This window comes from Dipteris shenzhenensis, chromosome 2, assembly GCF_047967505.1.
Source record: "Dipteris shenzhenensis isolate YYH24624 ecotype China chromosome 2, Dip_SZ_1.0, whole genome shotgun sequence".
NCBI lineage: Eukaryota > Viridiplantae > Streptophyta > Polypodiopsida > Gleicheniales > Dipteridaceae > Dipteris > Dipteris shenzhenensis.
This window is the reverse complement of record NC_141597.1, coordinates 62,187,638-62,331,816: the sequence shown is the minus strand read 5'-3', so window position 1 is coordinate 62,331,816 and position 144,179 is coordinate 62,187,638. Positions and strand designations below refer to the sequence as shown.

Sequence of the window (144,179 nt, the reverse complement as noted above, 5' to 3'; positions counted from 1 at the left end):
TCGACCTCCTCTAACCTTTTCAAAGCATGGTTTGCCTTTCCTTCATCTCAACCAAGTTTAACTTAAACTTACTCTTGATATTATTCAAACTTTATTTATTATTGTTTTGCTGCCATAATCCATCACATAGGGCCATGCCAGAGGTAGTGTTGTAGAGGATAATCATGTTGAAACATGAAGACTGTAGAAGAGAGCTCCTCCTCATGACAAATGGTGAGCTTGTTTTGGCATTCAAACCTAGCTAAGGATAGCTAAATAACATACTCCTTCCACCTGAGGTTCAATCTAAATGTGTTTGCTTGATGGGTATGCTTTTTGGAGCAACACCAATGCTTATTTTGATGCCTTTTTAGTGGTAATATTGATGTTACAAAAGCACCCACATCTTTTAAAAAGTTTTAAGGGTAATAGCATAAAAACAACATAAAAAATACCCATCTTTTTTCGCAGTGAAATGACTTACAATTTGTTGCATGAAGCTAGTATTATAAATTTTATCCAAAAAGACATTTTGTTGCATAACATAAGTTTCGAAATTACATGGTAGCATAAACATCATCAAAATTTCAAGAGATACTAGTAATAACTTTACTTACACACAAAGATGTATCTTTAGTAGCTAATGATATCACCTCCACCTTTCCATCTTGTCCTCTTAGCCCATTACATTCTCATCGTAGCCTTTTTTTAGTCTTACTACATAATTACTACTTAGAGAGTTGCTTATTCCTCCCTACCACCTTGTAAGGCATTACTACTATAATATAGCTTCTTTGCTCAATTCTCATAGGCCTCAATTGCCTCTATACAAGCCTCATTGAGGTGCTAGTTTACAAGTTCATGATCGCAAGGAGAACAATCATCATCACTCTATGTTTGATGAGATTTTGTTAAAGCCTTTGAGCTCACCTCTATGGCTATCACTACATGCTCCAATTGGGAGCTTCTTTGAACTTGCCTCTATGGCTATCATGCTCCAATTGGGAGCTTCTTTGACATTAGTATGGGGTTAAGAGTGATAAGTTTTGCCCTCAAGTTCTCATGAGACATTATTTAGTCTTTATAGGCTCAATGTTAGTACATCCATGAGTTCTCAAGCTATTGAAATGACTTCCTAGTCAGGCCTTTGAACTAGCCTCTAAGGCTAACATTGCACATTTAGCTCTAATCAGGAGCTTCCTTGAACCTTCTCCAAGTCCATGAGTGATAATTTTTCCTTTCAAGGTCACATGAAACATTACTTAGTCTTTATAGGCTCAATTATGAGCTATCCACAAGCTCTCAAGATATAGAAATGATCTGCTTACTCATCTTTGAGGCGGCCTTAGCCTTCCAAACTCTTACAAGCCCTGCTTTGCAACCCTTGAAGCATTGTTAAAATGGCCTAGGTCCTCACAAGTTCTCAATTCCTCTTAGGCATCTTGACTCATCATCTACTAGAACTCATTTCTCCAAAATGAGTATGAAATACTACCAATGAAGCCTTTCCCATTAACTAAGAAGCTCTTGATATAAAATATCTCTCCCACTGAAGAGCTGGTACTAAAACTCTTTCCCAAATACATCATGTCATGATTCTAATTAACTTGACATAGAATTTGAGAAGCAAAGTAGGAAATCAACATAAGCAATCACTCACATAATGGGAAACCTGCAAACTAAACCTGTCAAACTTTTGAAAAAGGGAGAAAGGGATTGACACAATTGGCTAATACACAATGGGGTGTAGCTAATCACAAAACTATTTTTGGGGCATTTTTTGAGCCACGATAGGATCTCAATACGATGCACTGGTGGGCAAGCTTTGAATTTGGGACAAGATGGCACTCTAGTCAGATTTTTTCAAATGTATTGATAGCTACACTAGCTTAATGATCAGACACAACTTGTCAAAACTTGCCTGGCATTTAATCGTTCTAAATAGTATGCATAGATCAATGAATCCCTTTGGCTTGCCATCTATCCCTCCCATCTTGAAATTGTGAGACATAGTCCCATCTAGCTTTCCTTAATCTTAAGATTGTGAGATATAGGCCATCCAGCTTCGGATGCCCAATCTAGGCTCTCTTATCAGTTTCACCAAGATGATGGAACAAGTGAATAAGAACATGCAAGCCTGATGGTGCATTTTACATAAATTGTGCCACCCTTGCACTCAAACATCTTAGTTGCGACATTGCCTTTGGGACTGTAGTCAAGCAAGGACTGTTTGGAAAGGGGTTGCTCGGATACTCAGCATCTTTCACACTTCCCCTTTCTTCATGACTTGGGGCTCAGTCGCATGGTTATCTCTTACTAGGCCCCAGGTGTTTTATGAGGGTGAGCCTTCTTCTTGGGTACTCTCGGTCCACCGGTAGGTGATAGAGCCCTGCTCTCTGCAGGATGTACCACTTACTCCCTTCAGAGCTTCTCATGTTTCAGTGGACACCTCTTGGGAGATTTTGGCTAGCATTTCCTCTTGGCACATTTGGAGAGCCAGATGTACTGAGGCCTTGGATGCCACCCAGATACACCCATTACAGGTAGGTGTTCATGGGTATTTGGACTAACACGGTTCACACTTTGATAGCCATATGGGCTAGCATGCATGGCCCTTCACGGGCAGCCTCTTTTAGAAGGACTATATTTCTTTGAGTTTGGAGGGGTTCTCCCTTTTTCTCAGAGGTTTCTACCGGATTGATATGGCACTATCAGCCTCAATCCTTTCTTTTTGGCTCTTAAGCTTTTTGTGCATTGCATGATGTATCCCGCATGGAGCTTGCTCTAATGGTTTTTCTTTAATACTTAATAAAAGTCTCTTTTTGCAAAACATCTTAGTCGCTAGCACACTCTCTTGTAGTTATACTCCCTTGCACTCAACCATCATGCAACTTCCATCCTCTATCCCCTCTTGCAATGGATCCCTCTGGGCACAATGAGTTCCAAAACTTGCCATCTAGCCATTTCGCCCTAATGGATCCCTCTAGCTTGTTTTCTAGTGCCTTATCCTCAATGGACCCCTTTGGCTTGCCATTTAGCCCTCCCATCTTTAAATCATAAGACATAATCCAATCTAGCTTTCCTCAATCTTAAAATCATGAGATGTAGGCCCATCTAGCTTCAAATGCCCAATCTAGGCTACCTTGTCAACTTCATCAAGATGATGGAACAAGTGAACATGAAGGAGGGATATATTTCTATCATAATATAAAAAAATCTATTGATAAAAGCTTGGTTGACAAGGCACTCATCATCCCAGGAGGTAGTTTGCAAGCTTGTTACTTGAAGAACGCATGGAAGAAAACTGATTTTTAGATTTATTCCACAAAGCTTAGATTAGTAGAGATGGTAGAGTTAAGGCTTTGAGCTTGCCAGCAAATGTTCAGGCAATTTTAAAGGAGACTTTGAAAGAGATAAGGCATTTCTTTCCAAAGACGAGAGGAATTGTGAAGTTATGGTAGGTTTAGGTAGTAGTAGAGCAATTGAACGGCCATCCAATCTCTTTCTCAAGGGCGATCTCCAAGAGCATGCTAAACAACTTGAAGAATGTAAAGGATGTTAAATTTTTGAAATTGACATTTGAGACCATCAGAGTTGGAGTGCACCTGATGGGAACTTGCCTAAAAATAGTCTTTTACTAATACAAGGAAGCCAGCAATTCAACATCAATAGCACAGGAGGAGACAATCCTCAGGGAGGATGTAGAGGTCAAGGTAGAGCTCATACAAGACCTACTCGAGGAGGCAGAAGTGAAGGCCATACAGGAATAACAAGAAGTTGAGGCCACTAAACCAAGCAAACTAAACTTAAAAAATGGCTAAGAAGGAAGGAGAGAGAAGAGAATTTACAGAGAGGCACGTCAAGCACCTACATCACTAGCTTGAAGACACTAGAATGAAGGAGAACAAGGTAGAGGCCAATCTAACAAAAATGAAAGTAACAACTTGAAGCTCAGAAAGAAAAAAAGGAAGTTCTTTGCCAATGGCTCTGCAACATAAAGAACACATTGAACATTGAGAAAGACAACCTTATAGCTTAGCTAAGAAGGGACAATGCAAAACACTATGGCAATGATGTTAGGGATGCAAGAGAGCTTTAAATCTAGGAAGGATGCAACTTGGAAAAGAGCAGGAAGGTTGCAGATCACAGCCAAGGTGGAGCTCACAGTGAGAATGAGAATGTGCAATATTGGAAAGAGAATGCTCAATATTGGGAAAATAAGCACAATTCCCTACAATTAAATTTTAGTACATGGAGGAGCATGCCGTGGCTTTTGAAAATTCTAAGTCGCACTCCTTCATCCTTTTTTATACCCATACCCAAAGTACTTTGGTGGTTTGGAGAGAGGCCTATGCTAAATCTGCTAAAGAATTTCAAGAAATTTGACTGCAATTGATAGAATCAAATAGACTTTTTTTTTTGGTGAGAACTCAGTGGAGGAGCTAAAGGAGGAATTTCCACACTCTCAGGATGAGGCAGGAAGGAATCAAGAAACAACTTGCTCATGTACAACGTGAGATTGTGATATTGATACCCACGTAGTTAAATTAGAGGCAATATCCTCTTATGATGCAGCATGGTTCTACATGCACAATTTGCCATGGGCACATTATAGATGAGTGCAAGTTCCAATGGACCCAGTGTAGCCACCCTATGCATGTGTTGTGCTTTTAGGTGTTTGTGCATGCAACCTCTATATGCAAAGATTGCGGTTTGCCAATGCTCAAGACATTGATAGACCAATTGTGCCTAGTTGCTACAAATATCTATCCAGGGAAAGCAGAGGTGGCACATGCATTGGCCACAAAGAGAAAGGGTCCCTTTGATGAAGGAAAGATACAACCCCTTGATGAGAGGAAGAAGAAGCCCTTGTTTGACAAAGGGAACATACAACCCTCTAATGAAAGGAAGAAGAATCCCATTGATGAAGGGAAGAACCCATCAGTGAAGAAGAAGCCCCTATTTGATGAAGGAAAGATATAGCTCCCTGATGAAAGGAAGAAGAAGCCCATTCATGAAGGAAAGAACCGATCAGCTCGTGGCCCATTTTGATGGTTTAATAGTACTTTTTGAGATGTACATGTATTACTTTTAATGAAACCAATCTGTCAAAGTTCTTGTTATTTTAAGATCTTCAAGACCACCACTCTTAGCACTTTTGGGCATTGTTTTAGTACTTTTGGGCACTTTCATGTGTACTTTTCTAGCACTGTTTGACTAGTATTTAGCATTATTTTAGCAATATTTAACCACAATAAGTCTATGATTTACTATAGATAAGCATAATCGTAATTGGTGTGGTGCTTTTAGGATTAATTGTTGCAATAGCATAGTCATTGTACAGGTTAATTCAAGACTATTGTAACTAGCACAATGGTTTTACAAAGATAAGTTGTTTAGGAATCATGTTTTTTAAACCATTCCTAATGCAAGTAGCTGGTTGTACAAGATATTCACTAAAAATTTGTTATCTACTTCTTATACCAGTGAGCACTCTTGCACATATTTTTTGCACTTTTGCCAGTGTCTGAACACTTTTGGGTACTTTTGTACACTTTTCTATCACTTTTAAACCAAAATTTAGCACTCTTTTAACACTATTTGGTCACAATAAGTCTATGATTTATTGGATAAGCATAACTACAACCAGTGCGGTGGTTTTAAGATTAATTGCAACCAGCACAATTATTGTACAATTATTGTACAATTAAAGTGAGTTTAGGATTAATTGCAACAAGCACAATGGTTTTACAAGATAAGTGGTTTAGGAATCATCCTTTTTCAACCATTCCCAATGCAAGATGAGGGGTGTACATGATATGGCCTAAAATTGTTATTTGCTTCTTATACTAGTGAGAACTCTTACACATATTCTTGTCTTTGAGTTTATTGATGTACCAGGTCTTACAATGCTCAACTCTACTTTTCCCAATTAAAAGGTCAAGTTTCCCAACGAGAAAAGTAGGGTACAATTTTATCTTCTCATCCAACATGCGAAAAATAAAATTTTGGGCATGAACAACTATAATAGCACGTTGTTCCAACCACTAGGTTGGTTTAAACATTAATTTTAAACACATTATTCTAACCATTGAATTAAACTATAGCAAGTTCCAACCACGTGGCACATTGAGATCATAAACTATTAAACTATTAAAAAATGTAGCTAATAACCAATTGGCTTTAAACTATTAATTACACTCTCATTTCACCATAGTAACATGCTGCTCCAACCACCGGATGGTTCAAACAATGGACTAATTTTAAAATTGCTTGATGGCATGCTAAGAACATAAATTAAACTATTAAAAAACACAATTATTTTAACCACCGAGCTGGTTGGAAAAGCAATAAAGAAGGGCCATTAAACTATAATAAAGTGCAAAATAGGTGGAGCCGCCACGAGACATATATGGCATGTTGATATGGCCCTTTCTCCTAAAGGTGACCCCCTAAGGGACATTTTGACTTTAGCCCAATGTGAAACACAATATGAGTCGTGATAGCACATAATGCGAAATATATGCAAAGTTTATAATAAGTTTGTACATATTAACAAGCTTGTCTCCATAAGACCTATTGCAACCACCATGCTAGTTAGTGATGTGGAACACTTGGTGCTACACCACTTGACCACGGCAATGGCTGAAATTATACTATAGGCACTGTCGCCCACGTCATCGCAGTGATGGTCGAGCCCAACAGTCGGATCCATGTAGCACATTTCTTAAAGCCCTTAAATTAAGGCCAATCCTAAAGACATTAAGGGTAATCCTAAAGCTTCATTAGGATTATGTCCATATAAGATTTGGGATTTTAAAATAAGACTAGTGTTTATAAGACCAAAATTAATAAGTCCAAGATTCAAAAGACCAAAATTCATAAAAAGTTTATATATATTAAAACAAGCTTATATTACAAAAAGTTTTTCTATCAATACAAGAATGCAGTATTCATAAGACCAAGATTCATAAAAATTTTGTATGTATTAACAACCTTATATTGCAAAAAGGTGTTATGTCAATACAAGAATGCTCAGCTCAACAAGTGCTTGAGTTGCTCAACTTCACAAAAATGCTCTACTCAACTGGTAAGCCACTCATCCTAATCTTCATGAAGATTGATCCATTGCATGATGCCATAAAAACTCCCATAAGATTATTTCCATGGCTTGATCCACCCATGAATGCGGCCCATATAACATCCACAAATAAACTTTGTTGTTGTGAGACTCAAACGTGGATCTCACGTGGACTGAGTCAGGCAAATTGCCCATCTAATTAAGTTCTTGCAGCATATCACCCAGTCTATGTTCATGGGAGAGAGCTACCACCACTTTAGAGATAGTAGGAACCAGAAGGAATAAGCTAGAGCTGGGACCTCAATGAGCAATTGGCTATTTTGATCAAATTACTAATCGACAAACGTGGATCTCACGCCATATGGAGCAACACGAAGAACCAACAAACAACAATGACTACATTGACCCTGAAGATGAAGTTCACATAGATACATTGGCACATGGTATATATATTGCACAACAAGTTGTTGACTTCAAGGACAAAACAATCATAGTTGCTCCTTGTGAGGAGCATTTTCAAAGACAAAAATTTGTTTAGAAGAGCTAGCATTTCCAACCTTGTTCTATGGACAACCAAGAAACTACAATGTCCCTTTACAAACACGTTACCAAGAAGTAGCTCAATGGGAGCTTATGAATAGGGACTGTCAATTCTCATACTGCATGGAGAACCTATTCTTCAAGATAGTAAAAATTATCGTTCGATAATTTCTCTCTTCAACCTGGGTGCATATGAGGAAAGCACAACTACGTGGAAGAACATTGAAGGCAAGGGATACAATAGAAGACACAAACATCGAAGAGCTTTTGTAGTTGAACATAGGGTACCGCGACTTTACATGTCTTTGTACGTCATTGGATTACAAGTACAAGTTGAAGAAAAACTTGTTTGAAATGATTCGACAATTGGGACGTCCTACATTCTTTAACACGTTCTCTTCTGCAGACAGACTTTGGGAAGAGTTTGGGAGCCACTAATGACATGCCTTCAAGTCATACAACAAAACACATAATCATGATGTAAACACCTCATAGATGACAGCAAGATACTATGTCAACAAGTTCCAAGCAATGAAGAGATTACTAAAGCGTGATGAAACCATTGTTGGGAAAGTCATTGAATTTTTCTTTGTTCCTGAATTCCAAAACCACGGTAGCCAACACGACCATGTTCTATTGTGGATAAAAGATGCTCCACAATATGGCATTGCAACAAACAAGAATGTTATCAACTTCATAGACACATACATTATGATAAACAACACAAAGGTTGCGTCAATAAACACTACACAAACATAGACAAACATGAAAAAAAAGGTCCACAAGATGCAGATTCGACTTCCCTAGACCACTAATGCAAAAACAATGATAATCCTCCCACTAGAAGCCACCCTAGTAACTCATGCCATAAGGGGAGAATGTAAAAAACCTCGAGTATGTCTTAGAAGACCCTTTAGATTTTGACACCTTCCTGGGAAAGTTGAACATGGTGGAAGAAGAATACATTCAATGCGTTCGAGCAAGAGTCACACAGCTGATGTTATAGCTACAAAGGCAACCTAAGGATTACACAAACAACTTCAATCCCAGTATAAGCAAACTCTGGAGCACAAACAGAGATATACAGTACGTGATGAACTCGCACGATGCAGCATCATATTGTACGTCATACATCACTAAAGCAGATAAGGCAATAACACAAGCATCAAGGAGGCAATGACAACATGCATAGCTACACAAGCTCGAGCAACAGAAAGAATACGCAAGGTCGAAAACACCATACTTAACATGCAATATATAGGTTCATAACTAGGTATGTACATTGCATTATCTTTACCTCTAACAAGTAGTACAAGGAACTTCACATACATAAATACGAGTCCTCCCGAGGATCGTACGCTATTGCTAAAACGGTACCACCAATTAAAGACAATGAATCTAGACAATGCGTATGTTTTTTTAAACGACCAAATCAAGAAGTACTGCAAGCAACAACACGCAACATCTATGCCTAGCTGATTTCACGGCTAACTACAGTACTGAGAAAAGAATGGTACGCAAGAGAAAACGTGTAAAGATAATACAATTTAACAATTAAAATGTCGCAAAAGATCTGAAAAACCATTACCGAGAACCTTGCCGTTCATTAGAAATGAACATGTTCTTGACAACTTGGCACAACATGTGCAAACAAATGAAGAAGTAATAGAATAGAACAGAAAGCAGTACAATAATTTGTTGGCTGAAGAAATTGTTAATGGAAGGATCAATGCCTCCGTCGCTACTTCATCAAGTGACTCAGACAATGCAAAATTTCATGAGGGCTATGACCTCGGTATAGATCTTGATCTCCGACACCCAAAAAAAGTAAACACCTTGTCGACCAACTTCACATACAAAGCAATGCCAAATGAAGAGTTCACTACAAACTCAGGCAGCAGTCAAAAGAGCAAAGACTTCTACTAGAGGATGTAATGCTTAAAAAACGAATACAAAGCCGGGTGGTAGCAAGCTAAGGGTGTCCACTTTTTGTTCACTCCCCAATCCTAAGGAGGTGGAAAAACAAGCTTTTTAGCTCTCAAAAATGCAAATCTCACCTACTTCCCTATGGATCTAGTCTTTGAAGTCTTCTGACACAACATCACACTTGCTATTGTGCACACAATCGTATAGTCTGATCGAAAATTCGATGCACACACAAAAAATTTCTTTGTGTCACACGGCATGGTTCCAGGGTGGTCACACGTTTGTCACGAACAAAGAGTGTCATATAAAATTCTAAATTTCTCACTCATTTTAGATTAAATGTTATTGAAACTTTGTAAGTGGTCTCTTTGCATTATGTAGAGCTTAACTTGATTTATTGGTAATTTTTTGAATGATTTATCTAATTATAAATAATTATTTATAATAAATAAAGTCATAAAATACATGCATTTTAGTAGCACACCACATTTTTTTAGTATTTTGAATAATTAAGCAAATCCAATTCGGTGGAAGGTTAGTAGGCACATAAGGGTGTGTGGTTGAATCATCAAATCCCAAATCCAACGGTTAGATTTAGGAAGATTGAAGTTTAATTTTTACTTTTACTCCTCAGAGGATGAACAAAGGATATTAAAAATAAATCTAGTAATTCTCAAACATAACCAAACATTTCAAAAATGTCAATATTTTTAGTCCTATGCATGATGAATAAGGGGAAAAAATTTTGGTTAAATTTGAGTAAGGGAAACGTACGATATGGCCTCCAAGAGTTAAATCTCCCTTTTGTGGGGGAAAAAGGGCCACCCAAGCCTAATACCAAGACAAGGTAGGCTTGGTATTAGGCTTGGTGATGTAGGCTAGGAGCATCACCGATCCTAGTGGCAAGCCTTTGGAGTTTGCATGCTGCCCATGTGGAAGGCTGAGTCATCAAAACCATGCCACATTTTTAGACCACGTGGTGCCATCTCATCAAGCAGATGTGACATCACTCCTTGCCATGTCACCTTACATTGCCACACGTGCTGCCACATGTGCCACCTCATCATTCCACATCATCAGCCATGTGATCACACAATGCCACCTTGGCATACCTCCTCTCCTAGCCACGTCACCAATCCTCCACCGCAATTTGCCATGTCATCTACCACCTCATGAATGCCAACTCATCATGCCACATCATGCCCAGTACCACATCATGACCATGCAGGAAGAGACTATATTACCACATCATGACCATGCATGGTGCCACATCAGCAAGATGTATACACATGACGATGTGCGATGCATACAATACCTCGATCAAGGTATGTATGATGGGGGATGCATACAATACCTCGATCGAGGTATGTATGATGGGGGAGGCATAGAATACCTCGTTCGAGGTATGTGACCGAGGATCGAGGTTCATACATACATGCGCTTAATACCTCGATCGAGGTATACATCGATCGAGATATAAGATCTGATCGCGGCTCCGGGCATAGCAGACCTCTCCACCAAAATTAAGCCAATTAGTATCAATCTTAGCACCTCTCCACCAATAATAATGAAGAGCAATCTAAGAGCAATCTAGTGGATGAGTTGAGGCTCTCTATAAGACACCACGTTTTGGTTCATTTCACCCATTCTTAGCCATTCTTGCCTCCTCATCACTTTGTCACACCTTCCATCCTACTTTCATTGAGAATGGGTTCTCAAAGCCGTAGAGCTAGTAGACGTGAAAGATGTAGGAACCCCCCCCCAAATCTCATTGACGAGGAGCGCAAGCGGAAGGCTCGTGAGCGCAAGAGAGCCTCTAGAGCTCGAGCTCGCGCTGCCACCACTGATCCACCTCCTGCTCTACCTCTACATCCCACCTCCACCCCCACCCCCACCTCCATTGTCCCCCCATGCTCATCCGCTCCCCTACCTCTAGCCTCCGCCCTTCCCCTAGCCACCTACATTTTGGCCTCCACCTCTACCTCTTCCCCCTCCACCCTCCCCCCTCCCCCTCCCCCTCCCCCCGCTCCGCTTGGCGCCTCCCTTCCCCCGTCCACCCTACCATCTCCCATTGATCCCGTTGCCCCACCTTGTAGCAGCAGTGTTGCTTCACGACGTGACTTGCCGAAGTCCACTATCCGTCGTCGTACTAGCAAGATCGTGCAGTCTTTTTTTTGTGACCTCACGCCAGCTTCGCAGTCTTCTCTTCTTACGTCCCTGATTGATCACCCTGACTTGGTAGAGTGTAGGAGGCTTGCTGGTCTTGGTGCACGTAGAGATAGGGTTGTATCTAGCGAGGTCCTTAGCAGTGTTCGACGTTCCTATGCTTCTATTAAGCATAGGAACTCCAGTGATGCCTTGGCAGCACGTCGTGCTATTGTGGCTGCCATTAGTAGACCTCATATGATAGGCCATGTGCGTACCGCTTCACGTCTTCTTCAGATTGCACCGCGCACATTGCGAGCAGGCATCATTAGGAGGCAGAGTCTAGAGGATAGTGAGACTGATGCTCTTTGGGCTTCGAGTGGTCGTGCACATCGCAGCGATCGATTGTTGGATGATTCCGCTAGGTCCTTCATACAACAGTTTTGGGAGGAGCATTGCAGAGCATCCCCGGTGTTCAAGAAGGCATTGCGGAAGAGGGTGTCACGTGGTGTGTACATTGAGCATGGTGCATGTTTTTTGGAGTGTACCCAGACTGAGTTGTACACTCAGTTTGTAGAGGCGCACCCGGAGTTCAAGATTGGGCAGAGGTCATTTGAGCGATGCAGGCCATGGTTTGTGCGATGCTCTCAGGAGCGTGACACATGCTGTTGTCGCTACCATGTGGATTTTGGATTGATGTATGACGTATTCCGTTCCCTTGATGGTCATAGGGGAGTGGTTCCTACTAGCCCTCGCGACTTCATTCATTCCATATTGTGTACACGAGATGGTGATGCTTTATTCCACTCCCTTGATTGTGTGGAAGGCACGTGTACTTTGTGTGGTGACTTTGCCAGAGTGCCACGAGTTGCACTAGATACTTGTGATGTGCAGATGGTTCGTTGGCAGCAGTATGAGTACTGTACCTTGACATTAGATGGTGGTGCACAGTCGAGGAGGTTGCAGCTTGTGGGGAAGGAGACACCACGTGTTGTATTCATCGACTGTTTTCGAGGGAAGCTGTACCGCTACATACGCCACTCGCACACTGCGAAATGGGAGGATCGTCAGTTTCGTGCATGTTTGAGGACATTTCCTATAGGGGTGGTTGTCTCAGTGGTGGACTTTGCGGAGAATTACACCTTTGCACCACAGCATGAGATCCAATCGGAGTATTATTTCTCCGAACAGGTGACGTGTGATTGAGTATTGATTTTTTCCCCGCCTCATTATATTGAATTATTTCAATAGTCATAATTTTTTTTCAATGCCATATTGCAGGTTGCTATATTTGTGCACATTAGCTATCGTCATGCACAGGCTCATGTGGATGGCATTGATAGCACCATGGACTCACGCATCATTGTGCGAGAGTATCACTTCTACATTAGTGATGATCGATCGCATGATGCCCATTTTGTGCAGTATTGCTTCACTTTGCATGATAGTTTCTTGAGGGATCATGGTGTCACATGGCAGCGGCGCTGGATCTGGTCAGACGGTTGCGGTGGTCAGTTCAAATCCGCTAGACAGTTTTATTGGTTCTGCAGATGGCACCGTGAGACAGGCATTCCGATCACATGGAGCTACTTCGAGACAGGGCACGGTAAGGGAGAGCACGATGGTGCAGGTGCTTGTGTGAAGCGTGCTTTGCGTCGATACCAGTTGCGTCACAGTGCCGATCGCTTCAAGGATGCACATGATGTGGTGCGGTGGTGCAGCCAGCACTTATCCACTAGTGCTACGTCCTCGTTTCAGTCGCGTGACGATAGGGTGGTGAGCCGGTATTTTTGGTGCGTGGACATTGGGAGTCTTGATCGGTCGCGACCTTTTGATTGTCGTTCTGTGCCTGGCACTCTTGATTTCCATTCCATCAGGAGCGTAGGTGAGTCTCACCCCGCGATCTTTTCTCGACGGTTTGCATGTTTTTGCTCTGCATGCATTGATGATGATTGGGGAGGGTGCTCCATGATACCATGGGCCGATCCATGGGTACGGCGAGTGCTTTCTCCCTTCCAGCCTTGGGAGGAGATACATGATGATCAGGAGGCGGGATTCAGTTCCTCTAGAGATTATGACCAGCTTACAGATATTTTGCGTATTGGTGATATCTTCGCGGTTATTGCTTCGGAGGGCAATGAGGAGGGTGTGGATTATTACTTGTTGCGATGCTCTATGCTGAAGAGTGTGCTGAATGAGGATACAGTGGATGGGCATGGGATGCACTTCAATGCTCATAGCATGATCGTCGGTGGCCACTATTTTCAGCAGATACAGAGGCGTGGTCGCTATATTGAGTTCCAGGAGTACATGGCGGATCGGGAGGCATACATGTATTCTCATCTTGTTGTTGGGATCAAGATTACTTTGAGTCGTGTTCGCACTCGCAAGGCGACGTCCACTCCACGATGGCGCCTTGCAGTGGCGGATCACGAGAGCATACTTGCAACTATTGGCATGAGAGCTGATCCTGAGGAGTAGCACATTACATATCTTATTTTTTGGGATCATCAGTTGATCAGATTGATTTTTATTGGGTATCACTAGTTGATTACACTTTTTTGTATTCGATATGTATAGGCTCACTGTGTGACCGTACCATTGTATTTTTCATGGACTCATATTTTGTATTTCACTATGATGGCTGTATACACGTTCATTCACATCATTGTATTAGATTCTATTTTTAACATGATGTCCGATGTCTTGTCAATGGGATTTGTTGTGTTTGTAATACAAAAAATTGTTTATTAGTAGTAATGTTGTAATTTGTTTTGTGCATTAGGACATTTTAAAAACGTGACTAAGAAAATAGCGCACGTACTAACGAAATACGCGTGTGGACTTGCTTGTTGGGGATGAAACTTCGCACGACTCTTAGGCCACCCTAGCCAATAGTCCACGCGAGATTTGGTTTGAATTGATTTGGTGTGCGCCACGTGGAAGGTACAATGCGTACATTTTTACAATCCCTACTAGCACTCGTGACTACGTATGAGCTATGGCGCATGTACTAACGAAATGCGCGTGTGGACTTATCTGTTGGGAATGAAACTTCGCACAACTCTTAGGCCACCCTAGACATACATCCACGCAAGATTTGTTCTCCAACTTATTTGGTATGCGCCACGTGGAAGGTATAATGCGTACATTTTTACAATCCCTACTAGCACGACTACGTGTGAGAAATGGCGCACGTACTAACCAAATATGCATGTGGACTTATCTGTTGGAGATTAAACTTTGCACGGCTCTTAGGTTACCGTAGACGTACATCCACGCAAGATTTGGTGCCCAACTGATTTGGTATGCGCCACGTGGAAGGTACAATGCGTACATTTTTGCAATCCCTACTAGCACGACTACGTATGAGCTATGGCGCATGTACTGAGGAAATACGCGTGTGGACTTATCTGTTGGAAATGAAACTTTGCACGACTCTTAGGCTACCGTAGGCGTACATCCACGCAAGATTTGGTGCCCAACTGATTTGGTATGCGCCACATGGAAGGACAGTTGCGTACATTTTTACATTCCCTACTAGCACTCGTGACTACGTATGAAAAATGGCGCACGTACTAATGAAATACACACGTGGACTTATCTGTTGGGGACGAAACTTCACACGCCTCTTAAGCTACCCTAGATGTACATCCATGCAAGATTTGGTCTCCAATTGATTTGGTATGCGCCACGTGGAAGGACAAATGCATACATTTTTACAATTTCTACTAGCACGACTAAACCCTAAACCCTAAACCCTGGACCCTAAATCCTAAACCCTGTTGGGCATGAAACTTCGCACGCCTCTTAGGCTACCCTAGATGTACATCCACGCAAGATTTGGTCTCCAACTGATTTTGTTTGCGCCATGTAGAAGCAATCCCTACTAGCACGGCTAAACCCTAAACCCTAAACCCTAAACCCTGGACCCTAAATCCTAAACCCTGTTGGGGACGAAACTTCACACGCCTCTTAGGCTACCCTAGACGTACATCCACGCAAGATTTGGTCTCCAACTGATTTGGTTTGCGCCACATAGAAGCAATCCCTACTAGCACGGCTAAACCCTAAACCCTAAACCCTAAACCCTGGACCCTAAATCCTAAACCCTGTTGGGGACGAAACTTCACACGCCTCTTAGGCTACCCTAGACGTACATCCACGCAAGATTTGGTCTCCAACTGATTTGGTTTGCGCCATGTAGAAGCAATCCCTACTAGCACGGCTAAACCCTAAACCCTAAACCCTAAACCCTGGACCCTAAATCCTAAACCCTGTTGGGGACGAAACTTCACACGCCTCTTAGGCTACCCTAGACGTACATCCACACAAGATTTGGTCTCCAACTGATTTAGTTTGCGCCACGTAGAAGCAATCCCTACTAGCACGGCTAAACCTTAAACCCTAAACCCTGGACCCTAAATCCTAAACCCTGTTGGGGACGAAACTTCACACGCCTCTTAGGCTACCCTAGACGTACATCGACGCAAGATTTGGTCTCCAACTGATTTGGTTTGCGCCACGTAGAAGCAATCCCTACTAGCACGACTACACGTTAGCGTACCACCAAAGTCAAAAGAAAATAGTAAAATTAAATTGTGGCCTAACATGTCACACCTTCCTTGTACTCCCATACATGAGTGGAGTTTAAAAGGGAGAAGTGGGATTGTTAATATGTATATATTTTTTTGGTGCATAGCCTGTGCAACAACCCTTTCTTTTTACATAAACCAAATACCAACACTTTTCCTTATACCAACCGCCAATCCTTTCTCTTGTACATAAACCACTAAATGCAAAAGAAAATAGTGAATAAAATGGTGGGCTAGCATGCTACACCTTCCTTGTATTCCCGTATACATGCATTAATTGCCAATTGTGTTGATTTCTCTTCTTTATGTTCATTATCTTTTATACATGCATAATAATTAGATTGGTGCATTGGCAAATGTCATATTAAGGAAATTGAAATAGTCCTTAGAAATATGCGATTGTGATTTGGAAGGCACATGTGATTGTGGTTCGAATATGACAAATATTTAGGTCTTGTTTTCTTTGATCACCAATTAGCACAAGTATTGTTAACAATAACAGAGAAATTAAACACTGAGTCATAATAAATAACAGCAAAATCATGCAGAGGACAAGTCAGACTCCATTTTTGAAAAAAATCCCCTAAAAATTTATATTTTTTAAAAATTGTAGGGACAAAATATACGCTTCATGTCAATAATATTAAAAAACTAGATTTGGAAGCATGAATATGACAATAGTTGTCTTTTTGAAAAATTGATGAAAATTTGGATTTTGAAACACACTTTATTGACAAACATGAATAGAATACAATTTTTGTTTAAAAAATGAAAAACTTTTATCCGCAAAATAAAATTTTCATCCAAAATAAGATGAATTTTGATATGTTTAATGTTTAATGTTTGCAATTAATGTTTAATGTTTACAATTACTTCACATGGCATTCTTTTTTAAATACCTTATGTATTAAACAAACTATAAACTGAGATAAACTGAGATAAACAAAGTGCGAAGAACATCATGAAAGTACGAAAATGCTCATACATCATAAAAGTGGGAACAATATCATGAAAGTACCAAAATGAATCTGTACATCATCATCATCATGCTGCAAAAGTGCATCCCTATACAAGAAACGTGTGAAGCCTAAACAATCAATCTGAATCTGAATCTGAATCTGATAACTCTACATATGATCCTCTAGTGGAACGCTGACGTGGCTCCTGTATGACTCGCTGCCCAACCGTCCGCTGTGTGCCCTCAGGCAATGCCGGCTCAGATGGGCCAGCCTCATCATCTGCATGAGATGGGCCAGCCTCATCCTGACGAGGAGGGCATGCTGCACGCGCCACTGCCGCCATCTCTGCATCCCTCGCCTCCTCTATGTACGCGCGTCTCAGCTCCCATAGCCGTGCATCTGCGAATACTCGTGCCTCAAATCCAGCGCGAGTAATCGTCTCTACATGTGAAATACGCTGGTCTCGGCCCCGCCCTAGCTGCTGCTCCACCCACTGCTGCAATGATGTCTGCAGCTCTGCCTCTCGCTCAATCCGGCGTGCCTCCTCCGCTCGTGCCTCGTCACCTGGCATGAAGTCACCGTACGAAAAGCGGCGTGGAACGCATGATGCAACCACTGATGTATCCGCACCCTCCTGCATCAGCAATGCTCTCTGTGCCTCCTCCCTGTAGTGCTCTGTCAGGACTACACGGGCGAATGGATCAACAGCCTGACGATGACCAGGATATAGATCATCCATGCCCAGTCCTCTGTATGTCGCCACATCAATGTCGGCAAAGCATACCGGGCACACTGAACGTGCCACCATGTGGCGGGTCATGCAGTGGAGATGTGCGATGTGGCCGCACCCTAGTCCAAACCACCCTACGGTGTCAAAGTCCTCGTGGCAGAGGACACAAGTGGAGGTAGGAAGCCTCGCTACGACTGCTGCGTCTATCGGTGTCCTAGTCGGCACATCTACAGGAGGAGCAGGGTATAGGGCCACACTGGGGTCAATCCTATGGCGCGACGGATCACGACTGATATGCCTCAACTGCAAGATATAGTGCTCAGCGCGATGGTATGCTATGCGTGTCCGAATCCTCTGCTCCTCCAAATCTGTCTGCAAGAGTCGTACGCGAGACTCCATCTCCTGACGCAAGAGTCGTACGCGAGACTCCATCTCCTGACGCAATAGATGTGCCTGCAATGCAAACATGTCGCGTACATGGTGAGAATTAACCAAAAAACTTCAGTTCAAAACACGCTACAAAAAAATAAACTAACATAATCAAAATAACTAACCTCGTCCCTAGACTCGGCCAACACAGCCTCCAACTCTGCAATCCGTCTGTCTCGAGCCTCCAACTCGTGCTGAGGCGCCGTAGATGTGGGAGGTGGTGTAGATGTGGGACGCTCCATCGATGATCGAGGTGGGGGAGGTGGAATCGCAATAGATCTCGATAGGGCCGAGACCATGTGCTGCAAGGATGATGCCACTGAATGAACATCGCCCCTAATCTGTCCTCCCACCGCTCGCAATGCCGGTGCAGGGATGGTGTGCAACTCTGGTCCCTCGCGTCGACGCCGAACACCTACAATCTGCCGCTCCTGGCGCCCCATCCTACCACGTCCAGCTCCTGATCCTGGACGGGTACTGAGGTAGTCCACCCGATGACCAAGGACAAACTCGGCATAAAGCTGCATGGCAAACGACCTCGCTATCTGGCGGTTGTGAGGCAACCGACCACCATTCGCAGCAAGATATCTCGGATAAATGTGTGCTGCTATGATGGGGTGCCTACACCGTAAAATATGCAAGGGGAGCCCTGATCGTGGTCGCTGGCCCTCGGTGTGACCATCCCAAAACATGTCGTCCAAGGCCTCCCTGTGATGTGACTCCCGCTCAAACAACTGTCGAATCGCTCTCCAATCCAAGCCACCACCAGTGATCTCCGCCTCGGCCTGTGCCTGAAAGCTATCCACAACATCCTCAACTGTCTCCAATCGACTCAGAGCCTCAATAACTGAATCCAGGCTCGCAACCAAGTGAGGGGGTGCCCTAGCATCCTGCAGTGCCCTCATCTCAGCTCTCAGCATCTCTATCTCCATACGAATAGTGGTGCTAGAACCTGTGCACTGGCTGGCGCATGCACAAAAAAAACACATGGAAATTAATATTCTATTTGGGTAATGAAAATAATATTCTATTCAATATGACTTATAATCTATTTACGCAATGAAAACTATTTGTACGTACTCCTTGATGAGGTAGATCCTATGCACCTACCGACCGGTAGATGGGCCAAATGTGTGGCTCAATATTAATCAATATTATTAATAATTCTTAATTTTGATTAGAATTTTTTCACTCTAGTCGTTGCATTTTAAAACTTAGATGTCTCAAATATTTTCTCCTTATATGTTTCCCTTTTTTCACTTTTTATCCAATATGAAACTTTTCCACATGTGGTGTAAGGACCACATTGTCCACTAATGGCCCCTATACTAAGGACAGATAGTGGAGAGGTTTGGTTAATAAGACCTTCTTTGAATGCTTTACTGCCTTGGGTTTGCAATAGATATGGAGGAGATAGAAGGATACCTAATACATTACTTTGAACGATACACAAGCAAGGCGCATCTAGTATTTCTTAGACTACACATTAAAAATGAGAGCGGGTTCACACTACAAACCTTTTAAAGCGAGAACTTTGAGAAAATAATTAAGCCTTCTCAATATTATCTATTTTGGTTGGGCAATCCACCTCAACTACTGGCCATTCCTATAGATCATCACTTGGTTCAAGACATTTTGTATAAGACAAACAACATGGAATGGGATGCTTCAAATGTCGACTCTTGAAGGTTATGGAGTTCTCTCTCTCTTAAGTCTCTTATCTATGATCATTAAGGGATGATTAGGAGAGATTCAGTCATTAACAGGCTCTATTTGAACTTAGGTCTATAGTTGATCAAAACACTTGCATATATTAGCATGAATGTGGAATGAATATAGATCCACTAGAGTCCCATGTGCAATGAATGTTAGGTATTCTAGTTAAACTTTCAGTTTCTCTATGGCGTATTTCTTTCTTCTTATACATATAAGAGAAGTAGATGAATTATGGACCTAGACAACAAACATGATCAAAGTGCTAGATCTAAAGCATGCCATAGTGATAGCATAAGAATCTCAAACAGTTTATAGGCACAGACCGTAATATTCGAGTTCTTGAAGACCCATCCAAATATTCTCAATCTTGTAATATTCTTTTTTCAGTTATGCTAGAGTCTATGCATAACTTAGAAGAATTAGACATTTGCAACTCCATGTCTTCTTAAGGTCTAAGCCACTATTTCATGTCTTCTTAAGGGATATTGAAGATTTGGACTAAGCCACTATCTAGGCATTTCCAAGCTATAGCCTTATCATGCATGCTTAGTCTAATCAATCTATTGACTAATAGGGGACAAATGCCTTCAACTTATTTCCTAGTAGAATCGATCCTTACTAATTGCCAAATAGTTAAAGGATGATTTATCATTAGTAATTTCCCAATATATTAGGGATGATTACCCAAGCTTAAACCTAGTTTCCTTCTAAAGAACTTGCTTGTCCCAAAGTGTCTAGTCAACTTCAAGCTTTGGTCACCAACCATGTCACTAGTCAATCTTTAATGTCCAACTCCAATAGTTGACTAGTAGGTTTATGTTTGTGTATTAACTCGATAAGTCGAGCGAGTCTTATACAAAATGTCTTATTAATTTGATAAGTCGAGCGAGTCTTGTGCCTCATTAAACGTTTTTTAAATTGTGAAATTTTCACATTTTAAATTTTAAATGTCGTAATTCAAAATAAAAAAAAAATTTACAAATGCATTTCAAATTTATAAATACTTAAAAATTAGTCCTATGAACGTTTTTTATTTAATAGAAAGAGCTCTATTTACCAAAAAAAAATCTCATTTCACATTTTAAATAAAAAATGTCGTAATTTACAAATTTCAAAAAAACATTAAAATGCATTATAAATTTTGAAATTTTTTATAATTTTCCTTATAAACTAAAATTTAATTAAATTCTACCAAAAACAAAATGCTACATTAAAAAAACAGAAATATAGAACTCCTAATTCAAAAATTTTAAAAAAATTTACAAATGCATTTCAAAATTATAATATTTTATAATTATTAATATGAACGTTTTTTTAAAATACAATTTCATATAAAAAAGCTCTATTTTGAAAATACAATTTCATTTTCACATTTTAAATAAAAAATGTAGTAATTCATAAATTTCAAAAAAACATTATATTGCATTTCAAATTTAGAAAATTTTTATTATTTCTCTTTTAACCTAAAATTTTTTATTATTTCTCTTTTAAATTCTACCTCATAAAAAAAACAGAAATATTTAACATTTTCACATTTTTAATAAAAAAAGCCTAATTAAACGATTTTTAAATTTAAAAATTTCACATTTTAAATTATAAATGTCGTAATTTAAAAATTAAAAAATAAAATTTACAAATGCATTTGAAATTTATAAATATTTTATAATTATTAATATGAACTTTTTTTATTTACTAAAAAAGGCTCTATTTAAAAAAAATAATTAATTTTCACATTTTAAATAACAAATCTCGTAATTTATAAATTTAAGAAAAACTAAATTTATAATGCATTTATTATTTTTCTTATAAACTAAATATTTTAAATTACGTTTTTTAAAATTAAAAATTTCACATTTTAAATTATAAATGTCGTAATTTAAAAATTAAAAAAAAAAATTTACAACTCCATTTCAAATTTATAAATATTTTATAATTAATAATATCAACGTTTTTTTATTTACTAAAAAAAGCTCAATTTAAAGAAAAAATAATTAATTTTCACATTTTAACTAAAAAATCTCGTAATTTATAAATTTAAGAAAAACTAAATTTATAATGCATTTTTTAATTTTTCTTATAAACTAAAATTTTAAATTACGTTTTTTAAAATTAAAATTTTCACATTTTAAATTATAAATGTCGTAATTTAAAAATTAAAAAAAAAAATTTACAACTCCATTTCAAATTTATAAATATTTTATAATTAATAATATCAACGTTTTTTTATTTACTAAAAAATGCTCAATTTAAAGAAAAAATAATTAATTTTCACATTTTAACTAAAAAATCTCGTAATTTATAAATTTAAGAAAAACTAAATTTATAATGCATTTTTAAATTTTTCTTATAAACTAAAATTTTAAATTACGTTTTTTAAAATTAAAATTTTCACATTTTAAATTATAAATGTCGTAATTTAAAAATTTAAAAAAAAAATTTCAACTACATTTCACATTTAAAAATATTTTATAATTTTTAATTTCAACGTTTTTTTATTTACTAAAAAAAGCTCTATTTAAAAAAAAATTTAATTTTCACATTTTAAATAAAAAATCCCGTAATTCATAACTTTCAGAAAAACATTAAAATGCATTTTATAATTTTTATTTTAAACTAAAATTAAATCAAATTCTACATAAAAGAAAATGCTACATAAAAGAAAATGGTACACAAAAGAAAATGCCAACCTGGACTCTCCCGCTCCTGCTCCGTCCATGTCCGTCGAAGTCCGTTCGTCGCTCTCCGTCACTCGCGCTCTTCCGTCGAAGTCCGGCAAATCCGAAATCGTTGAATGAGACAGAACTCGATCGAGGTATGCGGAATGAGGGGGGTCGCTCTCCTTTTATAATAAAAATTAGGGTTTACCTACCTCGATCGAGGTATTTTTTCCATGCCCATACATCCCGTGTCATATACCTCGATCGAGGTACTCTTGACATAACCATGCATGTCGTTGGCATGCCACGATACCTCGATCGAGGTATTCTTTCCATGCGCATACACCCCGGCACATATACCTCGAGCGAGGTATGGCCATGCCACAATACCTCGATCGAGGTATTGTGACATGCCCATACATCTCGGTACATCCACGTCGATGGAGGTTTTGACATGCCACGATACCTCGATCGTGGTGTGTTGGCAGAAACGGGATGCCAAGTCATGTGTCCACAATACCTCGATCGAGGTATGTCATCTGCCCTGTTGGCTGCCCTTTCGGATGGCCAATACCTCGATCGAGGTTTGCTGGACATGCCACGTGACCTCGATCGAGGTTGAGCTGGATGATCACAATACCTCGACGAGGCAGATGTGGCATGTGTAGCTGGCTTGCCAGCAAACCTCGATCGAGGTATAGGCTCGGTTCGGCAAAAAGATAGGTACCTCGATCGAGGTATGGGCTAGGCTCGGTTGTGCTCGTGTGTGATTTTCATTGGAGCTTTTACCTCGATCGAGGTGTAGGAGACCGAAGCAAAACCTTTGTATTTTCACTCGAGCGGGTGTCACACTCACCCGAAAGTGGTCCGGAAGTGGACACCCTTAGCTTGCTACCTCCCAGCCATTTGCTGACATCAGCATACACTAGCTTGTCTATTGAGAAGCTACAACAACTATCAACACTATACAAAAGCGTCGAGCTCATCATTTTCGATGAGGTCACCTTGATTGGTCAAAACACATTTATAGCAGCAGACATGCGCATGCGTGAGATCAAACACAATCACTTGGAACCCTTCGGAGGAGTTGACGTGCTATTGTGCAGGGACCTATGCCAGGCGAGTCCTACAAAGGATGCATGGATATTTGTGGATAAGCCCACCAACACAACAATTTTGCCTTTTGTCTAGAGAAACAACTATGAACTAACAGTTTCGATGTGTCAAAAAGACTGTCACTACGGTCTTCAAATAAATTGAACCGAATTCGAACTGGTCAACACACAAATGATGACATTGTATACCTTAACTATACAAAAGGGTGCCACTGCAAAAACATATGATACCACACCTCTTCTACACCAATGCATTAAAGGATAAGCACAACAATGAAGTGTTCCAACTTCTCGATTCCAAAGCACACACAATAAGGGCAAAGGACACAAGGCATAGGACTTGTAGCAAAACAATAAAGATTCTAACAGACCCAAAAACAACTGCTGACCAGGCATTCCGAACTTAACCTAAAGGAGGGCATGCTCGTGGAGATATGCTCCGACAATCTCGACACCGAAGATGATCTTGTAAATGGAGCTAATGCGACGTTTAGAACTACAGATGCAACAAAAGTAACAACTTAATGTGGATTGAATTCATCGACACCAAAATAGGCCAAAAAAGTGCGTACACAACAAAGCCACTTGTACGATCAGACAATACCAAGAAGCTGGACACCAATTCTGCCATTGACCAGGGAATTTCAAGTTGGAAAAAACCACCTCAACAGTATAACACGAACTTAATTCCATGTACAACCAGTTGCAGCAAGAACAATACACTGAGCACAAGGGCTTTCCATGGACAAACTAGCATTCGACCCATCAAATATCAAAACACACAGAATTCATGACCTTAAAAAATTCACTCAACGAATTTAAACACCAACGACAATATGCGGATCACTGATAGATTAAAGTTGGACAACCACGAAAAATTACGAACATTACGTCGGAACAAATTACGGACACTCGTCGGGACCATTCACTTGTCTAGACTCTATACTTTGATTCCTGAATGAAATTCTACTTGTGTGCTTTTGAGCCAAGGATGATAGTGGAAGGAAAGATGCATGCATGCGGAAAGAATGCAAACCTTTTCATTGGTTGATGACACCAGCCTTTTTTGCATGCATGGCTCGGCGTTCTTCTTCTTCTTCCACCTCCTCTCTCTTGAATGACCACTCCCCGCGCGCCGATTTATTCCTCGCTCCTATCATTCAAAGATCACTTTCTGTCGCAATTGGACAGACAGCCCCGCGACTGTCAACATGGCACAAATGAAAGTCTGTCACATCACCACCCTCAAAATTTGAATGCAAGCACCCGGTTGCTTCTGCGATTTTTCACCTCTCAACCGCTTGCTGCAAACGCGATAAAAATGCCGTTTTCTGCGCTTTTCCGCTCCCACCTTTCACGCCCGCCTGTTGTTCCCAACGAGGATGCTGCACCGTCTGCACCTTCGCTACCCAATCACACAAGATCGATGTAAAAGACGCCTTGTTGTAACTCGGAAGCTTGTAACTGGGAAGGGCGCTTTGAAGGTAATTGGAGCGAGCGCAGATCCAATCGAAGCGAGTTAAGAGTTACGAAGGATCTAGTCGGAGCAGGATATTTGATCTTGCACGACAAGCAGTCTTAAGGACTCTATGATAAACGGGGACTCCGCAACGAATGCTATGGAAAACGGCTGCATAGAGCCTTTATTGACTAGCACGGTTTTGAAGAGAAGTTGCAGTGGAGTGCCTAATGGGACATCTCAAATGGCGATCATCGGTGTGAAGCGTTCGCATATCGAAAGTCTTGACTACGAGTAAGCTTTATCGTAAAGATTTGCTGTAGCTTCCACTCCCCCCAAGTATCTCCTGGCTGAAGATTGACACTCCTCTTTGCTTCATTTGTGCGCCAGAATCGTGGAAAACGATGTCTTTAAACAAGATTGGAGATCTAGAACGCGAGTTCAAATTTTGGAATACATTATCCTCAAGTGGACGATGGCATGCTTGGTGGGCTTATGTACAGGATTGGTGGCGTTTGCAATCAATTTGGCTGTTGAAAATATAGCCGGGGCCAAGCTGTTAAGGACAGCACATTACCTGGAGCAGAACAGGTAAGCTATAACGGATGGTACAAGCTCCAAGGGCCGTTTTCCCTTTGATTCCAGTATGTTATTTGTACGTCATCTCTTGACATAGTCTTCACTGCATGGCAAATAAAATAGTTCCCGTCTTTAACTGGTTGCTCAATATGACTTTTTTTATTTTAATACTGTTTTGTTTTTATACTCCTCTCAGACACTCATGATAAAGCAGTTGACATCTGTCCACCTTGGCTTCCCTGACATTCCATAAATTCTGCGCGTATTTTTATCTCTTTTAAATGATATCATGGTGGCCTCTACCAGTGGCCGCGTGAAAACATGCACAGGGAAACAGTTTTGTGGAAATATGCACAGGAAGACAGCTGTTCTTGTGTTAGAGGTAGAAGTCAAGTTTCCACATTGGGAGACCTAGTGAAGATCCTAAACAAAGTTTGCTTTAAACTGCCAGAATTAAACTTAAAGACGGAAGTTTGGGATGGTCAGTATTTGCCAGCTCCCTATGTTTCCTGGAAACCGTTCTTTCAACATACTATGTTTCTCATACCTCCTTTCCAACTCAGGCAACCTTCTCCTGTGTTTCTTCATGTTAATTATGTGTCTTTGGGTCGGGATACGCATTGCACTAGCCGCCAAAATTATGTAGGTTGGTTTGTCCTAGTACGTTTCAAAGGTATGGGTGGGGAGAAGGGTTTTCTAGCAGCGACGCGAGATAGAGGGAGGAGAGAAGTAGGTACAAGAGAGTGGGGGCGAGAGAATCCAGAGGTAGATACTTGGAGACGAAGCATGAGAGCTGAGTGTGGATTAAGGTAGAGGAGCCATCAACGTAAGGTACAAATGAATAGGGGCTCCCCCTAACATAAAAGGTCCCAGGTTGGCTGAGATCAAGCCATTTTCAGAATAGGAATACAGCTGGCCCTTTGAGGCGAGTAGATTCCATGACCTGACCCGTCGCAAGTACCTCCCAAACTCCCACAATGCAATTTTTTAAAATTCCATAATCCTAAACTCTCTAACCAAGCTTTGCAACCCGCATAATGGTTTGAAGCTTGTGATCTCTAACATCAGATGCCAAATGCAGGTGCAACCCTTGAATGTAACGCCTCAGTCTTTTCATCAGTCTTTTCTTGTCTTTGCACGATGAGCGTTTTTCTAGACTGCTGACTGTATTCCTGGAAAATCTCAGCTTGAGCCCTTGCGTAAAACTTAGCCAAACATGACTCCAAAATAAGTGAACACAAATTGCATCCACTCGAGCAGAAAACCAAAAACAATGAAGACAAGATCTCTCTCTGCAGGGATGCATTTACAAGATTATGCCCACACTTAGTATGTCACATTAGAGATTTGCCAAAACAGTCCCTCATGTGGGGTCAATTCAAGCGCATGATGATGTCCATGGTGAGCTCATCCTTAACATCTGCAGTAGCCTCTGGTATTGGTCAATAAATCATCTAGGGACGCTGTCGCCTCTGACCTATAACCCTGATGTGGCATGGTTTCTCCCATGAGGCATCTGTTTATGCTGAGCAACCTGTCTGCTCCTCACTGACATGTGCAAACTCAATTGCTGATCTCCGCCCTTTGAACCTGAAACAATAGTATCAATATGTGGCAAGATGAGTCCTCAAATGACATGTATGGCTGCCCAACAATGGGAAAAAAGGAAATGATATCACACAAAAAGATGAATCAAATTTAAGAATCTTATTTGTATGTGCCTAGTATTCATGTGATGTTGATTCACCAAGTAGTAGGATGGGTCATATGTGAAATGTTGAGGGTAGGAATGAGTGATGTTGTGACACCTCGTGAGTAATGAACAAAAGTCTACGTGAAGAGGCTCTTCTAAAGTGGGTTCTTCCAGAATGTCAGTGGAGGATAGCAGGAGTGAAGTTGCTGCTGTAACTGCAGGAGGTAAGGTGACCAAGTGTTTTTCTTAGAGTAGGGGAGAGAGTATACAGTTGGAGAGTAGCAAGGAAGCAAGAGAGGTGATAATAGATTAGGAGTAGAGGTCACATCCATTAAGGGACAATAAATGTGAGTTGTGTTTTAGTGGAACTGAGTTTCCAGAGATTTATTTAATTAGCACTTTAAATTAAAATAGCCATAACCTGAAATAAATAACTTCCATCATCCGCACATATCTAAAACATAAAGCTAAGAGAGGTTGGAAAACAGAAACTGCGATACTGCGTGGGGTGAATCACCCTATGCTAAACCTAAGCACTTGCCAGAATACAAGAGTGTTCGCATACCAAAAGGTTGAGAAGAGGATTGACACCTCTCCCACTGCTGTGGACTGCCCTGGGAACCTAAGGTAACTCCAGGCTTGCTGGCTAGTGTGGTGGAAGGACTGACGGTGATCTTAGGAGCACTCTTTGAATGCACACCAGTGGGTCGTCGACCCAAGATAGATGGCTCTATCTGCAAAGGTGCAGAGAGCTGTAAACCATAGGACAGCCTCAAGTCTAACAAAAGGGGCAGAGAATGTGCCCTCAACGCCACGATAATCCCCATACTGGGGAGCAGGCTGCTCAAACTGAAACGAACTGAAACTTTGAAATCCTGCTGTGCGTTGAGCATCTGCCATAAAACTATTACGTGAGGCGGAGAATGCAACATGGCTATCCGACTGATCCCCATTCTGGGGTATAGACTGCTTGCCTTTGTCTAATAATGCATGTGCAGGAGTTTGGTCAAGCTGTTGGCCAATCTGTTGAGAGATCTGCTAACCACGTTTTTGATCCAACTGAAGAAATGTGCCCTGAAGCATGGATGAGAGTGCCTCATGGAACTATGCCTGCACATCCCGAGATGTAGGGGAGAGAGGGGTAGTGGGAACATCTGTACCACCAGTGGATGCACCCACTGTGGAAGGCAAATGCTCATGCTAAGCAGTCTCATCATTGTCATGTAGCGATCCCTCAACACCACGAGTCATATGCTGGGGTGCCATGGTTCAGAAAATGTCTTACAATTGGCAAACACGATTGTCCCACAAGCAAGTATGAATGCAAGGCAAAGAAGGGAAACTGACTCCGTGAAATAGCAAGAAAAGCTGTTGTAAAGAGCAATTGATAGAGGTGTTGAAACACTGTAAATGTCAATGGAGAGGTGAGAGAAGGGTCAATGAAGAGGATTTGAAATGGAGCCCGAATCCCGAACAGGGCTGTGAAAGGCCCTCAAAAGGGGCTGTGAAGAGCTGTCTTGCAGCTTGCTTGCCTCTTTTTTTTTTGGAGGGGGCGGGGTTCCTAAGTCACCTAAGATACTTAGGACTCCTAACCTAGGACATCAAAGACAGTTAGGACACCTAAGTCGCCCTTGGTTCGTTACCTCAACCCAACCTAGGACTTAGAGGAACCCTGGTTAAGTTAACCAGTTAACCTAACCCAACAAATTGAACCCAACCTAACGTAACCTAACCCTACCCTGCCTAACTAACCTAGGAATTAATTAATTGCTAATCCAAACGTTTTGCAGAGGCAAGAAATGCATGGTGACACAGATGGCAACAACAGGGGCGTGGGCACAGGCGCAGATCCATGGCGGGGAGCAATAGCAATAGTTAGGTTCATCACATCTAGTCAACAGGCTACTCACAGACGGGCTGCAGGCTGCAGGCTGCGGTTCTTCAACAGGCTGCTTCCAAATGCTAGGCAGCCCACAAACAGCTCACGAACCTCAATGCCTTGCTTCCAAACTACTCGCAAACCTTAATGGCGCATGGTGTGTTGAATCTGTGAAATCATGAGTCTAGGGCCACATCGCAATCAGGAGTATGGGCACCGAGCAACAAGCACCACATGCTTTTGCAATTGCAGATGATCATGAGGCGCCAAAGTGCAGCAGGTTGCTGCAAATGAAATTGCAATTGAAGAAGACGTAGCAGGATGCACGGCCTATAGGGGGAAAACAACGTAGCTGGCTGGTTTTGGAAGAGCAAGCTCAATCCTCACACAGAAACATTCAAGACGAACTATGAACTGTGCCATACACTGCTTAATTTCAACAACAGAAGTTGAAAAAAGCTGAGAAGCTATTAGATCTACTGAAAAACTAAAACCGGCTAACTAAAGTCAATATATGTTAATCCAAGCAAATATTCTAACCTAATGAATAGAACTAAACTAAAATAACTTAATTAAATAATATTTTACTCTTCTTTTAAAAAAATTCCTCACCCTCTACCCATGCAGTAGGCTTGCTAAGGACCATAACTCAGCTAGATTCCTCAGAATTAACCCAAACTGAAACTAATGGTTGGGGCTCATTGTTTGCTATCTAATGTGCATGTGATGGTTGGGTTATAGGTGAATTCACTCAAAGGTTGTTTTTTTCGTAGATTACTCAGTAACCTCTTAAGTTTAATCTTAAGCATTATCACCTAGCAGTCTAGGCTATTGTGCACAACATCCTAGTCTCATGAGGCATGCTGATAGGTGGAGTGTGATCCGGTGAAGTGAAATACCAAGCCCTGGGGACCTAGACAACAGTGCAGGTTTTAAAATAACTCCATATGTAATGGAGTCCACCCCTCCCAACCTGGCTGTACGGGTCAGTTGGGCTAACCTTGCAAAAGGTGCCACCACCCCACCACCATAGCAAGATGGTGTAGTCTCATGAAGATAAGCTTGAAAAGATCAATGCGTTGGACTTGATATAGAAAGGCGGCCGGAGGTGTGAAGTCCTCTACATGGAAATCATACAAATTATATACATGTGATGAGTAAACATGTGCACAAGATATATAATAAATAAATCAGCTGAGCCTAGCTGAATTTTTATCTATTATAGCTAACCTAAAATGTATGAACCTAGAATGTTTGTTCATGAGAGGGGGGCATGTTCATCGAAGCCTCACTTGATTCTGGTTGTACCAATTGATTTAACAGCAACTAAATAATTCAGTTTTGAATGTGTCTGACAACAAAGAAGCTTATCGTCTTATTATATCTGCCTTCCTCCACAGACTCTCTCTCTCTCTCTCTCTCTCTCTCACACACACACACACTCACACACACACACACACACACACACACACACACATTTTTTTAATAATGAGATGCATGTAACTTTATATTACAAAAAGACTCTCTCTCTCTCTCTCTCTCTCTCTCTCTCTCTGTGCATGGCGGGTGTGTTTCTCCCTGCTCACACCTTTGTTCCAAGTTTTCCCTTTGTAGGAACTTCCTTGAACTTGTAACTTGCTGCAGGTATATGGTTGCATTTTCGATCTACAGTGGAAGCAATATGTTGCTTGTACTATTTTCTTCTGTGCTTTGTGCGTATGTTGCTCCTGCAGCAGCAGGATCCGGGATACCAGAAGTTAAAGCTTACCTAAATGGGATTGATGCTCCTAACATTCTTGCACCAAAGACTCTATTAGTGAAGGTGATATTTGAATCCTATATGTATATTAACTTGCTAGTGAGTGAAGAAGATTCAGATTGTGTTGTATACTTCCTGAGAGGTAGCCTTTGGTGGCAGCACAGATTTTAGGGAGCATTGGTGCAGTAGCAGGTGGTCTGGATGTCGGTAAGGAAGGACCTTTGGTTCACATAGGAGCTTGTGTTGCATCACTCTTGAGCCAGGGTGGCTCTAGGCAGTATGGTCTGACCTGGAGATGGCTTCGATATTTTAAGAATGACAGAGACCGCCGAGACCTTGTCAGTTGTGGTGCTGCTGCTGGAGTTGCTGCAGCTTTTCGAGCACCTGTTGGAGGTGTCCTATTTGCATTGGAAGAAGCAACATCCTGGTAATTTAACCTATTTAGCTATGCCTGCTGTTTAGGTTGCCAAACTACATGTATGCAAGATTATGGAATGGGCACATAAGAGTGATGACGGGGGCATAGATGGAGCACTTACACTCAATTGATTTTTTGTAGGTGGCGCAGTGCCCTCTTATGGAGGGCATTTTTTACCACAGCATCTGTTGCTATCGTGCTTCGACTAGCCATCAAGTTCTGTGAGAGTGGGAAGTGTGGAATGTTTGGAACTGGTGGTTTGATCATGTTTGATATGGGGCTTGTATCAACTGAGGTGGGACTGATGGAACTGATTCCGGTAATGATATTGGGCTTGATTGGAGGCTTTTTGGGTAGCCTTTTTACTTTCCTCAATGGGAAGATTGGGATGGCGTATTCTAATTGGCATGGCAAGTAAGTCACTAGACCTGCAGTCTCTCTGAGTTCAGATTGTTGCCTTGATTTATCTAAAACAGTAACATTGTATTAACCTGGCCTTTTGGATATGCCATTACTGGTAATGTTTTGCAGGCATGGATCAATGACGAAACTCATTCAAGCCCTTGCTGTTTCGGCTGTTACTTCTCTATGCATGTTTGGACTGCCATGGCTGGCCAGGTGTACACCTTGCCCCTTTAGCCCCGCTGATGGGGGTACGTCTGGAAATTTCAAGCAGTTCACATGCCCTTCGGGCCATTACAATGATCTTGCTGGCCTGCTTCTAAATACCAATGATGATGTTATACGGAACTTGTTTAGTGTAAATACTGCAAACGAGTTTCGATATGCCTCCCTGCTGATTTTTTTGATTTCTAGCTTTCTGCTAGCTCTGGTGACTTATGGCACAGCAGTTCCATCAGGTCTTTTCATACCAGTGATCATAGTAGGTGCTGCATATGGTCGGCTCACGGGAAAGCTTATGAGGTCTTTAAATTGGTTTAAAATGCTGGATGAGGGCTTGTATGCATACCTAGGTGCAGCCTCCTTGTTAGGAGGGTCTATGAGAATGACAGTGTCCCTCTGTGTGATTCTTTTGGAGCTTACAAATAACCTTCTCATGCTACCATTGACTATGCTGGTACTTCTCATTTCAAAAACCATTGGAGACCTGTTCAATCATGGTGTGTATGATCAAATAGTTCGTATAAAGGGTCTACCTTTCCTTCAAGAGAAACCAGAACCTTACATGAAGCATTTGACTGCCCTGGATGTCTGTTCAAGTCCTCCGGTTACTCTTCCAGCAGTGGAAAGGGTGGGAAATATAATGGACGTTTTGAAAGTCACTGATCATAATGGGTTTCCTGTACTCGACAACACCTCTTCATCTAAACCTCCTGTCCTATATGGCATTATTCTGCGGTCCCACTTGTTGGTTCTTCTCAAACACAGAGAGTTTTTCTCGTCCGAGATGCCATCTTTGGGAAATTGCAACAACCTGTTTTGCTCGGTTGATTTTGCAAAGCCGGGGTCTGGAAAGGGCACAAAAATAGAGGAAATGCAGCTGACCGCTCATGAGCAGGACATGTTTCTGGATCTTCGCCCGTACACAAACACCTCACCATATACTGTAGTTGACAACATGTCACTAGCAAAGGCCTTCTCATTGTTTCGCCAGCTGGGCTTGAGGCATCTCTGTGTTGTGCCAAAAACTCCAGGGGTAAGTTCGTTGCTCAAGGGTAATCTACTGTACTGTGTACATATGCAATTTGAGAAATTCTAAAATTTTGAATCTTGTTTTTGCAGCAATCCCCAATTTTAGGGATATTGACCAGGCATGATTTCATGCCTGAGTATGTTCTTATGCTTAATCCTCATTTGAAAGCCAGCAAATGGAACAGGCTATGCTTGCAATACTCAATCATCACTAAACTAAAGGACTGGTGGTGCTATAAGACACAGGGCCAAATGTAAGGGTCAAACACAAATTTTCATTGTATATTTGTTAAAGGGCGGTTGGCATATTTCAATTGTACCATACATTTTGATCATATTTCTAGTCTAAATTCAGATACATCTATCTGTACAATCCTTCCCAAATTGTGGTTGTAGGGAGGATCACGAGAGCAGTCCTTGATCTTCTGGCACAATATTGATTGGGTACGTATACATGTGGGAGTTTAGCCATGTTCTTATGTCAAGATTGTTGATGTTTTCTCTGAAATTCGTATTTTTGTTGATGTTTGATTGGATGCAATTTTGAATTAGGGTTGCTTTCTTTACTAGCAATAGCTTATCAAGCTTGTTCTCTATGTTGAGTTCCGGGAGCTGCAAATACCCAATACCTTACTGTAATAAGAAGAGAGTCTACACAGAAATTATCTTGATCATAATATATACATACTATACTCAGCAGTTGGAGGCTGGCAGCGTGTTACTATTTGTGTAGTAAAGGCCTGCCATCATCAGGTACAATTTGAGGAGATACTTCCATATTTTGCATGGCATTGTTGTGGCAACAGTTTTTTTCATGAATTGATGATTCTACATACTACCTATTTCTGGTCAGATGATGGAAGCTCCAAGGGCCATTGCCAATGCATTTTGTGTAGAGAGTTTTGCATTTGATAAGCAAAAATGATTCTCACTTCATGATTTTGTCAAGGATCACTGTGCACAGCTCACTCAATGTCACAGCTAGCCTATCTTCAGTATGGGAAATTTCCCTTAAATGGCTTTCTCAAGCTTGATGACTTAAGAAAGCATTTTAGAGTGAAACTCAGTGTGGCTTTCTATTTTTGCAATAGAGACTAAAACTAGAACTACTGGAAACATCCACGCCTACAGACTTGAGTAGTGTTAAATGTGGACGAGTAATGAAGACCTCACCTTGCAAAAAAGAATCGTGTGCAAAAAGTTTTCCCTTGGTTGGAATAAATCTGCTACTCAAAAAACAATTGTAAGAAAACCTACTTAGATAACCACTCGAGTCCTCCCAATATAATGCAATATAATGCAATATAGTGCGAAATTCAAATTTATAACTGTTTGAATGAGATTATTTGCTTAAAGGAAAGTCATCTACTTTTGGTCAAAGGAAAGCATGTAACTGGACAGATCAAGTAAAAGCATAAAAGCAAAAGGAAAGCAAGTAATTTTATATTTTGTTCACTTATCTATCAAAAAGGCATATGTAATGAATGAAAGTTTTTCTAGAGAGTAGGGAGACCAAAATGGAACACCTCCAATGTGGGTGTGTGATTCTCATAGATTTGTTTGAGGAAAAAAAAGGAAATTTTAAATAGGGGGCCTATTTCTGGTGAACTATGTTACAAAATTTACGTGACTCTTGATTGGGTGATTCTACCTCTTCATATTGGAGGTAAAAAGAGGCTCGAAAATTTGCAATATCAAGGATTTACTTGCTTTCATTTGAGAGTTTGCATGCAAAGGAGGACAATTTGAATGCATTCACAATAATGATTGGAGATAACTAGACGATGAAGCAAGTCGTAATGATATTGAATGACCAAGGTGAAGGATGGAACAGAAAGCCAACTAAAGTGGAGCTTGAAACGAGGATATTGTAGAATGACTTCTTGAAGGGTGCTCATTTCTCTTGCAAGTGTAGGTGTGACACTAGTTTAACAAGTCAACAAAAAGGGCTGTTAGTAAAATGAGCATGGCGGCAATGACCAGGGTGAATGATGTAACATACAACCAACTAAAGTGGGTCTTCAAACAAGAATATTGTAGAATGACTCCGTGAAGGGTGCTCATTATTCTTGCAAGTTTAGGTGCAATACTAGTTTAACAAGTCAACAAAAAAGGATGTTAGCAAAGTGAGCATGGCGGCAATGGGCAACAATGTAGGATTATTGGGAAACACAAATGTGAGTAGATGAGCCCATTGGCCCTTGTGTTATGTAGTTTCACCAAAGTTACCGGTTGGTTGCTTGCAAATGGATTAGAAGCTAAGAGTTATCTTTAATTAATGGGTCATAAGTACGGTTTTGTAGTTTATTGGCTCAAGAGTGCTTGTACTCCACAAGTAATGGAAGGTGACTGAGGAAGAAACAATAAAAGAACAAGTAGATCCCCTTTTTTCCTATTATTTTTTGTGTCGTCACCCAAGCTTTTCACCTCTCTAGCCTAATGAGTGATTATATGAGCATAAGCATATGATCTAGTTTAATACAATGTAAAATGGTTTTGAAAATGATAGTATCTTTTTCTCTCTTAAGGAGAGGTTTGGGGGAGGACGATTCAAGAATTATCCATCATTAGATTAGAATAGACAATCGTGAGCCATTGGATGATGATTTTGGGAAGCGTTCCAAAATTGGTAGTTAACATGCAAATTTGGCATTTGGCATCTTGCTTCTCCTGCATTCCTTGTCGCTTCTCACATCGCCTGATTTCCATCTTGCTTCTCCTACAGTCCTTGCCGATCTTTTTACAGATTTCTACACATCTTCTTTCCTCTTACATACTGTGCTAAAGCGTTAGTTTTGATTCCATGCAAAATTGCAAAATGTTTTCTCGAAAGTGTATTATTATCTCTTACATACCCCCCGCATCGCTCTTCTTCGCAACCCTGCAAGGTCAAGAATTTGTTTATCGGTCTTAACCTTTCTTGAAAGTTTTTATCCGCCCTTCAAGAATATTTTTTGTCATTCCGCCTTGATGTGGTCCGCCTTTATGTCTGTAAAATTTGTCCTCGCTACCCACCATGATTAACCTGCATTTGAATCCTTTCTCCCTTCGCAGGTGATCTCAAATGGACAGGTGACATTTGGAGGTTCTATTTGCTTTGGACAAGGCCAAGACTCAATGGTACCATTTTATGGCGATCATCATTGCAGGGATGGTTTTCTTTATGGATGCTTGTGATCTGTTTTGCATCTCTACGATGACTAAGCTACTAGGCTGTCATTTGGCACCACTACAAAGATGACTTGAGGAATCCACGAAGAGATTGATATTCAACTTCAATTGATGATTGGATTGACTTCATAGGATGCATAGGGTCGGAACAAGGTGCTCATATTGTCAATATGAGAGAACTACTACCCAAGCAGTAGTAGGTTGTAATACAAAACGGAAATGAGCTTTGAAATCTAGAAGGTGGCTCGCAGATGTAGTTGAATATTTACATTGAATTGGATGCCGTAGCAACGCGTGGTTGATGTATTAAGGAAGTCCCTTAATTTATTTAAATAGGAAAAGTAATAATGTTTTTTTCATGGTAGAATATAAAATGATACTTTCAAATTAAATGCTCAGCCTCGGCATTTTAAAGTCCAAAATTGACAACCTAGCAATAAAATTTTAAGAAAAGTGTCGTTTAAATGAGGCATGACGTAGCATAGATTCACAAGGGCCATAGAAATATTAAATAGCTCCTAAACTATGACCTAATACTATAAAAGGAGAGGAATTTGAATCCTACTCTGAAAATAATTCATTACGACCTACTTGTTCATTTAATAATTATGAGATTGGAATCAAAGGGTATGAATTATTAGCCCATCAACTTGATCTATAGATTCTTTTATGGAGTGTGACCATTGTTCTTGTCCCTTGGATTTCATATACGTAGTACTCAGTCAATACCACCTAGGTTGAGGCCCGTGCAAAGTATTGTGCCCATGGTATATGATTTGCATTATCGACCAAGCATTAAACACTGCCATACTTCAAGCAAAAAAAGCTTGTTTGTTTGCTTAAAAATGACAATTTAGTAGGAGGTAGAGATCATGGCAAGCAATATGACATCGTTATGATATGTACTTAAGTCTTTTAAAAACCTCCCATGGAATCACATCTATAGGAGGGCACTTAGAACTATGAAATGAAGATCATCCATTATAGATCGTTAGAAACATTCTCAATGTGCAATGAAGCTCATATGCAACTGAGGGCCTTATGTGTTTGGATGAATTTTGACTATCCTCTGTAAGCCCTTGCTAAAGCTTGACTCTCATAGGGAACAATTTAAATCACAAGGATGGGACTCTATATGGGGAAATTAAGATATGGGTTGACTCAATTTAAGTCTTTAGCAAAGGAAGCGACATCACCTTATGTGACTTCAAATTTTAATATACTTAAATACATTTACCACTACAATAAAAGTAAAGATTGAATATTTCATGAACTCTCCATAGATTTGAACATGATTTGCTCCTTTTTCATGATCTTGCTTTTGAATTGACAAATCAAATCATGGAAGTGGAGCAATTTATTGAAGAACACCATGTATCAATTCCCATTTTGAAGAATGACTCTAGGCAAGATCTCATTGTCACAAGGCATATCTCTTTAAAGGGAAGAATTTACCGTTAGATCTAGATGTGTGTATAGTCCACTAGATGCTAGAGAGGCAATAACATGTAAAAATCCAAGTACTCATGGATTGAGGATACCCATAGAAAATAAGTGAAATTTTAATGCTAGATATGGTTTTGATCAATAATCTAGTTGCTCACACAAAGGTGGAGACAAGCAGGGAGGTGGTCATAGAGGTGCTAAAAGCCAAAAAATGTGCTAGTTCAAAGACATCCATGAAAGATGGTGACTACTATAGTGGTGGTCCTTACAATATTAGATCTAGTGTTACCAAGACTAGACCTTGGGGATGACAGTTTGGATGCTTCCCAATATAGAGGATGTGCCAAGTTAGAACATGAAAACTTGGTAGTACCAACTAAGCACAACGTGCTTTGTTGTCCACTCAATACTTTTGCTTCATCTGCTAGTGTTATTGAGCTTGTTGTAGGAGGTTCACATCTTTTCCTTATCTCAATGACAATGTTCAACAATTTCTATGGTTGAAATATGTTCACATGTTTGATGATGATGTGACATTATATTCGTGCTTGGTGAGGGGCACTATGCCTACAAAGGACATATGAATGACATGTTACTATGTGAGGTGACATTTTAGGTTGCTATCTGCTAATTGTAACACCTAATGAGCTGGTAATCTATTAAGGTTTGACCAAATAACGTGACATTAGGGTCACATGGCTATTAAAGTGATAGGAGGCTTACATCTAGAGAAGAGTGTGGAGGAAAGAAAGGAGTCAATGACAACAAGTCTAGAGAGTGTGGAGCAAAGGATCCAACAAGGTTTGAAGATCATCATATCGAGGGTTGTTGGAGAGTCTCATCTCACAAATGTTCCTCACAAGTCCTATTGTGGGAAGCTTTGAAAGGGCTCAAAGCCAATAATGGCCCTTGGATAGTAGGCTACCGCATTAGATGTGAGGAAGTAAAAATGAAGAAAGGACTCGAGAGTGCATTGGATTGAGAGTTGTAGCAAGAAGCATGGAAGGCATGTCGAGGTGGTGGGAAGGCAAAAGTACATATATATGTGTAGCACAAAATTGAATAACGATCTCCTTGAAAGGATAAAACAAAAGAGTAAGGCTTTCTTAACTTGAAAAAATACTCATAAGCTTTCTAGTCTAAATAAAGGACATCGTTTTATTTTTTATCCTTTGCATAATATTCCAAGCTCACATCTAGATATCATCAATTCGCATATTTAACATTATTGCTTTGTTGTTTTCATGGTGGAAGGGTGGGTTCTGTTCCTTTCTATGACTTTTAATGTCTTGGTCTTCCCCCCTTTTAATACTTTAATGCATTAAGTCCCCTATTTCTTATGTATGAGGGAATATCTAGAATCCAAGGTGTCGAAGCTATCACTTGAGTGAGAGGGATAATACAACAAGCAATATCCATAATGTCAACAAAAGCATTCTAACCTTGGATGCGAAGGTATTTTTTCCTCCTTGGAAGTAGTTACAAGTTCAAACTCTTGCAATAGACATCATCATTCTTATGCTCGAAGGTCAAAACTTTGGCCTAAGTGTTTCCTTCATTTAAATATGAACCTTAATTACAATGTATTCATAATCACAATTCTCAAAGGATCACTTATTTAGGAACTATAGGTTTACAAGTATAACACCACAACAACATGACTCATTTCCCCCTTTAGATTTGTAACATAGATTCCATAGTCCTTGTGTACCTCAAATGATCAAACATAAGTAATCATACCCATAGGAGGCATCAATACACAAAAAAGTTGTTTAGCAATCTCAATCAACTCAACGTCCATGTCAAGGACACTAAGATCCCTATTATTAGAGAAAAGAAATTGGTAATAAATGCATGGAACTTGTTAGACTATAGATTCACAATGCTAGTAATATGTCCAACATTGTCATGGTAGAGAACTAGTTAAATAATGACAAGAAACTATAGATTGAGACACTTTGAGATTACTTGTCTAACTTAAAGACATTGTATAATATTTGGTATTAATTGTGAAAGAAACAAAGAATGAAAGAATAGTGCAAATTGCATTAAACAACCTTGGCATAAGCAATTTGTGATAGCCATGGCTACTAGAGATGCTCCATCAACCTTTGAGGTAATGTTTGACATTGTTATGCAAGAGAAGATGTTGAGAAGTTCCACCACAAATTCAAATAATCATGAGTAGGAATTCTCTACTAGAGATAGGCAAAGGTAGAGATCAATACAATTCAAGCAGAACATTCATCAAGCTAGAGGTACATTTCACATAGTCCTAGGAAATATTCTCAGAATTATTAAGCATTATAAGTCTTCCTCACATCAACAGCATGATCTTTCCAATCAAAGGGGGACACAAAATTGTAGAGGTGGAAGTAACTCCAATTAAAGGGCTTATAAGTCTAATGTAGTAAGAAGAACAATGGGAAGCTATCATTACTATGGTATAGAAGGTCATTGGAAACTCAAATGCATGAAGAAGTAGAGAAACGTTGCAAATGCATAGCATCAACGTCAAAGATAATTTGTCAATTTTGTTAATGAAGAAAATCAAAGTCAAGCATAGGATACCAAAATCTATCATCAAGTACGTATTCTTACCATTCAAATGCAATAATTGCTTCAATAATGATAGGTATTTGGTTGTTTGATTCTAGAGCAACAAGTAATCATACATCTCATAATAAGGAAAGATGGTTTTGAGAAATACATTTGATCAAGAACTAAAAAGAGAATGTAATCATGAGTGGCAATACCCCACATACGATAAAAGAAACTAGTGACTTTCCTATTCACAATGATAAAGGCCTTGAATAAAGCATAGGAGGCATAGCAGATACTTTTGTTATCCCAATAATGGAAAAAGATGCTAGAGACATGTAACTAGTTTTTAACAAGTTTGCTGCATAGTCTGAGAGTTGTATAATCCAAACAAAATAATTATAAACTTTTTTATTGAGAGCAAAGCTAGCTTGAGTTCTTACACATAATCAAAGAGGATTGTACTTCAAGTCCTCTCTTCACCTCTATAGGGATAGAGCAGGAATGGAGGAGAGGAGAAGCACCATCATGAATCCTAAGATAGAAAACTATGCACTGCTTGAGTTCTTGCAAGCAATCAAAGAGGATGGAAATGTGAGTTAAAATCAAGCTCTTTGTCATGTGCTAAGATACTCAAACCTCTCTTCACCTAATGGGATGGAGAAGTGAAGAATGGAAGAGTGGACAAGTAGCCACCACAAGTCCTACGATAAAAAACAATGACTTTTCTACTCCAAAAAGATATGACTTACAAGGCCTTATACATAGCCATACTTAGGAATACCAATAGATAATTACATAAATTCTTACAATGTAAAATGCCATTTATACATAGGTGCAATTTACATTCCTAGAAATTGTCTACATTGTCCATTGAACTTCTTCTTTCCTTTTAATTATTAAACAAATCAAGCTACGTAATGGACACAAATGCGTAGAGCTTGCAATTTCGATCATTTCACCTTTTTACAGAAGAGCGATCCAAGCTAACCACATGAAAAGTTATGGCCCAGGGAGAGTTTAGGGTTTGACTTTAACTATACACCCATTCCTATAAAAACCCACTCCACCCCCTCATTTTTCTTCTTTCAGATCTAGCCTCCATCCTCTTCTCCATTCCGAGCCCTACGCAAGACTCTCCTCCCTCTCCATCGACCACCACCTTACTCCCATCTTGACACGGTGAGTTGTTTCGAGCCCTTCTCGCACCGAGAACCTAGCCATCCACCCACCGTCCATTCGCCCTCAACAATCTTGTTACATCGAAAGACTTGGAGAGCGTTAAGGTGACCATTCCTTCTCCCTTTGAATTTTCATCAAAGTTTTCTATCTGTCAAGTTTCCAACCCCCCCCTTCTCTCTCCCCCTCCATGTCCCCCCTCCACCACCCCCCCTCCACTTCATTACCCCCTGCCCCCCCCTTCCATCCCCACCCCCACCCACCCCCCCTCCACCCCTCTCCCTTCCACCCCCCCCCCCCCCACCCCTTTCCCTGTTAGGGTGCTTCTACCCATCCAAATGATACCTGATGGACACAATAGTCTGTGAGACCCTTAAAATGACCTATTTTAAGGCTTGTGCAAAGTGTCATGTCCATCAGGTATCATTTGGATGGGTAAGATACTATATTTCCTTGTTTTTTACCATGCATCATGAATGGGTGTACTAAAACATGCATCTACGTGCTTCTAGCCATCCAAATGATACATGATTGACACAATACTTTGCACAGGACTTAAAATAACCTATTTAAGTCTTGTACAAAGTATCATTCCCATTGGGTATCATTTGGTTGGGTATGATATCATATTTCCTTTCATTTGACCATGCATCATGTATGGGCATACTAAAACATGCATCGGGGTGCTTCTACCCATCCAAATGATACTTGATGGGCAATATGATACTTGGCATGTGCCTTTAAAATCACCTATTTTAAGGCCTATGCAAAGTACATGCCCATCGGGTATCATTTGGATGGGTACGATAGTCTATTTCCTTGTTTGGAATGCATGTCTAGTTTCTCTTCTCATTGCAAAATTTAGTTCCATTGCTTACCGATGGAAAAATGTAGGAGGATATCATCACCTTGTGATCAAGAAATCATCCATTCTAGAAGTGAAAATCTTCCCATCCCAACTGGTCATTTGTAGCTTCTCAACCAACCGAGATTGGAAAAAAATGTTACTATGTAACTAGAGAGGTCATCAAAATGGAGCATCTAGCAAATATCACTACCTCCCTAATGTACATCATGTATGTATCATGGACTGAGTATATATTGGTGCTATTCGATACTCAGTACTACCAAACCTTCAGACGGCCGAAGGCCAGTATACAACGAGTGCCCTAAGTCGATAGTTGCTAGTTATATATGTATCACTACCCCATATTTCATCAATAGAGCAAACACTAGTGCACCATCAACGTGATAACGACTCCCATATGCGATCTCAATAATCTTTGTTTGAAGCTCAAGACATTTCACGTGAATGCTCTAATCATACATTGATATAGCTATAGGAGGCTTTTGGTCAATAGTGCACTAGGCATGCATACATACTCGATATGCATGGAACTAGATAGATCTAAAAAGGGTGTCATGCATCGGTGAGCAAACTAAGTCGTAGCTTATCAATGAGAAGAGACTAATGTCATCGATTCAGAGCTATAGAGAATGTAATGTTAACTAGCTCCAACACGTCTCAAAGCGAGATCTCGTGTTTAGTCGAGATCAATGCATTGAAGTGTGTGGCTAAAAGAGCTGTCTTCTGGCTCGTTTTTATTAGCATTGCCATGTTAGGGTCAGAGCTCTAGCTACTAAGTTTATTTTTTAAGACCCTTTGAAAGCAAATCAACTCAAGTTCTATTCAGCCACTTGGGGGCAGTGCCATAGGCATGTGTGTGCCCCTCATTTCCATAGCCTCTCCCTCAATGTAGCATTGTTGGCTTCATGCTGGGGGTCTGCATCCTCAGCATCTTGGAGTGAAATTGAGCCTTCCATGAACAGACGAAGAGGGAAGTATAGCATATCCATCAACCCAACACTGCTCTCTAGGACAAAGGGAAGCATGACGTGCTACTCTCTCTGGGTTGAGTTATGGAAGAGAGTTGGGGACGCACCAAGAGTCATGCTACTCATCGGGTTTGGGGGTGTCGAGTTCCATAGTGTGGGTATGAGGTCATGACACTCAGTGGTGGGCAAGGAGACAGTGGCTCACTTGATAAGCATCAAAGGTAGGAGATAAAATCATTCATGTTGACAAGGTGGAAGCATAGAAATAGAGAACATGTGGTTGACAATGCCATGAAGGATCAAATGCTTAACACTATAAGCTTATTTTGATGGTGCTCCCTTCAACTCCACAATGAATGTGTCATAAAATGCACCTGGGAGGAACGATGCTCATCAAGGACAGGAAGTCTTGCTTAGACCTTAGGCCCAGTGAAGACTTTGCGACTCTACATTCAATGCTACAAATATTGTGTGAGTTGTATTGTCAAGGAGTACAATGGTGAATGTCAGTAAGCTAATCGTTTGGCACACTAGATTCTTGCCTCGGGTATTGTTTTTTGGTGCTTTCCGTTAGTACTAAGTCATTTATCTCTTTAAGTGGGGCAGAAGGACAACCATTTGGTCCATTGATTCGCATCAATGGAGTATCTCACCATGTCTGGTTCGTGGATACACTGGTCTCTACCACTACAATTATGGCATATCTAGATTATGGATCACCTTCAAATAGTACCGCTCCTTCCCCTTCAAATATTGTTTACTCCACTTCGTCTATTAATATGAAAAGGTCTTAAAAATATTCTCCATTCCATTTCATCTATTAATCTACTATACCTGCCATAGTAAAATCTCAAGGTCCACTAAGTCCAATATCTTGACCCATCAATAGCCGTATTGTGTATTGCTCCTCAATTTAACATTTGTGGCACTCCAAATTTTATATCATGCTATGAATGTAACCCAAAAGGCTTACTACATATTTCTTGCATTAGCATGCCGTATAGACCTCTTTTTTATGCATGATGTACTCTTTTATTTTTAAACCTTGCCTTCTCAATCCATTTCCTCATCATGCAGTCAAATTCTATAACACGGTACAATATTGCAGCAAGAGTGATTACTCACACATTCACTATGAATCTGGGACAGGACGATGATCTAAACCAAACACACCTAAAGGCATATCAATGTGGATAGATATCTTGTAGATTCAATCTAGGAACTTTGGCATGCATATCTAGATGAGAAACGAGGAGTGTGGAGTGCAACGTATATATCATAGCTAAAGCAAGGAAGTCTAGTCAGCAAAGCTATGGTAACCTATTAAAACCTTAAGTAGAAGGTCCAAGATTTTCAAAGGAGACTATTGTAATGAATACATTAGGGCACCTCAACATTTTAGGACACACAAGTTTGATGTAGTACCATTTAGATGGTCGAGTGATTTACATTTAGTTGATTGTGGGTTTTGGGGCAAAAATGCTAACATCATTAGATGTACTTGCATTGAAGCTAGTCTTGACATTCATGGTAGTTTTTTCACAAAATGCTAATATCTTTGGGCTTTTAGGGTTTGGTGGTCAATGGCTTCATCATTGGAGTTTTTTTGTCTAGCGCCCTCCCCTCAACCAAGTTAGCCTTGTTGGCCAAGCATTGGTGCTTTTCTCACTATCCCAAGAAGTCTGTCTCCCACTGCCTTCAATTTTCCTTTACATTACTACCCCCCATCATGAATAAGAGCACACATCTAATGCATTTTATCTGTCTTTTCCTATCCAATAAGAGCTTGTATTCGTAGTTACGGTCGGCATAAACGTTTTTCGGGTAAGTTAATTCAAAGAACAAGTAAGTTAGTGGTGGGGCAAGCTCACTTCAAAAGGTAAATAAGTGGTGTCCTTCTCGCTTCAAAAAGGTAAACGCATGGTGCCCTTTTTGCTTCAAAGTAAGTTAATTGTGTCCATCCTATGCATGTTTGTGGGAGAGGGTAAGCTTCAAGAAAGGTAAGTGTGTGGTGTCCTTCCCACTTCAAAAAAGTAAGTGATTTGTTTCCTTCCCAATAAAGATGCTTAAATAGCACTAACCCTACCCCTACTGGCACCTTGAGTTCGAAAAGCATGAAAGCACTTTCCCCACAACCCCACCTTCATTGTTGGCACCAAAGCCTTTTAGAAGGAAGAAAACGATGGTTAAAGACAATCATACTAGAGCTTCAATCAACTAGCTCATAATTGAAAGTGAAACATACTCAAATATGGAATGGTTTATTCGCCACCATGATCACATCATTGTAATGCCATCCCAAAAAAGTGGACAAAATCCTAGATCTAGTGCTATAAAACAGTACATAGAGGATTGATGCCCTCACACTAATTCTTGAAGTGCCTTTTCTAATGGATGGTCATATGCTTCAACCCCAACCACCACATATACTCAATGAGCACAAGTTGAGTATACCATGTATGTATACTTGAAGGTTACTATGTGAGCCACTTTGAGATGATTGGATTTTTGGAAGGAGCTAAAAACGTTCCTTGACATCCAAATACAGGAATACCAAAAAGCTCAATAGGCTCAAAAACACGTCATGAGTATGAAAAGCTATTGTTGAGAAATATGCCAGCAAGCATGCTTGGTACCCGCGGATGGGTAAGCCAATTGGATTGAGAAAGTAGTTAACCCTATAGTGCAACCACCCAAAATGTAGTGCATAGTCTTCTACTTATGGGTGTATATCGAGTGATAGTATAACTCTATTTATGTGTGTGTATTGAGTTGTACCATAACTCTACTTATGTGTGTGTATCGAGTGGTAGCATAGCGCTACTTGTAATCAAAATGTGAGAGTTAGACAGCTGAAACGATGGAGACGAAGGATGATGGAGATAGCGACAGAGAAGCTTTTGAGGGTGACGCTAGAACCGTACATCCGTACTCTGCATCTCCCATCAACCCTCTAGATATCTCTTTCAACTTACCTTACCGCCTGTATGTGCCAAATTTCCTACCTGAATTCTCTCTCCTGACTTCGGTGCACGTGCTTCTCCCCGGAGAGCCTCAATATATCAAACGAGCTATGCTTCCCTGTGTTAGTTGCTAATCCCTTGGAAGAATGTGGTCCACCATCTTCTCGTTATGGAGCTCGACCAAGTCCCCGCGGAGGAAGAGAAAAGGAAGAGGAGGAAGAGCAGAGGCGCATGTAGCTCAGAAGACACGAGGGGGCTTCTTCAGTCTTCTCCCAAGAACGCGTCCTTCTCCTAGCACTCCCAATCCAGATGGGTCCCTGGCTTCCAGAGAGCTATACAAGTCTACCCCACTCAGAATCCCCAGTCCAGAGATGCAATTGGAAGCAACAGGGAAGCTAGAGCTGCAGGAGCCTCTGCTTGCCCTGCCATCAAGCATGCACACATTTTAGGTGGTGAAGGAGAAACCAATCGAATTGCCAAAGACAGAGCCAATGGAGATGGAACAAATGCAACCAGAGGTGTTTGCCCTCAACCAGTGGAGGCTCACTAGAGGTAAAAACGAACGAGGAGATAGGCGCGATACTGGGCAAACTTCGAGAGAGTTGAGGCTCCCCATGACCTATGAGGAGGAAGTTGAAGATCTCCCATCAACGTCAGTCCTAGAATCCAAGCATGCTGCACAACTAGATGTTATAGGAGCACAACAGTCTGATGGAGAGAATCAAATAGATGGAGAAGGTAAAACTGTAATGGCTTTCTTAGATGACACTTTGCTGCATGACTCTCTAGTGTGGCTAAGAACTCATGCATTAGTGGGTTTTTTGCCTAGGATCGAACCTCCTCTTACCTTCATTGAGTCTTGGATTAGAATGAACTGGATTAGGAAAGGGATAAATGTGCTGAATGTAAGATTCCTAAAGAAAGGTTTTTTTGTATTTCTTTTTTAAAAAACCTGAGATGGCTTCTAGAGCTATGCAACATGGTCTTTGGACTATTAGAAACCAACCCTTGTACTTGGAGTGGTCGTCCAAGGACTTTTCCCTTGATGCCCCTAGGTCAACCAAGATCCATGTTTGGGTGGAGCTCCCTGATCTACCTCTTTATCTATGCAACCAACTTCCTTTTTTATGTTGTGGTCTGGGAGAAGTACTAGGTGTAGAGTAAGAGAAATTTATTAATCCTAGAGGCAATCCTCAAATCTGCATTAAGATGGACATAGCTGAGGAGATGCCTAAGATTCTCACTATCCTCAACAAAAATGGTAGTGTTTTCAGAGAACAACCCCTGGCTTATTATTATTAAATAAATAAAAATTAAAAAAAATTCTTCCACACTCTGGTATTTTATGTGGGTTGTCCACCCATGTGGTAAAAAACTGCCCTTTAAAGAGATCCAAAGTCAAAGAGACAGAAACCCCTGCTGCTAAGTAGACTATTCCTACTGAAAAGTGGGTACCTAAAGTTCAAAATCCCCCTATTAAAAACCAGATCAATGTTCAAAGTCACTAGAGTCAGTGATAAAGACAAGGATATCAAGCATCCAAAAACAGTAAATAAAAACTCTTTTGAACTTTTAAGGATCAAGAAGAGAGTCTGGAGAATAGTCACAGGGTCAACCAAGATGATAACATGGTTATAGAGGTTGGATGGTCCAAAGAGTTTGAGGAAGACGTCAACTGAGAAGATGCCATGGAAGAGATAGAAGGTAGTGAGGAAGAATCAGAGGAAGAGCAAGGGAAGGGTACTCTAATCATTGCACCATCTCAAGTGGACACTAGTCAACATAAGGCATTCACTGTACTGCAACACAAGAGGAGACAATCCAAGGCTGCTACAGTACAAGTGAACAGTCTCAACCCCAGGGCTAAAAAGGGGCAAAAGAAGAATGTTAGATAGAGTGCTAACCTTCTTGACTCTCAATGTTAGAGGTTTTATGGACCCTGGCAGAAGTGAAGAGCTAGTTTTTGGTTGAGGGCTAACTCTTTATCACCTCTTTTCCTAGCATTGCAAGAAGTCAACGCTTGTAGGAATACTCTTGAGGATAGACTTAAAGTGATAGATAGAAGAAGACTTTGGTACTACACTTCACATGAGGAGGGCAAAGGGGGCACAGCTATTGGAATTTTATCTCATTACTAGGATAGCATCTCACAAGTCATCATAGATGACCACAATAGATGGTTAATGCTACAATGTTGAGTGAAGGAGATTAAGCTCAGGATCTTCTATCAACCACTCCAAAACAGGGTATGATACACTCAGTGGGAAGGAGCAAGGGGTTCTCCAATAATTAGGATGCCTCAAAATACAAAAAGGGACAGCTTTCAAACTTTTGGGCATTCTAATGGGTTTTGAGGTTACAATGAGGCATAGGGGGAACTGAGTAATGGATAGATTTCAAAAGAAGCTGGAAAAATGGAGAAGTTTCCAAGAAAACCTGACTAGAAGAAAACTGGTTCTTAACCATTGCCTCTACCTCATTGGTAATTTTTTATCTTTCTTGTTGGTCTCCTTCTAAAACAAGTCTAGACAGATTCATCAGATTATGCAGATCATTCTTAATGGGAGGAAACAATAAACTATCAAAAGTAAGGTGGGACTATGTATCAAGCCCAACGAAGAAGGGGGACTAGGAGTGATAGATATCTCTTCTGTAGCCAAAAATCTTTCTGCTACTTGGATTATCAAAGTATCACTTCATCTAGAGGAGGATTGGGCTCAGCTACTATTGAGAAATATGAGGCATATTAGACCCTGCAAGGCTCCAAATTGGAAAAAATACCCTTTTATCTCTACTCTTTTTAACACTGAACCCTATAAGTCTAAGGGAAGTCCCCTATGGAAGTCTATGTGGGGGGATTTTGAAGAGATAAAAGCTTTCCTCCTTTTTTCTGGTAAAGGGACATTGACTCAATTTGGGTGTCCTCAATATTCAAATCTGACACTTTGACAAATGAGCCGTTTTCAGTGGCAGCCATCCTATTCAAGAAGGGTATCCAATCTTGGGGTCAGTTGTGGAATAAAGATCTTTTCAGGTAGAAATCTTGGCTTAAAATCAGAAGGAAGTTCTCCCTAACCAACCAACATCAGAGTTTGATCATGGAAAGACTAGACTTATGGAAGGGAGAAGTGAGTTGTAAGGGAGGCTCACTCCTCTGCATACACAAAGAGTTCAGTTGGGTAGGGTGCTCCTCTTTACTGCCTATACCAACTCCCACTGTAGATATGGAGGATTTATTTATCAATGTATGTTAGAATTGCTTTATCCATCTCATTCCTTAGGCTTGCTACCCATTCATAGTACAGCTCAAATCTTAGGTCTACTCTAGACCCATCTCTTCCTTCTACCAATTCCCTCATGTCTCCTACTCCCAATCTGCTCTATCAACTCTTCCCCTACTCCCCACTGATTCCTCAACATCATCACCATTCCTTACCCTTGCCACCCCCTCTCTAAACCTCATATCTACTTCGACAACCCTTTTTCCTACTCAATCTACATTCTAATGCAAGTCCTTTGCATGTCACTGATGGTGATTCCCCCCCTGCTTTCAAAAACCTTAACAATTCATCTTCACCCGATCATCCTCAAATCTCCTTGTTTAACCCTTATAAGGCTTTGTCAAGCCTTCAAGTTAGCACTATTCTATTTTGGCATTGTTATGTGTCACTATGAGCCCGCTTCATCGCTAGACCACAAAGCTTCACATAGCGATCTCCATTCATCCTCATCCTTAGCCTCATGTCTCCACCTTTGTTACCCCTACATAGTCTAACAATACATCTTCATACCTCTAATAAAGTTTTTACACAGTTCTTGATGCCTATACCATTTAGTGATAGATGGTTAATAGTGTCAAAGCTATGAGAATTGGAATAGGAGTCTTACCACCATGTAGGTCTTGCTAAGATGTTTGAAGTATGTTCATCAACCAATCATTGTTTATCGAGCAATTTGTATTGGAATGATATGCAAGATCATATCTCGACCATTCAATAACAAAGTTTCCAGCATTTTGATTCCTAGGTAAGGGAGGATACTTTGCAATTGTGCACGATGTTGAATCTTTTTGATTTGGTACTAGGCGAGACAACACATTATATACTCTTGAACCCAACCGACATATCACGAGTGTTTCCAACAAAGTACTCTTGGTCTTGCCTACAAATCTTGGTTATAGTACTAGTGACTATCATGGGGCTTTTGATTCTATGACAATGAGATCTCGTACTCCCATAATGCAATCCCAAGGTGAGAAGGAGCTCGATTGCATAATGAGTAGAAGATGTGATGAGGCATAATCTTGGAGTGCAAAGACGGAGGGAATTTAAGAATAGATGATGAAAAGCAACGATTGGAGCCAAAATGAAAGCAATTAGGAAGGATAATGGAGAGATTAAATTTGCCATAATGAGAGTAATCAAGATGGTAAAGATTGATCCCAAAACGCCACCTAATAAATCAATGAGAGGATGCGCCACGTCATCAAAGAAAGTCTATATAGTGTTGGGGGATAAAGAGCAAGGTAGCTTGCATTGTCAAACTGCCCTCTTCTTTGTACATTCCCGTCTTATGTTCGTCTTGTCTATCGGCCACTTCTCGGTGCAGCGAAATCCTTTCTTGAACGAGCTTTTCGATCATGGTATTTCCTGCTTTCATGCGCGTCGTAGCTCTCACCCGCTTGAACTTCGAAGCTTTCTGTTTCAGCGTGATAGGGCAGCCAACTGAGAGATTGAGGGATAATTCCCTCCCCTCCCAGACATTTCTCAAAAGTATATTCGTCCCTTTTTAGGTTGACGCGGCCTACGATGTCACAGGCGCGGCAAAATTGTTTCGAATGCTGTGTGTGATTAGAGCTAGGCTGTCAAGCTTTAAGCGCTTTCGGTAGATAATTCTGCTTGTAGGTTTCTTTTCTCATGTGTTCCTTTTGCGACTTTGTGCAGGCTGATTCTCCACGACGCAGGTACCACTTCTTTTTTTTACCCGTTCTTCAGAATGAAGCTTTTAAAATAGTTTTGTTTGGGCGAACGGCCCTGCTCAGCGACGTCCATGGAAGTATGAAGAGGACAGACTTTACGGCTTTTTTACACCCAGACACTCAGCAAAGTTTGAGCTGACAATGTCTCACGATGCCAATCTGCGACGGTTACTGGAAACGCAATGTACAATCATACGAATAATTGCTGACATGTTCATCAGCACTTCATCCCAAGGTCTCGGGGTACAGACTTTTCAAGAATTACTAAAATTTTTCGGGTAATATAAGCGTTCCGAGTTTTTTTGGCCCAGCCACGGAACTACTTTCAAAAACTTTTCCCTTTTTATGCCTGCCTGGCAGGCTAATCAGACAGAGCAAATACATCACTTTTGTTGGGCAAGTTGGTTCGTTATAGGGGGAAATTCATAGTGGAATGACGTGCTTGATACGGGTAAAGGTGGGGCTTGTGTCGATATGCCCTGTTTCCATTGCTCTTCAACTTTTGTAAGGGGCATGTACACCCTTCTTCATCGAACGGTTTATGTGGACGTGCTTCATACCCATGATGATGAGTCTTGAAATGAGCATTTGGACTTTGAAAAGAACGTAGAAGTTTAGTCAGCGAAAGCTTCAGAGGGCTTGACGAGACCGTTGATTGCTGTCATATATAACGGTCTTACATAAGGAACTCTTTAGCCTGCACATTTGTGAGATCATCTGCCTATGCCTGCCGGTTATGTGCTTCATAAGTTGAAGTCAACTGTATTGTTGTGGCAGTGGATGGAGGATGGGTATTCATTTTACTTTTGGTTAAGAGAAAGACCTTCTCACGGCTTGCATGTTTGAGCTAGTGAGAGTAAGGAAATGGCTTTCCTGTCTAGGCAGTGGATGGAGGATGAGTATTCATTTTACTTTTGGTTGAGAGAAAGACCTTCTCACGGCTTGGATGTTTGAGCTAGTGAGAGTAAGGAAATGGCTTTCCTGTCTACAGGTATTCTGTGTCTCCATCTAGGCGCTACAGGTACCGGTCACGATCTAGGAGTCCTGCAAAGGCACGTTCCAGGTCAAGATCTCGAAGTTTGTCAAGGTAAAAACATCAGTTTTTTAACCAGGTCTATTCTCAAGTGATGTTTCCAGTTGCCAGTCACTTTTCGTGTCAAAAGTGACTTCAAAGTGTGTATAGCTGAAAACATTGCATGGTGACAGATTCCAGAATGTATGTATGTTTTAAAACTTAGCTGAAGTTTCTCGCCCCTTTTTTCTATAGGAGTCCCAGGGATAAACCTGATGCCATCAATCCTGGGAATAATCTTTATGTTACTGGTCTGTCTACACACACAACAGAGAGAGATCTAGAGGATTATTTTTCACGGGAAGGCAAGGTACAATTTTAATCAAGTGACGAATGTGAAGGATTCAAACTTGATTTGACTCTGTACTCGTCTTTAATGCCTTCTGTGGAAGAGTTAACAAGATCACTGGGAGGGGTCCTATGTTACAGGGTAAAACTGCTTACCATTATTTGTGAAATCACAGGTGCTGGAATGCAGATTAGTTGTTGATGCTCGTTCAAAAGCGTCTCGTGGATTTGCATTTGTGACTATGGATACGGTTGAGAATGCAGAACGCTGTATGAAGTACCTGAATCGCTCCATTCTTGATGGAAGGGTCATCACAGTGGAAAAGGTCATAGTTTACCTGTGATGAATTACTTTAGTTTGGCTTTGGTTTGGTGTTTCATCATGGTTTCTGTGGGACTGTAGGCTGTCTTTACATACAATGCTTATAAATCTGGTGAGCTGCTCACAAAACTACGTTGCTGGAAAAAGTTTTTGGTCTGAAAATTTTGATTTAAATGTTAAGCACTTTTGTTTTCAGCTTTTTGGTGGCAAGGCAGCCATTCAGTTTCAGCTACAACACTTGAGCATTTCACGAACTTAATGAGCTTGATCAGTTGGTCAAATTAACAGCTCCTGCCTTGCACCAACTAAACAAATGCCACACACTTCAAACAATTCGAGTATATCACCAACTTAATCGGGCATCTAAGTTTGGTATCTTTTGATCGAGATGTGCACTAGTTTGTGGATTTGCTTAGTTCTTAGAGTTTGGATGAGCACAAGTGCACATTTGTTCTGTCTGCAATACAGAAAGGGAACCAAGTAGCCGGGAAAGCAGTTTTTGTTTGTCTTGTATTTTTTGTAGGGATTTAATGCAGTGTGGAGTAGATACATTTCTTGTGCGCTTGATGAGTGCTCATTTTGGACTTCAAGCGCTTCCACGTTTATAGGATCTCGGGTAGTTTCAGCTCCCTGTGTGACAGTAGAAACAAAGTGAGACCCTCTTTAATGACAACAAGTTTTCTCTTGTAGGCAAGGCGTAAGCGGCCCCGGACTCCCACTCCAGGAAGATATCTTGGTATAAGAAACTCAAGAGACACTGGTATGCTGCCCTCGGTGTTCTGCTACCTTTGTTTCAATAATGGGGCTTCTTTACATTTGCTACATGCTTTATTACTTAACTCACTTGAGTGTCTCTTTATAGTGTATGGTGATCGGAGAAGACGCCGTGGAAGCTACGAGTCACCACGAGATGGATACCGTTCTCGGCGTTCACCAAGGTACAATCAGCGAGAGTACTCTCCAGAGTACTCGCCATACCGCAGCCACAGGTCCAGGCGTGATCGGTCTACATCGCGTGGATATTCTCCTCACCGCAGCCCAAGGCGGGGCTATTCTAGGTCTAGGTCACGATCTGCATCTCCATACTCCAGGTAATAGCACTCTTCTTTTGGAAGGCTTCTTTTGGAGTATGGGTGGGCATGCTGGTGGCCATAGATTGGATTAATAGTCATGTACTTGTGGCCCACTTTATCCTGACAAACCCCACAGCCAGGTGTTTCCATCGAAGAAGTTCACATTCTTGAGTATGTGGTCATTGTCATTCCTTGAAGGCAGGTCTTGCTGTGTAACCTGTTGCATCTAGAGTTAGGAAAATTTCTGTGCATATATAAGACAGGTGACTGAGGTTTTGTGGATCACTAAAGAATCCTTTATTTTGCTACTAGAACCTTGTGAAATTACCACTGGCAAGTCTTTGACAATTCAAAATTTTGCTTGTTGGAAGAGATGAACATACAACTAATATGATGAGGTAAATACAAGATGGAATATTTCCACTTCAGGTTCGTTCTCTCCTCGTAAGGTTTAGATTCATCTTGTGGTTTGGATTTCCCTCCCCCAAAAAAAGTATTCTTGTGAGAGCTGGAAGTGTGTCCAAAGACTTAACATTTGGATAGAAAATCTATCACATTGTCGATAGTGGCTGATATGTTTTGAAGGTGTGTGGTGCTGCATGAGCTCCTTTTACAGTTGGGAAATTTTTTGTGCATACATGATACTGGTAATCGTGTGGTGCTGCATGAGCTCCTCCTTTTACAGTTGGGAAATTTTTTGTGCATACATGATACTGGTAATTGAGAGCTTTCATTGTCTTTACATAGCTAAAGCCCCTGTAGAAAGAAACTTTAGATAGAAATTGTACCTTTTAGAAGTCACTCTGCAAAAATCTCCTTTGGTTGGAAGAGGTGTATAATAAGGATAAGCTCGATATAAGAAGTTTGAATTCTACATTTTGGTTTGAGTTGGTTCACTTGTCCTATGGTTAAGATTAGAGGTTTGATTCATCGTCTGTTGAGGCCAGAGTTTGGGAAAAGAGAGGCTCAGCTAGCATTGAGCCAGCTCGAGTTTCAAACTAGCTGATTTGATTGCCGAGTCCCGACAAATAGGAAATCAAACTGTTGCAATTTTAGATAGTTATAACACCATTCAAAATCTGGCTACAATTTTGAATTTGCTAGTCTGATTGCCATTGAACACGAAACTAGGCTGGTTTAGGGTTAAATTTTCGTTGAGGCCCTTCTTCTAAAAAAAATCCAGTGAGATTAGGAGGTATGTCTGAAACTTGGTCACACAATGTATTTGATTGTTTAAAGGATACTAACCTGAAACATGAGAAGGCATAAGACAAACAATGTGGTTTAGACTCACGGATATTGGTGCACTGGGCTAATCAACCTTTTTACCTTGTTTCTGCCGATTATGAACTCCCATTGGAGATATCCTCCTTAGTAAAAGTCAGTCAAAAAGCACATTGATAGATATTGAGATGGCTGTGCTTTCGAGTTCGAACTGATTATGCTTTTAGCTCTCTTTTTCTCTGTTACTGATAAATTATTTTGTGAATGGTTAGGCCATTGGAATTTGTGAAATTTCAGTTGCAGAATGTGTAATGTGGAATTATAAGATGAGATAAAGATGTTGAAAGAGACAAGCTGTCTATGTAAGATTTTAGACTTCTTGAATATAGGGGATTTAGTGGTACATGTGTATTTCAGGGGGTGAAGCAGTCTTCAATCTTGTCTTGAGACCCTTGTAATAATGTTGTCAGGTTTCTCTTAGACTGTATGGCTTGTGTCTATCTTAAACACTTCTAGTTCCTTTGTGCATAAACATATGGCTCCTCTTGGTTTTTGGTTTCGGGTGCAAATCCATGTTGGAGTTTGAGCAAGGCTCTTTAACACACCTCATCTTTAAACACCTTCACGACACAAAGTCGCACCTTATTGACTTGTGAATCGCTTGGAAATTTCACTTTTGATAGCACCGAGTGTGGTAGTAGTTGCCATGGTGATTTGTGTGTTGGCTAAGCACGTCCCGGTGCTCCTAAATGTATTTTTGTGCGATATTAAACGAGTCCTTGGGTGTATGACATTTCATTAGCTATTTGGGTGGCAAGATGATTCTTCAAGTTTCTTCAAGGTGAAATGGGATTGTAAAGTCATCATGTTAAGATTCGTTGGGATGTGTGACATGGAATCCTTTGCCTCACATCCTCGAGGCATTGCTCGAGTGGTTGCCCAAGGTTGTGTTTGTAGTTAGTCCTCTCCCTTGCATTGTAAATTCTTTATAGCTCCAACAATTGTAGTTTAGTCATTGATCAAGTTAGTTTCTTGAATCAAATTTGAGTATGTTGGATGTCTAAAATTTTGTTTGATTTTCAAATGATGGGCTTTCATGACAAATTAGTCCTTTTAAATTTAAAAATAGAAATTTGCCTTGGTCATTTGAGTAGTTTTGTCATGCTTTAGGTGAGGACTTCACGTTTTTTCTACTCTTGGTGGTTTAACTCATCACTCGGCATATAAGTTGCGAATTGAATTTACACAACCCTTTGTCATGAATATTTGGCACATAAACAAATACGATATTATGAAGAATCTATTATTTTTTAAACTTGTGATCTCATGTTTTGGAATAAAGGTATTAGTACATGTATGTAATGGAGTCCTTGTGAGGAAGTGATTTATGTAGTCGAAAGTCGAATACTAATGCCATTCTATAGCTGTACATGAGAGTGGCTCTATTAAACATGATTAACATCTCCAAAACAATTATCACCTTTCAACAACATCAGGCATTTACTTGCTTTCTTCTTATGAATTAGGTGAAAAATGTATGAATATGAATTTTTATTGCAATGTTCTCAAGTGTGGATGATGATGTGCCATATTTATTATCTTTAGAGTCTTGTAGCAAGAGGTGACAACTTTAGCTCTAAGTTACTACATAGGTGAGCAGGTCAACCAGCCACACAATGGTGTTGTATCATGTTTTCATGCCTAGTAGCAACTAGCACACTATTGCAAAACCCCCAATGCAGCTAGAAAGCTTCAATAAAGATGGGAGATGTAGCCCAAATGATTGTACTCATGCAATTAGGCAACAACACATAACACTCTATGCTCAGCTTAAATCTTTAACCAAAGCCTTTAATGGGACAAATGGCAACTTCAAGAGATGTAACCAGTAAGAACAACAAGAGCAGAAGCTAAGAAGATTGTGATACACATTGGTGTTAGCCCCCATTGGATCTAACATCACTATACACATTCATACATTTGACGTACCACCTCAATTCTAGTAGTGGGTAGTTCATCCCATTAGTGGTACACTTGGTAGACTAATCTATCTCTTGGATTTAGTTAGTTGCATACGTTTTGCACTACACACGCAGGGGACATGCTAATCGCATTATTGACTATTTCAATATTGGTTCCTACACATTGACATGAGCCTTGTACATCTTCGGCTATTCCCAACGCATTGTTGTTTTTTATAGGTATCCGTGCAATTGAATCATGGTTTACAAAACACTATTTTATGAGAGAGCATTGCAACTTGATAGGTTCAACGTAAGCCCCCTAGTGATAGCTCGAAGCATTCATATCGTTCTCATGGGAGAGACTCTCGATGGCACATGGCTAAGCCTCTAGTATAGACACGATTGTCTCCACATGGAGGTTTTCCCAATTAGATCATAGTGATGATTTACCATTCATGCCTGAACCGAAAGATACTTGTGAGTAAATCTTGACAAAATCTCCCGTAATTGCTTCCATAGCTTCTTATTGAGATGGACTTTGATTCCATTGTAAGTGGCGTCAATGCTTTGGACTTGTAAAACAGTTGCAAATTGTTCCACATGCTATTGCAAAGATCTGCAGTCGCCTAGTGGTGGTGTAGCAAATGCAATAGAAATTCGTTGGTATGGAGCACTTAAATGTCCTTATGTCCTTTGCTGTGGATTGATAAGATCATCCAAAGGTGCCAGCCTGGATCCTAACTAATCATCCTGTAAAGCCACCATCTTGTAAGTTGCCAGATTGTGGAGCAATGACTCCGTCTCTCCAAGGATTCTAATCTTGGGTAAGTAAAGAGTGGAAGTCTTGCCAGCTTTGAATGCATAGATATACTGGCCGATTTCCAACATCATTATTATAAGTGTCCACATCCTAGTTAAGCTTATTGAATGCCATGGTGCATGGTAGCCAATTTTCTTCAGCATGAAAACATATAAATTTCTCAATTAAATAAAAAAATCTCAATAGCTATATAATTTTGAGGGATTTTTATAATTCAACCTCTGCATTAGACCAAGAAGAGTTGTGATCAACATGCACGATAATTAGAATTCATGCAAAGATAACAAAATCGGTTAAGTTATAGATAACCAACTCTTCTAAGTAACAAGTTTCTTCACTAAAACTAGTGCTTACGTACGTAATTAACTAAAACCAGTGCTCACTAACTAGTTCTAATATTGGAAAGAGTTAGAAGTCACACATGTGCTCAGTAACTGGTAGTACTAGTACGATGCCCAATTTCCACCATCATTATTATGAGTGTCCACATCCTCTAATAAGCTAATTTACTCTCATAGTGCTCAATGAGCATAGTACAAGTACAACCAGCACATGGTTGATGTCAAGCACCCCCCCCCAAATTTCATAAAATGCAAATCAAAGTTAACTAGCATAACAGCAATAGACAACTAGCATTAGTGGATGCAACCATTGGCCCTTTTGCTTCTACAATTACTTCTCCCCTCCCCAATAAGGATCTCCTCTCTCTCACTTGCAAGCCTCCCCAATAAGCTACAACCTCATGGATTCAGTTGGCAATCTTCCTTTGGAAACTGACACACCCAGCATGGTGGTTGAAATTAGCAAACATAGTTTGGCTCTCCATCATCACCTTGAACTTCATAAAAACTGGCTACACCCAATTATTCATTGGCCCCTAGTTATGAAAGCGTACAATCTCAAGTGTTTTGGGATTTATCAAGAGGCCAATAAGTCATCCCTTGACAAGGGCTTATAAGAGTTCAAGACAAGTTCTTTGGTGAGTGGTGAGGTAGCTAGAAACTCGGTGGTGTTGAAATAGTGCAAAAAAAGTAGTTGATGTTCATTTAAGACATAGATACCATGAAAGAGAGTGTACTTCACAAGGAGTAATGCTAGGAAGATAGAAAACTATGGATGTTGATAACTAGAGTTAAAAAAGTGCCAAATGAAAAGCAACTAAAGAGGTGAAGAAAGCATGGAACAAGAGGTGTAGAAAGGCACTTTCTATGTTGTATGTAAAGGATAATATGACTCCATATGGGTAAATGATGAAGTCCATACAAGAAGGTTGGAAGATCTTGCATGATGTTTTTCAAACCAATAATACACCATTGATACTAGCACTAAAGGCACATATAATCTATCTAAGGTAGGAAGAAAGAACCCTCATCACTAATCATCTTTTATATGGATATAGGAGTATAAAGATTAGCTAACATTAATTTAGAAAAGGTTTGACAATGAGTTTGTGTAGGTTACACTTTAGAGGCTTGATGAGTGCCCGGAGTGTTGGTGACTATCATTTTAGCTAGAGAAACCTTATCAACTACAAATGTCTTGGCAAGTCTCCTTATGCAAGAAGGGCAAAGTAATGAGAAGTATAACAATTAGAAAATGCAAGGTTCTAACTATGCATTATCTACTAGAGTCAAAGGTCAAGGAGGAAAGTAGAGCGATAATCAGGCTTCAAGTTGGTAGTATAATGGAAGAAATGCAAAGCTGGCACAATACAAGTCTTCCAATGGTGGTGGCAATGGGCAGGGTAATGGTAAATAGAAAGTAGATTGCCATTACTATGGAAAGCTTGAGTATGATGCTAAGGGTTGCTACAAGACAGGGTGACCAACAAAAGGGTAATGGCACGGGTCCCTCAAATCCCAATAATCACTTATTTCGTGTTGTTGCTTTGGTGTCATGCAATGAGCCAAACAATACTCGATATGTTGATAGTGGTGCATCCAATCACATAACAACAAATAAGGACTGGTTCCCCTTGTTGAGGATTATTGATGACAGGGAAGACATTGAGCACTTATGTGGTGAAGATATTGTTGGGTCTACTTTCTGAAAGAGAAATCTGAAGTGTTTTCCAGATTTCAAGAATTCAAAGCCATGGTAGAAAACCAAACAGGCATAAAGATCAAGGTCATGAGATCAAATAGAGGAGGTGAATACATGTCTTCAGCATTCATAAACTTTTCCAGAAATCATGGCATTCGAAGACAATTCACATGTGCAGATACTCCTCAGCAGAATGCAAGAGCTGAAAGGAAGAATGGGACTTTAGCAGACAGTGCTCGAGCAATGCTTAGTGAAAAGCCTCTTCCAAATCAGTATTGGGCAGAAGCAAGAGCTACTGCAAACTATTTCCTTAATCGGCTTCCTACCAAACCGATACAAGGTATGACTCCTTATGAAGCATTCACTGGTCACAAGCCACACATTGGACATCTCCGCATATTTGGTTGCATAGCATATGCCCACATACATGATGATCATCGCTGGAAATTGCATGCAAAGTCATGCAAATGCATCGACTTGGACATGGATTTTTTGAAATTTGGATATTAGTATCATTTTCTTCAAGTTTTGAATTGTCTCTACTATATTCCCCCCCCGGCCTGCCCCCATCCCCTTGAATTAAAATTTTCTAACATACAATTGTTTGACTATGTGGATGCAGTTATTTGAAGGGACATGACCCCTTCAATGGCAAACACTATGTGGGTAGAAATGAGAACATCGTTTGTGATAAGATTCTTTTGCATCTTCAATAGTAAGATAAAGATTTGTTTCACCCTAATCTTATGATCAAAAGACACTCCAAATTCCTATTAATAATTCATGACTCTCACGACCCCTAGGGGGGGATTCAATAGCAAGACAAGATCTATTCCACTATACAACAACCTTATTGATGAAAATCTCTCTCTCTCTCTCTCTCTCTCTCTCTCTCTCTCTCTCTCTAGGAGGGGCAGGTTGCTCTCTAGCTGGATCCTTGCTCCACATTCTCTTATACACAAATGACATGGCCTTACTCTCTTCCTCAACAGAGGGTCTCTAGTGAATTTTAGATGCGATTCATGCCTTGTATGAGAGACATGACTTGAAGGGTAACCTTGGTAAAACCAAGGTCATGATCTTCAACACATCCTTGGTAGTCATGCACAATGTTCACCTCGGATGGATTGCCAATGGACGTGGTTGCATCCTACACCTACCTAGGGTTCCTTTTCTTGGGCCCAATCTTTACGATGCAACCAGCATTATAGGCTCGACTGACCTGGAGTACGCCATGCTAGCTAGACTCCAACGACAATGCTTTCACTCTCACTCCTAGGACCCTTGAACCAAGACTCTTCTCTTTGACTCCTCGATCCAACTAGTAGGTATGTATGGTAGCCAGTAGGGGGGCCAGACCTATGAGAGATTGATTGAGCTTGAGATGAGAGGATTTAGGTTCTCATGCTTTCATACATAATTCGCAGTAAGCCTTAAGTCCCACATCAGGATAGTCTTGGCTAAGTTTGGGGCATCCCTACTATAACTCGATGCAGGATTTCAGACCATCACATATCTCAACCACCTTAGAATGGGTCTCGCACCACAAGGCAACTTTAGGCTACCTTTGTTGGCTTTATCCTACTCCATGGCATCAGCAATAGTGGGTGATCAGAGGTGTTGTTAGACACATACATGCAAATGGTTTGAGAGCCTAGAGCTGCACATACACAAGGCACCTCCCTTCCACTATAGCGTTGAGGCCCCCTTCATCCCGCTCACATATCATGAGGTGAATTGTTTGCCACAAGGCTATAGCCAATAGACCACAGTGGACTACACAGGTCAACAGTCAGCATCACTTCATCTCAAGTTTTATGCCACCACAACAATATCACACATCGATGGCCCCCTCCTAAGGTTGATGCCCCTGCCTCCAGTCCATGAGCTCAAAGACTTTTTCCCCTATGTATTAACACTATTGTGATAAGGATTATGGCATTTCTTTTGTATTCGTCATGGGTGTTGATGCCCCCTTAGTGGCTCTACCCCTCAGCTCATTGTATCATTCTCTTTTATCCTCATAAACCCTTTGGTATTCCAAATACTTTCAAAAACTCTCTCTCTCTCTCTCTCTCTTTCTCTCTCTCTCTCTCTCTCTCTCTCTCTCTCTCTCTCTCTCTCTCCATCTCCACAAACCTACTAATAATTCATGACTATCCATCATGACCCCCAAGAAAGGGATCATTCTCATGGCTTATAAATAAATGGAGCAGGGTGTATCACCTCTCTACCCACACAATGTGTGGGGATATTTTATGAGTGTGTGTGTGTGTGTGTGAGTGCATGGGTGCAGGCGCACATGTGTGTGTGTATCAACGCGCATGCATGCATGTGTGTGTGTGTGTGTGTGTGTGCACACGCGCATGCACGTCTACATGCATATGTGTGTGTGAGTGTCTGCATGCATGTGCATGTGTACATGCATGTTGTGTGTGTGTGTGTGTGTGTGTGTGTAACATGGATATGCAACTATGACCTATGTACAATGATTATGGAAACTTTATTAGCTTATATTGGGCAATTGTGTTTTTCTTCTTGAGGGCTTATGGAAGATCGATGGTTGGTTGATGGGACTTTTGTGAAGCCCAACCAACTACGTGATTATATATGATGCCTTACAAATGGATCTGAAGCATTCCCTACATACGAGGAATGTGATTACTTCTTACACATAATCTATCCATTTCTTGGGCATCATATTGACAAGCATATGAAGAGATGGATGGTCAATGTGCAACTATGGCCAGTGGGATAATAGCTAGTCACAAATTGTGTTCTCAGGTGCTAATCTGGCTTGGCTATGCAGCTTGGCTATGCACTGCTCTACAATATTCCCCATTGTAATATTGTTTGGTATGCCCATACATATATTGATGCCATGATTATGACTACTACACCTTTGCCTACCCAAGGGTTTGTCTATGTGAAAAGGGATGTTAAGGTGCTACATACTCGACCCTAAGTTAAGCGATTTACATTTTATGCCTATGCATGGGCTTGCATCATGGTCGTCACTTAAGCATCCTTGGTGAGTTTTCTTGCCCATATTTATATGGTTTAATATGAGTTTTACTTGTTTGGCATGCATCATGATATACCATGGAAATATAATTTGTAGCATTGATAGAGTTTTGGGCATATACTTGCATATAACTTACACCATTGACTTGTTTTGGAAATATACCTACCTATATGTCGTGTTTCAGTATACTTGCAACTTACACCATTGACTTGTTTTGGAAATATACTTACCTATATGTCGTGTTTGAGTACGGAGTTTATGATCTACAATGACATGTTTATTGCAAAATACATCTACTCATATATGATTAGAAGCATGATTACTGCTGACATATTGATTGTAGAATATATTTGTATACACAAAAGGTCTAAAAGTATGATGAATATGTATAAATCCTCCAATATTAGAGGTGTCTCCTCCAATATTAGAGGTGTCTGGATGTTGTTGGTGCATTAACATAGATGTTTGTATTTGCTAGCCTACACAAATAAAACATTGGTTGTGACCTATTTATTAGGGATCGAAATACCTATGTGCATGACGACTTAGTGAAATACAAGATGCCGTGGTAAGACCTAGTCATGAAGGACATGGGGTTGCAAATGTCTGAACCATAGAAAGAGACTTCATTTCTTTGCTTTTCTCATATGAAGCATGATGGTTGGGTATCGTATGTTTGGTGCTATATCGTGTGTTTGGACTACTTGCATGTTATGGACATGTTCTCTTACTATATTTACACGTGTGGCTATACATGAGATTGAGGGTTGAGTAAAGTCATTGGTTATATATGTATTGAGAAGAGGAGCTACCACCTATGAATTAAGTAAATAGAAACACTCAATGGGATTATCATGGTGATGAGGTATCATTGGTTATATATGTATTAGTGAAGAGGATCTACCACCTATGAATTAAGTTAATAGAAACACTTAATGGGATTATCATGGTGATGAGGTAAATACTTGTTTGAAAATTATCTTGCAATTATGATCACATATATGTACGATGGCTATGCATGAGATTGATGGTTGAGTAAAGACACTCATTATACACAAACTGAAAATACAACACTACCACCTATGAATTTATGAAACAAAAAACATGGTAAGTTTTATTATTATTAGGTGCATTTCTTAGAAAGAAACACAAGGATAGTATCAATTTTGATGAGCATCATTGTTTTTTTATATATATTCCTTCTAAACTAGTATTTAGAACACGACACCATCTAAATAGGAATCTCAAAAAGCTATTGCCTTCACCTATTGGTATATATGGGTGGGCACCTGTTAAGGTGGACCACTTTTGCTACTAGTAGAGTACTATAATAGCTCTTAAAATATGATCACTTTAATTGACAGTGAATTGTCAATTTGTATTTAAAAAATATACATGGATTGATTGGATACAATCATGTCAAGTTATGCTATAGCTACCCTAAATCTTTATAATAGTAGTCACTAATAGTGCTCTTTCCGTGATACCACCATTTGGACCACCTGAACATGCACCCACTGCCCATACAATATTGGGGTGATAAAGATCTTGAAAAGATAAATTCTCTTTATATAATGCCTTTATGAGCTGATCTGTAATTGTTATGAGCTTCTTATGGAACATTCAATGAGTGATGACCCAAACATTGAGTTACTCATAGAATACCTTAAGCTAAGGGTACATATTTCATTTGATTTGCAAATGCATTTGATATTGTGCACCCCTCCCCCCCTAATTGCTCTATATGCTCTAATTTCCCCCTCTCTATATGCTCTATTTCCCCCCTCTATTTGGTTCATTTTTCTTGTATAATTACACTTATAAACTCCTTGCTTTATTTCCTTGTTTTATTATTATTTTTACTTTTTAGTTAAATCCTTTCCTAATAGCTACGTATCCCTATTCATCCTATCCCTACTTAGTACACTTTCACCTAGGTTTTTTTGTTTTCTCCTCACCCTTTTTCCTTTTTCTTGCTCTACTTCCCTAGTTTATCCTCTCTTTTTCTTACTCTACTTTTTACTGATCCTACCCTTTCCCTAGTTTATCCCCTCTAATTTTTAAATTAATTTTTTTTTAAAACTCTTCTAATTGGTCTTCCACCCTTCCCACCTTCCTTTTCCTTTGTTCCATTATTTTTCCACTTTCTATTACATATCTAAATTCCCCCCCCCCTTGTTTTTCTTTTTCAAAAAAATTCTCACATTCACATCTAATTCACAATTTCCTAATTTCAAACCACACCTTCCTTTTAATAATGCCCCTCCCATTTTTATTTCAAATTAGGTCATTCCAATCCACACACTAATGATCTGTCTTTTTACATTTACAAATTTGCATCGAACTGTTCCACACCTAACCACTCAACCGTTATAACCTTCTACCTAGTACACTCTACCTAATTCACACTTAAACAAACCCATCTTTTTCACTTAATTTTTTACATCGTGCTGGTTAAGTTTATGGCTAAGCTTTTGATTTATTGTGACCCCGATAACAAGGGAGTAGTGTTTATGACACCTGTCTTCCCAACTTAAGTTAACCTGGTTCTTATCATGTTTTCTTGTTGGATGGTGGCAGGTATATGCAGACTCTCCTCTTCAATAAAAGAGATGTTTATCAGGACTTCGCCAAGCTCCTTTTTTTTTTGCAAAAACATTGTTGTCATTTCTTATTAAAGCTCTTATCTATTTTTCTTGCAATTTCATAGGTGCTTTACCTACATACGCAAACTCTTCCTTAATTCTATAATGTTCTCTTTCCATCCTTTACCTAAGCTTACTCTTTTGTCCTTTAACTATGCAATAGTGGTTGTCATCTTGTCTTCCACACACACACACACACATGCAATAGTGTTAAATGAAGAGAAAATGCCAATAAGCAATGAAAGGTACTACACATAGAATTCAAGGATAGACCATTACATTAATTTGGAGGTTGAATATCTAATAATCTTTCAAATTCTTTAAAACAAGAATTATGTTTCATGGTACATGTTAAAAGCCCGAACTTCGCTCATGTACGGAGTCATATCCATGAAAGCATGATTGAAACCTCTTGGTGATAGTAAAGGAGTACATATACTATAAATTCCAATAATCCTTGATATGCTTAGAAGTCAAAAGGCATTATCTATGGCCCATGGGAACCCCAAGCATCACAACTGATGATACATGCATATGATTTTATCTCTGTGGTATATATGGTGGGAGACTTTCAACGATGATAGAAGGATGCATCTAGTATGTTCATTGTATGGGAAAAAGTCCAAACTACGATTCACGACTACCTTAAGAGTGCTCATAAGGTTACATGGTTTTCCTGATTAGAGTAAATGAAACTTATTGTGCATATTATACTTAATTTTACATAAAAATGCGCAAGGGGTAATGAAACAACTAATAGAATTAAACCAATTGAGTTGGCCTAAGCAAGGATTGGCTATATAAAACTTCATGTATGCCTTAGCTTCTCAAAGCGTACCTTCTTCTTGAGCTAGTGCATGAGATATACAACTCGCCTCTCTGCCCTAAGCCACACCCAGTTGGCTTCTCGTAGCAATCTTGCTTCCCTCCCATGCATAGAAACAATCATTAGACTGTGTTTGTAGAAGAATTGGCACCAACACGTGAGCACGTTACTGACATCCTTCACGGAGTAGCAAATTCATCGTCAAACTCTTGCTGCTTATATTTTGTGGAAACTTTCAAAGCGTGATGGCTGTAGATGGCTGTCACAGTTATTTGGAGATGTCGCCCGCAATTTGAAGTCACAATCGAGTATTACCGAGACGGGCTAATATGACCAGCATAGCTCTTGTGACTTAGGCGAGCTAACAAAAGAAACACAAATCTTGGGGATAACAACCAAACCTACGACCAAGCTTCCGAGCCACGGTACATCTCAAATTGAGAACTTATCACCGGACTTGCTTGCATTTGTTTAGCTAAAAAGATCACTGGCCATACATAGTTGAGACAACTATTGTTTCATAATAAAACTTTTTTTCTCCTACACGTCACCTATACTCTCCACCTTTTAGCTTCAATCACCTCCGTGATAATAGTCGCTAGAAATTGCATTTCTTGGAGATCCCATGATACAACTGTGGATACACAAGTAGCGGCCACTCTGCAAGCCTGAAGGTAAGGTGACTACAACACATTGTTGAGAGTTCACGCTCAACATCATGTGATCATGTGTGCATAGCATCATCATGTGATCATATATGCATAGCACTAACCCAATAGAGTGCTATAAAGGAAAGGGTTAGATGCCCTAACCCTAACCCTAAATGGGTTTGTATATATATATATTCTACATTTTCAACTAAATCTAGTGTACAGTTAGTCATTTGTGGTGTGACTCTAGCTGTGCCCTCTCTCCTCATCTCCACTCTTCTCCTCTCCCCTCTTCATATTTTGTCACACCTCACGTGTAGATTATATAAACTACCAGCTCAATTTGTAAAAGTGACTTCCTATGAGAATTTGGATTGCCTCCACAGGTCTACACTCATAAACTGGTGTAGGTCGGTTGATGCTCTCTGATCGAATACCTTCACCATATTTTATCCATTACGTGGGCATAGTTAACATTCTTCACGTATCCCTTGGTAGAGATCTAATTGCAAATTCAACATAGTGTGACTACCAACTGCGGGTAGAAACAAATGGAGACTATATGTGAGGATCATTCTATATAGGTGGGTCTTTAAGAGCTAAGCAAAGGACCAATCGGCTCTCAAACTATATTCAGCTATACTGCACTAATGATTGATTTTTTATGAGACATTCTTGAGTATCCTTCCATGGATGGAACTCTATTATCATGGTTGAACACTTGTAAACACCAAGGTGTTAGATGGTATACAGAAAAATTGGCCTATCATGCTATGTGTGGAGTGAAAAGAATGACATGGACATATACCATCTCTCTCTCTCTCTCTCTCTCTCTCTCTCTCTCTCTATTTATCTGTCTATCTATATATATGTATGTATGTATAGGTACATACATAGAGAGAGAGTTAGAAACAAGCAATTTCCTTCCTTGAATGACACTCTTCATGACTTATGTAGCTCCTGCTTTAGGAACTGATTCTTTTACTTACTATAGTGGGTGGACCAGATAATTGTCTTTGCTAACCTTTGGTCATTAATTAATTCAAGATACCATATAAGGATTCCATCTCTCTCCTTCCCCCCTTATTGGGGTAATGGTGAAATTATGTTTCAAAAAAGGGTGAAAAACTTTCACCATACATATGGAGCATCTGGAGACCTGTGAGACAATCACCAGGGTGCCACATGATGCACTGTCATCCAAGGTGGATAGAAGCTGCTATTGTAAATAGCTTATGATGTTGAGACATCGATAACAAGTGGAGCTACATTTTGAAAACTACAGTCCCACAATTAAGGGTCAGTGTTCTAACTTGTCCTTGTTGTGGATTGTAAAGATTACCACTGTCTTGAATGATAAGTCTAAGATGGATAATGTTTGTCTTGAAATGCGCACACACATAGGTTATCGTCTTTGGGAGACCTCGTGGGGTTATGAGATAGAGTATAAAGTCATAGTAACTCATACAAGCCTCTGTGGGCTGAGGCAAAGGGCTCACTAAGGTGTACTATACTAAACTAAGCTCAAAACTCAAAGCTCAAAGATAATACTCAATCTCAAAATCAAAACACATAACCAAGTACCACGGTTTCTCTCCTATGAGTTGCAAAAATATATCATATCAGTATGTGCTGGGTTGTCTCTCACTATGGCAAGGGGCATGGTGTTCGTGATCTCTATATCCCATGGGTCATATCGAGAGTGATGCTTTTGCGATCCCCTCTGAGCAGAGTTATGATGGACTAGACCTCCATCATGCATGCCCTGGTCCATTTCTACATCTCTGGTTGCATCTTTAGTTGCATCTGTCCTCGTCGTCATCTCATCCACTAACCCATGCTACCCCCTCTCTCTCTCTCTCTCTCTCTCTCTCTCTCTCTCTCTCTCTCTCTCTCTCACACACACACACACACACACACACACACATACACACACACACACACACACACACACACACACACACACATACCCTTCCTGTCCCCTTGCACTCCACTAAAAAAGGAAGGGGAAGGAGTGACTGGCATACCCTTTCCATCCCATTGAAGAGAGAAAATAGAAGGGGGTGATAAAGTATGGGACTTGGCTCCTAGGTATTGGACATGGAGATCTAACCTTGTACTAAAAAAATGATTAGGTAGTGAGAGAGATGAAGATTAAAAAAATGATGGCTATACCATATTGGGCAAAAGACCCAGTGGGGCAGAGTATTTTAAATAACCCATGGGACCTCCACGCATCATTTAGGTAACCTACGACTCTTATATGACTCAATTAGACTCAATTAGACACTAGCAAATTACTAAGGGTTATAGGGACGATTGGCAAGAATGTGGATGGACAGGTTTAGCCTTGGGGGTGGGGGTCTTTGCATAGAAGGGACGAGAATTGGGACACGTGGTCTCTTGGGTTGATTAGGAAATGGTGTGCAATTATGGTTGTGAAAGGAAAGGGATAAAAAACTTTGGATTAATGGGAGATTATGGAGAACAAAGGGGATATGGACATAGTGGCCCTAATATGCCTCTAGATATTTCTGGGCACCCTATGGTTGAGTGGAGACTCCCGGTGATACCACCGCCCCATTAATGGGAACCCCTCAAACTAGAGGATAGAGGGAGCATACTGTGGATAAAAGGTGTACATATTGGATAGGGCAAGGTACCCTAAAGAGAGGCCTGGACCATTTGAAAAAAACAGCATGCTATGGGTGATGGGGGTACACATGCACTAATGGCAGATGGTACAAGCTAATATGGCCAATCTTTGGTGCCAAAGCATCCTTCATGATTGGGGTTGTGAGCTCCATGCCTTGGGGAGGGTGCTTCTAGTCTTGTCTGACCCTCTAGATGATCATACCACCCGAGGCCCTTTGGATGCTTTGTACTCTGCTAGCGCTTTGATTAAATTGTCCTTGGTGTGGAGGTCAATGGAGGTACCTGTGAAAACCTTCAAGCTGTGCCACTCTGGTCTTGGGAGCTCTAAGTTGCTGCATTGACGACCTCAGGGAATAGGTCCTGACAAGGTGCATCACAACTCATGGGACTACGTACTCTCGCTTCCCTCCCTAAAGGATATGGATGATAACTAGGTGATAAACTATCGACACTTTGATCCTCAGCAAACAGTGCATGAAACTATCTCCAGTCCAAGCTGCAAAGCACTGTGGATTCATAGTAGAGACCACCTTTGCTTGTATGCTCGATCATCCGCGCTATACTTTAGCATTCCATCCATGCTTGCTTGGTGGAGATGTAGTGCTCGCCTTATTGTGGAAACTGGAAGTGGTGTCCTTGAAGCTGATAGGGAGTCGCAAACGCGTCTTACTTAACCCTTCAAACCTGAGTGTTGGAATACAAGTGGGTCAAAGATGGGGTGTGATCGCTTCTCCACTTGGGGTATCCCCAATTAGAACAAAGTGGGTTGACACCCTACACACTGAGCTGGATCAATTGCTTGTGATGTAACTATCTTAGTAGCTGAGTTTGATGCTTGCATTGGAAGTGCCTTGTAGAAAAAAAGATGTAAAAGGGGTCACAATATTCGTGGTGTGATTCTACTTAGGTAGCACTAGCCAACTGTGTGTTCTGTTAGTCCATACATTAGCTTGTTTGTGCACATAAGTCTCGCATGACCTTGTAAATGTTATATGGTCACTGTCATGCACTCATACTACGTTAATCATCGAGCTGGTGCACCTCTGTTCTTCAGAAAGGGGGGATGTAAGTGGCAAACATGAAGGCCTCAAGCAAACGCACCATTACATATGGGATTGTGATTGTTCATAGTTGGAAATGTTGATGAAACCTGACTCACACCCACTTGGCACAGAGCCTTATACTGTAGTATTGCTTTGGAAAGTAAGCCAGCTCGGGCACATGCGTATATGCCATAGATTTTTGACATCTAGAGATATAGCCATACTTTATGAGTGACTTAGTTTGTCTATTGCCCGATGTAATTTGATACTTCTATGTGTTGAAACACAGATGAAGCTCGTTGCTTGCATTTAGCATTGAGCTTGAGAAAAGACCCATCTTGTAGAGTCGGATGGAGAACGCAAACAGTAGCTCGGAGCACTAAAAGCATAGTGATGATACAACATAGATGTGCACGCTGAGAGCAAGTGCTAGATGCCTGAGTGTAGTGACTAGCTCCTAGTCAAGGACATGCCTTTGGCCTGTGATAGCAAGATGCCAATGCAGAAGCTGAACTATCTTCCATCGACGCGATGCTAGAAAGTAATACATGTGCGCATGCAAAGTTTGGACTAGCCACTTTGGATCTGATTGCGTGTTAACTTCCAATAAGTCATGTATCTTAGTGTGTAAGCCATGTAGCAGCCTCCCTTAGTACTTTGAGCCTCATGAAGTACCACTAGTAACTTATGAACAAGGAGGGACAAGGCAGTCAGAGAATGCTTACCTATATGCACTCTAGCGGGTTGTGAACCCCTGGAAACTTTGATCAGGAATGGTTGGTGATGCGAAATAGAGGGATCACTTAGTATTCTTGTATTTGAATGACACCTTGTGCCGAGATGGTTTTTTGGTTGCCAAAAAGATAATGAGGCTTTTTGCAAGTTTTGCGTTATGGAGATTGCTTAGTAGAGGTAGAATGTCTAAGATTTTAATGGAGATTGCTTATTAGTAAGTTGAATGTGTCCGAGATTTTAATGCCTGTGATGTAGGTTGGACCCAAAATCTACTCCGCTTCTTTTGACCTCAATGATGAAAAGACATAGCACTATTTATGGAAATGCTTCTACCAATACAAAATGTCCTTTTACAGAGAAGCGAAGAAAGGATTATTTACCACTTGTTATAGCTGATATAATTAAATAGAAATTGTTGGTTGGAAAGTGTGGGGGATCTTTTATATATGGGGTTGGACATTACATGTGGAATTGAATAAACTAGACCTCGGACATTAAACAACATTTACAACTCTTGGTAAAAATGGGCATGGAATCCAGGAAATTGGTATTACAATTTTTTACCCTTATGGGATAGATAAAAGAACTTTTGGTGTTTTGTTATGACAAAAAACATAAGTACATTATGAGACTATTACTAGAAACTACAAACATTACCAATGTTTTGTAAGAGTTGAAGAATGGGTAGTCCCTTGGGTTAGTGAGTTTTGCTACTGATAATTTGTAGCAGTTTACTCTGTTGACCTGAGAAGGTTTTAATGGACTAACAAAAAAGTCAAGATAAATGGTTACTATATTTTATGGCTATCCTATATTTCCTGATACTGCACATAAGGGAATACTTCCTTGATCATTGGAGACTGAATTATTCCTAGAAAATTGAGAGTAGCTAGGATGTTTCGGATGAATATTGTGGTGTGACATGGATAACCACTGTGCAGTTTTCTTTGGATGGTGGTAGGTGAGTCCCTACACTTCTCTACAAGATACTATGAAGACATCTAGGATGGCTCGAGTGATGGGACAAAGACAACACTGGCATGGGCATTTTTGCCATTGGGACAAGAGATAAAACTATATATTGCCTTGGTCTTGGTGGAAGCCCATAGCGGGATTTCTTTGTTTTTTCGAACATATAGACAAAAACAATTTTACTATCAAGAGGCTTATAATTATAGGGTGATTTCATATAAGTAGAATGATGAGTGAGAGATATGAAATACGGGACCCCTACCTAACAATTTTGATACAAATAGAAGAAGGAAAATTTTTGAATGACATGTGAAATTCTACAGTTAATATTCAGGCATGTACTTGCTTTGAAAAGAGACATGCTCTTTGAACATAGGTTGAATATGTTGAAACTATAAGAGTTATGCTCCCCTTGCTGATAAACTAATATGAAAAGCGTTGAGACAGTGGTGGTTTCTACATTGAATTGGAAGTAATTACATGTCCCTTGTGGATTTAGTAGTAGTTAGGAAACACACACACACACACTTACTATCCTCTTTTTTCCTCTTGAACATACTAATTACGTTTCTTCCCTTTATAATCCCTTGAAAACCCTTTTATACTACCTTTCCCCCTTTCTCCCTCTCTCTAGATTTTTTCCCTCACTCTCTCTCTACTATTTTCTCCCCTCTCTTTCTCCTAAACTCCCCTAAAACACTTTTTTTAATTTTCAGAGTATTCTCTTAATTTTTTATATACTCCCCTATTTCTCCCTAGTTCTTCCTATATTTTTTCCTAATTTCGCTAAGTATTTCCTAATTCTCCCTATTATTTCCATTATTTCTAAATTCCTTAATTTTTCCCTATATAGTTTCCTAAAATTTTCTTAAATTTTTTCCTATTTTTCCCTATGTTCTCTCTTTCTCTCTTTCTTTTAGGTATACTCCCATTAATCTTAGAATATTTAAAATGCTCACATTGTTCTCCCTTTTACCTATTCTCCCATTATTCTCCTAAAACTTTATTCACAGGCTCTCACTTGGTTGATTAGTCTGACGCTAACCATTAATTTTTGTTGTGACGGCAATAACAAGGGAGGAGTGTTTATGACACCTGTCTTCCCAACTTAAGCTAAAATGGTTCTTACCATTTTTCTTGTTGGATGGTGGCAAGTATGCAGATTCTCCTCTTCAATAAAAGAGATGCTTGTCAGGACTTCATCGGCTTTACTTTTGTTTACAAGTATTGTTTGCTAAAACATTATTGGCAATCCTTGTCAAATAAACTCTTACATACTTTTTTATACATTCTCGTAGGTGTTCTACCTACTCACTCAAGCACTTCCTTTAACTCTATAAGGTTCTATTTTGTTCTCTTCCCATCTTTGCAGAAATTCTGTTGGGATACTACACTCTAGTCCAAGTCACTCGACACTCCTCTCCCCACTCCCTCTCTCGCGACTCAAGCGGTACTCTCATGTTTCCAAAAGTCTAAGTTCTTTTCTTTCATTAGAATGCACGATCTCGAGGCTCTTGCAAAGAACACTCCTTTGCTCATTAGAATGCTTTCCCTTAATGATTGGATCAAGCTTCTCAAATTCTCACAAAGTACCATCCTCCCTGGCCTTGCCAACAACATCCTCGTCCTCAACGGTGCCTTTTCGCTCCCCATCCTTGCCGGGTTAGCTTCTGCTAATTCCAATTTTCACAGCTTCATAAATCTTGACCTTCTTTCCCTTGAAGACAAAGCCTCCTTCGAAACACTCTCTCAGTCCCTCTCTCAACCACCAAAACCCCTCGACAATAGAGAGCTTAAAATTTTTTCTTCATATGTTCCCCTTCTTCCTCTTAGACAAATAGAAATGAAGGTTCCAGTGGTGGATCACAAAATCTGGTGTTTGGATAACCTTAGCTCTCTCACACCCTTTTCCTTACCCTTGCTTGCCTTCATCTGTAACCTCTCTTCAAAAGAGGTGGATCAATGCAAGCAAGATGCCTACCACGGACGTCAACATCTAAATTCAAATTACTTTTTTAAAGCCTATGGTGGGTTCGCATGCGGAGCTTGATCACATGATCAATGCTCTCAAGCATGTGGTGTGGGAAAGCTTGATCAGAGCAGAGGAGGCTTGCAATAACCATATCCATTAATATTAGGAGAAACTTGGAAAGGAATATCAAAAGGAATTTGAAATGTTTGTGTGTGCGCATGAATACGTGCGTGCATGTGTGTGGGGGGGGGGGCTGAGGCAAACGGCTCACAAAGGCGCTTTGCTAAGTACTATACTAAACTAAGCTCAAAACTCAAAGCTCAAAGCCAATACTCAATCTCAAAATCAAAACACATAACTAGTTACCATGTTTACTCTCATATGAGCTGCAAAAATATCTCATATATGTATGTGTTGGGTCATCTCTTGCTATGGCAAGGGGCACGGTGTTTGTGATCTCTATATCCCATGGGTCATATCGAGAGTGACGCTCTTGTGATCCCCTCCAAGTAGAGCTGTGATGGACTAGACCTCCATCGTGCATGCTTTGGTCCATCTCTACATCTCTGGTTGCATCTCTCCTTGTCGTCATCTCATCCACAGACCCATGCTACTCTCTCTCTCTCTCTCTCTCTCTCTCTCACACACACACACACACACGCGCGCGCGCGCATGCACGCACTCTCTCTCTCTCTCTCACACACACGCATGCACATACACACACACATACACACATGCATGCATGCATGCACACATATATATATGCACACACACATGCCATGCCATCCATACATTAGCTTAATACTTGCCAAAAGACAAAGTAACCACACTAGAATGTAGTAGGTGGCACCCTTTAGAGATCACCTTACTTTATAGGGGGCCTTTTAAGACCATCATTTCTCCATACAAGGTGGCTTTTAATTAGGACTGCTTTCGTCCATTAAAATTGGCTTGTCTAGGGCCTAGGCTCCCTTTTTTTGTTAGGGAGCAAGAATAGATAGCTAAAAATAGTTGTTGAATTTTTAAAATTTTGCTTTTTTTAAAGGTCGCTTTCTTACTCTCATGCCCATGCCAGACACATAATTGACACACAATGAATAGGGTTTTTATCAAAGAGGAGATTTTTGTGATTGTTCACAGAGCAATCAAGAAAACTTATGGACGCAATAGGATTTGAGTTATTGGTACAAAGAGAAAATACTATCTTCATGAAATATTCATAATTACTCTGAGCAAGGGAAATTAAGCATCTAATCACATGCAGGCTTACTAGAAGTGAATTGTAAGAGAGGGGGAATGTCTTGGAGGGATCCTATACATGTAGGTCCATGAAGGGCAATCACTTGTTCATGCAAGAACTAATGAAGGAAGTTGGCTCTAAATGAGCTTGGGTTGAGCTGCTTGTCTTGATGGTGAATGTGGATCAACCTTGTATCTCAACCGTTCATCTTTAAAAAGATAAAAATAGATAGAAAACAACAAACGAGGCTATAATTTGAAGCTTTTCACTACTTTTTAAGCCTTGAAAGTTCCATTCTTGCAATGCCCCTAAATAGCTCGTATGGTTGCAAACAATAATTTATATAATTAATACATGTAGAACTATGTGGATGAAGTGTCAAAACGTATAAACAATGGAGAGTATGATAGAGTATGGTTGATTGCTAGAAGCTTTTTCACTACTTGTGGACTCTTGAAAGTTACATGCCGCAATGTCCTTAAATTGCTAATACGGCTGCAAATAACAATTCAAATAGTTAATACTCAAAGAACTATGTGTAGACCGGCCAAGGGCTATGGAAGTGTAATAGTGTGTGCACAATGGAAGGGTCTGATTGATTTCTATAAGCCTTCATTAAAAAAGGTAAAAAGGGACATTGTCTTGTCAAATAGCAAGGCAATGTCCATACTCGTATGTATTTCCAACTTTGTTGCTTGTGTTTTCCCAATTTAAATATGGAAAATAACATGTTGCATGCCTAAAACTAAAATTGCTCAAGCTCCACATTTTCTACTTCTTTCACTTATTGGTGTGGGAAATAGATTTGAAAATGTAGCTTCCACTACATGACCTATGCATTGTGTACTTTTCTATGCATTGAAAGTCATAGCTTCTACTACATCAATTGTACATCAAAATTTGTCATTGAGTGCTCCACCTCCATAAATTATAAGTTACTTGACACAAACTAAGTAGGTGTAGTGAAAGCTAGACAAAAAGCCAAAGCCCTTGAAAAGGTAAGTATTTGAATCTCTATTGCAAGCAGTAAAGCCTACAAAGCGAAAAAGAGAAGAGTAGACAATGACTTTTTCAATGATGAGAACAATGATAGTGAGAAGAATGAGATGATTGCAAGAAACAAAAACACAAAGGAAGGACCATTTCTTTGGTTTTATACTTTTATTGGATAGGAAGCACCCCATATCTTCAACTACATTATTGCACAGTATTTGGTACATGCCACTTTGGCTTTTACATCTATCTAGATGTAAAAATGAATTGAACCTCATAGTAAATTCAACAATATGTTATGATAATGTTTGAATGTGCGTTTAATGGATGAATTGTATACAAACATATTCTCTATTTGAATGCTCCTTTTAATGTACGAAGTGTAGAGAAACATGTTCTCTATTATGATCCATGTTCTTCAACATGAGGGTGTAACTTGAGATTGTGCTTAATGAGCTTTATGGACATAAGATTCAAAGACCAACAGTAGCCTCAAACTTATCATTGCTGACAAAATACAAGTTATAAAATTATAAATTCAACACTCTATCAATGTAATTTTGAAACTTTGATTTACGTAGTTGCTAATATTTGGCCTTTAAATTAAGGAATGCTCATATTTAGGGGAACTAAGTCCCATGACAATGGAGTTTTTGATTAAGTTTGTTTGATTACTAGGTACATCAAATATTTTTTGAAATAGTGGGTACATCATTAATAACAAAATTAATTTATTGCTTACACACATGTGGGGGAGGGATGGAAAGGCATGATTCATGGGGGATTCACACATGTTTAGATACCTGGGTTGGGAAATGGTGTCCAGACATTAATGTGTTTCACACATGATCGAACATAGTAGTAGCTTTTCATGATTTTGGAGTGTCAACACCTTGGGTGGCCTACTTAGGTGAGATGAAAACAAATATGATGGACATAAATTTCATCTTACTATTTTGTGTTGGCGACATTCAATGGCCCTTCACACTCACTTTGTCTGGACATGTGTGTATCCTACTTAGCACGCGCACACGCATGCACACACATACACATATATGCACTCACAATTTTTTGGTAATACTTTATATTGTTGTGCGGGAACCTCAGAAGAGGTGATAACCCCGCATGAAGTACAAAAGGTAAAATTACAACTACGAGCTCTTGACAAAAGAGTCAAGATGCCATAATAAACTCGAACCTCAGGAAGAACTAGAGTGAGGCATAACCAAAGTTAACCTCTAGTTTTCCAGAAAAGTATACAAAGGAACAATTTCACGAGTATCAAAACGAAGGCATTTATCCCCTTAAGATTCTTGCGAATGGTAGTTGGTATTCTACATTTTTGAAGCAGCAGATCAAACACCGACTCCATAAGGAGGTGAAAAAGCTCTAAATCAGAGAAAGTATCAAAAGCTGCTTCTTGCATTGATATATTATGTGAGAACTTTGCCATATGAGACTATGGGGCATCTAAATGCATATCCTACAGGTGACGGATGCTGAACATCTATGGCCATATCCCTAATTGCATCCATGGGCATAGCTTCATGAACCACAATCAGATCTAGAACATTACTATGAGGAGGAACAATAGTATATGAAGGATCAACAACTTGTGGATGAGGAGTTGTATCTGAGCCTGTAGCCTCTGCTCTACAACTTTCATCTATGTAAACCTTCCGCGGTATCGAGGGGGATCTTTGAGAGAAGGATTGCTGATTTACCAAATTACTAGCGGCATGCAAGCCCAATACTTGAAAAGAGATTGGAAGTGTTTGGACATCTGAGCAGAGAGAGGCTTTCTTTCAACCTTCTTCCATTGTTTCTTGGTAACCTGGAAAGGCAACTTCTCCGCCAAAGTTGTGGGAGGTACTATAGTTGGCAATGGAGGGCGAGGCGCTTGATTTTCTTGTAGGGAACACTGTCGAGCAAAGTGACCAAGCTTTCGAGGACATATCCAGTGATAGGCACTTGCATATCTCTAAGAATGCACACTCGAGAGCATCTTTTTGCCTAGCATGGAAGTCTTACTAGGAACATGAAGAACACGCTTAAAGCAACGCAACAAGAGTGAATTTGTGGAAAGAAATGCACATATACAAATACATAGTGCAAAAGTATAAATTCGTCTGTGCGAAACCTAAACGCTTTGTTAATCTGGTGAGCTGTGGTTACGACTCCCGTTGCTCTTCCTGTCTTCCTGCACGTTCATCCCTGCATTTTTCCTCTGTTTTTGGCAACGTAACCTGGTTCAGCACGTCATCCGAGGCATAGCTGTGTGTACAACGTCAATCACATCATCTACACCGAGCCTGCGAAAGCCCTCATGCCACAATTGGGGGCGGAAGAGAGGAACTGGACTATGGCGCCTTTACTCTGCAATTTTCTTATTTGACGCAGCTCGTGCTGAAGTGCGTAGGCTTTCGGAGATCTTAAAGTGAGATACGAACCGGGCTTTCCCTTAAATTCGACGACTTAGTATGCGCAAAACTAGAAGACTAGGAGGATTTTGTCAGACAGAGGCTTGTATTTGCACGAGTTATCTCAAAAGTTTTTTATTAACTGTGTTTCTTGGACTGCCTGAAGGTTTCGAAATGGGTTTTGATCCTGAATGCATCCTCCAGCCGGAAACCGTCCCTGCCGAGTATTATTGTCCTTTATGTCGTCAGCTTGTCCACCCCGCCGACGTTCAGCAGACGCAATGCGGCCATGTCTTTTGCAGGCCATGCGTATCGTACATACTGGGAACCACCCGTTGTTGTCCTTACGAAAATCATCCTATCAACGAAACTGACCCAAAGGTAAATCTTAGCTTGACCTCCGACGTTCAAATTGCTTACTGCAGAAATTATTTTGAACTGAGCTTACAGTTTCTCTAAAAGCAAGGCCTGAAGAGGTGATGCTTGTTGATTGCAAAGGCCTTCAAATATCGCGCCCTTAAGCAAAAAAAGGTCCTTCAAACAGCAGTAAATACACGTTCACACCAAGCTTCAAAATTTTATAATGATATACGGGACACGCATAAAGCGACCATAAGAGTTACAACGAGTTATCCTATCGAGAGAAGAGTGCCTCCTACCTCATCTCCTAGGTAGACGTAAGTGCAGTGTTGGGTTTTTGGAAGGGGCAGGTAGTGATGAAGGTGAGTGGGTTTTGTGTTTTGAATGTCGGTTTCAGGTCTGTGGTTACATTTTATGGTCTTTGTACTCTTGAGAGTCGGCCTTCTTAGTACGTTTGCGTCTCCTACTTTTGCGGTAAATGTCAGTTTTTGAATGCGTGTGTTTCTCTATTCTTAGCAGGGCTTACGTCAAGGGCCTCAAATACGTGGGGTCTAATAGGCAGGTAGCATGTCCATTGCATCTTAAGAAGGGACGAATGCTTGTACACAAGGTTGAGCCATGCTTTTGCTGTACTTAACTTTCGAAGGTACGGTCCAAGTTATTAGATAGTCTCTAATAGATATTATCTTATCAAGTTGTCGAGCCTGTGGCTTCCAAGCACATTGCTGTATTTTTTGTGCGGATTATGAAACAACGTTGTGGAAATACAAACTCTAGTTCTGTCCAAAGCCTAGGGGCTTATGTGCAAGTTTTGGAATCGATGTCTCTTGGACTAAGAGAATAGAAGAAACGGTTCGTTACCACTTTGCACTACCTGATGTGAGGACTCTTTTGAGTGAGTTCCCTTATTGGTGGAATTGATAGATTCTAATGACATGCTCAAAAGATGCCTTGTCCCAAAGATCCAAGGTGCTTAAATATGGACGCCATTTATTCACTTTCTAAATGTCGAATTGTGATTCGGTCATCCCAACTCCTTGGAGCTTGACGCTAGAAATGCCAAGGATGTTAAAGAAGATGAGGGGTAAACCTTACGTTGGGGACGTGGACTTTGCAATAGTGGTTTGAATTGTGATTTGGTTATCCCAACTTCTTGGAGTTTGGCGCTAGAAATGCCAAGGATGTCAAAGAAGGTGAGCGTAAACCTTACTTTGGGCCCTGGGGACATGTGGACTTTGCAATAGTGGTTTTGGTAAAGAAGCCATTCGATGGCACTAAGATGGTGGAGGCCTTATTTCTATATCCCCTCGGGGAGTTGGTTAAAGGTTTTCGCATGGGGTGGCTAGGGTGTACCCCTTGAGAGCGGGATGTGACCCTACGTAGTCCCATGCCACAAGTACCACTTTGCGAAGAAAGAATGGGAAAGATGGGTAGGCCAAGTATGCATAGTTTGTCCGTGGTGAGATCAAAGTGCCTCAAAGGTAGAAAGTGAAAGAAGGACTGTGAGAGAGAGAACACAGGGCTGGACCCCCCCTCGGGAAAAAAACCCAAGGTCTTGATTGCAATAGAAATCTCTTTGTACAAGGCGGCGCAGGATGGAGGAGTACGGAGAGACTAGAGGCCCTTAATTTGTAGACGAGGTCAGCTAGCTAGAAAGCATTTGCTTTCTAAAAGCTGGGCCTGCTTTCTTGCCTAGAATAGGCAATTTCTCCTAGAAAGCTAGGCTTTCTCAAAAATCTGTTCGGGAGTGCATCTAGACTTTTCTTTATAGGGCTTTGGTTCACCCCTCGGCTTCTATTCTTCCTTTGAACTTGGGCAGAAACCACATTCTTCTTGATGGTGTCTCCATTCTTGCTTGACCGTAGCAAATCTTCTTTCATTAGCTCGACCACTGAAGCTTGAAAGCATCAAATCTTAAAGTTTTGTCTTGGAATTAATACTCACTTAGGCACGAATACTAGGTTGCAAACCAGCCCTAGCTTTGTCTTTTTCTCACATTTTGTGCCCAGATTTTTGAAGTGGGCTAAATCCTGCGTCGCTACAATTAAGGTGGTCTCAGATTTTTCTCAATTTGGTACCAATGAACCCGTAAAATGCCAGGAACGACTTTCCCTTCTGTGGATAACTCCGATCCATCCAATTTTGGGAAAAACAAAAATAGTTTTGAATGATAATGATGGGAATGCATTTTCTCGTCATCTTTTTGTCTTTGGAAGTTTATGGCTAGGGTCAATGTCGAGTTGCAAGCCCATATGATAGAGAAAAGCACAAGTTTGAAAGTTAAAAAATTGACTTTTTCACAGAGAGAGAGAGAGACAGAGAGAGAGAGAGAGAGAGAGGGCACAGTTCCGATGCAAGATACCAGTGCTCCTTGCCTCATCTCTGATTTGCTTTCTCTGGCTCTCTCTCTCTCGTGCTGTCTAGTGTTTCACGCTTCCGCATGTGCAATGTTTGACATGGTATTAGAGCGAGGAGCTGGGACCTAGAGAAGAGATTGGAGGCGTCTAGATCAAGGCTGATTTTGTACATGGAATGGAAATAAGCAAGCTTCCAAATGTAGTTGAAAGGGCTGGGATGAAAATGGGCTTATTCATCTTAATGCTGGCTGTGAAGTGAAAATTCTGACCGTCAGTGTAAGGGTGGGTTGAGAGGGTTTCAGTCTCCTACACTTGTTGTTAAGTACCATCTGTGCAAGCACTATTGGTAATAGCTGTGGAAAACAAATACGTTCCGTCTTTGATGAGTTAAGAGATTAGATGTCAATAACACTTCTCGTCACCCTACAGAGTTTGCAGGAGACAAACCTTGCAGTATATGAATTTCTTGGTCGAATTGGTGTGCGTTGTCTCTTTCATAAGAGTGGATGTACTTGGCAAGGGCAGCTAGCTGACTCTGTTGCACATTCTGCAAGCTGTGGATATGGGAATTCTCCAGTGATTTGCAATAGTTGTGGGGTTCAAATATTGCACCGGCAAGTTCAAGAGCATGCACAGACTTGCACAGTAAGTACTTACTATCTTGAACAGTTACACTTGCATAGTGTTGTCTTCATATGTTAAACTGAAATTGGGCTATGTTTTTGTACTGTTTGCTGGGGATTTTCTAATGGTTTGTATTATATGTTGTAGGGGACCATACCCGAAGGCCAATCTCAGTCTCAGCCCTTGCCACAGCCACAACCACAACCACAACCACAACCACAACCACAACCACAATCAAAATCACAACCACAACCCCAGCCCCAGCCCCAGCACCAGCCCCAGGCCCAGGCCCAGGCCCAGACCCAGGCCCAGCCCCAGCCCCAGCCACAATTACAGCAGCCGCAGCCACAGCCGCAGCCACGGTCTCAATCGCAGCCCCAATCTCATGTGCAACAATTTCCTCAGCAGCTCACTGGTCAACACATGTCAGGTGTAGTTCAGGATATCAATCAGGTAGTTCAAGTGGGGATGCAGGTTGCATCGCAGCATCCTGGTGGGCAAGGTCAGTCACAGTATCTCAGTGGGCAAGGACAGACAGGGCCTGGAGTACAATGGCAGCAACCCCCCACAGCACAAGCACCCCAGTATGCGTTGGGCCTGCAAGACCAGCCTCAGCTTCAACCTGCCTTTCAACAGCAGGGGACCACTCCAGTGGATCAATGGTATCATCAACAGTATCAGCAGTACAACCAACAACAGTATGAGCAGCATCCACAGCTCCACCAGCATGAACCATACCAGCAATTACACCCCCAGCAACAGCAAGTATTACAGCAGCAGCTGCCAGGAGCCCCACCTCAGCAATCAGTGCAAATGCCACAGCCATATCAACTGCAAGAACCAGCTTTACAACAGCAACCGAGCATGCAGCAGCAAGTTCATCAGTCCCTGGCCCAAATGCAGGCACAGCAGCCTCATCCTCAGCACTTCAATCCCCAGCCATCTCAATCCCAGCATCATCCACACCCCCAGCATTCCCATCCACAGCAGGTCTATCACCAGCAGGTCTATTCCCAGCAGCCACATCCCCAGCACTTACATCCACAGCAGCAACTTCCCCAGCCACTTCATCCCCAACAGGTTCCTCCTCAACAGTCCTATCAACAGAATCCCCATCTACGGCCTCAGCTTCATCAGCCACATCAGACCCCCCATCCTCAGCAACCCGAGCTGCAGCAACCCCCTCCCCATCAGCCTAATCATCAGCATCATCCTCTGCAACAGCAGCCTCACCAACAGCACCCCTCTCAGCCTCAACCTCCGCTGCAGCATATACACATACAGCCACAGCCTGTGCATCATCAAATGGGGCCTCCTAAACACATGCAGTATCCTCCAGCTATGCGTCCGTTTCAGCAGCTACAACCCTGGGAACAACCTCAGCGATCTCATCAGGTGGGTTGGGCAAAAGATGGAAATTTGCTGATGGCGCATGGAGATTTGGTGGGACAAGTGCAAAAAGTGCAGGAGCCAAAGGTCCATCAACAAATGGCAGGTTTGCCAAGAGTGAGTCAACAACTGCAGCCACAGGCAGCACCTCAGTGGCAAGGAAAAGGTTTACCAGGCCATGCTGGAAATATACCTGCTCATCAGCATCAGCCACATGGATTTCAGCAAACAATGCAGTCCCCCTCAAATACCGCTCAAGCAAACCAGCACATGCGATCTCCTCCAGAATTAGGGCGGCAGGTGACTTCACAGCCGTTGAGCAATCAAAATGCACCTCTGGCTCCTCCAGCTGGGCAGAATGGCCAACTGTCAAAGCCGCTGCCAGCACCTGTTCAAAAAGGGAATGGTCCTGTTTGTATTCAGCCCATGCAAGGCGGCAAGATTGCAGAGGCAGCTGCTACTGGACCTCCACCAAGCAAGCCCAAACAAGAACTGATCCCAGAGGCTCAGCAGGATGCAAAAGCCAGTCAAGCTCCCCCCGCTGTTGGTGGTAAAGAGCCCACAAAATCACTGGGACCTGCTGCCAATGAGAGAGAAGCTACTCCTGTCAGCCAACAGCAGAAGGCAGACGATCAACAAATTGATCAGAGTGCCCATCCTCCACAGAACAAACCACCATCGTTGGAAACCCCTTCATCACAAGCTGTTCCAAATACCCAGTCTCAGGCTCCACCTTTCACAGGAGAGGAAGGAACTCCCCAGGGTACTACAGATGAGGAACCAGAAAGTAAGCAGTCACCTCCTCACACTCAAGAACAGTCACACCCTGAGTCACCTAGCAAAATCATTGAGCCGCTGACACAACCTCAGTCACCTAAGAAAAATACTCAGCATCTGCTGCAGCCTGAGTCACCCAAACAAAGCACACAGCTGTTGCCGCAGTCACCAAGGAAGAATCCTCCACAAATAATAGAGCAGTCTCAGCAGCAAAACCGTCCACTAATACAGGATCAGTCTCCTTGGCTGAAGCTTCATCAGCTGCAGCACCCAGTTTCCAAGGCAAGTCCACACCAGCTGCAGCATCAGCCTCCTCAGCAGCAGTTCCATCAGGTACAGCACCAATTACCAAAGCCAAAGAAAGCTGTGGACTTTCAAGTCCCACAGATACAGGAGCCTCTCATACCCAGCTTGCGGCACATGGTTGGACTTCCAAGGCTTCCTATCCAGCTGCATCCAGGAGGAGCTGCTTTCCCTTCATTCCCAAAAATCCCCCATCAAGTCGGTCCTAGGCACATACCTGCAGAGGGTATGCTGGGAGTATCACATTTCATGAATCCTCAATTCAGCGGGTATCCAAGTCAAAGGCCGCTGTTACCAGTTCAGGCTGGGCCAGCAGCACCCCGGCATAGCTTTCCCCAAGGCTTGTTAAATGAGGAGCCATCTCAACGGTATCCAGATGGTTTTGCAAGTTTTCCAATTGAGCAGCCTCAATCACCAGCCACATCTCGTGCAATGTCTCCTTTGACACCATCTCTCTTGACTGGAATGCCTCCAAAGCAATCTTTCTTGGCACCTCCTTTTCAGATGGAAGGTCCAAAACCATCAACATTTGATCACAGTAGACAATTTACGGAGCAAAAAGCGGCATTTGAAATTGAAAAGTATCCAGGACGTTCCATGAATGGTGAGCAGCTTTTGGGGCCCAGACCTGAAGACCCTTTCCTAGCAGATGCACAGTTGCGGTTACAGCAGAGGTTCATGACCAGGCCTGAACCGCCATTGCAGCAGCTAAGATTCGGACAAGGAAGTCCTCCAAAGGCACCGGAGTCTCTGTCCCAGCTTCCACCAAATGGCTCTGTTAATGTCTTCAATCCACCATCGAGAGTGTTGCCACATCCATTAATGAATGCTTTCCCTGCTGATTTGGAGGCTAAATCTGGAGCTTCATCTGAAGGGGCTGTGGGTTGGGAATTTCACTCGGATCAATCAAGAGTATCATCGCACCTTTCAAGGGGCTCTTTCCCTGTAGATTTGCAGGCTAGATCTCGAGTTCCATCTGACTTTGCAGCAGGTCGGGATTTCCATTCAGAGATTGGTCTGCATCATCGTCAACATATTGAATTTGGTGGTTGGCTTAACAACCCACAGGATCTGGGGTTACGAGCTAATTTCTCTTTAGATGTTCAGGCCCATTTCAAGTATCCACCAGATTCTAGTGGACCTGGTCCTTCTCCTGACACAGTAAGCAGATCGGGACCTCCACAGGACACTTATTCGAGGCACGCACCTCCAATAGACATGGGGTCCTGTCAGCCATTTCAGCTTGACAGTGAGTCCCGTCCAAGATTTCCTTTGGATATTGAGCCTCGACCTCCATTTCAACTGGATGGTGATTCCCGACCCAGGGCCCGTTCTAATGTAGAGCCCCGGCCTCCATTTCTGCTGGATGGTGAATCACGCCCCAGGTTCAGTTTTGATGGAGAACCCCAGCCTGCATTCCAACTGGATAGTGGTTCTCGTCCAAAGTTTGCATTAGATATTGAACGTCGACCTCCATTTCAGCTTGAAGGTGATTTCCGCCCTAGATTCCCTGTTGACACTGAACCTCGTTCGGGGATGCCTTTGGATATAGAACAGCGGCCGCCTCCATTTTCTCTAGAGAGGGAGCCCAGGCCGAGGTTCTACTTAGACATTGAGTCTAGACGTAAATTTCCTCCCGAGGAAATGCCTCGAACTGGGTTTTTGGCGGATTTAGGGATGCAAAGTCGAATGTCTATGCCACAGGCAGATTTTATTGGTGGGCGCCATGAGAGTCTTGGACTACCCACCGACTTCTTGTCGCCACATCTAGAGTTTACCACCAGGAGCAGACCTTATCCTGTATCATCTCTTCATAGTCCTGATAGGGAACCTGTAAGTCAGACAATGAGAAGGGAATCTAGATACTCTTCAGGGTGGAGGGAGCCTATTGGCTTGTTAGGACCTTCTGAATCACCCCATCAAGGGAAAACAGTACATTCAGGGCCAGAGTTTGGCCATGATACCCTCATGTTTGAAGACCGTCGTATAAAGGGGGTTGGGTTGCATCCACACAGTCTTCACGAGCCCATGAATCAAGGCAGGCATTTTTACCATGGTGGACGAGCCCATGAAATGAGTGGTCCAGAATCAGCTTTTCTGCATGTACCCTCAAGTTTTGGACTACAAGGTCCTCCCCATGGGTTATTGAATGGCGGTCCATATTACAAATCGGTAAGTTTGGGTGAAGGTTTTCTGCTGCTCAACTTTTTCAGCTGCATCTATCTTAGTTAGCTCTATAATCTGCTGCTTTTTGTGCATATTATCTGCAGGGCTCATTCAGTGATGAGGTAGAGCCGCTTGATTTTGGAAGGAAGAGGAAACAAGCAGGTAGCTCTGGTTGGTGTCGCATTTGTCACATTGATTGCTACACTGTGCGAGGGCTGGAAGATCATTCACAAACTGAGGAGCATCGGAAGAAGACATTGGATCTGGTCCTCAGTATCAAACAAGATACTGCAAAGAAACAAAAGCAGTAAGTAGATGGCTTGAATTATCACATAGTTTTTCTTTGTGTTTTTTTGGTTTATTGCTCCTTATTTTTCTTTCAAGTGTGCAGGTTGCCTAGCAATAGTGAACACTATCGATAAAAAACTAGAACTTCTGGGCCATGTTGTTAGTCATTGTCAATGTGTTTCTGGAACTACAGCTGTTAGCAACTTTGGGCTGCAGGCCCTTAAATTGTATCTATTTCTGTGTTAGTGTTTGGCAAACTAAGGCTGCACAGATCTACTGAGTGTTGGATTTGGGGCAACTCTTCATCGCTGCTTGGATGGAGTGTGAGTAGCCGTTATCTCTCATTCACTAGAGTCATCTTATTGATGACATAATTGGCGTGCCATGGTATGGGCCAGTGCCGTGCTTGAGATACTCGATCACTTCAAGTACTACTTATTGATTTCAAGCTGTTTCTTATGTCTCTGTACTTTTTGGGATGTGCTGCAGCAAGTCACGTGTTTTTAAGTCAGTGCCATGTTATGATACCATGAACAATAATATAAGTCCAAGTCATTGGTTTTGTACTGAAAGAAGGCTTCTTTCACTAGTTTGCATGTAAGTTTTGAAGGAAAAAACTTTGTGCAAGAGCTGGGGTGATACTGTCGAAAATGGCCGGGTTTTTCATTCTTCTATGATATAAAGAATGAAAGGAAAGTGAGCGTTCTAAATGTTTAGATGGTTAGAGGGAAAAAATTTCTTTGATATGAAGTTGTGCCATACCTAAAACATGAACCTTCTGCCCCCTCTGCCCTTAACCCCCACCCCTCTTCCACCTTAAGAAAAAAAAAGCCCCAAATACACCTTTGATGCTCTGACAAAGGTTTAAGTGCAAGCACCTACACCTTCCCCCTCTCAAACCTCTCTCTCTCTCTCTCTCTGTGTGTGTATGTGTGTGTGTGTGTCTGTCTCTGTCTCTGTCTCTGTCTCTGTCTCTGTCTCTGTCTTTCTCTCACTCTGAGTTTCTTCTGTTCTTAGCTTTTGAGCTGTTGGGTTTGTACAGAACTTGACACAAGTACTACAGGGAAATTTCGGCTAGTCTCTTTCCCCCTCTAGTGCCTCATTTTGTCTCTCACCCAGAGTAGCATGGGCTTGCAGAGACTTTTCTCAGGCATGAGCTTCCAGCCAGGTGCCCACGCATGAGATGATCGACAAGCACCTAGCATCTGATGCCACATAATGATAGATGCCATCCTTTTTGACACACAGAGGGAGCCAGTGCATCTAGTGCTTCAATTTGTCTCTCACTCAGAGCATGGGTGCCTCAATTTGTCTCTCACCCAGAGCAGCATGGGCTTGCAGAGATATTTTCTCAGGCAATGAGCTTCCAGCCAGGTGCCCATGCATGACACTGGAGATTCTGATAGGAGGATCGACAAGCACCTAGCATTTGATGCTCATCACGATTAGACTCCATCCTTTTTGACAGACAGAGGGAGCCAATGCATTTAGCGTCTTCAATCACCACTTCCTTTGTCGAAATCTTAGGACTTCTTCTGTAGCGCACTTTAATGATTCCTTTCCGTGGGTGCAAGTTGAAAGGCAGCCATCCTCCAGGCCCCCCGATGCGTAGGACCTTTCAAGATCTATGGGACTGGTGACCACTCTTAAACACATATTGGTCATTTACATCCCGTGAAAAAATAATTAAAAAGCTTTCTATGCTGTGAGTATTTGCTGAGGTAGCTTATGTGTTAGGCCAAGGACCTTGTTGTGGTGCTCCAAGACTTCTTTTAGGTAGCTTCCGAGCTATTGGGCTGGCTGTGCCAGTAAATTTTTCAGATTACCTCTGCTGCCATCATACTTTTCTCGGATATGTGCGTACGTTCCACACTTCAAGGGCAAGTGCTGTTCATGTTCCACTTCCCCTGCAGGGCATATTTTTGCAGATCCTTTCCTCTCTTGGGATCCTGGGTCGCACCTTCTCCACCTCTAAACGGTGCGATCTGGTTCTTATTTTGCAGGTCGAATTCCTTTTAAACATTGAGATGTCTCCCCCGAGATATTTCTGCATTGTGTAGCTGTCCATCGGGTTGGTTTGCTGTTGTAAAACTGCATTTTTGTTCTTTGATGTATCCATATCTTCTGTAGCATTTTCTGCGTTACTAGGTCTCTGATTTCTTTTGGATCTTCTGGTATATCAGTGGTCTTTATGCCCCATATCACCATCCATTCCTCCCCATCTCTCTACCAGCCTGTGGTCTTTGTGGCCTCCATGGCTTTGTGTGGTATCCGCCGATTTGCATCCATCTTCCTTATCTTATTGAGATACCCCAGGTTCTGGCATAGTGCTTCTCCCTCCAATGGTATCATACCAGTCTCGGCCAGTAAGATGGGATATGGTGTCTGTGCCTTGACTATAGCTCTCCTATGACAAAACATTTATGCATTGTTTCTATTCTTTTCCGATATGCTCTTGAGAGACTGGGTACCCAGGCTGAGCATCCATAAAGAATCCCTGTTTGCAGAAGCATGCTGTATAGGAGTTTCCTCGTGCCAATTCCAGAGGTTTGCCTTTGTGCATTTATTTTGAAAGCTGCATGTGTGTGTGTGTGTGAGAGAGAGAGAGAGAGAGAGAGAGAGAGAGAGAGAGAGAGGTCTGGAAGGCCTCGTGGGCCTATGGGACAAAGTACACCAAAATAGAATGGGAAACTCATACAAGGCTCAAAGGGGTGAATGAAAGGGTGTGCTAGGGTCCTTGTTTGGTGTTATGCTAGAAGAGTGGATGGATGCAATGAGAGCTGAGTTACATTCCATTGCTAAAAATGGCACATGGGAATTAGTAGATCTCCCTGCATAAGCTATAGCTATAGATCTCAAAACCTTAAAAGCTCAGACGAGATTGGAGCTGAGAGTCCAGACCTGAATCAGAAACTGAAACTGGCACCGTAGTCTCTCTCCGGTGGGGTGCGTGCGAAGATCTCCCAGATCTGCATCTGTCGAGTTGTCTCGCGCTGCGGTGGTGGACGTGGTCTCCTTGATCTCTGTATCTAATGGGTTGTGTCAAGAGTGACTCCTCGTCTCGCTCGACCGCCTCAAGGAGGGCAGAGATATGTCGGATCTTGATCGTGCGTGCCCTGGTCACTCTCCGTGTCATGTGTGAACGATGCGTCTCTCGTTTGGTTTTATCTTGTCGACTCTCTCCACTGATCCATTGCACTCGCAAGTCAGCTAACTCCCCCTTCACCCCATCGTGTCCTGGACTTGACTCAAAAGCATAGAAGTCTTGACACGTTGCTTTGCTCGGTCTGCCTCCAAAACCTGTGGTGCTGTACCTGCATGCTGCTGTCTGATCTGTCATAGTAGTGTATCTTTGTGCCGTTGCATCTCAATTAGATAGAGCCCAATGCAGACTTGGTCTTGGAAATGGATTAGTTGTGAGGGTGGACCAAAGCTGTGCCCCTTCTGAAATTTGTATCTCTTGAATCCTCCTGATCAAACAGGAGCGTGGAATAGTGTTGAAGGCCTTTCGAAAGTCTACAAAGCAAGTGTAGACTTTCTGGCACCTCGATTTTGCTGCCTTAGTGATGGCTCTCAAAGTCAAGATGTGATAAAGGATGGAGTGCTTGCCCTAGAGCTTGCTGCCCATGTGCCTCTGGGTGGTTGTTGATCTCCCTCTAGCACTAATCCATAGATCTTGGTCAGAGCGTGGCCAATCATGAGAGTACGGTAGTTCTCATCCCTTGCTTTGTGTATGGGCACAATGGTTGGGGCTCCAAGAGGATGGGAAGCCATGACAAACAATGTGATTGAACATCTGTGCTAAGATCAGAGCTAGGACCTCTTGAGCACGTGCGAAATGCTCTGTCCGTAACTCCTTGTGGTCTTGAGCTCGCCAGCTATGGAGCCAGCAAAGTGCACCCCTTATATTATGTGCAGTGAACAGATGGCATGTGGTGGGCCTGGGCGTAGAGGACATGTTAGGTGGTGGACGTCATAGAGTGAGCTCGCATAAGTGTGCCGAACCCTTGGATCTATGATGGGAACAAGTGGCTTCTCCTTAGATAAAAGCCCCCTTCTAATGGTTGGGTCCCCCCCTCAGAATGGTCAAATCATCTCCTCCATCTTGGGTGTGAGGAAAGCTCGCCTCTTGTGACGTGTCAGTTGTCGTGAAATCCCCTGTGCCTCATGTGTCGTCACGTGGTCCAAGGCTCGCTCTCGTGTGACGTGCGATCTCATCTCTCTGCACTCATCCTCGTACCAAGGATTCTAAGGCATCGTCCCAATGGGGGCATGTGCTGCGGATTTGGTCGTGGGGAAAGATCTAGCGGTTGCGTCATGTACCACTAAAACCAAGGTGTCCGAGGCTCGGGTGAGGTTTGCATCATCTCGAAGTAGGTATGAGAGCTCACGAGCTAAGTGGCTCACGTAGACTAGGTCGAGCACGATCAAAGTGGATCTGGACACGAGTGGGTATGGGGGGGGGGGATCTCCCTGTGGGTGGCATAGTAGCTGAGATTTGAAGGCCAGGTATGAGTGGTCAGAGCTGAGTGGGGAGAGGCACAGTAAAGTTGTGTATTTGTGGTGCAAAAGCTAGGGGACCCATCAGATAATCCACTGTACTAGTCCCTCCACCATGCGGGAAACAAGTAAGCTCACCAGATGATGGCCATAATCAAGTCATGGACTGCTCCCAGCTCAAGAAGATGTCGCTTGTACCTTGTCAAGTGTGGTGCATCTGCCGAGTGTCTCATAGTCCTGAGCCTACTAGGTCTAGCTTTGGCACTGTGAGAGAGTCAGAGTCAAAGTCCAGCAAGGCCACCTGCTTGTCTCCTGTGCGTGCATTGAAGTCACTGAGAAGGAGGATGTCCCCTTGCTTGGGAGAACTCCATGATGTCATCATATATTGTCTCATATGGGTTATGTCCCTCTGTAGTGACCTCATGTGCATAGGATGATGTATCTAGGGGGAAGTAACACACTTCAATCGGTCGTGCCTCCGATAGTCGGACCTGTATTTACATGGGTCATGCATGCTCCTCTCTTCGTACCACATTAATGAAAGGCCTTAGCTTCCTATAGGCTGACTCCCAAGTATATTCCATCACTGTGGGCAGCCCTCTCTCAGGGGCTCTCGTGTCTCTCGGTATAAAAGATCATGTCTCCGTTAGTGTATGTCTCCAAGAAACCCCCTGGATCACACCAAAGTGTACCTTTTCAATTCCACACTGCCATTTTCAATCCACTTTGTCCACTCATCCCATTGGCCCGACACCATCATAATTTTCCTTCTTCCTTCTCTCCCCTGTCTACTCTTTCCCAGATAATCACTTTGCCATCTTTGTATGCAGCCCCCTTTCCTGCCTCTCTTGCTGCCGTTACTCATAGCATCCCCTCCCTTCTGTGCTCTTGCTGTAAGAGAGTGAGGTCATCATCTAAGTATCCCTTTCAGAGTTGCCCTCATGCTCATGAGGGTAGACCTATCCATGGCAGTCCGGAGTTTCAGCATTAATGGTTTTGTTGGTGACTCCGCCTTGCCTACCCTCCAGGCTGATTCGCACGTAAGGTGTACACCCATCTCAGTGACCAACGCTTGTGCATCTGCCATCTGGTATCCCCCACTTTCAAGCCTCTTACCAGGACATTCAAAGCCTTGCTAGCCATTAGATAAGTAACAATTAGACACATATCTTTCAAAAATCCACAGAGAAAAGGAAAAGACCCGGCACTTGATGGGTTTTGAATGAGGTACATCTGCTACCCATGTTAATCCCATGCATATTTCTTTTATTTATTCGATGCAAGGCTTCAGTTACAATAGTAACATAGATCCTGGGACAGAAACCAAGGTGGACATATAAATCCATTACACATAATCTGAAGTATTATAATGATGTTTTCCCTATCAAGCAGAGTACCCACTGTCAGTTTCTGGAGATATCCAGGTGAAGAAAGGCCCAAAGTCTTTAACCAGAGCCCGATCTCAGCAAAACGCCAAGGGTAAAATCTGTGAGTTCACCATGCGGACACCAATTTGTTTTTAAAACTCTGAAACAAAAAAATTCACGTTAGAAACACTTAATTGTACCAATTCTTGCTAGAAAAATGTCTAAAAATCAATATTTCATGACAAGAACACTTATAACTTAGATAAAATAAGTTAGAATTAGGTAAAACTACTCCTTGAGTGCTTACAGATGAAAAACAAAATTCTGAACTTGCATAAACAGCCTTGAATCTAATCGTATTTCAAGAACTGGCTGAAATTGTATATTGCAATTACCTTTGAGCTGGTCCAGAGCTTGGAAATATGCAAATAGTAGGACTGAAGTAGTACACGGGAGAGTTTCCAGCAAACTGTCAGGCTAGGAAGAAGCAAGAGCTAACGTTGATCAGAATTGCAAGAAGAGTGGCTCACAGTGTTGGCTGGTAGCAGAAGCGAAAACCAAATCCAATTCATCAGGAAGGTGTTTTATTGCTGCAAATAATTCTTCAGCAATCTTATGGCACCACACACACCACTAGAGCTGCTCTAAAATTATACATTATCTTTTGCTCTTCTTCTTCCTATCTTTTGTTCCCATATGCCATACTTGACATCTAGTGGGCATCATCACGATCAAGGCTTCCAATTCCCAAGCCAAAAAAGGGATCTCCAGCAAGGAAGGATAGGTAGGAGGATGGATCTTCAGATTCAAATAAAAACAGAAGGTTAAGTGCTTCTATTGCAATGGGCAAGGGGAAAGGGAATAAGGGATCTCCAATAAAGGACGACAGGCAGGAGGATTGATCTTCAAGTTTCAAAGAGAAAACAGAAGGCCAAGTGCTTCTGTTGCAACAAGATGGGCACTATGCAAAGTAGTCCAGGAAGAGAGCAGCCGACAAGGACGGCGATGAGAAGCCCAAGAAGGAGGCCAAGGGCAGTAGTAATGTCATCATTGGTAAATTATTCCTCATCATTGAGGTGATACCCTCGGTAGCCGATGTGGTATTGAAAGATGTTTAGTATGTTGACATGGTGTCACCAGGCACATGATCAACAATTGGGAGTCTCACAGTTTGCCCAGATCTGTGGATCCCAGATCTTCAGACACAGCTGCTGACAACTCAAAGTGTCCAATGGAGGGAATAGAGAGTGAGACTAAGATACCTACGGATGTGCATTCTAGTGAAGAAGAAGAAAGGGTTGGACATAGAGTGTCAAACGATTGCCTCTAAATACAGGCTCCAGCAAGTTGTGGCATGGAAATACGGAGATCTACACACAGATTGCAAATGAATGGTCTGGTGAATGGTTACCCGCAATCCATTTATCAGATATTTGTGGTTCGCGCATTATGGGCAAGCAAGCAAAGCAGCCATTTATCAAGGAATCTACATTTAAGACAGATGGTTTTCTCCAACTGTACATTCATATATCTGTGGTACTATGTTCTCACATCACTCGGAGGAGTAGTGTATTTTTTGGCCTTCAAGACGATTTCAGTAGGAAAATCTGGGTATACTTCCTGGAGAAGAAATTTTTAGGCATTTGACAAATTCAAAGAATGGCTGGAATTGTGGAAAAAGAATCTGGAAACAATGAGGACAGACAGGAGAGGCTTGTCAACTAATTTAATCGCTTCTGCCGCTCAATGGGGTAGCAAAACGTAAGACACTCCACCTGAGATGAGGATGTGATGTACGGTCACATGGCAAACACCTTAACGTTTTTTGCTGCCAGAGTAGCCACAGATTGGAGTGGAGATGACGTGGCTGATTGCACAGCGTCGTGGCAGTACAGGCATCAGTATGGTTGCAGGTCAGCGTCAAGTCAGCTGCAGGTCAGCGGCAGGTTGGTGGCTCCAAGTTGGGTATCTGATCGAGGGTACCTGGTCGGCTCACAGTTGACTCTTGTTCTGTTTCTATTAGGCCCTAGATGAAGGCTGGTCGGCGCTTACTTGTTGGCCTAGCCTAGCCCATGCCTGGGCTATTAAAGAGTGGGGGTTACATCTCCACTCTCCATCATCACAGACAGGTCTTCACCTCCAAATGTGGCTCGTTGCTCCTTCAACTCCCGTGTAGGGAAGGATACTAACATTTTGTAGAGGAGAGCCTTGTTTCCAAAAGTTGTATCTGTGGTAATGCTTCAGTTTCAGCCCGATTGGTTTTATACAGATCTACATCATCTCTTCTATTATATCCTTGGGTTAAGGATTTTACTGACATTGTTGTGCATTACATGCATGGTAATTTTTCTCACAACCTTTTACTCGACAGATGAATTAGCAACAATCTCCACCTGAACACAATGGTCCTCAGTAAGCAGAGAAGACCTGCTTTTGTGCATTCAGATACCTTCTATGGAACTGCTCTTTATAGTAAATAGGCTGGCTTTCTTGCCCTATATTGACAAGAGGTAAAAGTCGAATGCTATCTCTTTTCCTAGATTGTTTGCCCTGATCCCTTTATCTGGTACCCGCAACATGGGCACCAGGGCTGTCTTTGCGCAACCCCTGCCTCTTGTTCGCATCTTCATGAGATCTAGTTTATATAAAAAAGAGGTCTCTATGATGATATTTTCCTTTGGCCATTCGCAAAACGTGTCCAGATACCTTTGAGATTTCATTAGAGACCCACGGAAGTCCGTTTAAGATAAGGCTCTTGCATTAGTATGATGCGCTAAAGTTTTAACATACAGGTGCCCTACTAGTTAGTTACCTGTCATTGTGTGTGGTATTGGGTGTTTAGCTTATAGATTTATATCTCCCCTAATCCAAGCCACCCACAACCTTTTGTTAGCAATGGATCTGGGGGTAAGGGTATCTTTGACTTTTCCTTCTTGGAAAATGGGACGGGTGATTTCAGTTTCTGAGTCTCTTCCCCTAGAAATATTGCGACACAGTGTGTGCACTAGATGTTGTGGATCTACTTTCATTTAAGTGGTATTCTCCTGGATGTCCCTACATGTATTCACAGACGGGCATTCTGAGCTTCCAGCATTTGTGTTGAGGCATTGGGTAGACTCAACTGTGGGAGAGCTAATTGTAGAGGACTAATGTAGTTGAGCTAGTGCCTTTCATGCTGGCAGTCCATCCTTCCTTTTGCAACTTGAAAAGGCATAGTCGCCATGTGATCGGAAAAATTTTTGTACTATTGTGCTACTGTTTTCTGCTTTTCAAAATATGAAAAGTCTTTTACTTTGATGTGCTATGCAGAGGATAGATGGAGATTGCATAAAGCATAGCATTCACCATTTCCACTTTGTACTTGCGACTTTCCTGTTTGTAAAATTTTGGTACCATTCCATATGGCTTTTGAGCAGGGTGATTGGAGCAATCATGACGAATGTTGTGGAATTTGCGACTACAAGTCTGTCACGAATCATAATAATATTTTATCTATGAGCCTTTTCCTGCTGTTCAAGAATCAGGTTGCTTTGTAAGTGGAAGGAAGTCGCATCATGAGAAATAAGGTAAATTGTTGAACCTACTTGTTTGACACTCTAAACCAAAAGCTAGGTGTAGATGTTAAAAAATGATCGCTGAAGGAGAGATTGTTCAAGGATCAAGGTGAAACTTTTGCACAGTGCAGTCAACTACAGAAGCACTGTCTTTGTACTGTGTTAGAGTATCATATCGATTTCAGGTCAACTGCATTCTGATTTTGAAGATTACACAAAATCACACAAGCAGCATGAACTCCCCTACTGATATAGTTTGACTGTACCCCCGTCATGGTGTTACAGTTGTGCGTTGAAGGATATGCTCTTTTATGTTGGAAGGGTCACATTACGTGCACAATAACCTCTTATGTAGCTTGCCTCATACTTTAGGTTGGAGTGGATTTTTGGTCACAACGGCCATTTTTTTAAGGAGGAGGAAGGTTACTATCATGGGGAGATTACAGCCAAACTCGATGGCACCTTTATTTTTTGGAACTTAGACTAGGAGTAGATAGAGATAGAGGCAACTTCCTCCGAGTAGATAGAAACTTACTAAGCCACTTGGGCCAATGGAATCCCTTCAGCAAGGCAAATTGGTGTCTCCCTGTTTAGTAGCTCGCCAGCAGCAGCCAAGCTCATGGCTAAAACTCAGCCTAGATAACTAGCTATTAGGAATAGCAGAGTTTCAACAGGACATGAGCAGTTCGAGGCCATAGAGTGCTAGCCAGACACAACAAAACCAATGGGCTGAATCACAAAAACTTCTTTCTACAAATCTCCATTTAAGAAGGCTGCTTTTATAACCAACTGATGCGCATTCCATCTGTCGTCTGTAGCCAATGCAACCAATGACCATACATCTGATAGTGCAGAGCCTATAAGGAGGAGCAAAGGTCACTTCAAAATCTGTGCCCTTCTGCTGAGCCTAGGTTTTACCCACAAGTCTGGCCTTGTACCTGTCAAAGGCACCCATCAGACATTTTCTTGATTGTGTATACCCACTTGGCACTTATGGGCTTATTGCCATGTGACAGACCTCCAATTCCATGTGCCATTTTTATGAATTGCGTTCATTTGCTGTTGAATGGCTTTGTGCCAGTCTTCATCTTCTTGAGCTTTTTAAATGAACCTGGCTCATTACATCATAGAGGGTGCTCATACAGGCCACATCTGGATGCTCTCTAGCATTTCTTGAACCAGCCTTGTGACCTACTGGGTAGATGATCTGAGAGCTTACTCTCTTGCAAAATACTGATCAGCCATCGTGGGACAGTTATAGCTTGTTCCATGGCTGCTCTCTCTTCCTGTTCTGCGTCTTCAGCGTCATGGTCTGCTATGGGCTGATTGAGGCTGATTTCTGCCTCAACATGCTCTTTTCTGTCTATTAATATTCTGTACCATATCATGTTTCTGCAGCAGCATTAGGCTACCATAATCCACATGCCCAAACGTGGCATGCTATAAGTATGCCTCATGTATGGCAGACGTGGATGCTATGGCAACCATACATCATCTGTTACCTCTTCTCAAAAGATTCTAAATGATACAAGCCCTGATACAGTGTTCCAGAAGTGACTGTTGTCCAGTCCACCTCTCTGTGCATCTGTCAGTCTTGAAGTTTACAGCATAACCTTTCTTTGCAAAACAAAAAACTGAGAACAGTTTTTTCTTTATACTTGGCACACCTAACACATGTGAATTGCACAAATTTGTACCATTAGCAGCAGTAAGAGTTATTGCACCCACCCCTTCAACTGGATAGGCATAATTATTAGCAGAGGTAGTATTTTTACTAGCTGGAGCACATTCAAAGATCTGAACAGAATTGCACAACGCATCTCGTGAGAGTGTATACAGTGTCTCCAAAATTCTTTTAAAGACACCATAATCCTCCGCTTATAATGCAATGTGTATGGGCTGGGTGTTGCTGCGATATGAGAGTTGGAGGGTTTACTAATAGGGGTTGTGGCAAAGGTCTTACCTTTGGAAGCTCCATGACAGCCTATGAATGAGCTGGGGGCCTTTTTACTGTCTCTAACACCCCAGACTGAGCTAGTGGCTCAGCTCAGCCTGGGGTTAGTGTGCTGCTGCTGCGCCCCCCCGGGACCTGATCTGCATGGACTGAGTTTGACGGCTTCCTCCTCCTACCCTAGACGACCTGCTGGCAACCCCCTTTGCTGGAGAGCTGTTGGCAAGCAGCGCCCCTCTTTGCTGGTGGCGCTCCTCTTTCCTGGCGACGCTCCCCTTTGCTGGCTCAACGACGTGCGCAATCTTGGCGGCGGCGAGGGTTTGCTACTTGACGGTTTGGTTCATGACCTGGTGGCATGGCTAGGGTTGGCACGACGGTGACGACCTGGAGGCAGCGGCTAGGGTATTGCCGATTGCCATGGGTCACATATGCACAAATCACAAGCCAATACTAGCTCCAATCCACCACCTAATGCTCGGGAGGCCTTGCAAAAGAGATGCATGACATTCTGAAAGAGGAGAGAATGGCAAAGATTAGATAACATCTTTATCAAGGGAGTGCTAGAATATCCCAATGAAAACACTGGCGCATTTACCTCCAAAGTGCAAGGAATCCTTAGTAGCAAGTGCATGATGTAGAACATTGCTCTCATGGGAGCCCACAGGCTCGGATAGGTACAAGAGAATGGTTGTGTTAGACTCATCCTTTGCACTTTTAGACCCCTAGGCACGGTGCACCTATCATACATGGTTGCGTTGTATTTTTGTGAGGTTCAACTTTGTACGTGGGCGAGGATCTGACTCCACAGTAGCAGATAGTGAGGAGGCAACACATTTGTAATGAAGGCCAAAAGTGGGCTTTCTTAGTGGGTGTTAGGGTTATTAGGACTTGGGGGTGTTTGAAGATAGAGAGGTCAAAGGGGATACGGAAGTACTATATGAGTACCCTCCCTTGATGTACAATGCACGTTTTGATGTGACATCTAATCCTATCTATGCTCCTCCTTCCTTCCTGCTACTTGCTGCCTACTCTCTCTCTCTCTCTCTCTCTCTCTCTCTCTCTCTCTCCCCCCCCCCCCCCCCCTTTCCCACAAATCTCTCTCCCCCCCTCTCTTGCCTTCTCACTTCTTCCTCTCTCTCTCCTGCGCCTTCTCTTCCTTCTCTCCCTCGTTCTCTCTCCCTTCCCCTCTTCTATCCTCTTCCTCTAATCTGCCCCTACCCTCTTTTCTACATTGGTATCCGAGCTATGATGCCGAGGGGAGTTATCCCAAAGGCTAGCAAGCCTATAAAAATAGATACCCAACATCTAAGGAGAATGCAGTCACGCCAATGCTGGTAATACAGCCAGCGCAGCCCGGTCATGTCAGGCCTCTCCCTAGTACGCAGCCAAATTATGCTTCAAAGCCATTGAAGATGCCTATGTATGCAGTACAAAAATCTGGTTATTTTCAGGCAATTGCAGCTTCAATAACAAAAGAGTTTTGTGAGGCTAGGTGCTCTAATAAAAACAGCAGCCAACTGGATGGAAAAGGTGCACATGGCCTCACAGCTGATGCTTATATGTTCATGACCACTGCCAATGACAAATTGGCAACTACATGGTACAACCTGAAAATGACAGCCAAAATTATGAGGACAATGGAAGATGGCTGTTATGACACCTCACAAATTGGCAACTACATGGTACAACCTGAAAATGACAGCCAAAATTATGAGGACAATGGAAGATGGCTGTTATGACACTTTTACAGTAGAACTTGAAAATGGCAGCCAAAGATGGACAGCGAAAGTAAGATGGCTGTTATGACACTTCAGAAAATTGGCGTGATGGCGCGCAGCCCGTGCACAACACATGGATCTAAATAGTTACTGTCCCCAGCAGTACAGTAGTGCACAGCAACAAGATAATGCAGATATGCAACTCGATGGTAAAGGTGCACATGGAAGTGCTATTGCAGGAGACCAAGGTAAGTCTATATTTGGGGATGAGGCAAACTTGCCACAACAGAAATTGAGGATCATGACGAACAAAGGGCCTCTTTCTGAGGGTGGTGACCTCATAGGGCATGAAAATGCTACATCCTTGCTAGTAGAGCACCAAGGTACACTAATGCGTGAGAATTTTACTGCAGCTCCACACAAGGTGCATTTTTGGGAAACAGACAAACACAACCTTCTAGATCCTTCCATCTATGGGAAGCCTATTAATGAGCAGTCCATTATGATCTTGCCAATGGGAACTTTTGGCCAAAGACTTTAACCAGTGGCCCTTCCAAGGGGTAATATCCTTGAGTTACGTGCAAGGGAGAGAGGCCAGTCTTCACTATTACCTTGTGTGATGCTTTTGGGAGAGCCTGCCCCTCTAGCATTTATTTCTCAGATTTGTTTCAACACGATACCAATGAGAGGATTTGGCCTCAATCTCAATGAGACAGGAGGCTCTACATAGAGTCTAGACCCTCTGGACGGCAAATGCAGTTTGGACAGATTTGCCATATGCCAAATACACACATGGGTTTGCGGGGTCCCTTGTCAAATCAGCACCATGGTTACATGGGCCTACCATCTGAGGTCGGAGATAATTTATCTTTCTTACATTATGGCAGGGACTTGGTTGGACAAGTGTGTGGTAGACACCTAAAAGATGGTTTGATGGACCGCAGATTCAAAGGAGAGGGAAGAATGGCTCTCAGCTTTGGAAGGATATTTCAAATTATATCCAATGGATGATGAGGGCAAGATTCTTTATGATGGCATGCGTCATGTCCACCCCTAGTTGAAGATGAGGATTTCATCTTGGAAGCCTTACACATGGGCAGCTTTCAAAGACCCTAGGGGTGTCATGGCTAAAAGTAACTTACATCAGTATAGCCCAAGGTTGAAGGCCTTACATGTGAGGACTGAATATCCCTGGAATGTTGAGGAAGCAAAGAACTTCTGGAACTGTTTGAGCCTGCGTATAGCATCTATAATGAAGACAATTTTCGGTTTATTGCATTTGGGCAAGACAACATAGCTAGAGATTGCAGTGGATATATGGAAAATCAATGAATGCTCACAATGTAGGCAAAAAGTAACACCAAGGCAAAAAGAGGTGTGCAAAGTAGACTCCATGGAGACAAGGGCTATGTGATTGTGGAGGTTCTTGATGATAAACATGCTAGGTGGGATCAACGCTTACATGACCTAGGAGGTGCCACAACATCCAGGGCAAATTACTATCGTATTTTAGCTTTTGATCCAGGTGGCCTGCATGTTGGAGCATGCTTATTCTACAACAGAGAGTTTTGGAGTTTGACCACCGTAACTTGCAATTTTGATGACAAAATTATGTTGAGTGGGGCAAAAGTTGGCCTTCTTAGTGGATGTTAGGATTATTAGGACTTGGGGGTATTTGAAGATAGAGAGGTCAAAGGGGATAAGCAAGTACTATATAAGTACCCTCCCTTGATGTATAATGCACTTTTTGATGTGACATCTAATCCTATCTATGCTCCTCCTTCCTTCTTGCTACTTGCTGCCTCTCTCTCTCTCTCTCTCTCTCTTTCTCTCTCCTCTCCCCAATCTCTCTCTCTTTCTCCCGCTCTCTCCTTCCCACCTCTCTCTCTCTCTCTCTCTCTCTCTCTCTCTCTCTCTCTCTCGGACCAAGGCTCTTCTCATTGACTCCTTGGTCCGACCAGCCGGTATGTATGGCAGCCCTTGTTGGGGGCCTGACATGTCAGAGATAGAGTGGACACGGGTGGAGCGCCTACAGATCCTCATGCTCTCATGGATGATTCGGGGGAAACCGTCTGTACCACATCACATCATTTAGGCCGAGTTTGGTGCTTTTCTACTCCAGCTAGATGTAGCCTTTCAGACCATCACATATCTACACCGGGTTGAATCATATGGGGACTGCACATCAGGGAGACAGAGGTTGCCATGGTTGGCTCTCGATTCCTCCATGAGGTTGGCAGCAGAGGGAGATGAGCGATGCTGGTATGCACGGACTCATTGATGATTTGTGAGACTAGGGTTTCACATCGATAGGATACCTCCTTTTCAGTACAGTTTAGATGCCCCTCCAATACTCCCACCCACCATCCCGATCAGGCCACACACCAACCAGGTCATTCGAGAGGATCTCCTGCAGCTACACACCTTTAGGACCTGGTTGGAGCCGAGGGAGCTTCCAGTGAAGCTGAATTTCTACAGAGATTACTGTCTTCGTATTTCGGAGGAGGGATTCATCACACCATCGGGGTACAGTGAGCTTCATATGCCTCACTCACTACGGATCTCCATCGGATAGTTTCGGGTATCATCACACCGCCTCCGCATAGAGAGCGGTAGAGCAGAGGGGATTCATAGGGAGCATCGCTTATGCATATTGTGCGACTGTCAGGAGGTTGAGTCGGAGGGTCATTTTATTTTCAGGTGCCCAGTGTACTACGAGATCCGAGGTCGCTATCACTGCCTCTTCAGAGACGGCTCCGGGCTCCTTTCTAGATTCCTCGCCTACCCAGATCAAAGATGCCTCGTGGCCTTCATTCACGAGGGGGTCCGACACAGAGAGTACTTAGGCGACGGGGCTTGGCCACATCATTAGACACCTTTTAGAGCAGGATGAGAGAGTTCTTCCCATTGAGTGACATTGATCATTCAGTCTCTAGCCGCAGACGTGACAGAGATCCCGACTCGACGATCGTAGCACGACACACGAGACATTGAGGGGACACACAGATCACTCTGGGGGACCTCCCGTCATTGTTTAGACCCGGGATACGTCCCACAGGAGTCACGGTGGCTCTGGTCTTGCGTTGAGCCTCGTCCAGGAGACCGAGATGCACATCACCCCTTGACGGGCACCAGCGTCCGATCACCGGCTATGCACCAGCTAGGGCGACATGACATACGGAGGATTTCGCTCCACTCCAGACTTTTTCTTTTCATTGTTACACTCAGATGTATTTGATTATGTATGATCAGACTTAGGATTCAGCATGGGTGATGATGCTCGTTTCAGTAGCTCCACCCTTACTGTGATTTGTATCAGGTTTTCTTTCCAGTCTCATAGACCCATCGGTCTTCCGAAGACTCTAATAAAATTTCTTTCTTTCTTTCTCCCCCCCCCCCAACCCCTTCTCCTTCCTTCTCTCCCTCATTCTCTCCCCCCTAGGCTCTTCTATCCTCTTCCTCTAATCTGCCCCTATTCCCTTTTCTGCAACATTGTTGACAGTAGGAAATATACACAGGCCAATACAGAAAAACACCGAGGGGTGCCTTCCAAACAACATAGGCGGTCTATGAGATGACCTCATAGCTTCACATCTGCTTTTGGAATTCCAAGGGGATGCAGAAAGGGGCAGGATGGAGATAGCATTTTCTTGATAGAGGTATGGCAACATGATGCCTGTAAGCTGCCACACAAACTCACAATCTTTGTGGTGGCCTAAGAAGGCATCAAGCAAGCATGGCCACGGGGGAATTGCATGGCTAATTTATCGTTCCCTTAGTCCTATAGCCTCCATACATAGATTTATGCACACAAAAGATACGTTTGGCTGAAATTGGATCAACTCCAACCCTCTTATATTGCTGGTTGCTATATTCCCCATTACTGCTCCACAGTAGCTCATTTATAGGGAATTAGCTCATTTGTAGGGACGGAACCAGTTGATTCCTTTAGAGAGCTACTATTCAAGGTAGGTGACATCATGATCGTGGGTGACATGAATGCCTGCCATAGTTGCCGCATGATTCAAAGCGGGGTGTTGGGGAAATTTGGCAAACGTGTTTTGACACACATTTTTTTCCAGGGCACGCCATCAAATTAAGATGCCTAGTATAAACAAGGTGAATATTATTCAACAGGCCTGCCAACGGCTTGAAAAATTGCTGGGTGAGTGCAAGAACATCATAAGGGAGAGTCAAGGTTGAGTGTGAAGTCGTCATCAAGTCAAAGCCGGGGGTGAGGTGAGCCATGTGTGGTGGGCAGCTTGCAAGATCAGAGGAAGGCATTATACCTCAAGACTGGAGTTCCCACAGTTCATGAATTAGACTCTGTTCAAATTAAACAGCCCCTCTCAACTAAACGTGGCGAAAATCCAATCCTGAGCTGCGAAAAAAGACCAAACGAATTTAAAAAAAAACACGAATTTCGTTTCTTCTACCCCAAAAAATGTTACTAAGACCTCCCCTTCCACCAGGGCAGGCCAAAAATACACATGCCTAGGTCCTAAACTGCATGATTTCATTCTCTAATGGCACCAAAAAACACTCAGGAACATGGGAGAAAACATTTCAATTCATGATGTTATCAGGAGTGAGCCAAAGGGCCCATGCTCCAATTCAAATAAGTTTTCATATTTATAATTTAACACCTTAGGATTGAGGTTTGCATAAGTAATAAGTTGATAAACTAGGAAGCAACAATGAACATTAATATTATCCTACATCATACATGATACTGTTGGAGGTCAACATCTCCTGATGTCACTGTAGAGAGAGAGGGCCAGTGCTTGTGGGTGTGCCTGCCTAGAGAGAGGGTAGGTTAGGCTACAGAGAGAGGGCCTTTGCTTGTCCTCCCGTGAGGTTAGGTCGTGTCTGGGTCACTTCTGTGGTGCTGCGTAAGGGCCAGGGACAGATCAGCCTGCCTACAGGCTTCTCCAGGGTGCTGCGGGAGGAGCAGATCTGTGCCAAACAGTACGGCACAGATCCCCTGCATCTTGGGGGGCCTGGTGGACCTGCTCATGTGCTGCATAGGCTGTCCCTGGAGTAGCCCTTGCTGCGCATCTTGTAGACCACGAGGGAGGCCCTTCTATAGGGCTGAGGTGGGCTGACCTGCTGGTCTGCCACCCAGGCCCATGGAGTCGGCCCTATAGAGCTTGTGTTCAGCCCTCACATAGGGGGAGGTGAGCAGGGGTGCAACCCTCACATAGGGCCCTGTGGAGCCCGACTTATAGGGCAGAGGGTCGTCGGCCCCTATAGGCTGCTGCTAGGTCGGCCCCTAGTCCGGTTGGGGTTGCGACCCTAGCCTACATCCGACTAGGGGGCTATATTAAGGCCCCCCATCAGCCCTCAGTTGTCATCTCATTGTGGTGACTGTTGAACAGTATTGTGCAGCTCTTGAGCAGCATTGTACAGATGTTTTTCCCCGGTAGGAGAGGGGCTTTGGCCTAAGATCACTTGCGGTTCTCTCTTGTTTCTCTCTCTTCCTCTCAGTGGTGTGTGGGTGAGGTTCTCTCTCTCTCTCTCTCTCTCTCTCTCTCTCTCTCTCTCTCTCTCTCTCCATATTTCTGTCCAGATCCGCTGCACTTCTCACATGGTATCAAAGTCACGGTTGGCTAGAGACCCGAGGTGTGGAGGGAGTGTTGAGCCAGCACATAGAGAGGAGGTTTAGGGCTGTTGGTCGGAGGTGTTTGTGAGGAAGAGTGTGAAGAGTTGTGGACCGTATGGGTGTCGTCAAAGGCGTGACTTTGAAGGGTGTTTTCAGATTCAAAAGGAGTTCTTGAGGGTCGGGACAGTGAAGGTACATAGGCATAGAGCCTCTTCACCATATCCTCTAGCATTCTCCTCTCCTTTTCTTCCATCACTCTCCTTCTCTATCTCCATCCACCCTCTCCTTTCAGTTTCATTCACTCTTCACTCCGACATGGCGACTTTGTCTGAGATGGCAGAGAACAAGACAAAAATTCCAGTTTTGCCCATGTTCCCAATTGACTGTCAGCTCGATGGACTCAACTACGGAGTTTGGCGGGTCATGATGGAGTCTATGTTACAGTTGTATGATCTAGAAGATTTCATATTGGTGGGTGTTGTCAGACCTGATCCCCTTGTGTCCAACCTTGGCATCCTGGAGCAGAAGGAGGCCGAGACGAGGTCTCAGGTCTGGGACCGTGTCAATGCAAGGGTAAGGTCATTTATTTTCCTTAACTATACTTCTCAGGTGATTAATCACGTGAAGCACATGACGGTGGCCAAGAGTATCTGGGAGCACTTGGCGTCCCTGTATAATCGCAGCTCTCCCATGAGGAAGGCTTCCTTGGAAGTCCAGATGAGATTGTTGGATCCCAAGAAGTCTTCATCGATGTGGGAGCACATCAACAAGTTATAAGAACTTTGGCAGGAGATCCTCTAGGCAAGGAAGTAGATATCGTCTAAGCGTTGACGTGGGAGGAACTGGTCTCGATGGTGCTTGACCAAGAGGGGAGATTTGTAGATCGAACCTATGAGAGTCAGCCTGAGGCTTGGTAGCTAAGCAGAAAGGACGAAAGCAGTTGACAGCTGAGGAGCGGGAAGCACACAAGGTGTCACGTACTTGTAACCGATGTGGCTAGAAAGGTCATAATTGGCGGCAGTGTCTTCAAAGGAATAGTGAGGGGATCATCAACCAGCAGGACGGTGTTACCGTTGCTACTACGTTTATTCCAGCCTTCTAGTAACATGCGGTGGGATGTGCTGCCACTAGGCATTCTAGATCTAGTTGGAGGATTTCTTGCTTGTTTGTGGCAGCGGTAACTGCTAGAGAGGTGCAATAGGACACGTGAGTCTTTTACCGAGGTAGTCTTTCAGGCAAGGCTTCGAGCCTCGAGGAGTTGTTCCCGCTGATTTAGATGGTAGTATGTTACCAATACGTATTTCATTTGGACGTTATGACCTTGCAGATCCAGTGGTGGTTTCCTAGTGTTCTGCTACAGTAGCTATTGAAAATGCCTCAGACGGCTGTTGGTAACATGAGACTCATGGCTCTGAATGACATGCCTGGTTGAGACACACAAGAGCATTCATATGCCTTATTTCCATTGGGAAAAAGTGTCATTGACTTTGCCCTAGTGTTGGACTGACGCTTTGAAAGTTGGACTAGTGGGTCAATTTCCTTTGGGGATACTTTGTAACATATTGAGACTTTTTCTCCACTATATTTAAGGATCATTATTGGAAATCCTACTCTCATTTCTTATGTCATATGTTTATTGACCACACGTGCGTGTTCTTTTGACAATACCTTCTACAGATCCTGCATGCGTGGCTATTATTAGTTCATAACTCTTATCAACTGATTACCATGTATGCTATCTTCAATATAGCCCTTGTCACCTTCAGTGTGACCACATTATTTACAGTGCTATCTATAGTATAGTTTATGACACTTTAAGTGCATCCATGTCGCCTTCTGTGTGACCATGTCACCTTAAGTGTGACTCTGTCACCTTTAGAGTAATCTATCATCTTTAGTGTCATTTGTCATCTTTACCATCTTTAGTATGGTTTACTTTTGAGGTCTTCAGTACGGTTTACTTTTGCATGGTTATTAATAGCTCATAACTCTTATGATGGCTGATAACCATGTATGCTATCTTTAATATAGTCCTTGTCTCCTTCAATGTGACCACATGTCACTTTCACCGCGATCACATTATTTACAATGCTATCTTGAGTATAGTTCATAAGTCTTATGATGGCCGATAATTATGTATGCTATCTTTAGTATAGTCCTTGTCACTTTCAGTGTGATCATGTCACTTTCACCGTGACCACATTATAACAATGCCATCTTGAGTATAGCCTATGACACCTTCAGTGTGTTCATGTCACCTTCAGTGTGACCATGTCATCTTCAGTGTGACCATGTCATCTTAAGTGTGACTTTATCATTGTCAGAGTGATCTATCACCTTCAGTGTGATCTGTCATCTTCGGTCTGACTTTACCATCTTTAGTATGGTTTACTTTCGCTGGTGATGGATCTGCAGTATCTATGATAGTCACATCAGTGACAGGATGTTGGGGGCTAGTGCATGAGGTGGACTTCACATTAGTAGTCTTCTGACTATTTCCTCCCGGATCACCCTCCACGTGATATTAAATTATGAACATGCCATACGAGATTGATAATGCTTCGCACAACGAAAAGGGTTTCCTAACACCCGTATGGTCTTTAGTACGCATGGTTCATTCTTGACACCTTCAGTCTGGCTTTCGAGATGAGACTTGGTGTGTTGGACGATGATGCTTGGCTTAACGAGGGCAGATCAAGATCACGTATTATTGATGAGGGGGATGTGGTCTTCAGAACCCATAACTGTTGATTGTTAGGATTAGCACCTTGATCACTCACATGCATGTTAGTTGGGGCGTGTCAACGGCTAAGGATGACTTCCATTTTGTTTAAAATGTGAGTTGTCTAGGTCAAGTTATGAGCCTAGCAAACCTAGGATTGTGTTTGTTCTAGGCCTACTTGTTTAATTAATTGCGTGCATGGGTAGAGGGGTCATTGGACAAGAAATTTAAAAGGTCTAGTTAAAAGGCTTAAGTGACTACTAAATACTAGTGTAAACAAGATAACTAATAGGTAGAAACAAAGATATTGGCAATGTTTTTTAGCTTTTTACAGATATCCAAACCTGCTTTTTTTGTCACAGCTTTTAGAAGCATTCTTGTTTCCCTAGGGCCTACAGGAACAGTGTGATTGCTTTTTGGAGGTGTTGGCTGAACCGTCTTGCCAATTCGTATCACTTTCTTGCCGCTCCCTTGCTCTTTCCTGCTTCCCTTGCTGTACTCTTACTGTTTCCTTGCTTCCTAGACGTGTGCTCATGCCTAGGAGGTCTCTACCTGACTTGCAACTTATCTAGGACCTGCTTGGGCATGTTTTGAACCTGACCTGACCTGCAACAGAAGTTCTACTGCAAGGAAAAGTGCTGGAAAACAGGTAGCAGCAGCAAAACTCCTTCCCAGACAAATTGTGATGGATTTTTTTCTGCTCCTATGGCACAGTTTTGTCATTGTGATAACTTCTACATGCATGTCCATTCCAAAAATCTGCTCTTTCATCTTCTAGCTTGACGATTTACTGAGAATTCTACTTCATCCTAGTGTTCCTACAATTTCCCTTCCGGCCGGGACAAGCTATGTGGTAAGTGTGGTTTTTTTTTTTGCAAAAAGAGACTTCTATTAAGTATTAAAGAAAACTGTTAGAGCAAGCTCCATACAGGATACACCATGCAATGCTTGAAAAGCTCAAGAGCCAAAAAGAAAGGACTGGGGCTGATAGTGCCATCTCAATCTGGTAGAAACCTCCGAGAAAAAGGGAGAACCCCTCCAAACTCGAAGAAATACAGTCCTTCTAGAAGAGGCTGCCCGTGAAGGGCCCTGCATGCTAGCCCATATGGCTATCAAAGTGTGAACCGTGTCATTCCAAATACCCGTGAACGTTAAGTGTGGTTTGCAATTCAGCTTTATCTGAAATTGCGTTTCATTTACAGTGCTGCATGCACAGAGTATCTTTAGGAGCCCATGTATGAGCGGAGTGCATGAGCAGTGCTGCATGCTACTAATAGTCAGTTTAGTCGGCATGTCAATAATAGCAGAGATATGTCTGTCCTTTCCTGCTCATACACTATCAGCTTGTCGGAGTTTGCTCCTGCTCATCCATTTGGTCAAGCGCCTTGCTTGTCTATACCTTATCGTGCCTCCCTTGCTCACAAGCTAGCACTACTTATCTGAGTGCTTCTTGTGCTTTGTTCTTGCTGTCTGCAAATCTTCTCTTTCTGCTCTGTCTTTTCAACTCTTTTTCAGTTCCATTTTCTTCCATCTACATGGCTTGGTCTTTTAATCCCCCACAGATGCCTATGGAGGGTGTGCAGCATGATGTGCAGCCACCACCTCTGCTTGAGGAATCTATGTCTGAGCTTAACTACATCTGCGGCAGCATCATCTACAACAGGTTTTGATGCCTGCTGTGCCACACGGGCATCAGCTGTATTCTCCTGATTTCTTTGCTAGGGAAAAGAAGAAAAACAAGACTCAGTACGTGCAGTCGTGGCTTAATCGTTGGGATGCACACTTCACCTCGATGAACTTTTGGATAAGTTCATCGTGTTATTGCTGTGGAGAAAGACTTACGGTGATAAGTATCTTGTTCCAATATTTAAAGAGCACGTTGAAAACAGGGAAGTTCTCGAAGGAACCCAAAGTTTTGAAAATTTCTTCAAACTCAAAAGGCTCATCAGGATGAGAAAAGGCCTGGAGGCGTGTAATATCGATGTCACCATTCAAGTTTCTTACCTTGTCCACTCTAGTACAAAGAAATAGAGGAACCCTATATGTGGGTCTCAAACCAAACTCAGCTAACTAAGGTGGCATGCTACCTGAGCCACAAACTAGAGTACATAAGGATAGTTGTCATCCAGCTATTATTCGGTAGTGTACCAACCGCATCTGTAGCTAACAAGTCGGTGACATAAATGCACAACAGTCACCCTGGCATATCACGAGTGTAGCTCGATATCTCAACAGGAAACTTGTGAAAGATGGATATGTTGGGATGTATCAAGGTCATGCCTCCTTGTTAGCACACCTTTGGTCCTATGTGTGTGCTAGAGGCACAATTAGGTGGGAGTAGATGCCATCTAGATGTTGGCTAGATTCTAGGGGAGTAGATGAGCCTTTGGTCAGAGGTCCATCGATGATGTCACTAACCATGTAGAGATGCCCTACATATGGCTCTCATTGTTCTTCATTCTATGAGCACTTCTTTTCATCGTGTCCGTCTTCTGTTACTTCCATGCTATCTTCCAACATGATGTCAGAGTGGTTCTATTCTCCTTGAGCTCTCGATGTCATTCTTCTCATGGATCTCTCCCTCTTTTTTCTCTTTCCAATCTGTATCTCTCATCCTCAGCTCTATATTCCACTACGTGTCTTTGGTCTTGCAACACTCTTCACATAAGCTTATTCAAATTAGCAGACGTTTGTTTTAGGTTTCTTCCATTTACAGTAGTTCGCTTCACAAAGACCTATGACAATACCATGCGTCTTGAGGCGATAAAGGTGCATCTAATGGTCCATCGAATGGCGGTTTAAAGGCTATCACCACTAGACGAAGAATTGAGCAAGGGGAGGCAATAAAGGTGCACCTGGTGGTTTATTGAATGGTGGTTTTACAACCCGACTGACCGGTGAAAGACAGCTATGACTTCCATATCACCACTCTTAAACGACGGGATTTATAATCTCTAAAGCTCTCCCTCACTCCCTCTCTCTCAAGATGCACTAGGGCCCAGGACAAATCGTCGGGCTGGACCCCCCCGAAGGTCTTTATTCATCCAAGAAAATCTGTTACAGAAGTTCAGCGTAGAGCTATCTCGTAAATCTCCCTCTTCCAAAACGCGAATAATCTCTTCTTTTACAAGAGCTTCAAGCTCCATTCAAATCGGCAACATGCCACTTGTCTAAAATCTAGACTAAATCCTATTACAAGCCACTAAGGGCCATTCTGGAGTTTTCAAAGCTCTCGGTCACACGAACCGCCTCCTAGATGCTTGTCAGGCTCCCATTTCGCTTAGGAAAAATAATCCTTCCCAGTACCTGCAACAATTAATTAAAGCGCACCACCATGGTACCCATTAATTGTTAGCGCTTTGCATGCAAATAACACACTGTGGACTAATCCTAGTCACGGTGGGCGTCCCCACTGAACACACGTGCACATCTAAACAAATATATATGCAAATAAACATATATATATTCTCTAGTTGACCGGAGTCAACACTCTTGATTATAATTAAAGAGCTTTGACCAAAGGTCAAGGCGCCTTAATTACAGCCAAGTCTCTCCAACCAAAGTTGGCACATCTTGGTTAATCAGGGTTAACCCTCTTGGCGCATGCCAAGTCTTGTTGACCGAAGTCAACACTCTATGACCGCAAGCAGGTTTAATTGACTGGAGTCAAGTATCTTTGACCGTAGTCAATCCTTTGACCATTAAAATAACTCTTTGACCATAATTAACACATATAAAACTCTTTAATTATGATCAAATAAATGGTCAACTGTACTTTGACTTAGGATATTTACATTGTAGTGACATCCCCTCGGCTTCTATTCAGTTGACCTCAACTGAAAAGCTTCTTTGTAAACATCCAAAAGCTGTGGATGATTGGATAACATGTCTTCGTCCATCCACTTGGCATCTAATGCCGTATAATTCTTGAATTTTACAAGATACCTGTAAAACTCCTTACCCTGAGGGCCTTTACGTACAATATGGTACACAATTTGCTCTGGCTGAAGGACTTCCTCCAGCTCATCCACTTCTGGTGGATCTTCTGATACTGGTTCTGTAGGCTCTGGTCCTTGAAATTTCTTTAGAAGACTCACATGGAATGCATTGTGAATCCTCCAATGCTCTGGCAATGCTAATCTGTATGCAACCTCATTTATTCTCTCTGTAACCCTGAAAGGGCCATAGTATCTGGGAGATAACTTTGCATACACTTTCTGTCTGCCTTTAAACTTGCGGAGCCTAGCTTTTTCAAACCTCAAAAGTACCCAGTCCCCTTCCTTGAGATCTAGCTGTCTCCTATGTTTATCTGCAGCTCTTTTATGTTTCTCTTGAGACCTTTCAATTGCTGTCCGGACTTGGCTGTAAGCTGTCTGGAGGTCTCTTACAAACTGATCAGCTGCAAATATTTCATCTTTGGTCCTCAATATAGGTGGCAAAATCACTTTCCCATATATGATTTCAAAAGGGGCTTTCCCTGTAGAGCTATGTACTGTATTATTGTAAGCAAACTCTACTAACGGTAGGTACTTTTCCCAGTCTGAACTTTGGTCACCCACGTAGCATTTCAGCATATCCAAAATGGTAGAATTTGCTACTTCACTTTGACCATCTGTCTGGGGATGGAAAGAAGAAGAAAAATTCAGATTCATCCCCATGTTATCAAATAAAGCTCTCCAGAATAGACTGGTCATTCTGGGATCTCGATCACTAACAATGGACTTAGGCATACCATGATGTTTAAAGATCTGTGCCATGAACAGCTTAGCCATATGATCTGCCTTTATGGTTTTGCGAACCGGAATGAAATGAGCTTGCTTGCTGAATCTGTCTATGATAGTCCAAATCCCATCATTCCCTGACTTTGATCTCGGCAAATCAAAAATAAAGTCCATTGTAATACTTTCCCATGGTGCCTGAGGCACGGGAAGAGGCATAAGTAGGCCAGGTGCCTTCCGTCTATCGTACTTTATTTTCTGACACGTAAGGCATTCAGTAACAAACTGATGTATATCTTTCCGCATTCCTGGCCAAAAGAAATACCTCTCTAGGGCTAGAGTTGTTGCTGTAATTCCTCTATGTCCAGCATAGGGAGGTGCATGGCATTCCCCCAAAATCTTTTTCCTCATCTCCTGGGTGATGCATAGGCAATCATCTTTCATTAAATACCCATCTTTCAGGGGATAGTGACTGGTGGATTGCCCCTCTTGCATTTGCTGTAAAATTTCACCAAAATCAGAATCATGAGCATATTGCTCCCTCATGCTTTCCAGGTCTTGATGATAAGCAATAGTTACATTATTGACCTGGGGTCTTCGGGACAAGGCATCTGCCACTCTGTTCCGAATTCCTGGAGTATGGACAATCTGAAAATGATACATTGACAGCATGTTTGCCCATTTCATATGCTTCTCTGAAAGCTTGGTCTGAGTCAAAAAGTATTTCAGACTTTGGTGATCTGTTTTGACAGTAAAATCTGCACCCAAAAGATAATGTTTCCATGTATGGATGGCATGAATTACAGCCAATAACTCTTTCTCATAGATTCCTAAATATCTTTCCGCATCCCGAAGTCGCCTGCTTTCATAGGCTACTACATGACCATTCTGATGCAATGCAGCCCCAACACATTCTCCACAAGCATCGCAATCAACATCAAAAGACTGATAAAGATCCGGGACTACCAGAATAGGCTCTGTAGTCAACTTCTCCTTGAGTGTATTGAATGCTTTCTTCTGTGATAATCCCCATGTGAAGGCTGCATTTTTCTTAGTAAGGTCATGTAATGGAGCTGCGATATCAGCAAAATGTCTGATAAACCTTCTGTAGTAAGAACACAAGCCTAAAAAGCTTCGAACTTCATGCACAGTTTTCAGCTCTGGCCATTCCTGAATGGCACGGATCTTCGCTGGATCCATTTGTATCCCATTCTTGGATATTATATTCCCCAGATAGTGGATTTCTTCCAGGAAGAATTCACTTTTCTTGCTGTTTGCATAGAGCTGATGATTTCTCAGCTCTTGAAACACTATAGCAAGATGTTCTCTGTGGTCTTCCTCTGTCTTAGAAAAAACTAAGATATCATCAAAGAAAGTACCCGTAAAATGCCTGTACTTCCGGAAGATATGATCCATCATTCTATTGAATGTGGCTGGAGCATTTGTTAACCCGAAAGGCATCACTAAGTATTCATACAACCCGAATGTAGTGCGGAATGCTGTCTTGTGCACATCCTGAGGTTGTATCCTCACTTGGTGATAGCCACTCTTTAAGTCTATCCTGCTGAAAACTGAAGCTCCATTTAACTGATCCAGGACATCATCAATACGCGGAATAGGGAATCTATTCTTGATGGTCATTTTGTTCAGTGCGCGATAGTCGACGCACATACGGAATGAACCATCTTTCTTCTGTACTAATAGTACAAGGGAACAAAAAGGAGACGAGCTGGGCTGAATCAACCCTTTGGACAGCAAGTCCTGTACCTGAGCCATAATCTCCTCTCTCTGAGTCGCACTGACTCTATAAGGGGGTCTGTTTGGTGGCTCACTACCAGGCATTAACTCTATCTGATGATCTTTTGGTCTCTCTGGGGGTAACTCCCCTGGCAAAACATCAGAAAAGCAATCTTTAAAGTTCACCAGAAACTGAAACTTATCTCTGTCTGCATCATTCATTTCAGCATGCATATCATTCTCTTTTACTTTTACAAAAACCATGTACGCAGAAATTGCAGACTTTATTGCTTTACCGCATGAAACATCAGATACAATGGGGATAGTGTCCCCTTTATTCCTGGCAATTAAACGCTGATTTTTCCCCCTATGCACAAACTCCAGCACTCTTTCAGGAAGAGTCAACTTCAGTGCCTTGCGGTGAAACCAAGGCATCCCCAAAACTACATCATAATGTTTCAGTGGAGAAATGAAGAAGTCTTCCTGATCCACATAACTCTGAACATGAAGACGGAGCTTCCCTATCAAGGGAGTAACTGGCACAGGATTCCCACAAAACATTTGATCGGCATCCAAAGCCCTGCCTAACTCCTCCGTCTTTATTCCCAGCCTCAGGGCTAAATCCTTTGATATGAAATTATCAGTAGCCCCTGGATCAAATAAAATTAGCGCTTGCTGGTCTCTAACTTTGCCCCATGATAGCAGCAATTCTCGTTCTTCTGGGTTCAAAGCATGACCCAGTATATTAGGTATTCCCCCCGCCATTGGCTTTTGCGGTCCTCGTGGCTTCTCTGCCTCTTTTCCCTTCGATGATGAAGGCTTTTCTGGGCACTGGGCAGCCACATGCCCCTCTTTACCGCACCTGAAGCATTTCCCATCTCTACGGAATTCCGCTATCTGTTCAGGGGTAAATAGAGATTTGCCCTTATAGGTCTTCGAGAACTGAGTACCCCTCGGCTTCTGAGGCTGAAACCCTTTCTTTTCAGCCTTAGGGGACTCTTTCTTTTCTGATTTTTGAAAATCAGTTTTCTTTTTATCAGCACGTCCTGCATGCAAGGATGGCACTGTAGATGGATCTTGTAGCGGCACAAGACTCGCTACTGAGGCTGAATGCATAAGATCTTGAATATTCTTTGCCCCCAAAGCATTCACTACTGCCTGAATTCTTGGAGTGAGACCTGCTCTGTACTTCCTCATTTAGGTGCCTTTGGAGATCTTTTTGAACGGTGCAACCTGCAAATAAGCATCCCAGAACTTTTGGTTGTACCCATCCACTGTATCTCTTGCATCCATGTGCAAGCTGTCCCAATCTTGAAGAACATGGTCTCTAAACTGTTTAGGCATGAACTGCTGGTAGAAGCTTTCTTGAAGCCCTTCCACTTCCTTGGGGCTGACCCATCTGTGGTCAGTGCACTCCACCATGCACTAGCCGTTGCTGTCAAGTGTAAATTGACCATTCTTAATTTGGAGGATTCTAAAAATTTTTCTGTACCGAATGCAGCATCAAACTGTCTGATAAACTGCAATGCTTTGTCTGTATGACCATACAGTCCATTGTAGGTCATAAACTTGACAGATTTTCCTCCCTCTTTAAATTCCTTGGTCGCTTTGGAAGACTTTCTCTTCCTAGACTTCTCGTGTTTCCTTCTTTTCCTGGATGATTTATCTGATAAGGAAGAAGAAGACACAGAGGTCGAACTCGAGGTAGACGATGATGGACTAGGAGATCAGTGATGATGCCTCGATCTCTTTTTACTATGGGACCGTCTCCTATGAGATCTATGAGATCTCTCTCTCTCAGATTGTACACGAGAGTGTGCCTCCGGCATTGGCACGTCATATACTGGATTAGGCATAGCTTCTGCTTGAAACAAATGCTGAGCCCTGGGATCCCTTTTGAGATTTTCCAGCTCTTGTATACGAGTGCGTACCATCTGTTCAAATTCTTGTTGAGTTTGCGGCACATTTCTCTGTCCTGGATGTACATCCCTATCTTGTGAATCCCACTGGATAGGTGATTGATCCATATTCTGAGATCTGCAGATTTCTCACACAGTGCGGGTAACTGATGCACACTACTTTTGCTTTTCCAACAGAAAAAGTACCTCAACAAGAGGTGTTTTGCATTCACAATTCTATGCCAGTACTGGCTGTCAGTTCAAGGCATATACCCACACAGTTACCAAAGCATCAACAACTATATTGCCCTTTTCTGGCTGCTGCAGATGGCTTCAAAAGGCATCTGTTTTTCCCTCCTTTTACTGCTCAAAGGCATGCATACTCTTTTTCTGCAAATCTCTGATTCCTCTGTTTTTCTGCTGTTTTCTGACAGTAGAGATCTACTTTCTCTGTTTTCTCCGCTTTCTCTGTTTTTCTGCTGCTTTTCTGACAGTAAAAGTCTGACAAGCAGGTAAAAATTGCTAGCAGAAACAGTCTCTGCAACTGTCTTTTTTTTTTTTCTCTCTTTTTTTTTTTGGACAGTGACCAGATGGGTAACTACTGGTTACTCTAACCAGACTGACTGGTTCTGGTCTGGTTAGTCTGTGACTGGATAGTTACTGTCTGGTCAAACTGACCAGACTGGTTCTGCTCTGGTTTGGTTTGGTTGGGCCAGCTAACTGGACCTCTGATCAAAGTCCAGCTAACCAGAGTTACACTAACCACGGGTTAGCCACCTGTCTGCCACGTGTCAGTGCTATGTCAGCATCTGAGCTGGCTGCCACATGTACTGCCACGTCACCTGAGTACTTTGCCGCCTGGCTGCCACGTGTACTACCACATCAGCGCCACACGTGTGTGCACCACGTCATCTGCTGACCTGCCACATCATCTGCTACCTGGCTAGGCGCCACGTCAGCGCAGTACATGTGTCTGCCATGTCCGCCCACTGCACGGAATAAAAGAAAGTTGTTCAAAGCAGATGCAGCTTCATCCGTCTACGCTTCATCAGCACCTTTCTGACAGCATTTGTTGGTTGTGCCGTCTGCGAAGAGTAGCCTTTAAAGGCATAGCTGTAGCGTGGCATCAACGCTGCACGTCGGGTGAATTCTGTGCCACGGAATCACGGAGAGAGATGGTTTTGGGGCTAGCCTGCTTGGCAGGGTCTACGCAGGTGCGCTGCTTGCATGAGCGCCTACATATACAGACCAACTCACCACACTTGTGCGGCACAACATTATTTTGTCAAAACCGTATTCCGCCATACTATCAGAAGTCCGTGTATCCTCTCAGCACCTGATGAATACTTTACGCTCAAGACCGTCATCTCCAAGGAAAAAGATGAATCCGGCTCTGATACCAATACAACCCGACTGACCGGTGAAAGACAGCTATGACTTCCATATCACCACTCTTAAACGACGGGATTTATAATCTCTAAAGCTCTCCCTTACTCCCTCTCTCTCAAGATGCACTAGGGCCCAGGACAAATCGTCAGGCTGGACCCCCCCCAAGGTCTTTATTCATCCAAGAAAATCTGTTAGAGAAGTTCAGCGTAGAGCTATCTCGTAAATCTCCCTCTTCCAAAACGTGAATAATCTCTTCTTTTACAAGAGCTTCAAGCTCCATTCAAATCGGCAACATGCCACTTGTCTAAAATCTAGACTAAATCCTATTACAAGCCACTAAGGGCCATTCTGGAGTTTTCAAAGCTCTCGGTCACACGAACCGCCTCCTAGATGCTTGTCAGGCTCCCATTTCGCTTAGGAAAAATAATCCTTCCCAGTACTTGCAACAATTAATTAAAGCGCACCACCATGGTACCCATTAATTGTTAGCGCTTTGCATGCAAATAACACACTGTAGACTAACCCTAGTCACGGTGGGCGTCCCCACTGAACACATGTGCACATCTAAACAAATATATATGCAAATAAACATATATATATTCTCTAGTTGACCGGAGTCAACACTCTTGATTATAATTAAAGAGCTTTGACCAAAGGTCAAGGCGCCTTAATTATAGCCAAGTCTCTCCAACCAAAGTTGGCACATCTTGGTTAATCAGGGTTAACCCTCTTGGCGCATGCCAAGTCTTGTTGACCGAAGTCAACACTCTCTGACCGCAGTCAGGTTTACTTGACTGGAGTCAAGTATCTTTGACCGTAGTCAATCCTTTGACCATTAAAATAACTCTTTGACCATAATTAACACATATAAAACTCTTTAATTATGATCAAATAAATGGTCAACTGTACTTTGACTTAGGATATTTACATTGTAGTGACAGGTTTAAAGAAGAATAACCAAGCAAAGGGGTCCTGTACCAATATGATTCTTGCTGCAAACTTTCCTTAAAAGTAGCAACAAAAGGGTGGGACTCCGAGTCTATCGAAGATGAGCATCGCGCTCTACTCACATGGACCACCCACAAGGACGTCCGTAAGTTTGTTGTTCAATAGCCACATCTTTGTGGGATTTTAGTGTAGGCAATTCTTTAGGCTTACATTACTCAATTCTCTTTAGGTGTCATACGTTGCATGTGCACATGTGTGCTTAGAATTTGTGAAACTTGCCTTGAATTCTACACACACACGCACACACACACACACAATTGCTTAAGAAAACCTGAATGCTATGGAAAAGAAACAAAGACAAGCAAGGCTTTATTATTGCATGTAAACAGCTATCACACTGGAATCCATTATGGATCCTCCTTATCCCTATGGGGCATGTTGGAGGATCTTCAAGCTTACACCATTGTAAAATTGCAGCAACCTAGTAGAGGATAACTACGAGCTTCATGGCAATACCTTGACACAAAGCCATAGCTATCTGGGCACGTATCGAGTAGTAGGAATCATTCCATCCACAAGAACTTGCAAGAATAACGGGCACCAACAGGTGAGTCGATCACACCAAGAAAGATGGATGAGATGGATCCATCCACCAAGGTGGTCACTTCCTATGCATGGCCACCATGTGTCCACATGCAGTCCCAACTCATTAACACCCAAACATAGATTTGCCTTCCAACACCCCCCACAAATCAAAGATGGGGGCAAAGACAGATGGACTTTGAAGCAAAGTGCTTCCAACCAAATTGGTAGACAAAACCAAGCCTCAAAAGACTATCCCCCTTCAACAAAACAAGTGACGGCAAAGTTGAACCGGGCTCCTTATGCACACCATATTTTATTATACTATTGCCACACATACAAGCATACACACATATTTATGCCTTTTACTTTGGTCAAATTTATCCATAACAGTGTGTGTGTGTTTTTGTAATTGTGTGTGTGTGTGTGTGTGTGTGTGTGTGGATGTGTGTGTGTTTAGATTTAATAATCCCATCAATAAATAAACCATACGATTAATTCAATCATTTGGATAAAAGGAAGTCATGATCTGGAGGGAACTGGAAAGCTAGAAGTCATCAAGCAGGTGCTTCACCAGTGTAATGAGTGCAGTGGGATCGAAATTCAATCACCTGGCTTTCAAGAAAACTGTTCTGGAGAACTATATTTCTATTGACACATTGTTTGGAGCACGACTGAAGAACTCGAAAGTTCATGGAATAGATGAAGGAGTGACACTTCGAGAGCACCTAAACCAAATGAAGACTCCTCTACAAAAAAAGAAAAATCAAAGGCTTACAAGCCTTCCCCCAGTTTATGATGGAAGAGGTAAAATCCTCCATATAAATGTTGATGTGCCTTTGGATGAGATGATAGCGACATTACTAGATGAAGAACACCGCCAAACATCAGAAGTTGAAGTACGTATATATGCTGCCATGAACAAAAAGAAGGGTGCAAAGAAGGCTGATCAGAAGCAGTTGCATGTGACTATTGCAAGAGATCAGGGCATACAGAAGAATACTGCTTCAAGAAGCATGATGATATGCAATCCGAGGAAAAGATGCAATCTCCACATTTTTTCTGCATACCATTTTGGAGTTAGTAATATCATGGCATGTCTTTTTTATTTTGATGTTGTTGTTAGTGTGCCATTTCTTTGGCAATGGACAGCAACTATGAAATGTACTTGAATTTTACACACACATGTAGCTGCTTAAGAAATATGAATGCTGGACTAGAAACAAACACAAGCGAGACTTTAAGTATTGCATGTAACGAAATATCACATTGGAATCCATTATGGATCCTCCTCATCCTTACGGGGCTTGTTGGAGGATCTTCAAGCTTACACCAGTGTAAAACTGCAGCAACCTAGTAGAGAATAACTACGAGCTTCATGGCGATACCCGTACAATGATCCATAGCTATATGGGAACGCGACGACTACAAGAAGCGACAAGAATCATAGGCGCCAGTCCCCGGATCGATCACGCCAGGAAAGACAGATGAGATAGAGCTCACCCACAAAGGTTTTCACCTTTTCAAAGAGCCATGCATGGCCACCACGTGTCCACATACAATCACGACTCATTAACACCCAAGCATAGATTTGCCTTCCAATAAAATTGGCAATTCAATTTGTCGCTATGTTTAGTTGAAGTTCTTGTCGTATCCTATTTCTGCTAAATGTCATAACTATCCTATGAGTCTAAGGTGACTTAAAAGTCTTGCATCCTTAGGTCAATAACCATCAATCTTCCTAAATGTCACAACTGTCCACTATGTACTTGATGCTCTTGTAACAAAAATCCTCTTGATGCTCCCATGGTTGAGTGTCATGGCCTCTTAAGTTCCAAGCAAACTAAATGATCCTATGTGATTGATAGAGGACTAACGAGAACAACGAAGCCCAATTAAAATGGTGATTGTCTTGACGCACCACATAGGGCCCATTAGGATCAAATTCCCCTTGCAAAGGGCTAGTTTGTTTGAGTATGCTTGTGCTTTCTAAGTTAGAAATGTATTTTTGCCTCTTTGTAGGAAACGATACATAAGTGTAAAGGGCCATTTAGCTTTTTATGTTTTAATTAAGAGTGAGAGTGAGAGTGAGAGTGAGAGAGAGAGAGAGAGAGAGAGAGTGTCATTCCAGTTTTTTGGAAGATTTTGTTTCTTGACTTGCTTGTTTATTTTTGCTTAGTCACTTTCTTCCTTCTTCTTTATTTCTTGTTTTCTTTCTCTTTTGTTTCTTTGACGTATTTTAGTAAGCACTGGGTTTGCCCAAGAGACTCCGCGGGTCTTTAGAAACCTAGTATAGCTGCTTATTCTTGGGCACTGATGACGACATAAGTGTTGCTTTGCTTGCTAAGTATGTCTTCCTTTTGTTTTTCATAAAGTTTTTGTTTACCTCTTTTTTCTTCGCTTTCATTTTCTCTTTTATTTTCTGTGGAGATTTTTGAACTTTAGAACAACAAAAAATCTAAATTTGTATGATTGGACTTATTCTAGTCTTATAAAGGTATATATAGTTTTTCTTATTGTGACTTGAATAATGGCCAAATGCAAGCAATTGCTTGAAACTAGAAATGTAACAAACATACATATAAATAAGATAGTGATTGAATTTGTTTGCAATTCCAATAACTTGGGAGTTCGCATTGCATTTGAAGCTCGCATTTATAATTTTTGATGTATTTATACTTGCTAATGGCAAAGTATATGAATCACATAGAGAACAAGTTAATTAGCATATCAATCTAAAAATGGGCTAGATTGTGTAAGCATTTTTTGCCTAGAAACACTCGTTTGGGAGCTAAAATGAAATTGTATGGTCTTCACAAGCAATTGTAGCTTGAATGAAGAGAATGTGGACTACTTTTTTATTAACCTTCTCCTTCAATGCTAGCCTTTGTCACGGCTGAGTCTGCACTTCACATCCGCTGCAATGCTGATATAAACTTAGTACGAAGACCTTTATATAAATGGATGCTTTGGTATGTGTGGGTGTGTGGATATGTATGTGTAGGTGTGTGGGTGCATATGTTTATACTATGGTCTACAGCTACGGCTGGGCACCAATGACATCGGTGGGGCTGTCATAGGAGCTAGTCCGTATGTGTGATGGAGTTTATAGTTTTCATCCTTATGAGTGATTTTCACTAGGTGTTGTGTTTTTAGAGGACGAGTTTGGCATGTTCTTGGGCTCATCTAGATATGCGCTCCAGCGTATTAGGGGACATGCAAATTTCACCTCATAATGATGATATGTTTTCCAGTGACTCACATACAGTGTCTTTTACAGAGCTTTGGGGGGTTGTTTTTCGTTTTCTTTTTTTGGTTTTGTTTTTTTTGGGGGTGGGGGTGGGGGGGGCACGTTTGGGTTCCCTGTTATGTAAGAGGCAACCTTGATCCTCATCTTATGTACAATTCGACCCTCTACTTTTATTTACAGTTCTCTTTCCTCTTCTGGTTCATGACAAGTTCATTATTAATGATGTTCTTTTAAATCTTATGCCATGTTTTCAGAAAGGCAGTCTTATATTTGACCATGAATTGTAGCTCAATTCTGTAGCTGCCTGTATCTAAGCTGTAGCTGTCTTTATTAAGTGACTTAAAGCAGCTTTTACTCACCTTTGGAACAGTTCAAGAAAAGCGCACACATGGTCACAGGTTCCACAACATGTATCCTGCGAAGAAATAGATGTGACTGATCATCATTGGTCTATTTTTGCAGTGGTGTTTTTTCTGATGAGCTGAGGAACACCCCAAAGAATACAATTGATAACGATGACAAACCAGGGAGGTCTGAGTTTGAGGAAGGTGGCAAGAATGATGGGTCTGATTCAGAATAAAGAGTAACCTGCAACAAAGGCTGGGATTGGAAAGTGTCCAGATTGAGTGTGGATCTTTGTTTCATGATGTTAATCTGTGTGCCAGTTGAAAATGGTGGTGTTATTACCTTTTTTGGAGGGTAGAGAAGTTTGCATCTGTATTTTGGTACCTTACCATATCTTGTTCAAAGCTGGGAAATCGAATCTTTTCAAGGAATGCAGTCAAGTTTTTTTGCCAGGTCTCACCTCTGAATGTGGAAATAAGTCATGAACAACAAGAGTTTTGAAGTTTGAAGATGACTGCTGAGAGACTTTATCACCGGACTTTCAAGATAAGATTTGTTGAGCTTTTTGGTTGAGTAGGGTGCACTGAAAATGGTTCGCGCTGAATCATAGTCAAGCTATTTGCATTTGTGAATATTAAAGCATCTTGTCAGTGTGTATACCTTATGCATGAGATGCATTATAATCGAAATACCAAGCATATCCAAGTATCTATATTTGTGTTAGGAATGCTTCTTCATCCTTTCTTCTTTTGGCTATGGACTTGTGCATGTGAGAGTGAATGTTATATATGAAGCGAGATTTCACAACACATATTTATGCAATTAAGTGTTCTCTTTTTTTAGGTTGTTTCATATGAATATTTGGTACCACCATTATAAAAACATCTCTAAAAACAATTTGAATCATGTAGCTCCCACATTTGCCAAGCAACTTTACCTCCGTTAGAAACTTGAAGGACTCGTTTTAATGGATAAAAATTGATTAAATGGAAATGGACACTTAAACACATCTCTGAATTGGATCATGTAGTTCCCACATTTGCCAAGCAACTTTACCTCCGTTAGAAACTTGCAAGACTAGTTTCAATGGATAAAAATTGATTAAATGGAAATGGTGGAGATACATTTGCAATCAAACATCATTTGTGAAGCTAGGGGTTCATGTCTTATGATGATTGATCTTCTAAGTGAAGCCAGGCAGTGGTGTTATTCTATTTTTTAAGTTGTATAAATTTTATATTTACAAGTTATTTGTAGTCTAAAGTACATTGGAACGTGTAAACTAAGCAAATGGGACTCACCCTACATCAAAGTTTGTTGTTTGTTTCGCTGTAATAAAATAGTTTGGAGTTATTGATTTGAAATAACTAGCCCTGCCAAGTGTGCAAATTGGTGTAATTCATGCAATTCCACGAACTCATGTACGTGGAAGTAGTATTAAGGCATTTGGAAAAATTGATGTTGACATAGTCATTTTTCAAACAATTCATTTTTATAATTGTAATAGAGTTTTATTGACAAAAAGTTGCTTGCTAACTCCAAAACAATACCATTTGTTGGTTCCTTGGTGGAAGAGCGCATGACCAAATTAAGTGCTCATATCACCTAGAGAGAATCTTGTTCAAAAGAGTTCATGAATTTGAGGGCAGGATAGGAGTTTGTGTTAAGAATACATTGTGGATCTTGGTAAGGTTGATGTATTAATCAATTCACTCAAACATGGAAAGAGAAGTATATGATTTTTTGATATCATTTTTCTCCTACTAATAATAATGTTCAGAGATTTTGCAAGTAAATATGCCTTTACGAGACGATCCGTCTTGGTGATCTTATCATTGAAGACTTTCGAGATTCTATATTTAACATATAGTGTGTCCTGTTCACCTAGTTAGTAGGGTCATTAATGTAAATAGATTTTATCATTACTGGGAAAAGAGCTTGCATCCCTAAAGAAAGAATATAATTATCCCCCCCCCCCCCCCCCCCCCCTCCCCTCCGAACTCACCCTTCAAACACATGGCCACATACACATGCATGTGCATGCACACTTGTACACCACTAATCATATCATTATCCTCAAGAATCCTCTTTGAGAGATCACAATATAATAATTTTGCACAACCTATGGAATTGTGTAGATTTGGTTATAATTCATGTGTACGAAGCCTTTAATGGACATGCATACTTCAACTTTTGACTTGCATGTTAGGGCGTTAAGCTATATATTTGTAGAAATTCAAAAATGTGATTTTTTAGTATTTATGGTATGGTTGTTCCCTCTTGGGAAGAAGTTTAATGAATCCTTTGTTGGGTTGTTGGATAGGCACCCTTGGATAATAGTGCTCTATCCTTTTTTACCCTCTTTGTTTTCCTACTTTACAATAACATGTTATCTTAGAATTTCAAGGTCCTTATTTCACAAGCCAACTTGTCTCTCTCTTGCCTTTCCATGTAGAGATGCCCACCAAGAATAGCTTATTTGTTATTCTCATCTTACTTAGGTCCCTCGAATGCCTATTTTTTTGAATTTACTTGGAGCATAGATGTTTATTGCTAAAGTGTTCACATTTTTACCTAGGGGTAGTAACTTTTACCAAACGTATGATATCATGGGAACTAACCAGTAGGATGTTACATAATCAGGTGATGTGCAATGTATAAAAGGGACATCTCTCTTTGAAGTGTGTACATAGGTTGGATGTCTAAATATAGGAGCATAAATGTATACATATATTAGACCCTTTATCTAAAATAAAATTTATACATTAGGGGTTTTCTAAATTACCTGAAAAATGTATTAAAGATCTTTAATATAAGGCTTGAACACAAGTGATATGATCATGCCTTAAAAATTGACTACACAAGTGATAGGACCATTCCTTAAAATTGACTACATTGAATTTTTATTCTCAAGGTCCACGTGTAGTCTAAGCCCATCTGAATCATATTACTAGCCCCTTGCCTTCTCCTTCCTATCCTCCTCCCGCCCCCACCCTTCGACTTCATCAATACTTTAATTTATTCTTTTAGCTTAGTTTCTTGAACACAATCCAAATTTGCATTAAAACATTTCTGTTAGTTAAATACATTTTGCTTTACCTTTATCCTCTATGAATCCCAATTTTAGATTTGGACTTAAACTATGCCTTTCTTGAAGGCATGCAATTTATGCATTCTTGCTCTTATAAATGGAGAATTAAGGGACAACGGGGGAAAAGCTCCTTAATTGATGTTCCCCTAAGTCGTGGTTAGCCAAGAAAGCCTCAAGTAGGCTCATTGTTAAACTCTCCATAGTAGGGTCATGCTCTGCTCACACATATTGGGAGATAGACATGTACAAAGGGCTTCTTCGAAAGACTCAAACCACCCTTGTCGTCTTTTAGCAAATCTAAAATTTCAAGTCACCATATTCTAATGGATGTTTTTTTGAAGGTCTAGTGACCTTCTTGCCCTTGAAGCCGCTCTAGGTCATAGCACATTAACCTAGGGCAAGAGTAGTGCTAGGAGCTCAATAGGAAAAGGAACTCCTTTCAATTCACCTCCTAGTCCACATATTTGTAGCCAAGCTTAGGAAAAAAACAGTACTTTGTCTCATTGCTCTACACTAGAATACAACATTATTAGAAAGCCTCTACCCAAATCTTGCTCTACTAGGATAAGGGATACGTAACTAGAAATACTTTAGAGGTGTCTAACTACAATTCTTACATGGGTGCACTACTGTTAGACATGTTGCGAGGATGAATATCCTCCACCCTTGCATGCGCCATCTTTCCCTCATTTGAAGGGGATTAGGAAAACATATTGCCCTCATCTCCATCTATTTAAAAACCTTCATCCATGTTCTATGTGCAAGAGTATCCTCTCTACTCACAATTCTCTTATCATCTTTTTCGGGACCTTTAAGCAATGTTATAGAGCCAGCCCTTGCATGTCTACAAACTAACACGACACTTTCATGCATACAAACTAAATTTGTGACGCCATTTTTGGGGACAGAGATAGATAAAGAGAGGGGGTAGGGGAGGTAGATCTTACTTACATTGGGTGTGAGGCATGAACAATGAGTGATATATATATATATAGGTAGGTAGGTAGGTAGATATAGATAGATAGAGAGAGAGAGAGAGAGAGAGAGAGAGAGAGAGAGAGAGAGAGAGAGAGAGAGAGAGAGAGGAAAGATTGACAGTTCACTAAATGGAGTAAAGACACATGGCCTCATGTTATCAAGACTAAGAATAATAGAAGACTTATACTTGCTTGAGTAACTATCACATGAAGAAATGATATACAGGAAAAGACGAGAAGATTATGACAAAAAGCACAATGGACACTAGAGAGAGAACACAATAATGGACACTAGAGAGAGAGTGCAATAATGGAAAGGCTGACCAGTTTCATTAATGTGAGTAAAGGCACATGGCCTCATGTTATCAAGTGTGAAGATAATAGAAGATGAAGATTGCTTGAGCTACTATCACATGAAGACAATGATATACAAGAAAAGATGACAAGAGTATGGCAAACACTACCAATCCCTAGCTTTACAATTAGAGGGGCTAAATATTTCCTAGTTTTGAATGTAGGGTTGAAGTTGCCCTTATGCATGGAATTCATATATAAATGTTGAACATGGGTCAAGGTTACTCTATGGTGTCAAATCCGTGAGTAAGAGTCCTCTTTGGACTTTCTCACCTTAGTTTAATAACCCCTTGCCACTCTTTTTCCACCACTCTCATGTCCTCTTGTAGTATTCAATAGATGATAGTGCTATAGAAAAGGTATCATGCTCCAACTTTCCACCCCTCTCATGTGGGAATGAAGGTAGAGAGAGAGAGAGAGAGAGAGAGAGAGAGAGAGAGAGAGAGAGAGAGAGAGAGGGAGAGGTGTACACACAAGACTAACAAACTAAATACTAGATTGCAAATGAAGGGAAATGGGATATACGTACTTACGCTGTGGATAAGGATTTCTCATCATGGTCATTAGTCCTCTTGGGGCTACACTATGTAGTACAATTTACCAAATGTTTTGACATTCCCTCCTAAATGCACTACATAAGTAGACGTGATTTAGAACACGCACGCACGTGTGTGCACGCGCGCACACACACACACATGAATGACGACCAAAAAACGGGTGGTCCGCTTGCTCGAGTAACCCTCAAAAGCAACCATCAGCATACGGAGGCACTTTCCAACCAATGTACACACAACACACACACACACACACCCCCCCCTCCCCATTGGGGACCTTTAATCTCTAGGGGTGTATCTCCTTTTGGTAAATGTTTTGATATGACAGAGTTTATACCTATCCCAGATATTGGTAGATATTGGCAGATACTAGGAATCTTTATTTATCCACAATGAAAAGAAGGGCTTACTAGCACTGGTACATTTTGATAAGTTGATATACATAAATGGAACATGGTACCAAACCTTTTTTATAAAACACGGATAGTAGTGGGAAGTGTATAGAAGGGAGAAAAAGTAATGAGACTAAAGATGGCTTAGGATCTTGTAAGATATTTAGGGATTTCTTGGGGGAGAAGAGAAGAAAGGGTGATATCCAAGGCACTTGAATTTTATCAGCACAAGTACAATCTCGGGACAAAAATGCGAAATGTATAGAGGTCCAGTTTTGCCTCCAACTCCTTCTCTCATTCTCCTCCTTATAGGAGTATATTGTGGTATTAAAAATACAATGAGCATGGGGTATATATCGGCCTTGGATACCATTGGACCACCACTTGGATCGAAGATATCCCTTGGACCACTCTTAGAGAGGACTAAGGGGCTTAGCACATGGGAAGAAATAGGATGGGAATGGGAAAAGGTGGTCCCAAGTGGTCCCATGCATATTTCTATCCTATTCCCATCCCACCATGTGCTAACAAAAAAAGAACTAGGGATAGGTTTAGGAGGAAGAGGACACATCGCATCATTTCATGTGTTTAAGAGGTGGGGACCTTGTGGGGACAAGGACACATGTTATCCTTCCATGTTTTTGAATCCCTAAAAAAGGGGAACCCATTCTGGTTGCCAGGGTCTAGAGGCCATGGTCCACGATGGGAGAAATAGTGGCCACTCCCATTCTAAATCCATCCTAGACCACTTGGTGTAGGATGGGAGTAATGATGACAAAAATATTCCCATCCTAAACCCATGCTAGACCCATCCATGTGCTAAGGCCCTAAGTGCACCTAATGAGAAGGGTGATAGAGTGGTACTTGGAGGTGACCACATAATGGGATTCAGCGAAACGTGAATGGAGTTAATTGCAATGAAGTACTTTGAGGAGTTGCAGTTGAAGTACTCTACTTGGAGTGTCCCTACACGGAGGTTGAGGGGGGCACGAAGTACTAAGAGCTGTGCACAAAGCTAGGTAGGACATGGAGACCCAAGATAGTTCTCGAGTCGTGAAGGTCACTGGAATTTGGAGATAATTGTATTACAACTTCCTATGTCGCGCACCAAGATTAGAGCATGGTGATCGTTTCCTTTTTCAAATCTCTCCTGCTTCTTTCCGAGATAAGGTCCCTGATCTGCTGGCTAGCGAGACGACTGAGTAGCATTTATACAAGATGGGATGAGCCTTCTTTCTAGGCGAGGGGATAGAGCCACAGTTATACCACCAACTATTGCCTTCCCTTGCGCACAGCCCAAACGACTAAAATAAGTGCAACAGCAAGCTTCCAACGGAGACCCTCATCAGTGGGGCTTTCGCCTCGGAACCCTCTAAAGGTATGTGCAGCCTAGTGATGGAAACAAAGGTTCGAACGCTTTATTACAACACTTTCCTTCGATCTCATGGAAACAAAGGTAAGATAGATTCCACGGCTCGCTTCATTAGTTGTTAAATGATCTGGGCATGAGCTTTACGTAGAGCTTCTTAGACTCTGAGCTGCCACAAGAGGGACTCTCCTACGCTGCTCTTAGATTGATCTTAAGGTACATACTGCCCAACAAGCTCGGAAGTCCGAATGCCAAAGTTTATCTGCGAGAACTCACGATTACTGCGTTTACCTTATATGAACATAGCTTTATATTGAACGTTCTTTCATGTATCAATGTAGATACCGTGGATAATGCTTTGTTCCCACAATGGTTGCGGTTCGTAGTTCCTCTGGGCTCTCCTACACTAATGAAGAGGAGTTGAGATGGAGGTTATTGCAGAAGCCAGATCCCTTCATAGAAAAGCATGACCCCTTCGTAGATACTCATCGTGCTTATAGAGTTTAGAGAGACGATTGGGTAACAAGTGAAGGTGAAATGCTTATAGTCTGTGTTTGCGACTTTGTGTGACATATAACTATTGTTGAAAATTGGCAAATCCATTTCAGCTTATGGAGCAACGGCAAAGGCTCATGGACATTAACTTTCTATAGCCAAGTTCGACTGGCTCACTTCTTTAACGCATGACTATGGAGACCTTCTTTTGAGGGACCGAGGCTCTAGAAAAATAACCACGTTGAAACACTATCTTTTGCGAGTCTATGGACGCTAAGAAGGAGCTCCAAGAAGTTGAGAGAGAACCATTGAAAGAGCTTAGTTGGATAGTAGTTGCTTTTTTCAGACCATAGGTTTTCTTATCTTCGAGCTGGCTAGTGGCTAGTGGGGAGGATGAAAGGGATCATGGTGTGCCTCGGGCTTTCATTTTAAGTAGACTTCTCTCAAAAGGTCTAAGCGAAACTGGTGAGCACCATTTCGCTTGGCTATACTAGTCCTACTAGTCTACTTGTGGCTCATGAGCTACTAGTGGGACAGAAACGATACCTACAATGGTTTGTGAGCTGCTTGTTAGCCTGTGTTTTCCTCCGAAGCTTGCTAACTATGGTCATATCAAAAGGGATTGCTAACTACTCATCTTTCTTTGCTTGTTCTTACGACACTAGCATTGCCAATGAGTGGATCGTCCACTTTGATAGCCCGTCATATGACTCAATCTATTGAGCTTATGGAATACAGATGAGCTACAACATGGTCTGTCATCTCTGCCTTTTCTCTCTAGCAGCTCGTTCGCTTGCCTGAATTCGCTCATCTCGCGAAAGCCAAGTGAAAGAAAAGCTGGCATATCACGAGATATATAGGGACCTTTACTAAGTTTTAATTCTCTTTTGGACTTTATACTACTTGAAGGGTGCTCCATTGGCCTATACTTTGACCCCATGAGAGGGTTTAAGTTTGAAATTAACTAGTAGAGGATTATTATGTTTTATTATCGGATGCCTACCTTCCTTCCTGGCACCACTGAACATAATTTCATAAGACTATAACGTAGATTATAAGATTATATGGTAATACATCAATGATGCAGTACTATGGACATGAGATTTAACATAGAATATTCTTTTACCAAGATCGATATAGATTGTTTATAGAAAAGCTTTAAGGGGCACTGCCAAGAGTATGGTATGGAGGGAGCTCTTTAATCTTTTAGAGATGAGCCCATTATAACTTCGATGTATCAAGGTCATTATAACTTTATTAATAATCCCCTTGATGTAGTACTTGATAGAGGTAAAAAGATGGGGATATTTCTATATTACTTTTTATCTGCTCTTTGTATTTTTCTCATAACTTCGTGTTTTGCTCTTGAAATTCGAACGTAGGATTCTTCATATATCTCCCTTACTTAAGAGCTCTAGATAAGAAGCTCATGACCATATTTGGCTAGACTTATAGGGCTTACAGGGATATGAATAGGATTTGAATTTGCATAACAAGGATTACTATTCATTATTGGAATTTCCCTTTAAATGGACACTTTGTTATATAAACAGGAAAGAATGATTCATGACCATGATCGTGGAAATGGTAATTGCCAACATTGGATAGAGACATTGACATTGAAATTCATGACCTTGTTTAGAAGAAGGAAAATACCCATGGACCACTATACTATCACTCCTTTACTCCTGCCAAAAAAGGAAACTCTTCAATAGACTCTTAATGATCATGGGGTACTATTGATCTTTCAATGTAACGGACATGTCGTTATTTTATCCTTTATCTTGAGTATACTGAAATTGCATTGGATATTGACTTATGAATATTATGGAAAATTTTTGTTTAAATATAGGATGTTCTTAACATATTTGATGTGTGCATACATTTAATAGTGATACTGATAATTGGAAAGTGCCAATAGGAGATCGAATAAGGATATTAGTATATTGAGGTTATATTTGGATTCTTTGACCTTGGGAATTCCCTTGGACTTGGTTAGAATACCCAAATTTATGGTTTACTTGAGATTCCCACTTATTACTTAGATTTCACTAACATTTTTTATGCATTTCTTCATATCTTTAATTGCCCACCTCTGATTACTATTGAATAGTAAAATGCCAGGATTTGATTATGCTAATCTAGATCGAGTGACATGGATAACAACTGTGTGCTGCGGCATTGAAGCCTACAGTCCCACAATTCATAGTGTGCATGTTTCAACGTGCTATGTTTATGGATGGATGCAGGTGAGTCGGCATACCTCTCCATCAAGTTTGCATTAGAAAATCTAAGGCTTGAAGACACGGTGTTAGCAAATTTGAGAAGCACTCTACAATGGATTTTCTTTAAGTATTGTTAAATATAATTGAACTCTCTATTGGAGACTAATCATCAGTATTGTTGTACTTTTTACAATGTACTGATATAAATGTGAGCATAATATTTGACTCTCACTTTGACACCTTATTAAGAGGAATGGTATGATATGGATTATTTGCAATTATGAGATATTGAGAGGTTGGTTATTAACGGATTATTTTCACTAGTTTTTTGAAAAGGGCAATAGTAGATGCTTGCAATTGATTTACTTTGACACTGAAAAGTGGTTCAATAGTCTAATAGGATAGATGTTTGATAGGTTGAACACACACCTAACAACTCAAGTCCACTTGCTTGTGCACATAGTTGATGAGGTGGCTATTGCAGGTACCGTTCATAGTCGGTGATGTTTTTTCTCGAGTGGTTCATGAAAACTTTGAAGGGATTTGTAAGACAAAGAACAAGACCAGAAGCAAGCATGGCAAAGGGATGGCTTGTGCAAAAGTCATTAGTATATATCACGGAGTTTCTTGCATCCACGGATCCCGATATGCCACAAGCTTGGCATAACAAGAATGATGATCGCATCGTTGGTGAGGTTCCCCAAGGAAAAGGGATTGAAAGAAAGATAAGCGAAGAGCAAATGGAGAAATTCAATAAGTTTTATATCCTCAATAGCAAGGAGATACAGAAGTGGATTGAGAGATATGAAGCAGTCAAAGCAGAAAAGAATAAATGCAAGGATGAGATTCAGAGTAATGTACAGGCGATCGCAACCATATCCATAGGATCTGGCTCTTCTCCCCACTCACATGTCACTTGATTGGCTACAATTAGCTCTACGTAAAGCCGAATATGATGGAGAGATAATAAACGAGCGCGAGCGAGAGTTATCATTTGGATGTATGATGCATGTAAGTTTCTTATCTCTTGACGTAATTAAGTAATTATTTGTGGCAATATATGCTATAAAATAGATACATCTTCATTGTTTTAATGATGCTCTTTTACAGTACAAAAAGTACAGTGCATTATGGTCATATGGACGACATTTTCATGTGGAACGCATCGATTCAAAGAGAGTCACGTATGATTGTGGAGTCATGGCTAACTTCACATAAGATAGCTGAGCAAGTGCTTCGGATACCAATCTTCTCTCCTCAAAGTTGGATTATTGGTGGAACCATACGCGAAATCTATGAAGTTGATTTCAGACGATTTAATATTTTCATTCTTGATGTAAAATGGTTTAGAACTATTTACAACGGTCCCCATGCGACAGTGAGAAAAGATAGTAGCGGTTTCTTTGCAATAGACTCCACCAAACTTTCGACCAATGAAAGTGATACTTTTCTTCTTCCCGAGCATTGTGAGCAGGTGCATACTAATGATTTAATTAATCGAAGCTTTCGTTTTTAAAGATCCATTGATATGTACTTAAGCATAATTTCATATATATAATTGACGACATTTGACACTCATCTTCAATATAGGTGGTTTTTCATCCAGATCGTTCTGATCTAAGATGGTGGTACGTGATCCAAGTTGCACCACGAAGTAAGCAAAATTTTAAAGATAGAGATTTGGATATGGAGATGCCACTACCAATGCCGCATCTAATTGATCCAGATGAATCTAGCGAAGAAGATGAAGATCACAATATGAGCCAAGAGGAAGATGCACATAATGACATCACACGAGAGGAGGATGGAGATCACGATATTGAGGAAGAAGACAACGATCATCAAGAATCACCACACTTTATTGAAGAAGATGATCAAGTACTTTTAGTGAATGTACGATGCTAGAGTACGATGATGATATAGGAGATCAACTTGGTATAGAGTTAGAGATAGACTTGTTTGGCATGTTAGACTTGGCTCAAGATGAAACTGTTGATGTAAATGCTCTTCATTGATTTTTTTCATCTCAAACTTGGACATGAATATATGAGCTTCAAAGGCTTGATGTACATGCTCTCATACTTTTATTCTCTCAAAAGTCCAAACATGTATGAAAATTTAAAAAAATTGCCATTGGAGAAAACTAACTTTTAAGGTCTTTGTAAAACGTCGCTATAAAAAAGTATCTCAGTGTTGCTATATAGCGGCACTTACAATTCTGATAAATGTCGCAATATAGCAACTTTAAAAATCATCGCTATATAGCGATGTTTGCCTAAAGTCGCTATATAGCAACATTCACGAGGCACGCTTTCAATATCGACGATTAGCGTCCCACGTGCACTAAACATCGGTACTTAAACGTCGCAATAGGATCCGTGTGTAGTAGTGATACACAAGGAGCCTCTGGATACCTATGACTCAAATGTTAAGGTGCCAGACGATCCACCACCATCCAAGGTCAACATAATTTGCTATTATAAATGACTTATGATGTTGTGACATCGATAACAAGTGGAGCTGTGCTTTGAAGCCTGTAGTCCCACAATTGAGTGTTCTTGTTCTAACTTATCCTTGTTGTGGATGGATGAAGGTGAGTAGAGCTCCTTAAATATCATTTGGTATTTATAAGTTAGCAAATTGCATGTTTTTTTTCCCATAAAATCCTCCTTGTAAAGATTATCTTATCATGTACTATCTTGAATGATAAGTCTAGGATGGATAATGTTTGCCTTGAAATGCACACACACTTGGGGGATGGAGAAGGGAGGATAACCCTTGTCTATTGCCATCCATAACATTCATCCAATCTTTTCCAAATTAAACATGACTATGCTCGGCATGGTGATCTTCTAAAAATGGGATATATTGATCCCCTTTCGGCTCCTTCCATTGGAAATCAAGGATTTTTATTTATCATTTCTAGCAAAGAAGTCCATAAATTCATCCAACAACATGACAATCGTTTACTTTCTACAGATCTGGAGAACCAACAACTGTGTTTACTTTCTACAGATCTAGAGAACCAACAACTATTGTTAATCCAGTTAAGTATTTCAAACTGGTGCCGCATTTGAAAACTTTTGCAAATCTCCTGACAATGCCCTTTTTACTATTCAAAAGCTATCAAAAGTTATTGGAAAGATAGTTTGCAATGATGAATCACAGTATGAGGAGTATAAAAGGAAATTTGATGGGGTGATCAAAGCTTTTTACCGCTACCACAATGCAGAATATCTTTTGGATAGTAATGAAGGAACCAATTGGAGCGCCACTGTTACGCCTTTCTCCACAAAATTACACTCTCTTATTCCATTTTGATACTTTATCTAAGGAAGAGAGAAATGTCCTTACACATGACTTCCTGTACTAGACACTTTGGCTCTTAATATCAAGGATATTTTAGTTAATACCCTTATCCCAAGAAGAATACTTAAAGGGACATTTGCACACCAAGTAGACCATAAGTTGTCGTTTTTTTGTGACTTGAGCATTACAGCACCCGTCACATTTGAAATGTGGGCAGTTTTGGCAGGGATGACTGAGAATGTTGATACTATTTAAACAGAATATTTAAACAGAATATAAGGACATGGCTATTGAAGGGAGAGTGGCACATATTGATAACATTATCTTATCGGAACTCTTTGCACTAAATGATCTCAAAGAATCTTTTTGCACATCAAAGAAAGGGATTTTTTGCAACCACAAAACTTTACTACCTACAAAAAAGGTACTAGGTGTCTGGAATTATATGCGACCCTACTTAAAATGCAACTGTAATAACAATATAGGGTTATAATGTCGAAACAAGGTAATGTGGTTTGACCACATTGTATGGTTCATACTCAGTCATGTACACCTATTTATGCATGGCAACACCCTTATAGTCAAAATGTATGCCTTCATATAGTGGTGCTCATCTTTTCTTTAGTTCTCAGTTGAGCAAGCCATAATATTCTCATGCTACTGAGAGTTTATCAATGAAGGTGTAAAAGCTACAATAAATGATCCAGACACTGATCCATTTCAAGGGATTAATGGCAAAGTGAATAACTTTTTGGTTAGGTCTCTCAACCCAAAACGCGCTAGAAAGGCAACCCAGAAGTTCTAGAGGTGGTGGCAACTCAACATGTGGCGGGAGATGTGGTAGCATACCAAGAAGAGGAGGCTCTGCTCCCCCATGGGTAGAGGTAGAGGGCAGTGTTCAATTGACACCTATGGATTTAATAAGGGCAGTGATGTCGGGAGAACACATGAAACTTTTAATTTCTCCCCTAGTGGATCATCCGTGATGGACAACTCAAGAGATGGTAACACAAGATATGATACAAAGGAGGGAAGTAAAAGATCTTCAAGAATATCTCTTGTAGAGGAAGGGGATCTGACTAAAAGGATTCTTTTTTTGTATAGGTTCAAAGGAAGATGTTGGAAAGTATAAGATAAAGTAGCTTTTCACACTTACATCCATGTTCTTTTTGATAACCCACTAGTTGAGGGCATAATTTTGAGAGACTTTTTTCTAAATGCCTGTGAGTTGTGCAAAGTCAGTGGAAAGTACTATCTTTGATGAAATCTTCTTTGAGGGCATAATTTTGAGAGACTTTTTTCTAAATGCTTGTGACTTTTGCAAAGTAATAGTGGAAAGTACTATCTTTGATGAAATCTTGTTTACGTGGAAACTCCACAAAAATCTTATGGGATACATTTATTCTCCAAAAGAGACCTTTTGTAATAATGCAGAGTTACAATGCTCATGCCACAAATTTGAAAAATTCGCCGTTAAAAAATGGGGTCATGTGGTTACTTGTGATTTAAGTATAATTGATTACGAATCATTAAGACGAGAGCTCATAAAGGGATTAAACCACATACCGGTTAAAAGACCTAGTATACATGATGCTCATAAATCTCTTAAACAAGCTTGGAAAAAATTATGCCACATACTTGGCATATCCCTACATGCTACATTACAAATTTTTAGGAATTTCTCTTATGATTGGCTCTGGAACCAATACAGAAAGTTACCCAGCCATAAGAGATTTATGAAAGATGTATGGGGTGATAAACATTTTTGGGAAATTTTAAGAACTCTCAAGGAACATTTTTTCACGCATGGGATCGACAAAGCTTCTAATAACTTGCAATTGGTTTGTCAAAAATTTGCCCATGACTTGGCCTATGGCAGACTTAATGATGGAGATTTTGAAATAATAAATACATCGAATTTAGATCATTATCACATATGTACATGATGGGACTTTCATCATCCTTAAATATGATAAGAAGGATTCCCTCCCTTTTAAGGTGTCAAGATTCATCAGGATGGGCAGTGATAGACCATCAAATCTATGTTATATGGGTATATGCTCTCAAATTCTGCCTCTATTATTTACATTTGTAACAATCCTAAGTAGGCTACTTATTTTATGCATAAATTGTTCAGATAATGGATGCAATAGCCTAAGGCTCAAGAGGATTGTGTGTACCTTTCTCAAGGATCATTTTCCCTGCACTTTGATCAATATTGAGGATCTAATAAAATTTGTATAAATTCATTCTCCCTTTTAAGGTATCAAGATTCATCAAAATTGATAGCAATAGACCCTCTAAACTCTGCTATATGGGTAATTACGACATACCTAGTTGGTGGTAGCTTACAAGCTAACAACTTGATTACGTGGATGTCAATTATTATTGGTTGTGTACTCGCCAATAAGGGTACTAGATGAAGGACTTTTGCATGCTTAGAAAAGTTAAGGGAATTCATAGGGTTTCGGTCAACATCACAAAGGGTGTGATTTTTTGGTATTAAAATGTTTTTTCTATGTAAGAAAGCATCATTATATGACATATTTTCAATGGGACAGTCACACCTTCCCATAATGGATTGGCTATGAAGCACCAAGGATATGTAAGTTTTTTTAACTGTCATGTTTTTTATATCAAATAATATGTGTGTGGGATATGAAGTGTTAATGACATAGACAAGTCTTGATCTTGTTGCCTTTCTATAAGAATATAAGGAAATGACTACCTTAATACAAAGAGGCATTCACTATAGTATTTAGGAAGGACAAATGTGATCTCCATTTTGTTCTAGACCATTTGAGTTTTTCCTCTTCTGTGGGATCTTCTAGAAAATCTTGCTCTTTTCTATCAACCTTCTCAATATATGACTGAGTAGTTAGTGTAACTATTTCTTGTGTATTTGATGAATTCCAATCTAATTTACACAAGACAAGATAAAGGTTTGGCATAGGTAGAAAAAAGAAAAAGCACACAAACAAAGCAAGACATACAATACTATAGCAATGCATACAACATTCCCAGGACTCGCTACTACTAAAACTGAGCACAAAGCAAAGACTATAGACAACACACACAACTATCAACCTAGCAAGGAACTACAACAAAAACATAGCTAAGACATCAAGGAATTGCAACGCACTCAGACAACCAACTCACATAGGCTCAAACAAAACTAGTAACACGATATAAAGAGATTAGCACATATGTGACTCAACATCAACTTTCAAGCCAATGACAAATTCTATAGCAAGGTGCAATGACCCCTACTCTAAGAATCTACATAAAACAAAATGTGAAGTTGAGAGCAACATAAAAACACAAGGCAAACAACACTTCACAAGCAATAGATGTAATCTACTAAGAAAACAGGAACATTAAAGTAGAGAAACCGTGATGTCAAAAGCATTGAAAAAATCAATTCATAGATGCAATGAATCGGTAGCAAGATTTTTTGTAAGCCATAGGCAACAATAGCCTCAAAGAAAAAGACTAGCATGTGGCAGATGCAACCACGTGGTAGTGGCATGTGTGAGGAGGTCATCATTGGCTTATAGCAAGAAACATAGCAAGATAGCATTGACTCTTGGCAGATGCCACTACCACATCATCATTTTGACCCTCTTTTTTATTAAAACTATGACAAGCCATGACTTTTGATCCCAAAGGAATTTGCATGTGGTCCAAAAAGAACAAATGGCTACTTTTTAGAGCTTTAAACTCTTGTCACGTCATCAGAGCTACTCTAAGCAATTAGACACTGCTAAAATTAAAAGAATTAAATTGGTAAAACCTTTGCAAATGGAATTAAATACCTCATCCAAAGAGATTTAATGAGGAATGGATACATTGGGAAAAGTACTTCACACATGAGCATATAAAAAATATGAATACACAAAGTAAACCTATGCTAGACAAAAGTACAAGTGCATGAGATGACCATAGAATGTAACATGGCATCAAAGGCACATAAGGGAATGAAGAACAAAGCATCATGCATTAAGGAGCATTAAGTCCACAAGCATTGAAGTAGAGAAACCGTGATGCCAAAAGCATTGAAAAAATCAATTCATAGATGCAATGAATCAGTAGCAAGATTTTTTGTAAGCCATAGGCAACAATAGCCTCAAAGAAGAAGACTAGCATGTGACAGATGCAACCACGTGGTAGTGGCATGTGTGAGGAGGTCATCATTGGCTTATAGCAAGAAACATAGCAAGATAGCATTGACTCTTGGCAGATGCCACTACCACATCATCATTTTGACCCTCTTTTTTATTAAAACTATGACAAGCCATGACTTTTGATCCCAAAGGAATTTGCATGTGGTCCAAAAAGAACAAATGGCTACTTTTTGGAGCTTTAAACTCTTGTCACGTCATCAGAGCTACTCTAAGCAATTAGACACTGCTAAAATTAAAAGAATTAAATTGGTAAAACCTTTGCAAATGGCATTAAATACCTCATCCAAAGAGATTTAATGAGGAATGGATACATTGGGAAAAGTACTTCACACATGAGCATATAAAAAATATGAATACACAAAGTAAACCTATGCTAGACAAAAGTACAAGTGCATGAGATGACCATAGAATGTAACATGGCATCAAAGGCACATAAGGGAATGAAGAACAAAGCATCATGCATTAAGGAGCATTAAGTCCACATCAAAGGAGCTTCCAAAGAGTGAAGAGTCAAGCCAAAGAGCAACGACCAAAGCCAAGAAATAACTTGCAAGATGATGGAAGTAAGGACAAGAGCATCAACAAAGTAGAAAGACGAAACATGGATCAACAGTAGCAGCAAGGACTCTTCATCAAGGGAAGAAATCTAGCAACTCACTTCTCTAATGCAAATAAGCAATTAACAAAGCGCCTTAGCCCATGATTTTGAAAGGTGTTCTTAGAGCAGTGGGGTGTTGAGATATACTTGTATTGCATCTTGCATTAAGGATCCATTGAGCAAAGGGGGGAGTGAAGTGATGGTGCTCAAAGACTCCTATTGGCTTGAGGCAGTGACTATGGGCATTAGTGGTCGTGGATTAGTGCATTTGTTCTATCTCATTTAGCTACTTGGACTTGAGTAGTGCTTATCTTTTGTGTTCTGATCTTACATACACAAAACATGAATACTGCTTTTGCAATGTATGTCCATCTAGCATTCAATCTTCTTACATGTATGCCACATAACATCCATCTTTTGTAGGCTGTAGACAACTTAGAACCCACTTTCTCTTAGAAACACAAACTAGTCCATAGTAAGGCCTTGTTTGTGTATTGTATCCACTTCTCCATATCTAATTTGATAACATTTATTTTACGTATCACAATTCATAGGAAAGACATCTATTTTACGTATCACAAAGTACAATTCACATGAAAGAATATTGGATTCAACACAAACATTAAAAACTAAGAGTAGGAATCTATGTACACAATAGAGGCAAATGGTTGTGCATATTCAAGAGTTTGTACTAGATAAAAGTAAGCACAGGTAAGGGTCACCACATGGCATGGTATCTATAACAACAATAAGCACATAATCGACTACAACAAACATCAATACAATGATCTTTCATCCTTCATTCGTCTAGCCATACCAACTAGCATCTTGACATGCACCTCATCAACAACTCTAAAACCAAGAAAAAGCAACAAAAAATTCGACCTGCATTGTCAACTATGGAGAAAGAGAAAGCCCCAGGGCCAGATGGCCTCACAGTGGAATTCTTCATCCACTTCTGGAACCTGGTCAAAATAGATCTAGTCGAGATGGCTAATCAGGCTGTAGATAGAGGCTCCATCTCTAAGGCATCCAATGCAGGTCTGGTTAAGTTATTCCCCAAGAGACAAGCTAGACTATCTGTTAAGGACTGGCACCTCATAACTATGCTCAACCTCACTTATAAGATAATTGCCAAGTCCCTGGCCTTGAGAATAAGGGAAATATGTTGTTCGGCAGTGGACAAAGAACAAACACGTTTCATCAAATACAGAGACATTTTTGAAAATATTTTGTATACATCCACTGCTATAGACTATGCTGAGATGATGGACCAAAAGTGTTTGTTCTTCAGCATAGACCTAGACAAAGCGTATGACAAGATCAGGTGGGATTATATTGCTGCTGTCTTGAATCGCTTGGGATTTAGAGAAGCCTTTAGTAAGAAAGTGATGATGCTATTTGGTAATGATGTGGCCATCCTCTATGTTAACGGGGGTGTGGTTGGAAGACATGAATTAAAAAGATTTGTGAGGCAAGGCTGCTCCTTAGCCCCCCTCCTATTGGCATTGGCTATTGTCCCACTAATGGCCATGATCAAGAATGAGGTAAGTCAGGGAAGGATCAAAGGGATTCAGTTGCCCAATGGCAGCCAATGGGCGATTCAACTATTTGCTGATAACATGCTATCTATTTTTGTTGTAGATCAAGACATCGTCTCAAATCTGTTCAAGGCAATACAAGTGTTTTGCCAGGCCTGAGGCTCTGTGTGTAGCCTGGCTAAGACTTTCACCTTTAGGCTAGATCAGGGGGTCATGCCCCAGTGGTTGAGGGACCTGGGAGTCTATTGGGTGGAAAAAGGGGAGATAATCAGATACCTAGGCGCTCCAATTAGAATAGGGATCACACTACGCCAAAGATAGTCACACTGCTCCAGTGGGTGGAAAAAGATTTGAGTGGACTAAGAACAAGCTCAAGCAAAAGCTGCTACATTGGAGTGGCCTCCCACTAGGCTGGAATGCAAGGCTACTAATGTTGCAGCATATCCTTTCTGCGTCCACCATATATTTAGCCTCAGTGTGGCACTTTAGAAAGAGCCATTGGCTGGAAGTGGAAAAATGCTTTAGGGCATTTTTATAGGCTGCAGAGAATGGGAAAAGATGCATCCACTATGCCTCTTAGGAGGTGATCAAGACACAGAAGAATAATGGTGGCCTGGGGTTGGTAGATGCTGAAGTAAAAAACAAGTCTCTGCTTTGTAAATGGATGCCAGTCTTATTTGAGGATGGAAGTTGGGGGATGCTGAAAGCACAGTATGGCCTCAGATGACCAGAGTTGGATTTCCTAACCACTTGCCTTGGACAGGTCCCAAATGGATGGCCGACCAACACTGTGTACTCGGATAACTAGAAAGTGAATCAGGGGATGATAAATCGTTCTTGCTTGAGGAAGCTCAATGCGAAAGGGGCGTACAGGTCTCTGTTATCGCCAAATCCCTTAGCACCAGTTTTGAATGTGAAATGGGGGCTAAGGCGCGGAGGGAGATGGTGGCGGAATAGATTCCATGGAATCTGTCATGATTGCAAGTTTGGCAAAGTGCACTTTTTGCAGTGGAAGATCCTGCTGCTGGCTTTACCAATGAGAGGGAGGATCGCCAGGTGGATTAATGTGAGCCCGTCATGCACGCTCTACAAGGTGACTCCAGAGAGTGTCAAGCATCTATTCTAAGCTTGCCTCAG

At 41.4% G+C, this 144,179-nt stretch overlaps 3 protein-coding genes across 7 annotated transcripts; all 3 read left to right on the top strand.

The window, feature by feature from the left end:
* Window positions 1–25,201: 25,201 nt before the first annotated feature.
* Window positions 25,202–33,605, top strand: LOC147905124 (chloride channel protein CLC-c-like). The gene is made up of 7 exons (XM_087396860.1): window positions 25,202–25,625; window positions 25,722–25,922; window positions 31,127–31,304; window positions 31,406–31,668; window positions 31,801–32,073; window positions 32,191–33,316; window positions 33,403–33,605. Exons 1-7 carry the CDS (start codon window positions 25,462–25,464, stop codon window positions 33,568–33,570), a joined length of 2,373 nt encoding a protein of 790 aa, XP_087252986.1. The 5' UTR covers window positions 25,202–25,461; the 3' UTR covers window positions 33,571–33,605.
* A 17,380-nt stretch (window positions 33,606–50,985) lies between these two features.
* LOC147905123 (serine/arginine-rich splicing factor SR45a-like) lies at window positions 50,986–54,656 on the top strand. 3 transcript variants are annotated; one of them, XR_015542714.1, is made up of 8 exons: window positions 50,986–51,090; window positions 51,392–51,411; window positions 52,418–52,513; window positions 52,694–52,808; window positions 52,963–53,112; window positions 53,305–53,446; window positions 53,799–53,868; window positions 53,971–54,042. XR_015542714.1 is itself a non-coding variant. In XM_087390289.1 (7 exons), exons 1-7 carry the CDS (start codon window positions 51,088–51,090, stop codon window positions 54,201–54,203), a joined length of 687 nt encoding a protein of 228 aa, XP_087246415.1. In that variant the 5' UTR covers window positions 50,986–51,087; the 3' UTR covers window positions 54,204–54,656. The 3 variants fall into 3 exon arrangements, 2 of the variants coding, with proteins under 2 accessions (XP_087246415.1, XP_087246423.1); XM_087390289.1 differs by lacking the exon at window positions 53,305–53,446 and having other exon boundaries at window positions 53,971–54,656; XM_087390297.1 differs by lacking the exons at window positions 53,799–53,868; window positions 53,971–54,042 and having other exon boundaries at window positions 53,305–53,792.
* Window positions 54,657–79,070: 24,414 nt separating this feature from the next.
* LOC147905122 (uncharacterized) lies at window positions 79,071–124,303 on the top strand. 3 transcript variants are annotated; one of them, XR_015542711.1, is made up of 7 exons: window positions 79,071–79,425; window positions 79,575–79,789; window positions 82,555–82,770; window positions 82,897–87,390; window positions 87,489–87,691; window positions 96,956–97,105; window positions 124,071–124,202. XR_015542711.1 is itself a non-coding variant. In XM_087390284.1 (7 exons), the coding sequence occupies exons 2-6, from the start codon at window positions 79,583–79,585 to the stop codon at window positions 87,950–87,952; spliced, it is 5,154 nt and encodes a 1,717-aa protein (XP_087246410.1). In that variant the 5' UTR covers window positions 79,071–79,425; window positions 79,575–79,582; the 3' UTR covers window positions 87,953–87,995; window positions 96,956–97,083. The 3 variants fall into 3 exon arrangements, 2 of the variants coding, with proteins under 2 accessions (XP_087246410.1, XP_087246404.1); XM_087390284.1 differs by lacking the exon at window positions 124,071–124,202 and adding an exon at window positions 87,919–87,995 and having other exon boundaries at window positions 96,956–97,083; XM_087390278.1 differs by lacking the exon at window positions 96,956–97,105 and having other exon boundaries at window positions 79,072–79,425; window positions 124,071–124,303.
* The last annotated feature ends 19,876 nt before the right edge of the window (window positions 124,304–144,179 follow it).

Excerpts from the sequence above, each read along its gene's own strand:
- LOC147905124 (XM_087396860.1), top strand. The coding sequence starts at position 25,462 with ATGATAAACGGGGACTCCGCAACGAATGCTATGGAAAACGGCTGCATA. Across the intron at positions 25,923-31,126 it reads CATTACCTGGAGCAGAACAG|GTATATGGTTGCATTTTCGA; the intron begins GTAAGCTATAAC and ends AACTTGCTGCAG. Across the intron at positions 31,305-31,405 it reads CAAAGACTCTATTAGTGAAG|ATTTTAGGGAGCATTGGTGC; the intron begins GTGATATTTGAA and ends GTGGCAGCACAG.
- LOC147905122 (XM_087390278.1), top strand. The coding sequence starts at position 79,583 with ATGGGTTTTGATCCTGAATGCATCCTCCAGCCGGAAACCGTCCCTGCC. Across the intron at positions 87,391-87,488 it reads GCGGTCCATATTACAAATCG|GGCTCATTCAGTGATGAGGT; the intron begins GTAAGTTTGGGT and ends TATTATCTGCAG. Across the intron at positions 87,692-124,070 it reads ACTGCAAAGAAACAAAAGCA|TGGTGTTTTTTCTGATGAGC; the intron begins GTAAGTAGATGG and ends CTATTTTTGCAG.
- LOC147905123 (XM_087390289.1), top strand. Across the intron at positions 52,809-52,962 it reads ATTTTTCACGGGAAGGCAAG|GTGCTGGAATGCAGATTAGT; the intron begins GTACAATTTTAA and ends GTGAAATCACAG. Across the intron at positions 53,869-53,970 it reads AAGAAACTCAAGAGACACTG|TGTATGGTGATCGGAGAAGA; the intron begins GTATGCTGCCCT and ends GTCTCTTTATAG.